The following is a 144,179-nucleotide window of genomic DNA, read 5'->3' on the forward strand; positions in this document are numbered from 1 at the left end:
AAATGAGAAAAAGAAAGCTGCGCGAGACACAGCAAAATGCAGCCTGGCAACAGCGAAGAACGCGTACCGTTAAGAGTGAAGCTGTGCTAAGCTGTGAAACAGCGTAATAAGAGTGACAGAGAGGGATAGCGTAGGTAGTCAGGAAAGTCTGAACCCGTTTTGAAGTCAAAACGGAAGAAAGGAAAACAGAATGTCTTACGAGCGAGTGCATAGAAAGCAAGAGGATTGGTAACAGCAGTTAATCTAGAACAAGAAAGAGAGTAAGACTACATGCGAGGCAGTCATGCGGAAGGACAAGAAACAGGACAGCTGGTCAAAAACAAGGGAGGCTAGAATACAAGGGCAAGAGGGCAAGAACTACACAAAAAAAGGCAAAGGTCTGGCAGCGTATCTCCTGAGAAAACAGATACAACGCAAGGAGCTGATGGCTCCTCCCAGCCATATAGAAGCAGCGGCCATCTTGGGGGAAGACTAGACTGTTAGATGAGATGGAACTGACAACAGTCTATGTGAACTTCCATTGATGCCAATGCTTCCAAGGTCGGCGCATGACAGTATGCCTCTTCCCAAACTGCATTCCCCCTGGTTTGCCTGGATACAGTCTATGGAAGCGGAGGACCAATCTGGGAGCATGGATATGTGACCGGGGTTCCCACGTTCTCTCCGCAGAAGAGTATCCCTTCCAATGCAACAAATACTGCAGAACTCCCTTCCTGTATCTGGAGTCCACCAATCGTTCCACCTTGTACTCCTCTGGTTCAGTGGGTAGAGTAATCTTGTGTATTGTCACAGAATTCCTGAAAGGGTCCTCCAAATACTTCTTGATTAGAGAGGAGTGAAACACAGGGTGTACTCATCAGAGACTTTTGGGCAGCTGTAGGCGAAACGCCACTGGGTTCATCTTGGCCTGGATCCGAAACTGACCTATGTACCTGGGAGATAATTTACCAAAATGAGTCCATCTTGGTAGGAATTTTGTTGCTTGCCAAACTAGATCTCCAGGTCCCCACTCTGGGTTGGTTCTTCTCTTGCGATCCACTTGTCTTTTATAAATCTTACGACTACCCTCAGGGGTAGTTAGGGCATCCTTATGTACCTGTCTAAGTTCAGACAAGAGATTGTCCACCGCAGGTGACTTTGAGGACGTGATGTCAGACGAAGGGATATGTTGGGTTGTGATACCCATAGGTTCACATAAAGGGACTAATATTTATGACAGAGTGGAGTGAGTTCTTATAGGCAATTTCTGCCATGGGTATATAATCAACCCAGTTATCTTGTTCCTTATTGCAGAACCCTCTGAGATAATGCTCCAAGTTAGCGTTTAGTCTCTCTGTCTGTTCGATTGCAGGTGGAATCCTGAAGACAAGGCTCTGTGAATCCCCAACTGCTCACACAACGCAGTCCAAAATTTGGAAGTAAATTGGGAACCACGATCAGACACTATGGTCTACTGCAACCCATGTAGACGCCCTATGTCCCTTAGAAACACAGTCGCTGTCTCTGTTGCTGAAGGAACTCCTGGAAGTACAGAAAAGTGTGCCACCTTACTGTAGGAGTCAATTGTGACCATGATGGCCGTCATGTTCTCTGAAATGGGTAACTCGACGATAAATTCTGTTGAGACATGAAGCCAAGGTCTTGAAGATAGTGGTGCTTGTTGCAGCAACCCTAAAGATGTGTGTTGTGACACCTTACTAAAGGTGCAAATAGGACAGGAGGATACATAGGACTTGACATCGCCACTGATAGAAGGCCACCAAAAATGTCTTGAGACCAACTCAAGGGTACGCTTTTGATCCTTATGACCTGCCAAGAGAAGGTCATGGCAACATTCTAGGGCCACCTTGGCTTGCAATGGTTTACTTGGCAGGTACAGAGCTTGGTTATGAAACTGAGACGATGACTGTCCACTCCTCTGCTTGTTTTGACCGCTTCTTGGAATTGCTGTAGGAATGGCTGGACCATTGATATGATCTTCTTGTCAGGAATGAGCTTCTCTCCGAAACAAGGACTATCAGTTTCTGCACAGTAACTGCGTGATAGAGCATCTGCCACCACTTTCTTGGATCCAGGAATGTATGTAATGGCAAAGTCAAAGAGCAAAAGATAATACGCCCATCTGACGTGTTTTGAGTTCTTGCACTCCATTTGTTGGAGCACCTTCAGATTGCGGTGGTCTGTGCGGATGATGAACTGGTGAGAGGCTCCCTGGAGTAAGTTCTTCCACTATTCACAGGCTTGTCTGATGGCTAATAGCTCCTTCTCCAAAACCGAATAGTTCTTTTCACTGGCAGTGAGGGTTCTGGAGAAGTAAGCTACGGGATGTTCCTGCTCGTCCTCTCCGATTTGTAGTAGTACAGCACCTAAATCTCCATCCAAAGCATCTGATTCAACTATGAAGGGTAGCGACTGGTCTGTCTGTACTAGTATGGGTGCCCTGGTGAAGTGGATCTTGTGCTCCTGCAAAGCCTTCTGGGCTTCCCTAATCCATTTGAACTCCGTCCCCTTTTTTACCAAGGAGATGATGGGCAGTACAACTTCCGAGAAATTTGGGATGAATCAGTGATAGAAATTCATCAGAACCAAAAACTTCTAATTCTCTTTGACGGAGGTGGGTTCGGTCCAACGCAATATCACCTTAACCTTCTCCGGATCCATCCTGATGCTTTTGGATGAGAGTATAAAGCCTAAATAAGGAACTTCTGAGGCCTCAAAAACACACTTCTCTGGCTTGGCATAGAGTTGGTTCTCCTTCAGGCATTTCAGGACTTCACTCACTTGTCTGCAGTGTTCTTGCAATGAGGGGGAGAAGATAAGAATGTCGTCTAGGTAGACTATGACCGAGATGAACAGGAGGTCTGAGAATAGTTTATCAACGAACCTCTGGAACACTGCTTGAGCATTGACTAGGCCAAAACGCATTACCTGATATTTGAACAACCCCAGCAGCGTTTGAAAGGCGGTCTTTCACTCATCACCGCTCCTTATTCTTAATAAATGGTACGCCCCTCTAAGGTCCAGTTTAGTGAACACCCGTGATCCTTCGACTGCTTCAAGAATGTCTCTAATGAGGGCCATGGAATAACGATCATGAATGGTTATCTGATGAAGGCCTCGGTAATCAATAGAAGGGCCTCGGTAATCAATAGAAGGGCGTAGCTCGGACGATCCCTTCTTAGAGATAAAAAACAAGGAAGCCCCTCCAGAGGATTTGGACTCTCTGATAAGTCCATTCTGCAGGTTTGCCTCGAGGTATTCCTTGAGTGCTCTTTTTTCCGGCAGGGACAGGGGATACATCATGCCAAAGGGTACAGGAGTGTCTGTCTTCAAATCTATGCCGCAATCTTCGGCCCAGTGTGGGGGTAGAAGTCTTGGAAGATGGTCTTTGAATACCTCTGCAAAGGCGTGGTATTGACTATGCACAGAGGAAACAGTAGGTCTGGGTAAGGCAACTGGTTTACCTATTCAAACCTTTTCCTCAGGGTCCTTCAAACATCTTTGGAAGCAATCAGAGGATGTGAATCCGATAATATTGGCTTTCCAGTCTATGAGCAGGTTATGACGGCGTAACCAAGGCATTCCCAGTATGACTGGTAAATAGGCCACCCTTATTACATCGAACACCAGAGTCTCACAATGATCTCCTATGGAAACCTGAACCGGCTTGGTTTAACGGATGATGGGTCCTGAGGATAACGGCTTGCCATCTACTCCTTCGAATGGCTGAGGGTTCTTCTTCTCCTGCAATGGAATGTTATTTTCTTCCACCCAAGTCATGTCAACAAATTATACGGCGGCTCCACAGTCCAGCATGGCTAGGACCGTCAGATTAGGACCAGGAGGGATCGAAATGTTGACCTGGAACACCATCAATCTATTATCTTCTTCTTCTCTTACTGGTCAGTGTTGCTGCAGGGGTTGTTCTGACACCTCCCGTTAGCTCCCCTGCATAGGAATGGGACAAACAGTTTGCCTGGCGTCTGGGTGGCACTTCGGGGCATGTGCGTAGGATATGCTTGGAAGATCCGCAATACATAAAGAGACCCATTTCTCTGTGTCTCCTTCATTCTTTGGGAGTCAAGTGGCCTCTATCTGCCCTGATCTGCATGGGATCTTCAGGGGATCCTCTGTCCTTTGGTGCAGAAGGTAGGGTTGGCATAGATGGGTAGTTGCACCCTCTCTTCCTCTCGAGATGCCTTTCTGTGAGCCGGTATTCTATCTGCAGGGCTAATGTCACCCGTTCTTGAAAGGTGTTGGGCCGAGCGATTCGTGACAACTCATCCTTGATCTCTTCCTGCAACCCCCTTCTGAACAGTGTTTGTTGGGCAGAGTCGGGGCAACCAGCATGTACTGCTATCTTCTCGAAATGGGATACATAAGATTGCACGTCTTGAGTTCCCTGTCTAATGTCCAAAAGCGCTGCATACAAGGTGAATAGAACTTCTGGTCTATCAAATCTGGATTTAAAGTTCAATACAAAGGGGGTCAGAGTGAGTAACCAGAGGAATGGCCCAGGCCAGACGTTTCCCACAAAGTTTGATACCAGAAAACCTACCTTGGCTCGGCTGGATTCATAGGTTTGTGGTCAAAAAGAAAAATACACTGAACAGGCATCCGAAAATTCTTTCAGTAGCTCAGGGCTTCGATCATACTTCCTACAGGGAAGCGGCATCGGAGGAAGAGCACCTCATTGATCATCACGGGCCACTACCTGCTTGCGAAGGGCTATGTTTTCTGACTGTAAAGTCTGAACCTCCATTCTTAAACCTTGGATTGCATTCACAAGTTCTCGGTACTGCTCTAATCAAGCCATCATTTTGGGTTGGTGTTGTATACTGTCACGCTCAGATGATCCCTCCCGTGCTTCCTCCTCACCTGGGTCCTCAAGGGAGCTGTATTGGGCTTCGGAATCCTTCTTCCTACGAGTCTTCCGGGATTCTTTAAACTTCTTCTCTTTCTTCCACTTCTTTTGATGCAAATAAGGGTGAGTTCCCTCAGAATCCACTGTGTCCTGAAACGTAGCCCAAGCCCAGAGAGACTCCAAGTAGCAAGCCCTGTGGTGCAGGGAAAAAGCCTCTTGGCACAAAAAAACCCTCTCAATAGTCCACAGAGAAGATGACAAGATGATTGCTTGCTCCACAAGAATGTAAAGATGTAGATGGTTTGGATGAAGGAAGGACACCTTTTGCAATAGTTGATCCACAATAGCAAAATCCAATTGAGCAAGAGCAGGGTGTAACAAGAATTGTAGAGGTGTAGCATTAATAGAAGTGTAGGTACAGATATACTGATAGACATATGTGTGGCAGACACTGCACGATAAGAAAAAGAAAGCTGCACAAGACGTGGCAAAATGCAGCCCGGCAACAGCGAAGACTGAGTACCGTTAAGAGTGAAGCCGCTCTAAGAGTGACAGAAAGGGATAGCATAGATAGTCAGGAAAGTCAGAACCCGTTTTGAAGTCGAAACAGAAGAAATAAAAACAGAATGTCCAATGAGCGAGTGGATAGAAAGCGAGAGGACTGGTAAGAGCAGTTAAACTAGAACAAGAAAGAGAGTAAGACTGCACGCGAGGCAGGCATGCAGAAGGACAAGAAACAGGACAGCTGGTCAAAAATAAGGGGGGGCTGGAATGCAAGAGCAAGAAGGCAAGAACTCCATAAGAAAAGGCAAAGCTCCGGCAGCGCATCTCCTGAGAAAACGGATACAACGCAAGGAGCTGATGGCTCCGGCCAGCCATATAGAAGCTGCGGCCATCTTGGTGGAAGACTAGACTGTTAGATGAGATGGAACTGACAACAGTATATGTAAACTTCCATCGATGCCAATGCTTCCAAGGTCAGCGCATGACAGAAAATAGGTTACTTATAAAACTGAAATTCCTCTGTAGGACTAATTTGGTTTACTTCAGCTGCTTTTTCTCTCCATATGATCTTCTTAATATGGCAATCTGACTTAGCTATTCTAAGGTGTGGGGTAAACCGTGGAGTATTTTGTTCATTATATTTCCATTTTAATTTAGGCAAGGCACATCCAAATCTAACGTGTTTGATACTTCCTTTAAAACTTTTTTAGTTTGACCTGCGAGAAGATGTTTTTATTATTTGTATGCATTATCTAAGACATTTATAATAATCTTATGAAGTGATCTGTCCATGTTCCCGCAATCATATTCCTCAGATCCAAACAAAACTACCTATTAATCACCTGATCTAGGGAGTGTCCTTTCTGCTGTAAGAATGATTTAGTAAAGATACATAAATAATGGGCCTCCACCAGATGATCTATTTACAAAGAATCACTATTATCTGAGCAGTCACTCCAAATGTTAAAATCCCCCAATTATAAAAGATGCTTAATATCCAAGACTTGATATTTTAAAAACTGATACAGCCACCACAAAATATGTTGTGTCACTTCTGATGGGTGCCAGCATAGTACAATTCTCACCATCATTTAATTTCTTGAATGCATATTTATCATATAAAGTTGACAAGGATAGTTAATAGAATGAAGGCCGCGCCCTAAATATGATGATACTTCCTGAGGGTGGCGGTGGCATATGATGTCAATCAGCCTCAGCACCTACATGACCATCTCAGCAATCATTACCACCATTTGTACCTGTGTATGTTGCATAGTGCCATGTGCCCCCTTATTCTGCCTCTGTTTAACAGCATATACATCCTACTCTGAGTGGACAACGCATATCTACGGTGTGGAATTTCTTTGCACAGTGTTATGAACAGCATCCTGCCAGCTGCATAGTAAAGTTGTGACCCAGGGGAAGACAGCAACAAATCTGAGTATGTCATGATTTCTAGGCCATGTGAAGTGACATCATGCACAAAGGTGGGACCAACATATTGTGGAGCAAACCACTAGCAGCCAGAGAAATTGCATTGCCATGCTCACGCTTACCCATGCGATTAACCCAACAACTGAGGATCCATCAGTCCTGCAGCAGAGTAGTGGGTCTGTCAGGACCATCAACAGCAATCAAAAACAAAGTAACAGCAGGAGAACCTTGTCTATGTCCTAACCCAGTCTCTCTTTTGTTTAGGGCAATCACAAATCTCATGGTAACCATCCATGAATACAGCTGCTCAATGCTAAATTTGTGATAATGTTGGCAATAGACTGTGTTCCACATACCTATGTTGAAGGAAAACCATTAGGATGGTGGCAGCAAGGTGGTGATGCTCACTGGCAAATCCCCAGCAGACCTTTCATACATGGATGAACTTGCACTGTATGTTTCAGTCATCCTTGCAGTGATAAAGGCCTGGGTCAGAAAATGGGAAAGCCTACTTAACTATGGATATGAGGACAAGAAGGCAAGGAAATAAGAACATGGCTGTATCAGCATGTTGGGTCTCCTTCCTCTGTATTGGTTAGCAAGGGAAATCATAAAAACAGCTGCATGCTGTTGTATGGGAGGAAAGGTCTTTTAGGCCCCTCTCCTCCATTCCTACACACGCGCATACAATGCTCACCCTGCGGCTCCCCGTGAGCCTGTGGCCAGAGGTGCCGGACAGACGCAGAGCGACACATACAAATGCAACGCCCAATCAGAGGGCAATTACTAACTCCATTTTGTACTAAACACCAACTCCATCTTGTACATATTAAAGGAGGTCTCATAGCAAAGACGGACTGCAGGCCTGCAGCTCTCCCCTCACACCGCGCACAGCTAGCCAGCTATACCCCACCCACCTCCTCCCTCTGTGTCCCTGCAGCAGCCCTGTTCTCACAGGAAACTAGGCACAAACACGCTACATGTCAAACACTGTATCTCTCGCCTTCCTCCTTCTATCACTGACCTGTGAGTGACCGAACAAGAGCTCAGCCTGGAAAAAACAATTCATCTCCACAAACATGTCTCATCACTCGCAGACCCTACCATAAGACATATACTGTGGATAACCCCTCAACCTCACACCTCTTTTGAAGTAGCAGATACACACCCCACAACTGTGTGCCACTCTGCTTCACCCACAATGCTAATCCCCACTGTGAAAGCTATAAATTCCCTCCTGTTGGTGCGTATAAGGGGGCCGATTCTATGAGTTATAACAGAATGATCATTTATTAACATTTCTAAATCAATTTGCAAGGAAAATGAAATGATACTCCATATGCTGGTGTCTTATAATGATGACTACACTTCGCTCATTACCAAAGATCCTTGCAAATGTATGAAATGCTAGGTGACTCGTTTGTTATGATACAAAATGTATTGTCCACATGCTCACTGGTTTTTCACTATTACGTATATTCACAAGTATGTTTAAATGGTATAACACTCACATGTGTACAATATAAATGGTGAGGCCACAAGGCTAATGTAAATAGAACCATTCTGCAGCACGATGACCACGGTAAATGGGAAGGCAGAGCCCATAATGCAATTAGAGCCTGCTTATTAGTTGTTGTAAACAAAGTGACAATAACATGTTTTTACTTTATTCCAATGGTTCACACATAATCCCACTAATCGAAGTGAGCCAAACTCAATGAGCCATAGGGCCTTCCCTCCCTTTTCCAACAGCACTGCGCACTCAGCCCCCACCATTCTCCCCCTCACGATGGTATGATGGCCGGAGGCCCTTGTTTCACTGGTGCCTTAATGCAACAAATGTAACCTCTCACCCTTCCGCTGAACCCACACCAAGTATCCGCCCCCCTTGCCCTCTGACACACAATGGCTCTGCAAACCTGCCTAGCACCCCTAAGCTCCATCTAAAGAAATATAGGCTACAAGCCCCCTCATCCCACCGCCTTTTGATGTAACAGTTGCATGCCCCCATCAGTGTGCCACCCCATCTCACACCAGACCACTAATCCCATGTGTGGCGATATGTTCGCTTCACACTAACAAACAATAAACCATTCTCTCATGGGATCTAAGGGAATGTTTGATGAATGTGTCAATGTAATATTGTGAATAGATCAGGCACCTGGACCCATGTAGTCTCACTTTTATCGTCTAGGTCAAACATCTAGTAATATAATTCTTAAATGTCAAAATGTATAAATAATGTTCAAGGTATGGCTGGCCACAAGGTCAAATGTTTGACAGCCTATATCTTCACAATTTGGACATCGCCTGACCCTGCACATCATCCCGATGAGCCCAGCTGAGCCACGTGCTCCATGATGTAATCAGCTCCATGCCAGCCAATCCGGGAACACCATCCCTACAGAATGGATACAGTCCTGTCCCAATCGTCCAAAGGCCGCAATTCAATGTATCCCCTATAGCACACGTCATATATGATGTGATTTTGTAATATAATGTGCATTTTCTGATGTTTTGGCAGAGTGCTCTCGGATTTTGCAGATTTCTCTGCTTGCCCTATTTTACTTTAGATAAACTTTACATTTTATTCTCACCCACACTTGGTCTTGGTCTCATTCCCTCCTGGGGTGTGTCCATTATTGACTCTCATTAGGGGAGTTCTCACTGTATTTTTGGGGGACGCTAACTTTCATTGTCCACCAAAAGGTCACTCTGTGTGCATGTAAGGCTTTGATGGTAGCAGCCACATAGGAGAAGACACATGGGATAAAGTGGAGCAGATATTGCCAGAGAGGCTAATTCCTAGGAAATTGTCATTGGACATTCGGGCAACAGACAATAGGCCTCATTATGAGGTTGGCAGCAACCTGCCGATGCTACTGGCAGGTGGCCACCAACCCCATAACACCCTGCTTTCCCATGGGACACCATGGAAGTTGCTGCACTGAAGCACCGGCACTGTTTATAACACTGCCGGTGCTTCAGTGTGAAACGTGCCTGTAGGAGCCTAATTTCCCAGCAGGTCAGGCCTGCTGGGGGATCCATGCCCCCACCGGCATTCTCGTAGAATGGCTGCACCCTTATATCTAGACCACCGTACTTGGAATGAGGCCCGCTGTCTCCAGTGACATTGCTGCATTAAGGCAGAGGAGCACAATGCGTTTGCGATGTTTTGCAAATGTTCTCCATCTTTTAGTGACACTTTGGGCCTCATTATAACCCAGGCAGTACGGGGTTAACGGCACCGGTAAAGGTGCCGGCGCCGTCAACCCCGTACCGCCCGATTACGAGGTCCCTTCGCGGGACCCGGTCTGCACGTTTCACCAGATGTGCAGAGCGGGTCCCGCGAGGGGAGGAGGGAGCAAACAACGGGCCGCTCATAATTGGCCCGTTGTTTGCTCCCTCTCCCATTTCCCATTCAGCCCTATAGGAAATGGGGAAGGTCCGGGCCTGGGTTCCTAGAAGGAGGAATTACCGGGCCCTCTGAACTCGCAATGGCCTGGTAATTCTTCATTCTGGTAACCCGGACCCGGATGCGACTTCGGCGGCAGCCATGCCACCAAAAGCGGCATAGCTACCGCCAAGATCGTAATGAGGCCCCTTGTGTCAGTGATTGATGCTCTGTCCATGATATGCTTGCTGTGGCACAGTAGATTTGCTCTCATTTAGTGAGTCATACAGTGCTGGAAATGCATTAAGTGCACTGCAGCTGCAACACTAACTCTCAAACCACCAGCCAAAATATCTATGCTTACTCTGACGGTATTGCACATTGCATATGCTTGACAAGTTGCGTGAGCAAAGCAATGCTGTCAATGACTATAACTTTAGTCAGAGTCAGTTGTCTCATTGGTACCTCATGCACAAGGCTTTCTGTTTACTCCAGCCTCTGAAGAAGCCATGCAGCATGTGAGTCAATGCTCTGTGTCACTGAGTGAGGTACTGCCTTTGATCTACTTACTGAAAATCAACTTGTCCAAAACAGTAACATCCAAAACAGAAGAACAGCATGATAACACAGGCTAGTCAAACATTGCACAGCTGGTCAGGGAACTGCTTGCAATGTTTCAGACAGTATCATGTATAAAACATATTGGGCCTCATTATAAGTTTGCCGGTACAGCAACAACGGTACCAGTATGCTTGCCAGTACCGTTGTTACCGTACCAGCAAACTACGAGTGCTGCTTGCGGGTGCCCTTCAGCCCACCAGGTCTGACCTGCCGGGCGGACCAGCACCCGCAAGCAGAGCATGTCGGATGCACCGGCACCATTGATGAATGGTGCCGGTGCATCCGACCTTCCCATTCCCATTGAGCCCTATGGGGCTCGAATGGGAAAGGGGAGCATTTTTTTCTGGCTCCCACGAATGGGCAGTTAACGGGTCTGGCAGGGGCGTAATGACCCGGTAATTGCCTATTCATGGGCGCTGGGGAAAAAATGATACCAGTGGCAGGGCACGGCTGCTGCGGTATCATAATGAGGCCCATTAAGTATCTTTTGGAATTATTTGTTGACCTATGTTTTAAGATTAAATTGTCTGCATTTCATACCCTAGCCAGGAGAATGACACATAGTTAAGACATAGCTGAGATGTGCATGACTGCACTTGGGAGGTGTTTAAAAGATCAAGTGTTTGCATAGAAGAGACTTGAAGTTCAGGCACCCACAACTGAGCATCCCCAACAGCAATAAAGAAGTGTGTTTTCAACTGATAGCTCCATATCCACTGCAACTGTACACAGTGCAGGCGCACCACGTGTTGGGTGTGAATGTCTCAAACTTACAATTCTGAGGGACTCAATTAAAGATTCTACATTCTTCAATGTGCCTATTTGAGTCACACAAGCCATCTTGGCAAAGACAACACCCCACTGCGGTATTGTTTTTCCAAGCAGTGTGTATGGCCAACAGCACATTTCCAGTGGCCATTGACATCCTAATCTGCCCCTTAGCTAGAGTACTGCCAGATTGAATTTTAGTGTTGTTGGCATGATTGTCTATGTCCACAAGTGAAGCCTCTCTGAAGCTCATGAAGAAGAGCTGATGTTCATTCAAATGATTAAGCACCATATCCCAACTAACTATGGCAAAATACTGTTGCTTTCACAAGCACAGTGACAAGATCCTCAAAGTCAGCAGCAGATCCTAGTTGAGTCAGGGGATGGCCTGTGTTCCATTGGACAAGGTATCTCAGGCACATGAGGTAGGGTGGCAGCAACAGTGGTTTCATTGTTACTACTAGCTCAAGATCTCAAGATTAAATTGTGTTGTGGTGGAGATGTATGGTGACCCAGTTGATAATGAACAACAATTCTAATGATGCCCCTGTCCAATTTGAAGCGCGAAGTGTGCTGCAATGTGTGTGCCTGCTATCAGAGCATACCAAAGGTGTGCATAGTCTATTTTCCCTAGATGTGCCATTGATTGATCCTTGACACTGAATTTTACATCTCTCAGTCTCTTGCTGGGGTGGGGCAAACGGTTATGTCTTCCGATTTCATAGGAATGGGGGCGCGCATTTATTGTTTACCTCTCTCTATTGCAGGAGTGGGGGCACACACTGAAATTGTATGTGTCTCCACTCTCTCAGAGACAGGAGCACAAACAGAATTATTATGTCTAACCTCTTTTGCAAGAGTCTGGGCACACCCTGGGTGTTTTTTTTTCTAGCAGTCTTGCAGGAGTGGAGGCACACACTGAATTTCTTCATCTCTCTTCTCCCACATGGGCGAGTGCACACAATTAATGTGTATGTCTCTCTTCTCATGCTATAGTGGGAGGACACACTACAGGACTAGGCGCACACGCTAAATGTGTCTCTCCTCTCTTGCAGTGTTAGAGGCTCATACTGAATTGTATGTCTCTCCTATCTTGCACGACTGGACACATAAACTGAATGTGTACATCTCTCCTGTCTTGCTGGGGTGCGAGGCCACACTGACATGTCGTGTCTATCCACTTTCACAGGTGTGGGCATGCACACTGAATTTGCATATCTCTCCTCTCACAGGAGTGGAGGCATATTCAGATGTGTACATCTCTCATCACTCAAAGACTTGGGTGCACACATGGAATTGTCTCACCTCCCTCTCAGGGATGGGCATACATAACCTTTTGCATCTTTCCTCTCACATAGGGGTGAGAGCACACACTGCATTTTGTATGGCTCTCCCCCTTTGCAGGAGTGGGGACACACATTCATGTTTACATCTCCCTTTGCTCATAGGGGTGGTTAATAATCCTACATTTGTATGTCTCTCCTCTATTGCACGGGTGGGGTACACACCAACTTTGTTTGTCTTTTCTCACTCTCAGGAGTGGAAAACATCCTGAATTTGTACATCTCTCCTCTCTTTATGGGGTGGAAGCACACACTAAATGTGGACATGTCTCCTGTCTTGCTGGGTTGGCAGCCCATGCTAAATGTGTATATCTTTCCTCTCTTGCCAGAGTCTGAGCACACATTGAATTTGCACATCTATTTTCTCTCTCAAGGATGAGGGACACATTGAATATTTGCATCTCCCTTCTCTCACAGGGGCAGGTGAACATACTGAATTTGTACCTTTTCTTATTGGATTGCACCATTATAAAAGACTCTTCTGTGAATCAGGCCCTAAATGTCCCCATAGTCTTAATTTGAATGTATTCACAAGTTTCTTTCTGCAAATACTAATAAATATATCACTGATACATAAGATCCATTGTCAAAGATTTTATTAATATGATTTCTTGAAATAATCTTGTAGCCAACACTAATGCATGTGCATGTGTTTCACCAGTTTTGTCTTTATCAAGGCTTACTGAAAGAGATGATTCATGGTGGGTATTCAATGTACTTTAGTGCCAGCTGACATCAACTAGTATGTACTGACATAAATCTAAAATCTCAGCAGATCTAATTTATTATGTTGACACTTAATCTGAAGTTGACTGATGAACTCTAATACATCTTCCTTCATATATATACATCAAATTATGATAAAAGAAAAAAAGGGTCTTCATTAAAAGAAAATCCCAAACATGACAGAAAGAAGTGACGTTGGAGGAAAGACAGGGGAGAAACATACATACATAAACATAAAAACAGTCTGTACAGGAGGTGCTAGAGACCCCCATCCCACAAACAGAATGCAGAAGAACGTGTCAGGCTGATCAATAGTTCGAGTATTGCAAAAATCGGAATTGTAGCGCTTTGTTAGGGAAAAAAAGGACATTTAAGGACGACATGCATTCTTTAGCGTCAGAATGCCTCACGCAGTTAAGGGTATCTCATGTATTATGCATATATTCTGAATATCAAAAATCTAGGCTGAAAATTGAACATAAAATGAGATATGCTTAAAAACAGAGTGGTCATCAATTTTGTAGTTAAAGAGAGCATTCAGATTGAGACAAGGTCAGGCAGATTCTAAAATGGTTGGCTGAAAACAAGATGGTGGAAATTTGCATAGTCATGTCAAAATAATTAAATCATTCTCTAATAGCAGTTCATTAAAAGTTAACTGAAAAAGGACATCTGGGGTTCAAATTCAGAACTTCCTGGAAGCAAGTCTGACATTGATGTGCCAATTAGACAGAACACTTGTTAAACTAGCAACAGTGTGTTGAGTTCATGGGCTGGGCACTGCAGCTGATGCTTATATTTAGATTTTCTTAGCAGGAAAGCATGGTATTGCCAGCCAAAAGGGCCTGGAGAGCCTGCCAAAGGCTGTTTCTTTCTGGACATCAAAGGATTTATAATAAAGGTCAGTAGGATCTCACACAGATGTAATTAGCTTAGACGCCAGTCACGTGTGGCATGCCTAGACATGTTATGTGGGCTTGATGATTGACAGTCAAGCCAACCATCCCCGGAATGAAAAAGGGTTTGTCTTTAGTTTTAAGATCCAATCGAAACATATTATGCAATAAATTGAAAAGTGACCTCAACCATGAAACAGTATAAAAGGAACTGATGTTAAGTGCCCAGTGCTGTCTGCTGTCTGATTCCTGGTATCCTCAGAAGTATTAAAAGATGTCTTTGAAATCCAGCTTGAGTGTCTGCCTGCCTCCCTGCTCGGGGTCCAGTCTCTGCTCCCCAGTTCAGAGGTGCCAAAAGCTGACAGAGGGCATTGGACCCTTCTCTTCAAGTTAGTATCATTGACATATACCATTCTTTTTAAAATAGGTTCTTTAAAACAAGTCTTAATTACTCACTGTGCTTTGTGGAATTGTTCACATACTTATATAGAGACTAATGTACTTCTTGTGACCTTGGGGCAATGGTTCTCATACTGTATGAAGAGACAGAAACTGCCTAATCAGGATTTGGACTATCCATGAATTAAGCTAAGCACATTTAGTAATAACATAAATGTCTTGTCATCAATTTGATCTAAATAATATATTATAGTAAAAAGCTAAATTAGGTTTTGACTACCATGGTTTATCTTGGATACAATATCAAAGGTTTTGTGGCTGGCTTACCATTTATTAAATAGCAATATCCTTGACTCCTCCTGAGAGGAATTCACAGTGAGCTTATTTTTGGTAATGTATCCCCCTGTTGTATATTTGGAAGTCTTTTTTTTATACTGTTGGCAGAAAAAGCCAATAATTTGCCATATGGAGTGCACATCACATGCTGTATTGCCCCTTAACTTGATCATTTTTCAAGGCATCATCTGTTGTTAGCAGCGGTAGCCCTCCAAACAGAAAAGAGAAATACATGAAGCACTACTGCAATATTGGCTGGCAAGGGGGCTTGCCTGGGACTAGACTGTGTATGGAGTCTGCCAGATGAAGTATACTGTTAGCACACCCATAAACCTAGGGACAGTGGCCAAATGGTCTCCATGTGGTTAACAGTTTGTGACTGGGCTGAGGGTGAAGAAACTTAGGCATGAGGGCTGCTTGACTAATCCTGTGACGTGCTACCTTCTACACATTGCTTTAGCTTTTCTTGCATCTTTCCCACCATCCAGAGCATGAGGGTGCCAACTGTTTCTCTCACTTGTGCCTGGTGGTGGACTGTAGAATGTTTCCCTGGGGCTTAAGTCTACTAGCAGCTCTGTTTGCTCCTTGCCCACCCCTTCCCAGACAGGATGGCTTGAGCCAACTCAGTGCTGCTCGTTGTATCGGCTTTAGGATTACATCATTTGCTGGCACATTCAGGATACAAGCTTTTGACCCACAGCTTGCAAATAGATCAATACAGCAAGCACATTAACCAATTGAGCTATATTACAATTTAAATTAAAATTTCTGATTCCTGTTCCCACAAATAGGACTGATATAAGGGGCATTTCATTCTGACGGAGAAAGCAGAGTAAAATTGAAAAAAAAATGCAATCGTATGCAATTGGATTTTGTATATCACAACCTCCACCATTAAGGCAGCCTCTTTCCACTTGAAAAGTCATTATGCAAAGCTTTGAATTTACTTGGGGGCATTTTTGACTCCACTCTCTCCTTCCCCTCTCACATTTCAGACATCTATAAAAAATGTAACTATCAGCTACACCTCCTCAGAGGTACTCTACCTTTTCTCACTTTCCCCCAGCGGCTCACTGTCTCCACAGCCCTGGTTCTCTCTAGGCTGGACTATTGCAACAGCCTCTTCCTCAACCTCCCTTCTTCTGTGCTGATATGCTCCTGTATCATCAACAACCAGAGACCAATTTACAATATGTACTGGATGTGCTGGAGCGTTACACAGACTTGTCAGGTATCACGATTAATCCACAGAAGTCCAACTTATTCCCCCTAGCTGAGAACAGTAGATGTCCCCGGGAAGCACTTCCCGTATTACCAATTAAATGGGAAACAGAAACATCTAGATACCTAGAAGTAGATATTTTCCATAACCCGACAGTTAAACACAAGCAGAATACAGTGAAGGCGGTCAATAAAATAGAGAACTCTATGAGATTCTGGGCCAAACTGCCGCTTTCACTAATGGGGAGGGCCGCGTTGTTGAAAATGGTGGTGCTCCCGAGGCTGCTGCATTATTTTACAAACGTCCCATACAATATACCTGGAGCCTTTTTCAAGAGGCTGAATACCATTTGCAGAAGCTTCCTATAGAATAATTTGAGCTGTAGGCTAGAGCTAGAAAGACTGCAAAGGCCGTACAAACAAGGAGGGATAAAAGTGCCGGACTTCAAGGGGTATTTTGTGGTGTGCCAGCTGCAGTTTGCCACATATTGTTTATCAGATGAACAGACTCAAGATACAGAATTACTACAACCGGCAGGTGCCCCATTCTTCCTAAGGGAGATAGTGTGGAACAAAGTTCCATGAGATCCTAGGCCTCGTTTGCTGCTGAAACTAGGCGTTCTGATGTAGCAAAGGGCTTGTCGCTTTCTGGGCAAAGATGCACCTTATTCACCCCAGATCCCACTAGTGACACTCAGTAGCGAGGATACTCAGCTCAGGCTGCAAGTGCGGAAATACTGGGAGCCTAGAGGGGTGGTCACGCTGGGCAATATATTGACGGAAGAGAGACCGAAGACCTTTAGCAAAGTGCGGAATCAGGAGTTAGTGAGGGCAATATATAAACCATGCCTCACTTCTACATGGACTAAACTGAAATGGCCAGCAACGGGAGGAGTTTTGGCTGAGGACTGAACGATAGAAACATTATATGATATCTCTGATGGGGGACATGCAGTATCAAGATTACATGAGACTCTGATGTTAAAGCCAGAGGGCAATCTGATACTGATTAAATAATGTTGGGAAGCAGATTTAGGGGAGCAATTGTCAGACAAAGCTTGGAGTAGTATCATGGGGTATCATAAGAGAGTGTCCAGAAACGCAAAACTACAGTTGATCCAATTATATGTTACCCAAAGAGGATAATTAACGATGGAAAGAATTGCAAAATTTAGCTCAGCAACAACACAAACTTTTCCGAAATGTGGCCTTGTCAATGCAGACCTGATACATATGTTCTGGGCCTGTGCTGAAATACGCTCATTTTGGGAAGAAGTATCCCGAACGTCAACCAAGATTGGCCTATGGGCATATTTGGTCACTCCCAAGGCCGTGCCTCCTAGGTAGTTTCCCAAGAACCAAGCAGACAAGACAAGTCAGCAAATTGCGAGATTAAGCATACATTTTAGTGAAACGAAGGATTGCAATGGGGTGGAAGGCACATAAAGGCCCAGCGACAAGCGCATGGTTAAGAGACCTTCAAAAATGGGCACTGGCAGAGACAGCGGTATGGCAAGAGGCATCCCGAAAAGCGAAGGAGGAACAAAACACGAACCTGACGGCTTGGAAACATATGATACTGGAACTAGCACCCTCTGCACAGGAGGACACACAGACACATGCACCATCACAAATAGCGGTATGAGACCTTGGTGAGGAGCTCAAGCAGATTAACATGGATCACGGGAGGATATAACAGGTGGAATAGGCCAGGGGCGGGGGGGATTTGGGAATGTCAGACAGGTGAATAATGTGATGTATCATCGGATAACGTTTATCGAGTCTGTATGTTATGGTGTGTTGTAATTAACAAAAATTGTTTTAAATAAAAACATTCCTATAACCAGTTCCTCGCAGAATACTAAAATACAAGAGGCACATATCTACGTGTTCCCTTCTCACTTGTCAGAATAAATACAGCAGCTGTTTTGTAATAGCTAATTTTGTTTGTTATTAGAACATGTGGTCTTGTTATGTTTCAAATTAATTACACTATATTGCAGTGCAAGATAATATTCTGAACTGACAGTATTCAATGGAGAGCATTACATTCAATGTCATAGTGCTTTACAAGTAAAAAATAAATCTAGAATGATATTCTTTTGGCTTTAAATGTTTAGCTAAGGATTTCTATATAGTCAGTTGGCTCTATTACATGATTTGTGTAGGTTGCAAGTAAAATGTGTAAAAATGTACTTCTTTAGAGTCTGCAGCTTCACATGTATACCAACTAGTGCTTGAAAGGTGTCTCAACAAGTGCTTAACTTTCCAGTTGTTTGAAATTCTGGCTTCACCTAATTGTGTGTCCCTGGACAATTAACGTAAGCTCAATGTGCCTTACCTGAGAAAATTGGGAGTCCTAAGAAAAATAGCCTCCCTAGCAATGGGGTAGATTTAGGGGGTCATTTTCCAATTTTACACAGTAGTAAATGAGGTGTAAAACCATGTTTAAAAGGTGTATGCAGGTTTTTTTGTTATACCTCATTTCGCACTCCACAGGATTTTAATGTTTTTGACGGGCCATGGTGGGATGACAGAATTCATTGTACATTCCTACCACCCCTATCGCTCCACCTTTCAAAAACGAATGGCTAAATGGCTGCTCTGATTTTAATGCTGGCAGATGTTCATTGGATTCTTATGTAACCCAACAGCTTTTAGTAACTGTAAATTCTGGCAGATTCCCTAGGAATCCATGAGAATCCCTCCTGTGCATGGCAGGATACATTGACGGTTGCATTACGAAATGCAAACCAGACACAAAAATAAAAGATCTGTCTGACTCCATGCTTTGTTTGGATTGGGAGAACTGCTAACATGCAAAAATCAAGGAGAGCGATTCGCTGTGCAATGAGCAGAGGGAAGAAAATGACCCCTTTCACACCGAAGCCTATGGATGGTAAAATATACAGAGAAACTCATTGCGGTTATCGGGTTTGAAGATAAGCTGCACACCTGTGCTCATTGTTTCATTGATGCGGCCCCCTGCTGAACCCCTGCAAGTCTCATTGGGGGTTGTCAGGGTTTATGGGTGACCTGTCTCTATGAGCACCCTTCTTCGCACATGGATCATAGTCACGTGTATAGCATTAGTTGTCTTTTTGACCAACCTTCGACCCAAAGCCTGCCAATTTCATCACAATAATGGCACCAAATCAGGGCAATGCACATCTTTGAATGATGAGCATCTTTGAAAGATGTCTTCATTAGGTCTGCAATATCACATTTAAAGTGAACGAATTAAGTGCACACCATTATACTGAGCTTTTGGTTCAAATCACTGATCCAGATGTTTTAAGGCCATAGCTCGGATAAGAGAGAGGGAGAAAATCAAAGTGACACAGAGACAACTTGTGACACAAGGACACACATACACAGAAATAGTGACACATAGAGAACTACTCTAATGGATGAGAGTCACAAAGTAAAATTAACACAAATGGGTCTGGGAGAGGCAATTTCTGCAAACTTCTGGAAATGACCTGGGCCATTTAGAGCCTAGATTGAGGACTAAACAAAGATAAAAAGCTCACAGAGCATGCTTGGGTTAATTTGAGGAACTACGCAGTGTTAACCTAGTGGTGGGTACCTCTGCCTAGTGCCTGCTCTTGTGAACAATGTGAAAACGGCACAGTACGGTCAGATGTGCACATAAACAGTGGTTGGATTACTTCGGGCCTGAGTCACAGAGCGTTTTCTTATGGGACTGCACCGTTATAAAAACGCTTCTGTGAAGCAGGCCCTAGTTTCAATTTGAATGTATGCACACGTTCCTTTCGGAGAATATTAATAAATATATCACTGATACATCATAAGCCATTGTCAAAGCTTTTATTAATATGATTTCCTGAAATAACCATGTAGCCAACACCAATGCACGTGCATGTGTTTAAGCAGTTATGGCTTTATCAAGGCTCAGTAGAAGAGACCATTCATGGCGGGTATTCAATGTACTTTAGTGCCAGCTGATATCAACTGGTATGTACTGACATACATCCAAAATCTCACCAGAACTAACTCACTATGATGACAGTCTGAAATCGACTCATGAACTCTAATACATCTTCCTTCATATATATTTGATCAAGCACTCAGTCGAGTGCGAAACGCGTTGTGTGCGGGTCGTGCTCACGGGCGTCCTGCCTCTGTTTTCGCCACTGCTTTTATCTTGTACTTTTGTTTTTTCTGGTAACATTAAATTCCTTCAGACCCATACTGTGTCGTGAGCTGTGCTATTTTTTCTTTGACCTTGGTCTTTCAATTGACCGCGGAGTGTGCAGTTCATTCTTTCCTCTTTTTGTCTCAAAATATATATATATATAGTTATGATAAAAGACAAAACAAAAAAAGGTTCTTCAATAAAAAAAAATCCAAAACATGACAGAGTGAAAAGATTGTGGAGGAAAGACAGGGGAGAGGCGCACACACAGACACAAATTAAAACTGTTACTATAATTGAAAAGATTGTGGAGGAAAGACAGGGGAGAGGCGCACACACACACACAAATTAAAACTGTTACTATAATTGAAAAGATTGTGGAGGAAAGACAGGGGAGAGGCGCACACACAGACACAAATTAAAACTGTTACTATAATTGAAAAGATTGTGGAGGAAAGACAGGGGAGAGGCGCACACACAGACACAAATTAAAACTTTTACTATAATTGAAAAGATTGTGGAGGAAAGACAGGGGAGAGGCGCACACACAGACACAAATTAAAACTGTTACTATAATTGAAAAGATTGTGGAGGAAAGACAGGGGAGAGGCGCACACACAGACACAAATTAAAACTGTTACTATAATTGAAAAGATTGTGGAGGAAAGACAGGGGAGAGGCGCACACACACACACAAATTAAAACTGTTACTATAATTGAAAAGATTGTGGAGGAAAGACAGGGGAGAGGCGCACACACAGACACAAATTAAAACTGTTACTATAATTGAAAAGATTGTGGAGGAAAGACAGGGGAGAGGCGCACACACAGACACAAATTAAAACTGTTACTATAATTGAAAAGATTGTGGAGGAAAGACAGGGGAGAGGCGCACACACACACACAAATTAAAACTGTTACTATAATTGAAAAGATTGTGGAGGAAAGACAGGGGAGAGGCGCACACACACACACAAATTAAAACTGTTACTATAATTGAAAAGATTGTGGAGGAAAGACAGGGGAGAGGCGCACACACACACACAAATTAAAACTGTTACTATAATTGACATATACCATTCTTTTTAAAATATGTCGTTCAAAACAAGTCTTAATTACCCACTGTGCTTTGTGGAATTGTTCACATCATTATATAGAGACTAATGTACTTCTTGTGACCTTGCAGCATTTGTGCTCATGCTGTATGTAGAGATATAAACTCTCCTAATCGGGATTGGGACTATCCTATATAGAGACCATTCCATGAATTATGCTGATCGCATTCAGTAATAACATGTTGGGGTTAACACAAGTCTACGTTCCCTAACATTCTACAATAAATGCAAATTGCTACATTGTCTGATGTAATAACATAGTTTACCGCTTTGTATTTGTTCCTACAAGGGAATTCACTTTGAATTGTCATCTAAAGGATTCTTTGCTATCAATTTGATCCAAATAATATATTATAGTAAAAAGCAAAATTAGGTTTTGACCACCATTGTTTATCTTGGATGCAATATTGAAAGTTTCGTTGCTGGTTTACCATTTATTAAATAAAGATGTCCTTGTCTCCTCCTGAGATGAATTCAGAGTGAGTTTATTGTTGGAAAAGTAACCTCCTTCTGCATATTTTGAAGTCGTTCTTTTATACTGTCGCCAGAACAAGCCAATAAGTTGCCATGCGCAGTGCACATCAAATGCTGAATTGCCCCTTAACTTGATCACTGCTCAAGGCCCCATCTGTTGTTAGCAATGCTAGCCCTCCAACCAGAAAAGAGAAATACATGAGGCACCACTCCAATATCGGCTGACAGGGGGGGTCTGCCTGGGACTTGACTGTGTATGGAGTCTGCCAGATGGATTATACTGTTAGCACACCCATCAACCTAAGGACAGTGGCTACATGCTCTCCATGTGGTAAACAGTGTGTGACTGGGCTGAGGGTGAAGAATGTTAGGGATGAGGGCTGCTTGCCTAATCCTGGGGCGTGCTACCTTCGACACATTGCTTTAGCTTTTCTTGCATCTTTCCCACCATCCAGGACATGAGGGGGCCACCTGCTTCTCCCACGTGTGCCTAGTTATGGACTGTAGAATGCTCCCCTGGGGCTTACGCCTACTAGCAGCTCTGTTTGCTGCTTGCCCACCCCCCTTTCCAGACAGGATGGCATGAGCCAACTCAGTGCTACTCGTTGTATCGGCCTTAGCAGGATTACATCATTTGCTGGCACGCCCAGGATACGGGCGTTTGACCCACAGCTTGCAAATAGATCAATACAGCAGGCACATGAACCAATTGAGCTATATTACAGTTTATATGTAATTGTCCCATTCCTGTTCCCACAAATAAGGACTGATAAAAGGGGCATTTCATTCTGACAGGGAAAGCAGGGTAAAATCAAACAGAAATGCAATCCTATACTACTGGATGTTGTATATCACAACCGCCTTCATTAAGGCAGCCTCTTTCCACTTCAAAAGCTCGCAAAGCTTTGAATTAATCATACCCACTAGCAATGCCTGAAAAGCCTTCCATGTCATAATGTCTGCCCCATTACAGTCAAGGACCAACCAGTTGCAAACTAGTTTTCCTCCTCCCCAATGTGTGGTATGTACCTATTCCCAGAACAATGCTAGTGGTTCCGAGTAAATACATAATTACAATATTTCAATCCATCGCTTTTTCTGTCATTAAAAAAAAAACAAAAAAAACAAGGTGGAACCAGTGTGTCACCCACAGGCACGTGCCTGTGATGTCACTTTCTGTGCGATCCGGCCCTGTGCTGTCACTTCAAATGGCATTACCTGGGTCAAAGGTTGTGCCATAACTTTACCCCCATCCTCAGCACTCCCCCTTACATGTAACGTTTTACAATCCTGCACACAGCAGCGCCATCAGTGGCACCTGAGGATTTCCCCCATACCCACTTCCACACAACCCCGACACACGCAGACTGATATTACCGTGCATCCACTGTCGATGACACATGCAGACTCACACCACGCTTCGAGCACTCACATGCAGACTCACACCAGGCTTCGAGCACTCACAGAACCGCCGTGGTGCATAAAGGCACATGAATGCTATTGTTTCCTGCCAGACACACCTGTTGTTGCTGTCCCAGCAAACGCTTCCAACCTTCTGTGCACAGTAGGAATGCCCTACTAACGAATGCGTTGATTTGAATTGATGGTTTGGTAATTTGATTGCCTGAATTTTTTGGGTTATTTTTTTTTGTCTGCTTGTTGGTAACATCTGCTGGAAGCGCGGCGTAAATATTGGTTTCTTTATAAGTAGAACACACATACTCACACACCAGGGAGGCTTCGGTTCTGAAAGGATGCCCTTTCTGTCAGAACGGCTGAGAGGGCATGTCCCCGCATCCCGCCACACGCCCCTCAAAGCCCGCTAATCAAGTTAAGTGTTTAGTCACGGGGCCCTGGTGCCGAATGAAAGCAAATGGCAGCACGAAGGGCAGACCACAATTGCGCTCAATTGCAAAAGCAAATATTTAGGCTGCAATTTCCGACAAAGATTTTAGTTAATGTGTGTATGCTGAGTTGTCGTGCCACCCCCCAAATGCCCGCTTTGCCCCACGCTGCCCCTTCCCCCACCCTTCATGCTTGAGGATGGAATTTCTGCTGCCATGTGAAAAATATAATTACGCAGGATTATTTCGGTCCTAATTTAATCTGGGCAGCTGCGCCAACCGTGCGATGATTAGCATGACACTGGGAAGGCGAGGTGGGAAATGTAATTAAAGCGAAATCAGGTGTTTGTTGGGTATGGCTGTGGGGGGGAGGCAGTGAGGAGGGGGAGAGGGTAAGCGTAGGGTTTTATAACGGAGCCGATTGGAGAGGATTTGAACGATTTAGGTTTGTCGAGGGCACTTGTCTGTGCCTCAGGGTGCATGTCTGTGTGTGGGTGTGTGTGTGTTGGCGTGGCAGTGATGCTATCAGTCACACAATTAACAAAGCCATCAACTTCCCTCCCGTCCTCTGAGCGAATTGGCAAGGGGCCGTTGAAGACGGACGCGCTGGGTGCCAAATGTGCCCATTTAGAGTGATTCTCTGTAAAAATTCCCAGCTGCATTCCCTTTGGCTGCAGGGCCCACAGACACCGAGGTGGGAGGGGTGCCACTGTGGAGCGTGTTGCTTCATAATCCTTTGGAAGGAGCTTGGATGTAAAGGGCTCATGGCTAATTGGCGATAAACCCTGCTTGCGCCTGACCTCGATTTCTAGGTTGTGTGTAAAAGGGTGCACAGGTGGTGGGAAGCAGCTTGCTGTCTTTGGGTCACAGTCCTGCAGGGCTCCAGTGCACAGGCCTGGCGTTCACAGGCAAGGAAGGCATGATAGCTCCAGAGAGGCTCCCTGGAATGTGCATGCAGCACCACCGTGGCCAGCAGAGTGGTGCGGTGCTCATAAAGGTGCCCATAGTATTGCGTTTTGAAGCTTCTTTCTGATGAAACTTTGAAGCAGTGCATGCAGGTCAACATGCTCTCTTCTATTTGAGAGATACTAGCCCAGTGCAGGTTTAACCTGCCATGCTGGCTTTTTAATGGTGACATTCAGGGCTACAAGCCCCTGCCTGACTGTGATTGGCCTTTCTGGTATTCTTTAGGCCAATCAGGCGCTGGCAGCCGAAAAGCCGTCCCCGGCTCAAAGGCCTTCCATCTAAGGCCCCTGTCCGAGCCTGTCGGAGCATGACAGAGTTTGGGAGAACCTTTCCCAGCAATCTCCTGTGACCTCTCAGCCCTAAGAAACATGCATGATCTACAATCAGCCTTAGTAAGCTACCACAGTGTATGCTTCTATTCCCCTCTGTGACTCTACCTTTCTATCACTCTGGGTGTCCTCCTCACTCACCAATTTCCCCTACTTCCTATAGCACGAGACATCACCACCTTCTGACATGCCTCTAAAGGCCGGCCCAGCCAAACGTTACATTAAATGCACCTTCCATCTGTGCTTCCATTTGCAGTTTTTTGTGTCTGCAGTGCCTGTACCAAAACTCGAATCTAGGTGCCCTTACATCTGTACTGCCTTTTGCATTTCTGTGTGTTGATAGTGCCTGTATCAAACATTGCATCTAGGTGCATTTCCATCTGTAAAGCCATTCTGAATTTGTGTGCCTGATTACCATTCCCAGTGCACCTGTTTTATCATTACCTTGGCTACTAGGCCGCCTTGTGAGTTTGTGCTTGTACTGTGCTGTGCAGCCCCTCCTCTTTCTTCCCCCTGTCGTACACCATCCCTATGGCACTCACCACCTCTCCTATTTTCTCAAACTGCTATACTATCACCTATGGCATTAAATGTGAAGTCCTCTTGGTCGGGCTTCACATCATCCAGGTCTATCATTAATGTCTCCCACAATGGCACCATCTTGGTTCAGGGTCCTCAACCCAACATTCTCCACTTTGACCAGTGCTTGCTGTCCCTCATCAACTTCCTTCCTACACCTGCTACTCCTTCTTTCACTTTCTCTGCCCCCGATCACCCCAACTGGTGCAGCACGCTCCTATACCCCTCCTCGAAAAACCTTCAAAGGTAGAGACATCTCGCATCTAGCCATGCTTAATACTTGCTCTGCCATGAAACACTCAGCCGACATCTGCCTCCTCCTTGAAGACCTTGTCCTCAATGTCCTTGCTCTTACCGAGATGTGGTTCAAGGCCAGCTCAGTCACTGCTTTTGACTCACTTCTCCCTGATGTCTACAAGACCATCTCCAGACCTCGCCCTAACCATGCTGGCAGTGGGGTTGCTTTCATTTTCCCTGAGTGGGTCCCTTCTTCCATAATTCCCACCCAGCCTTACTCTTCCTTTGAGAGTCTGGTCTGTCAGCTGGTTGTCTCTATCACCTCCTCTCTGACCATTGCCAATGTGTACAGGCCACCCGGCTCCACTACTCTGTTCCTCTCTGAATGGGCAGATTTCTCCTCTTCTCTTCTCACAACAACCTCTAAAGTCCTTTTCATGGGTGATTTCAATATCCACCTTGACTCTTCATCCACGGCATCCACTCTCGTCTGTGACCTCTGCTCCTCACTTCCCCTCTCCATTATCAATTCTGGTCCCACCCACATGGCTGGACACACTCTTGACGCTGTCATCCACACTGATCTTTCACTCTCCTCCCCACTGATCATCCCACTCTCCTGGTCAGAACACTACCTCCTCTCTTCTCACCGGGTCCGCTCGACCCTCTGACAGCACCTCCCCCAGCCCTGCCAACCTTGTTCACAGACATCCGTCCGATGAAACGAGTGTCAGTTGCTGCCTTCACATCTGCTATCATCCTCCCCTCTCTCCCACTACAAACTATACGTCTGACTATGCTCTCAGCAACCTCCACCTGGCCATTACCAATACCCTTGACATTCTTGCCCCAGTAGTGAGGATCCACCTGAAACATGCCTCCAAGCATAACACATGGTACGACTGCAAACTTGCAGCCTTAAAACGCAAGTGCAGAGCAGTGAAACAGAAGTGGCAGACTTCAGGTTCACCCTCTGGAAAATTGGCCTGTTGCCTGCTCCAAAGACAATACAGACTCTCCATCCGCATCAAGAAAATGGACCACATCCATGCTCGTGTCTCTGGTGCATCCTACAATACTGTTGAATTCTTTAAAATCTGCAGGGAACTAGTCACCCCTTTTGCAGTCGCCTCCTCACCTCTTCCCTCCCAGGCTCTTGAAATGCATTAGCCACACACTTCACTGCAAAAACTCAGGACATTCTGAGCACACTTGTGCCCCTCTTCCCCTTGCCCCATGCTTACTGTGGCCTCCCATCTTCCCTCTGCCTTTCTCTCCTCCTCCTTCTCGCCCATCACACCTGATGAGGTCACCAGAGTTGTCTGCTCCATGAACGTCTCCTCCAAACAGGTTTCCACCTTCTCCTCCAAAACCCTCAAGAACAACAATGGTTCTCTTGTACCTGCACTTGCTGACTTTTGCAACCACTCTTGCTACTGGATCTCTTCCCTCCTCCCTCAAGCACTCCTTGTGCGCCCTCTTCTGAAAAAACCTTTGGCAGACCCCTCTTGTCCAGCCAACTACCGCCCCATATCTATCAATCCCTTCCATGGGAAACTTTTGGAGAAGCTGGTCTTCCCCCAACTCACCCAGCACACTGAAATTGTTGGTTGCCTCCAGGACCATCAATCTGGATTCTGAGCATCCAGAGGCACGAAAACTGCTCTTCTGAACACCCATGGGCAACTGCTTGCATCTCTTGATTCCAACTCTCCAACTGTTCTCATTCTACTTGATCTTTCCTATGCATTTGATATGGTCAACAACTTAATTCTCTTAAAACAGCTCCATGACACCATAGGTATTTCGGAGCGGGCACTGGACTGGCTGACCTCCTTCCTCAATGATCGCCCATCCCAGGTTATTCTGGGCTCTTTTTCCTGCCCACCTCTATCTCCACCTGCAGTGTAGCCCAGAGCTCCGACCTCTCACCCTCGCTCTTCAACATCTATCTTACCCTGCTTGCACACCTCATCTCCACCTTCTCCCCTAACTTCCAGTGTTACGCTGACAACACTCAACTCTTTTTCAAACTTCCCTCCGGCCCTACCCTTACCTCCTCCATCATTCCTAACTGCCTATCTGTCATCCAGTACTGGTGCAATTCCAATGATCTCTGCCTCAACACCAGCAAGACTGAGATTCTTCCTATTGGGACTCCTGCTCCCTCTTTCCTTCCCACAATCTGGAAATCTTCTATGGGCTCTCCTCCTTCTAATTCATCTGAATCCAGAAAACTGGGAGTCATCTTGAATTCCTCTCTTTCCTTCACCCCTCACATTCTGGACCTTGCCAAGAAGTCCCACTTTTAACTATACCTCCTCAAAGGAATTTTACCTTTTCTCACTTTTCCCCAGAAGGTCAATGTCTCTAGAGCTCTGCTTTTCTCTAGGCTAGACTACTTCGATAGCCTTTTCCTTAATCTACCCACTTCATCTCCACAAGCCCTCTTGCTAATCCTGAATATGGCTGCAAGACTTATCCTTTTCCTCAAACCCAGGGACCGCATCTCTGCAGCACTACAATCTCTCCACTGGCTCCCGGTTGCTGCAAAGATCAAGTACAAATCCCTCTGCATCATCGATAAGGCCTGGGGACCACAGTATATTTAACTTGCCCTCACTAATTACGCTCCCTCAGATTTCTACATTACTCTGGCACCAATTCTCTGTGTGTTAAGCGCTTCAATAAACAGCGAGCAGGTGGCAATCTCTTTCCTCAGCAGGTTCCCTCCTATGTAACAGCCTCCTCCTTACTCTTGAGCCAGATCTCCTCAAATTCCAGAAGCTCCTCAAGACTTTCCTTTCACTTCCTTCTTCCCTTCATCCCTCCTTTGCTAATACCCCACAGTTGCTGAGATTGGTGACCATGGCCCTTATGTGTCCACCTGGACGCTGGCCTCACATACCCAATTGCCTTCAGCCTCTGCCCGCTCACAGCACTTGCCTGCATCCACTGGCCTTTGCACCACAGGCCCTCACTTATTTTACCTATAAGCATCTGACCACTCAGCTAGGCACTTGCAGCTGCTCACTCCCTAGCACTTCCCTCCTGGCATACCGTGCACTTATTCCCCAACCCCTCCTCCTTTCTCTCTCTCTCTCTGCACTTGCACGTTCTGAATGCTCACAAGGCCTAGTAGGTCCACCTCCATCTTTCATTGTTGTATTTGTTTGCATTCCCATATTACCTCCCTGCTGTCCTGTAGGCGCTTTGAACACAATTTACTTGCTGTATTAGTGCCTCACAAATGTACAATAAATAAAATAAATAAATAAATAAAGCCGCATTAAACGCAGAACTGGACTAACATTTCCTTGATGGAATGTTGTATTTTGGGAGATATGTCAGCGGTAGTGGTGCATGCAGCCAAGCCAGTGACGATAGATTACACAATTGTGTCTACAGGATTTGAGTTGCTACACATCGAGCACTTCCATTTCCCATGGCCATCCAGATATGGTTTTCACTTTGAATTCTTTAGACCTTTTGTTTCCCATTTTACATTTCAAATAAAAACCTAAAAGTCACTAATTCAAAGCAAAACAGGTTCCATGTCCTCTGCATTCGTGGCCTCAGGAAACTTGAGAGCTCTGGCTACAAAGCTAGGTCCATACACTGTGAGCCCCAGGAATTCTTTGGAAATGCCTTTCTACAAAATGGGTCTAATCCCTCCTAACAGTGAATAACCCTGGGGAACCCCCTAATAAATAGTTTAACGAAGGCCTCTAAAGTTCCCATATTCACCTTGCTCGCAAGCACTATACATCCTTACCAGCACTGCTGGAAATGGAAACATGTAACCTGGGATTTACGGGATTAAGGTGGGGGACGGGTGGGGTGGTGCCTGCAGCGATGGAGGTTTGAATAGCTGGGACAGACGAGTGACACGGTTGTAAAAAGTGTGAAAAGCACAGAACCCAAATAACAATACGTTTTAACAAGGTCTCTTTAACGTGCACAAATACAACACTGCGTCAACCTAGCAAAACATACATCATTATAGTAAAAAGTTAAGAAAGAAAGTACTACTGGAGCCTTATTTTCCCCAATCCTGAATGGAAGCCTACCATAACTTGCAAGATTATGTGAGCCTAAAATAGCATCCAGCTCGTGCAACTTTGCTCTTAAGCCGAAGGGACTCCTGTAAAAGTAATTGCATAATAGTATCACATGATTATAGTCATTATTTTACACATCATGAATCTTATGGTCCCCTTTAGTTTATAGTTGAATATGTAGCCACTTTAATGTGTTTCAATGCAAAATAAACAGGTGAATGCACTTCTGATCAACACCTCCGGATCATAGCGAAAGTAGTGTATGCTTCCAAGGCTTGAGCTTTTGGTGTCCCTTGCTCCTTGGAGACACATTTTTTTCAGGATTCCAAATCCGGACGTGAATATTTCGACTTGCTCCTACACTGTTCAGCTAGAATCCTATGCTTTACAGAACATAGGTGGTATTTAGACTTACATGAATCCTTAGTTAATGTTGGTTCAATCTCTTTAAATGTTCTAGGATGATAATGATTGCCCAAATCAGCCTTGTGACTTGGTTAATTTTGGCCAAACTAACCAATAGCGTGCACAGCTCTACGAGCTCTGTAAGGTAATAGTGTTTTTATAATGTGCCGTTCAGTCTTTCTTTGCTCATGGTTCTATGAAGCTCATGGTTCTATGAAGCTCATGGTTCTATGAAGCTCATGGTTCTATAAAGCCTGAAATAGACAACGTGTCCATTTCAGTGAATACACCTTTTCACACGCTTACTTCAGTAGTAAAACCATTTAGTGTTTTCTTATAAATCCATGTGGTCTACCCCAGGGAATTTGGCAACTCAGTGTGTCTAGATATTCCTCTTCCTGCTCGTCTCTTAAATCCCCCTGTGACTACATGAAACAGAATCATCCTCTGATCACTGGTAACCTAGTGATACATTCGCTCACGTGGAGCAGAAATGAAACAATTGGAGTTTGGGTGAAATAGCCTTTTTCCTGCTTCACCAAAAATTATACTTTCAGACCATGTCAAAATATATCCAATCTTGACAAAATCAATTGATTCATTACACACTGTGAGTGGGTCAATGATCATGCCCTGTCAGGGCTGGGGGAAAGTTTGATATCCAATAACCCTGGATTCCAGAAATGTGTACACAGGCCTCCTCCCATTAGCTCCTTACCTGCTAAGACGGCACTATGGCAGGATCGGGTGTCGCGCTGCATGTCACCCTTGCAAGAAAGACCGCAGACTAGCAAAATAGAAGAGCCAACCCACACGGAGAACATCTCTAATATAGCAAAGCCAAATAGAAAAGGGGAGCAGGGCTTGAAGCCCTTATTTAACCTCCCATGCCCTACCCTTTCACAACCCTTTAAGAGCAGGGAAAGCCATTGATAGGGTATGTAGGGTATTTTGTGGAGATTTGGGGCCTGACGGTATTTTATTACCGCCGAAAAATAACTTAGCAATAATCACTCCTCGTATTCAGATTGGGCCCTGTACAACGATAATACAGTGGACATGCATTATTTTAGCACCCAGGCATGCATATTTGGTATGCGTGGGTGGTAGGCGTGGTTGGTGGTATTTTGGTGAGCATAATTCCCTTGTTTTATTTGTGGCCCCAATGTCCAGAATCCCTTATCTTTGCTTAGATTTTTCGTGTAATCACTAGAGAGACCTCAGACCTACATTTTAGGAATACCACATTTTTCAGTGTTAGTGTTAGTGTGCCACCATGGGCGATCTCACTGACTTATTTACGACAGAGAGCTATATATGGTAATCTTGTGGTAATTTCCACTACCTTATATACGGTAGGGAGCTATGTTCAGAGAGTCTCTCTTCCCGTTGGCTCATGTACCTCCAACGAGCTATGCTACAGTCACTCACAACTGTTCATACTGAATCTGACATGCACACATCTGTCTTAAAATGACCATTGCACTGTTTAAAATCTCCCCACATCATCAGCATTGTAATGGTAAATAGTAAATACACCACCCGTCTGTTTTCAAATATTTTTCTGTATTATAAAAGTTGCAATTAAACACGATCTCATTCTTTACAGAAATAAATAAAATGGTACAGTAAAAGCATTGTCTATGACACACTGCAAAGAGGGTGGCGGAGAACAGAACTCAAATTGCAACATTAGCATTTGATTAAGGCATGCACAGGAATCCTACACTGACTGCATATTATCGTACACACTCAGCTCCCACACTTCTGTAATTACCTTATCTTTTTAGTTGTTCTCTTTGGCTGTTCTCTTTCTGAATGTGGCTCCCTTGAAGATTAACTCCAGTAAAAAGGAACGCTTGCCTTCTCAAACCGGGGTCATTGCCTGGAATTCTCAGCTTTTGCAGATAAGAATGCCTCAGCCAGGGGAAAGGTCCTTCTTTCAGCTCTCCCCAATCTTGACTGCCCTTCTCCTTGTCAAACTCCCCCCAGCCAAACCTGATCACTCCCTCTAGCATGATACTTGCTATGACGGTGCTCCAATCAGAATTAATCACGCCATCTCCTCCTTCTCTACACAATGGCTCATTTTTATAGTAATACTTTGTAACCAACTGATTTCCTGTTCTTTCGAGCCCATTTGCTTCCTGTAGTTATGTGGACAGGGCAGCAGAGAGAACAGAAAAAAAAATGGATGTGCGTTTAAAAGTTCACTTTCAGAATAGGCCTAATTCTGCAGTGGAGACACATTTTTATTAGTGGATTATGTTTCATTAGTCAGGTTAGTAATAAGTTATGTTAGTTGTCATTTTCAAATGTGTCTCTCGCACCATAGGCATTTCAGGTGAAAAATAGTGTGCATTTTTAAATGAGCACGTGTGCTTTTAACTGTAAGAATAGATTTGCATCTTATATGTTAAAATCGCTTTTGACTGAATGCCCTGTCTTTCCTTGTTAATCTGGTAACACATATAGCAATGCACTGCACCCTTGTGGTGGTGCTGCAAAAAAAAAAAAAATTGCTACCTGTGCAGTAGTGCTGTACTCTGTGCTGTTTGCTACCTGTGTAGTAGTGCTGTACTCTGTGCTGTAACACGCCAAATATCCTTACATACCCTCCTTTTGTTTTTAAAACTTGGCTATAATCCAAGGCAATTCCTAAAAACAATTTGTTCTCTCTTTTTTCTTTTACAATATATCAATCCAACAAAATGAATATTCATGTGCATCAATGAAAAATTTGCAATCAACACAGTATTCATCCGAGTTCATTAGTTTACAAAATGTTCTACATTTGCCTTCTCAGTTGAAGTGGCATTACTTTAAGTTTAGATTTTCCAAGTCAATTAAAAACAAAGAAATAAAACAACTAACTAAAACAAATAATTAATATAACAAATTAAAATAAATAATTAAAATAATAAATACGTGGAACTCCATATGTCAGCACTCTTGTCCGCTTCTGATATGTCCCGACCAGCGATGTTATTCGGTTCATTCGAGTACACTTCCATCTTGGCAATCTTAGATCCATAGGAGTCATCCTTTTTAGCATTCTGGTTATCTTGTCTTCACCTCCACCTGGAGGCAGGCATCTTTTGGTCTTCATCCAGGGGACTCCAGGACTCCATCGTCTCTCCCGTGGGCTCTGATCTCGGAACCTCCGACCAAATAATGTTAATTGTCTAAATCAAAATAGAGAATAAACAAATTAAGTACATAGCATAATACTAACTTCATCCTTTTGCCAAAAATAAAACATGCTTGGTAAAAATATTTCATTTTTTTTCTTTTCTGAAATTAAACACAAATTAAAAGAAAACAAGCAGATATTCAATATTTAACACACTTTCTCTCTGCACACCAACCATGAGCTTCCATTATATGTGCATTTATTTATTTATTTATTTATTTATTTATTTATTTATTTATTTATTTATTTATTTATATTATATATTTTTACATATATTACAGTGTTTATGTACCATCATAACAATCAACTTTTTTTTTAACTTCTTTGTCACTGCCTCCTGATTACACCCATTTATTTTCTCTTTTTTTGTTCAAGGGACTTTATCTGTCTCTACATGCTCAAGCTGCCTGATCTCATGTCTGTGATGGCATGGTTTGATTTGATGTACATGGAAAAACTGCTCTATTGCTGTTTCACCTTCATTTTTCAAAATTTTATAAACCACAGGAGAGACCTTATCTATAATTCGAAATGGCCCCTGCCAGGCTGCTAGAAATTTAGAATTTTTCTGTTTACTTTTTCCAAAATGAAACTTGTACACCTGATCCCCTACACTGTATTCCTTTACTGATGTCTTTTTATCATAATATGACTTTGCACTGTCAGCAGCTCTTTCCAGATTTCTCTGCACAAAAGCAAATGCATGTTGCAAATGCCTCCTCAGTTCATCAATATATTCATGAACTGTGGATGCACTCACAAGAGTTTGCTCATGTGTTCTGTATAGTAGGTGTTGTGGTAACACCATTTTCCTACCTGTCAAGACCTCATGAGGGCTAACACCTGTTGCTTTGGCAGGAGTCGATCTGATTGCCATCAAAACCAATGGTAAACGTAAATCCCAGCTGGAACCTGCTTCTGCCACAAATTTCTTTAAAATATCCACAACAGACCTATTGCTTCTTTCAACTGTACCTGAAGACGCCGCCCGATATGCGATATGTAGTTTCCTTTTCACACCTAGTATTTGCCATACTTTACTCATTAGAGTACTTGTGAAATGACTTCCTCTGTCTGACTCAATTCTTTGTGGCAACCCAAACCTTGAGAACACATGGTTCACCAGCAATGTGGCTGCTGTTTGCGCACTACAATCTGGTGCAGGGATGCACTCAATCCACTTCGACATCAAACATACCACACTCAAAATATAACGGTGTCCCCTGCTCGACCTTTTTAAAGGACCTACATAGTCTATTTGCAAATCTGACCATGGGAGAGTTAGGCCTCTTTTCATCAATGGTGCTCTATGCATTGGTTAAGCAGGTTTAAATTGGGCGCATACTAGACATCCTCTAGTATATAATTCCACATCTTGGGACATATGTGGCCAGTAAGCATAATCTTTTAGTATTTCTAATGTTTTTTGTGAACCTCTATGGCCTGCGGTTATGGCATCATGTGCATGGTGTAGCATTAGTCCTCTGAATGAAAGGGGTACTACCCACTGTATTTGCCCTGTTATGGACTCTCCAATCATGAGTCCATCCTGTAATCTAATTCGTTTTTTGTTCTTTAATAACACCCTCAGCTCTTCTTTTCCCATACAATCATTTTCTGTTAAAGGATTTTGTTCAGGATCTATCAAATGATTATAATAGATTCCCAAAATTTGATCATTCTTTTGTGCCTCAATCAAATCTTGGTCTGGCGTGTCATGACTCCACTGCACCACCGGTTGATCTACCTCCTTTGGTGCTTTAGAACGTGTGACTGCATCAATTTGTATTTCACCCATTAAATAATCAATAGGTAGCAATTCTCCCATCACAGCCCCAATCTTAGCTAGGTGGTCTGCCTTATCATTTCCCTCCTTATCCTCTCCTGGTGTTTTTAAATGCCCACGAATTTTTCTCCAGTATATTGTTAAATTATTTTCTGACACCAATTTGTCTATGGTTTGTATCATTTTTCCATGTTTAAGTGGCTTTTTGTTGTATGTAACCATGCCCCTTGCTTTCCAACCAGGCAAATACTGCACAAAGCTATTCTGTGCATAGTCAGAATCAGTCACCAGGACAATTTCACTGAACTTTTTATCAACTGCAGTAGCAATTGCTTTATAAATGGCTGCCAATTCCGCCACCTGACTGCTCCTATCTCCAATCCTCATCCCTATACTGGGGACACCTTCACATTTCAACCAGACATTTCCTATTCCTGCCACTAACTGTTTATTACTGTCATTTTCAATGTGAAAAGCACAACCATCCACATATACAGTTGGCAAATCCTTGCATGTTTTTTCATCAAAAGCTTTGTGTGGTGATTGTTCAAATTCCTGTAAACTAGTTTCCACTTCCATTTCATTTGGTATTTGTTCAGCTGCACAGTCATGTAAGTCAGCTAACCCTTGAGCAATTGGGCTCTTTTTATTTTGTCCATATCTCACTTCTACGGGAAAACCTTGTAATGCCAGCGTCCATGAAGTGATTCTGGATTGCGCTAGATTGCCTGATCTAATCCTTTTACTCTCTAAAAATTGCAAAGGTTGATGATTTGTTTCAATAATCACCTTTTCTCCCTGAACAATGGGACGGAAATGTTGTAGCGCCCACACAGTGGTTAATAGGGCCTTTTCACATTCATTAAATTTCATTTCAACTTGGGAAAATGCCTTACTTGCATAGGCAATGGTTTTGTGATTCAAATCGTGTTTTTGTGATAACACTGCTGACATACAATGTTCAGAAAAGCCTATTTCTATAAAGAAATCCCTGTCCTTTATGGGGTATGCTAAACATGGTGCCTTTACAAGACATTCCTTCAATTTAGCCACTGCATCAGACTGCTCTTCTTCCCATCTCCAGGGAGTATTTAGTTTAAGCAGTTTAGTCAATGGTTGAGTGATTTCTGCATAATTCTCAATGAACTTTCTGTTATAGCCTGTCATCCCTAATAAACATTTTACTCCTTTCACATTTTTAGGATCTTTTAATCTTTGTATGGCCTCTATTTTCTTCCTTTGTGGATTTAGCCCATGTTCAGTCACTTCATGCCCTAGAAAGTTCACTTTTTTCTTGCACCATTGTGCTTTTTGCAAAGATACTTTGGCGCCTGCTTTCTGCAATTGGCCAAGTACATGTCTTATTTCATCAAAATGGCTTTTCAGGCTTTCATTTTTTATCAGGACATCATCCACATAAACTATTGTTCCTCTTTCCGCTGCATCCGGCATGGCCTTTCTCAAAAATATGCCAAATTCACTCCCACTATTGATGTACCCGAATGGAGCTCTAAGCCAGGCATATTGAGTCCTGTCAAATGTAAAGGAAAATAAGTGTTGTATCTCCTCTGCCAATGGCACACACCAATATCCAGAGGTGAGATCTAATGTGGTAAATACATTTGAACCATGTATCTGAGCTAGGCCCTGATCAATGAATGGCAGTGGCCATCTAGATACTGGTACTCTTTTATTTAACTCTCTTAAGTCTGCACATAGCCGCCATTGACCATTTGGCTTTAACACACCTAAAATAGGCGTATTGGATGTGCTATGAATGGGCCTGATTATTCCCCGTGATTCCAAATTTTTAATAATCTCTGCCAATGATTCTAAACATGCCAGCGGTAGTCTATACTGGCGTACAAACACTGGATTTCTGCTACAACCTTCTGGTAGTGTGGCCACATGTAAATCAGTTAAACCACAATCATAAGCATCTTTTGCAAATACATCCCTAAACTCCATAAATATTTCCCTCAGGTCGTCCCTATCCTTATCGCTGTCACATGCATCCGCTAAGGAGATCTGCTCTTCTACCATTCTGGAAAATTCTGGAAACTCTTCTGGTAAAGGAATCTCAGCGCTTTCCTCTAACTGTGTGGCTGTGTCTTTTTGTAGAGCTGCCACTTTTAAATATTTTGGCATATCAGCTTCCACTTCAATGGGCTGATTTCCTGTTTCATTTTCATTTAAATTAAATGTTATGCAATCCTCTTGATGGCAGCACACTGTCTCATTTGAATCATAAGGATACACAGAATGAATTTTAAATATTCCTTTGGGCTGAGAGTCCAGGTGTTCTGGCAACTCGCCCTTGGCATCTACATATTTTTCAGGAATATTCCCAATCACCATGTTATTTAAATCTGCCGTATAATGTGATTTTTGTATGGCCATTCCTAATGGTGAGTTTTCCTCTAAATGAATATCCTGACAACCTTTATTATTTACCATGATTTTTACAGATCCCTCACCAATGTCTACCAATGGAATGTATTCATAATCCAGGCCTTGCTGTTTTATGGATTCATTCAGGCATACAAATGCATCAGAGCCTTTCATCTGCTGTCCATTTTTGCATTTCAGTGTTATTGCAAACTTTTTTGTAAATGCAGGAATAACAGTATTTTTCCTTATTTGTAATCCGATTGCATAAGGAACCAGTTGTGCACAATGATAAGCCCTTCTTTTGTCTTCAAATTCAGGTGCCGGACCACCTAGGCGTGACCATATTTTTTGATTAAGGAAATCTAACACCATACACATTCTGTGCATGATGTCATTGCCCATGTAAAATTCATTTTGTGCTCCACTCACTATCCATACATTATGGTAAATTGTTTTCTGCCCAATGCTAATTTTAAGCATGCATCTGCCTGCAATTTGGTTTTCAAAGTCTGGACTGTCCAACCTAGAAACATATTGGTTTTTAATCCTAAATTTCGGGATTTCTTCCCTCTCCATAATTTTTTGCAACAATTTCTCATTAATGAAACTCCTTTCATGTTCAAGCACTAAAATGGCTTTTATTGTTTTAAGATAATCATTTATACCAACATGAACCCATGGTTGCTCATCTTCCATGTGTATTTCTGCCAGAGTGGTAATGTGTTTTTCTGAATCTGTTTTAGGAGCAATATTCTGTTTGCATGTTTTCTCTTTTAGATAAAAACATAATGTGTGCTCATCTATGGCAGTCTGCCAATCTTTCCTTGGGTCCAAGTATATTTGTACAGGTAGTTTTTCATTGTCGCTCTGTATTTTGTCTTGACACATCAATATGACAGTGACACTAGGTATGCAGCTATTCTGGAGGTATACCTCCACAGCATCATTTGTTTTGGCAACGGTGTGACATTCATTTATATTGCTGTTTTGTGATTTTAGTTTCTTAGGCCTCAATGTTTTTTTGGTTAAGGACCACAGCACTCCATTCACCCCATCTATGAGAGGAGACAATCTTTTCAGGCAATCTGTCCCCATCAGAAATGGAATTTCACAAATAGATGTGATCAATACCTCTTGTTTCATTCTGTGCTTTCCTATTTTTATGTCAACCTCAGTTACACCTATGATGGGCACCTCCTCCCCATTAAAGTTATGCACTGGGCCTTGATTTGCCATCACTGTGATCTGACTCTGTGGAGGCCTCCCTTCATTGATACTCTTTACCAGCTCCTTGGACATAATTGTGGCCTGTGCGCCAGTGTCAATCATAGCAAAGGTGTGGCATTTTTCTTCTACAGTGATGGGTGCATAATATCTGTCCTCAACTTCCTCTAATACACATAAGAAATGTGAATTCTTACTGATTTCAGGGCTCACCTTTCTCAGATCTTTTTCACTTTTGGCTAAGCACATTGGTAAATGAAAAGACATTTTTCCCTCCTTTTTACCCATTTCTGTGCGAGATATTTTATTCATTTCTCCATGTTCAGAGGTTTTTTGGAGTGTGGCCACTGTTCGCCCATCCATCTGGGTAACATCAGAGACCACATTACAATCCTCCAACTGAACATGTGTAACAACATCATTCAGCAATTTGTCATTTTTTAATTCTGTGCATTTGTGATCATTTATTGTGATACCAGCCCTTTCAGCCTCTTCAAAAATATGTGGCTCAAAGAATTCTTCAGGTGATTGACTTGTACCCTCCTTGTGAGTATTTCCTTTTTCTGTCTGTGTTTGGTCATTGTTTTGCTTGCCCAGGAAAGGAGCTATGGCATCCCCACTTACCCCCTGTTCACTGGTATTTCCCATGCATGAGTCATTTTTCTTAAATCTGTCCCTTTGTTCTTTTGGAATTCCTAATGTTTCTTTTTCATTTGTGCAAATCTTTACTGTTTTATTTAGCTCTAAGTTAAACCGTACCTCTTTCTTAGAAGTATTTGCACTTTCTGTCACAATTTCATTTACTGGTACTTTCATTTTTAATCCATTAGGCATCTCAGAGTTGTTATGCAAAATTATATCAGAGCAATCAGTCATTTTGGCACTGCAGTTATCATGAGTACTTAGTCACTTTTCAGAAGCCCCCCGGTCATTGCTATGGCCATCAGCCCCCTCTTTGGAAGGTTGTTTTTGCGCTGTATAGAGCTTTCCTATTTGCTCAGCTAACATTTTCACTTGGGCCTCAAGGCACTGGAACCTTTCCATCTCTCTAGGATCCTCTTTCTGTGGCCTAGGTCGATATTGGTTGTTTTCCCCCTGATTGGATCTATTCTGATACCTCTCAGGTGATTGATGTCGGTAGGGATGGTTTCTGAACTCTTGATTCATTTGTGGAGGGGCGCGGGTTGCACCCATCCTTTGATTATATTCCCCTGGTGGGGAATCATTGTACTGGCGTGGACTGTAGTTCACGTTTTGCCTCATGTCCTGTCTCTCAGATTGTGTGTACTGGCCCCTATGTTGATTTCCATTATCAGTAAATCGATCCACATATCGGGGCCTATCCTGACTACCATATATCATGGTGCTGGGATCAAATCTGCTCTGTGTCCCCAATGACTGGTAGGGACCATCATTTCTTTGATCTTGATTTTGTCTCTGGTTATTGTTCATACCTGCCCTATCAGACCGGTATCCTACCCGGGGTCTGTCCCCTTGATACCTAGGGCTGATGTAACTCTCTCTATTACTAGGATCATGTGATTGGAACATTGGTACAGGAAATGGCGATCTTTGTTGATTACCCCTTTGTTCAGGTGTCACATTATTTTTACCTTGGCTTTGAGCAGACTCAAGGGACATTTTGGCTGACCTGATTTCCATTACTGTGGCTGAGGGTTCTTTAGATTTAGGCCTAGTATCTTTCATTTTATCACTTTCTCTACCCTGACAATAGAGTACCTCATATAGCTTTGTGCTTTGATGTACAATCCATTCAAGGGACTTGTCACGGTCAAATTCACGGACCAATTGGGATATGATGTCTTTCTGTAGCCCATAGAAGTATGCAGTTTTAAACTCATTGGAATTTGAGTCAAAAGATACATCAAAGCGAGAGAATGCTCTTTTTAAGTCTTGTAAAAATTGGCGAGGGGATGTATTAGGTCCAGCAGTAATTGTGTACGCGACTTTTTTTGCCTCCTGCAATGACTGAAAAGGAGAAAAATGACGCCTAATTTCTTTTTCAAACTCCAGCCATGTCATATTCTGCTGTTCATTTAATCCCCTTATGATGCTGGCCGTTGGGGCATCTAAAGTTAAATGAAAATATTGTCCGTACTGTTCCTTAGGTATCTGGAGTGCTTTAAAAATGTCATGCACCGCTTCTAAGTGATCCTTAATGCAGCATTCACCTCCCTTTTTAAATGGTTTGATCAGGGCTTTAATGGATTTCATTATTTTTATGGGGCTACTTGTTGCAATGCATGGAATTGCACTATTTTGTGAGTCAATCCTGTTTTCAGGTGTATGAGATGGCTCATTTTTATAGTAATACTTTGTAACCAACTGATTTCCTGTTCTTTCGAGCACATTTGCTTCCTGTAGTTATGTGGACAGGGCAGCAGAGAGAACAGAAAAAAAAATGGATGTGCGTTTAAAAGTTCACTTTCAGAATAGGCCTAATTCTGCAGTGGAGACACATTTTTATTAGTGGATTATGTTTCATTAGTCAGGTTAGTAATAAGTTATGTTAGTTGTCATTTTCAAATGTGTCTCTCGCACCATAGGCATTTCAGGTGAAAAATAGTGTGCATTTTTAAATGAGCACGTGTGCTTTTAACTGTAAGAATAGATTTGCATCTTATATGTTAAAATCGTTTTTGACTGAATGCCCTGTCTGTCCTTGTTAATCTGGTAACACATATAGCAATGCACCGCACCCTTGTGGTGGTGCTGCAAAAAAAAAAAATTGCTACCTGTGCAGTAGTGCTGTACTCTGTGCTGTTTGCTACCTGTGTAGTAGTGCTATACTCTGTGCTGTAACACGCCAAATATCCTTACAGGTAACTTGCTAATCCAGAGAGGGGGAGGTATATATAAGAGGGGGCTTGGAATGTGTCTGGTGTGGGTTGCAGTTGGATGAGGAGTGCCAGCAAAAGGGGACATCCAAGAGACCAAAGGAGACGAGAGCGAATGGATTGCAGAAGCTATTGCTAAAGATGAGGTCTGAGGAGTGTTTGTATGAGAGAGAGGTGAGTGTGAGTAGGTGTTGGGAGTAGGGAGCAAAAGCCCATTAGTGGTAGAGGGGAAGTTAGTAATAGAAGGTTGAGCAAGGCATCATATCCCTGGGAGTCCACGATGCTAGAATAGGGACTATTACAGAGGGGAGTAGGGCACCATATCCCTGGGGTTTTTAACAGTGAGAAAGGGGTAGTGGTGGTAGTGGAAGAGGATCAGTGTGAGGTGGGGAAGAAGAGTGAGAGAAGGAGGGGAACAACAGAGGTAGAGGAATAGTTGGGAGTACAACAAATAGTAAGACTAAGAGTGGGAAAGGAAGTAAGATCGAAGGTTGGAGGTGGTAAGGCAGAGTGATATAATGGAGGGACAGTGATGTAGTGAGAGTAGAGCAGTTGTTGGGAACAGTACAGAAATGGATCAGGTGTGAGAGGTTGTGAAAGGAGTGAGCATGACACAGAGAGAAAGAAGGCACAATTGCCTATTTCCAGAGACTAACCAAAGATAGAAGAGGTAAAGATAGGTGTTCCCTAGGGAGTCAGGTAGCCAGCGACTTAGGGAAGACACCTGTAGTGGCATTCAGAAGAAGAACAGATAGGTGTTACTGATCAGTAGTTTACTAACCACTCGGTAGAGAAGTCTGGGCTGGGAGGTGAGACACAGGCCCAGGGAAAGTCGAGAGAGGAAAGGGCTGGCCCTAGCACCAATATTCCCCTTAGGCCTAGAAGAACCAGAAGAGCAAAGCAGCAATTCTGACAATTAAGTTCAATAAACACCCTTGGACTTTTCCAAAGAATCAGAATGGTTATTTGTGGCGGGTCGCCCCATCACATGTGGTGTCATCATGGGATGCTTTCGACCTGATACAGAGGTCAACCCACATCCAAATGTTGTGAGTCCAGAGGGTAACCAATACAGCTCAACACCCCATGCTGGTAACCCTGGGGCCCACAGGGTGTCATCTCCATGGGGACAAAGAGGTCATCATACCCCCGAAGAGTCAGGTTTTGGTCTGAATCCGAATAAAGATGTAGTTTCCTGAGGGGGTGGTGGGAGAGTAGGCTCAAAGTCCGGGCTGGCTCTGAAACATTTCCTCGAGGTAGGAGCAGGAGTGATCGATCAGGACTATCGTGGGGAGATCAAGGTACTCTTATGGAAATTTGGGAATTCTTCCCAGGTCATCAAACATGGACAACCCATGGCACAACTTGGACAGCTCAGAATGTGGAGAAGCTGGATTTGGTGAAATAACCGAGCTGCAGGAGTCCCAGGAGAGCTCCAAGGAGACCCCGGGACCTGCTTCCATTCAATTCACAGAAGCACAGAGGACTGACCCCCTCTTGGAACAAGTCTGATGAAACCTGGTATCCCAAGAGGAGAGTTGCTCTCTGAAGACACCTCACTTTATAGAGATAAATGGGCTCCTGTATACAGTTGATGTTAATCCCAGAGGAGACAATGTTAATTATCATCCACTTTTGGTACCACGCCAGTTCCGGAAAGCAGTACTAGAATTGGCACATTCCAATTCTACAGCTGGGCATTTGGGTTTGGAAAAGACCCCGAAGACACTGCTTAGTCGATTCGATTCGCCCGGGGTCTACGTAGAAGTCAAACAATTCTGCAGCTATTGTCCAATTTGTGAAAAGACTTCACCTGACAATGTATACAGGGCTCCACTGCAACCTGTACCTTTCATCGAGGTACCTTTTCAGCATATTAGCATGGATATGATTAGTCGATAGGTACCCTCAAAATCAGGAAATTGCTACGTCCTGGTGCTCGTCGACTATGCCAGTCGATACCCAGAGGCCTTTCCATTGAGGACCAATAGGACTAAGGCAACCCTGAAGGTAATCGTCCTGTTATTCACTCCAGAGGGCTTCCCTAGTCAAATCCTGACAGACCAAGGAACCAGCTTCATGTGGAAATTGATGATCGATATAAAAGTGCTCAGGTAGATAAAGACCTTAAAAACATCAATTTATCATCCACAGAGAGACGGATTGGTTGGGCAGTTCAATCAAATGCTGAAACATATTCTCCGGAAGCTAGTCAACGAAGATGGACAGAATTGGGATGACCTAATTCCCTGGGCATTATTCACTGTCAGAAAGACACCCCCATCCTCGACTGGGTGTTCCCCATTTGAACCGGTGTATGATCGGAATCTTCTAGATTTCCTCTATATCCTCTGTGAAGACTGGATATGTCCTCAAAGAGAACAGAGGGGCGATCATCCCCTCATCAGAAACACCAGAGAATATATGGGGAAGGTGTGAGAATTGGTCAAAACACATCTTCTGACCGCCCAAGCAAGACAAGTACACGCTTATAACCAAGGTGAATGCCTGAGAACATTTCAGATTGGAGACCAGGTGATGGTTTTGTTACCAACCACCCACAAAAAGCTGCTGGTGGGTTGGCAGGGACCCTATACCATCATGGAACATTTTTCCCCACTAACCTAGAAGGTACACCAGGCAGATAGATGAAAACCTCCCAATTATGCAACATTAAAAAAGTTAAAGGCTTGACATAAGAACAGTAAAACCTAGCTGCTGCTGTTGTCTGCAACCAACCCCCGGGACAACTCTACTCTCAATTGAAGTACAGGGAATAACCACACCGGCCAGCCTGCAAATCAAGGAACATCCGAAATATGCAGATGTGTTTTCACCAAGGCCGGGAAGGGTACAGGGCATTACCTATCAGATACACAGTGCACCGTGTAGTGTATAGTGATCCACCTAAAACCCTATATGCTGCTGGAAGCTCGGAAATTGATGCTGGAGTTAGATGTAATTGAGAGGTCCTACAGCGAGTGGTCATCACTGATCATGCTTGTTCCTAAACCGGATCAAACATAGAGATTTTGTATCGACCTCTGCCGACTCACTGACATTTCCCATTTTGATACTTAACCCATGCCAAGAATTGACAGAATGGTAGAACACTTGGGATCAGCCTGCTTTACCTCTACCCCTGACCTTACAAACGTTTATTGGCAGGCCCCCCTAGATGAGGAGGCTAAGGCAAAAACAGCCTTTACCACTCCAGAGGGACTGTTCCAGTTTACTGGTCAACACTTCAGACTCCATGGGGCACCCCCAACATTTCAACACCTAATGGATTTCGTTCTGCAGCCTTGGCAAGAGTATGCAGGTGCATACGTGGATGATATTGTTAAATAAAGTGCAGATTGGAACGAACATTTAAGACACCTCGAAGCAGTAGGCACACAACTACAGAAAGCCCAGTTGACAGCCAATCACAATAAATGTCATCTAGTTAGGAGCTCCGTACATTATCTAGGCTTCCAAGTAGGAAAAGGGAAAGTCCTGCCCCAACAATCTAAGGTTGAAGCAGTAAAACAAACTAACCGACCATGCACAAAGACAGGCATGCAATTCTTCCTGAGACTGGTTGGTGTAAGGAAAGACATCTCTGAATGCAATTTTCCCTCCATATTATCGACCCCCAATCTTTTTGCTTGTGTTTGTCTATCCTGACCTGACTTTTTCCAGTGGAGTCCAGCCTTCAGCTGTACTCCACTGGTCATTTTCTCATTTATTATGGGGAAACTGACATGTCCTTCAGGCTGTCAGTACTGGGAAAATAGGTTTCCCTTAGTCTTTTACTTTGTTGCCATTTCTTGGTAATTTTGTATCAGTGCGCAAAGTACATTACTGTACCGTGCACTGGGGTCCTTTTGTTTTCAGGCCCTAGACACCCTCTAAGGAATTTTTGGTGAATGTACAAGTGTTCCAAGGATGAACTGGTTACAACACTTTACTGCAATAGTATTTTTATTTCTTTTTAGTGAACCATACTGCATTACCACAGATGGCTCATGACTGTGGCCTGTGCCAAAAATGTATTTTGTTCTGTCCTTTGGCCATCTTGTCCATTTGCCTTCCTCCAGGTCGTGCTGACCCAGGGCTTGCTTATTTGGGCATGCAACCTTCTGCAAAAACCACATCTTTCATGGGTTCCTGCATGTCACATGTGCTCGCGCCCAGGACGAGGGTTGGGACTGTCTGGTCCCAAACCACACTACAGGTGTCAGGATGTCTGGTGTGCATTAATGCATGGGGACCACCATAGACCATGATTGAACCACAACTGGCATGCATGCAAGGAAGCAGATCTTCTATTGGTTGTCCAGATTTGATCACACATCGAATTTTGGATAAGAGAAAGAGCCCTGCATCATTCCAGGTCAATCTACAGTGGTTCATCTTGAACTATAGATGGAGCCAAGTATCCAGTGAGCTGAAGCAGAACAGTGGAACTGCCAGAGATGAGCTGGAAGGTTTGGCACCCTGAGCCTGCTGTTGTCTCGTCAGACCTCTGTTTCATTCTCAACCTTAGAAGGCTTGCAAGGGTGCTTCAACCCATTTGAGTAGTGGGAACAACTACTCTCGGTGTCTCCAGGTTCCCACCAAAAGAGGCTAACCTGAAGTGTTCCTGGGCCGTTCAATGAACTAACCAGCTCCGTCCCGGGACATCGCATAGGAACGCCACTGTTTTTGAGTTGAGACTTGAAACTTTGGAAATCCCTATCTTGTGGTTCACGACACTGTCCTGCCAGATTTCAAAGGCCTAGCTCCTCTGAGTCGTGAACTAGGTGAGTGTGTCATGCTGCAAGCCTTTGAGCTCCCTGGGTCACTGCATTGTGGTGACGTTCACTGAGAGTGGATTTCCCACCTTCTTTACTGTGTCCTGAGTCCTGCTGCACTGGAATGTTCTTCTTCCTCCCTTTGTGGGCAGACTTGTGGCTACTGTCCCGTCACAGACTACTGTCCCGTCCCACAGCTTCTGAGTGCCGGATCAGAGAGCAAAGGCAGGATTTGCAACCTCAGATGACCTCGACTAAACTGGCATAGTTTGTTCTGGTTTGAAGCAAGGGCTGTGAGTACTTGCATAACTTTCCGGTGGCCACTGACTCATCCATTTGTTTTTACACACAAGGGATTCTTGGGATCCTCTCTTTGCCTGGGATAGCCTGCGCTCCCTACCCTGTTTTGAAAGTGGGATGAACTGCATTGGTTGTGGCTCCTGCATGGTAGATAAAAAACTATTTTTTGTTATGCTACAGTCTATTTGTTTTTTTGTTTTCAGTGTTCACTTGTTGTTTTTGGCTAATGTTATATCTGTTGGCTTGTTGCACATTTTTGGAGCAGTTGGCATATTCTGTCTATTTTTTGTTATTATTTAGTGGTATTGATTTATCTGTTTGGTTATTGCAAAATCTTCGGGCAGTTAGATACCTGTTGGCATTTTCTAACTGTTTATTTCTTGTTATAATTTAGTGGTATTCATTTATCTGTTTGGTTGTTATAGAATCTTGGGGCGGTTAGATACCTGTTGGCATATTCTAACAGTTTATAGTTTTGTAATTGAAGTTTTGTTACTGTTTACAGATTAGTTATTAATTTTTGGTTTTAAGAATATTAAATGAGAGTTTGTACGATTTTCTGGTAATCTCTGCTTTAGAGTAATGGTCCTATCATTACATTCAAACCATCCACATTTCTTTTTAATATATGCAGTGTAGTGACTTGCATTGATTGTGGCTCCTGCGTGGTAGATTATACCTATTGTTGTGAAGGTTTTCTTACCAGGTGATACTTGACCATGTGTGAATCCAGTCAGCTTGCAGTTGTTTTTGGTACCATCTGCATTGTAACATGTGTTTATATTAGTAAGGTGGAGCGATTATCTGAATTGCAGGTAGTACATAATCTACCATGGTTTGCATTCCGTACAAGTTGCTGAAATGGAACGGATTCACAATTAGGTATGGATACATACACGAAGCGCTCATTAGGGATTTGTTCCGGTGTCATATTGTTGCAGAGAGTGCATGTATGTTTCCACATTTATGAAATCTGGAAAATGTCATTTATAGGTATGTTTTTTGTTTTCAAGTACTTGTAGTAAGTACATTAGAAATTTTTGTGGATCTTCTTGTGAGTGTATAGTGAATTTCACCATTCCAGCACAGTAGTCCAATTCTTGTCTTATTCCATGAACACTATACGTGTTGTCAGGATTGTTTGTTGCGTTTCTATGAAGCACTAACATTTGCAAACACAATTGGTCTGTACTGTGTAAGTAAATGTTGTCAACAATTGGTGGTAATTGAAATGGAATATTCATTGCTACATTTGCGTAGCAACTTACACCAGTTATAATTGAAAATTTGAATGGACCAGATAGGTCTGTGTCCAAGTCATTTTTTCAGAGTGTTTGTTGCTTCTTTGAAGAAGTACCTGAGTTACTTTGAGTAATAGGTTCTCATTTGGTTGTGGTAATTGATGAAGTATTAGCTTCTTTTCGTCTCTTTGGAGGATTTGCAGTGAGATCCTGTGGCATTTCTGTTTGAATTATTTGTCTTTTACAACGTTTTCGTTTTTGTGGAAAAGGATATGTTTTTAGATGGGGTGTAGAGTGAACATAGTCTATTGTATTCTAAAATGCAAGGAATATTAGCGTTTACTTTACTTGCATCAAAGTTGATTAGAAATAGACCGTCAAGTGTACGTAAGCGTGATAGTGGTACGTAGCTCATGCCTTCTTTAAAGACTATGTTACCAATATCTCTCAATGCTTTGTCAAGGGTAAGACTTTGTGATTTATGAATGGTGACTGCATGTGCTAGAGTTAGAAGAAATGATTCTCTGCATACATACATGCCTTTGAAGAGAAAGAATCGAGCTGTTGAGTGCCCTATACTTTTTACTTCTGAAAGTTTGTCAAAGAGAATATGTTGACAAACTGAATGTTGTTGTCTCGTGAGTATGTTTGAAAGCCAACAACTGTACCCAGTGCTCCATTAACTAGCCCTTGCTCCACGTCAAGGTTACATTTAAGCATTACTCTACAGTTTAAGGATAATTTTAATATTTTTTTCCATACCAGCTGTGTTGGAGATAGAATTTTCTAAGGTATTTAGTCTTGTTGTGGCTTGTTGACACATGGGTAGTGTCATACCATGTACGTCCATTTTGTCTGTGGAGCAAATTTCAATAATTGGTTGCATTTCTTTTTTCAACATTGTTTCATTGAATTTGGAACAGCTTGCAAGAGTTGCCATTAAGGACATACAACTGACATGTTTGTGCACTAATTGTTCCATAACATCAGTAGCACGTGAGTCATGGCCATAAAGTGCATGGATGTGCCGGGTTGTTAATATTGCTTGTGCTTCTTGAGATAGTACACCAACTCTAATACTTTTAAAAATGTTGGAGTAGGTGAGATCTGCAGACTGTCGCATGTTTTCTGTTAATTCTCTGTATTGGAAATGTTGCCTAAGGTTGACATTTCCTATGCTGCCAACAGTTTTCCGGCAGAGTTTGTGTCCAAAGGTTTTAAAAATTGGTTCACCTTTCACTGGTGTCAATTGAAGAAGATCTCTGAAAACAATAATGTGTTTTCCACCAAAGAGCTCTTCATAGTTTGTTTTAAGTACTTCATGTAATCTGAGGTGAATCAAAGCCAACATTAGGTTGGAGACCATGCTCACTTCATCTATTAGTAGCATTTTCATTTGTTTTAACACTGCGCAGTTCCATTGCAGCTTCTGAAGAAAGTTTGTAATATTCTAAGTTGTTTTGATGTTCTACTGCAGGAGTAGTATGCGATGTAAAGTGACACCGCCTATGTTGTGGGCAGCTAAACCTTTGGGGGCAGTGACAACAGCTGACAGTTTGTTGTTTGTCAATTGTTGATGGAACTTACTGATGATTTTGATTAGGAATGTTTTGCCAGAACCAGCTTCACCACTGACGTAGAGTAGTATAGGTTTGCGATTTTTGCAGGTGCATTCTTTGTTTTCATGTTGTACACCATGTGCAATTTGTTTTGTTACTTCTTGAAAAATGCTATGTGGCTCATTGTTTAGTTTTGATTATAGTATAATTAAGTCTTCTTTATCTTCATACTGACACATGGTGTTTTCTACTTCTGTCATAGCTAATTCTGCCTCATTTGTTATTAGTGGTTCTCCCGTGGTTCTTGACTTCCTGTTACAGAAGATGGACTACTCTCAGGAGTGTCCTTATCTAGTTGGGCCTGGAGTTCTTCTTCGTGTTGCTGTTCATTGTGCAACATTGGTGATAGTGCTTTCATTTGCTTTGAAAGCGTCTTCATAGGAGTTATAGTTATCTAGTATTTCTTCTTCTTTTCTCCATGGTTTAAAGAGTTGTAGCAGGGACATGTTATATAGTTCTTTATCTTTGTCACGGCTTCAGCTTCCAGGCTCAGGAGTGGCACGTACCAGCCTACCCCTCCAGGGTCTTGGTGCCTGCAAGTTAGACTTACACAAGCTTCCACGACCTGGGCAGGGAAAGAGGGTTAGGGTCTCGATGGTTGGATGGGTTCCGTAGCAATGGTAACCAGTGAGAGGACTGGGAAAGGGGAGGTGGTTAGGGAAAGGGACATAGGATAACACAATGCAACAGTCACGCATTCACTTACACATTCACAATATGAACAATTCCCCCCCACACCCCACAACAAGGGCTAGAGCCAGAAAGAGACCTATCTCAGGGGGTGAGTGCTGGCCTCCTGCCTGCGCACTCTCAGGTCCAGAATCCGGAGCAGTGTTATTGCTGAAAAGAGAGTGGGAATTACCATCTGCGTGTTATATCACACACCAAATGTTACATTCACTCACTCTCGCACTAGAGGTTAATGCACCCTTAACGTGCTCGAGTAGTTAGGTACATGCAGCAGCTAACATTCCCCCTTCACGAGCGGATTACAGCCGCGCGTGGCTCCGCATCCATTATTGCTCAAATGTAATTGCCACTAAAGGGCTCCTGCGTAGCAACAACTCGAGTTGTATGTCACACTGAATAAGTTGTAGCCTCTCAGGTAGCCGCGTAGTTATAAATGGCTGTTAGTGGGTTAAAACATGCTTGACTGCGCGCTGCGTGGTTCCTACATTTTGCGCGTGGGTCAGATTGCAGAAACTATTGCGTTAGTATTCAGGGCATTTCACTTAGCTTGCTGGAGCAGGGGGGACATGAGAAAGTTAGGCGGAGCCCCCCTGCGCGTGCCCCTGACCGCAGCTGCTGGTGGAATCCTCTGATTCTCTACGGTGCATCAAAGCGCTGCGCGCCTTCCCCCAGATCCGCTTGCGCTGCCTGGGGCTTGCGGTTCTTATCTGAATGGCATGAGGGGCCCAGGTGGAGGACGAGTGGGGCGTGGCCCCTCGTGAGCTTCCCCTTGCTCGGAGCTCCAGAGAACACGTCTTCTCTGGTTGCTCTCCTGAGCACAAGCCCTGTGCTCTCGACGATCTTGTGCGCATGCGCGCACGTGACTTGCCCGACGTGGGCTGTAATATGTAGTTCTTGGCCTGGGGGTGCTTGGGAGATGTAGTCTGTAAGCTGATTCTCCTGCAGAAAGGACATAATAGTCTTTTGTACGGCAGTATTCTGTTTATAGAGGCATGTTTCTTCATGGTGCTGGTTGCCATTAGTTTCTGAGCCCTTCCCAGCACTGGAATTCTGTGATTGTTACCTTGCCCCATGACAGTACTCCCCCCTGCACAGGAGGATCTGGGTTTAGGTTTGGCTGGATAGTTGCGATGGAATGTCTTGACCAGTCTCGGTGCATGGACATCCCGAGCTGGTTCCCAGGATCGATCTTGCGGACCATACCCCACCCAATCTATGAGGTAATAAAGCCCATCTTTCCGGTGTTGTGAATTCAAGATGGCCCGTACTTTATACTCAGGGTATCCCTGTACCATAATGGGTGGTGGTTTTACAGTACGAATAGTAGGTAGAGCAGGCTTAAGCAACGATAGATGAAAAGTAGGGTGGATCTTCATTTGGCTGGGTAAAATGAGTCTTACTGCCACCGGATTGACCACAGCGGATATGGTAAATGGTCCAATGAATCAGGGTTGTAACTTACGGAGCCCTGTCATCCGAATGTTGCGTGTGGAGAGCCAAACTCGATCTCCTGGTTTATACTGGGGGCTATTGCGTCTTTTTTTATCGGCAGAGGGCCTTATAGGTTCGCTTGGCTTTGTTTAGATTCTGTTGTATATGTGCCCAAACCTGACGCGCATGTGAATGCAACCCTAATAACCTAGGTAAGTTATCCTGGGGTAGATTAGCAACGGTGGGCAAAACTCTGGGATGGTAACCGTACACTCCGTAATACGGAGTGTACCCGGTGGAGCAGTGTACAGAGTTGTTATAGGCGAATTCGGCCAACCAGACGTATTCCACCCACGATGTTTCGGAGGTGGTGGTACAACAACGGAGGTGCTGTTGTAGTCCTTGATTTACTTTCTCCGTCTGTCCATCTATTTCCGGATGGTACCCTTAAGACAAACTCACTTCCATGCCAATCAGTTGGCAAAAGGCTCGCCAGAGCGTGAGGTGAATTGTGGCCCACGGTCTGTAATGCTCGTATGGGTAACCTGTGGAGTCGTACAATGTTTTGCAGCAATAATTCCGCCAATTCTCCGGCAGTGGGGACGCCCTTACAAGGGATGAAATGACCCATTTTGGTTAATGAATCAACCACGACTAGAATCGAAGTGTATTTTCGAATGGGTGGTAGATCCACGATCAGATAGATAGTAACCGTATGCCAAGGAGTTGGCGGAGAGGGCATTGGTTGTAGGAGGCTGGCAGGTTTCTGATGGCTGGCCTTTTGTCTACTACAAGTGCTACACTTGGTTACATAGATCCGTACGTCATGGTGTAAGGTGGGCCACCAGTAATGACGTGCCACTTTTTGCTGCATCTTGCAGGGTGCCCTGCAGTTGGAGCGTCATGACACCAATGCATACCTCTTCCCTGTGAGCCGCCGTGGGTAAGTACAAGGCGGTAGCATGATACGGGAGGCCCTTCACTAAGGTGTGTTGTGAGCCTCGAGAACACCACTCATTCAATTCCTGGGTAGGCATAACAAGGAGTACATCCTCAAAGATGTTAGGCCGACCTACCACTCCAACAATACGAGCAGCGGGGATTATTGAACGTGTCTCCCTGACGTTTTTAGTCTCCTTTTCAGGGTATCGAGATAATAGGTCGGCCTTTCCATTATCCGATCCCGGACGATAGGTTATGAGGAAGTCAAAATCCACAAAATAAAGTGCCCAACGCAACTGTCGAGGACTGGGGGTTTTCACAGTCTTTATAAACTGTAGGTTTCTATGATCTGTGATCACTGTTATAGTATGGTTGGCGCCCAGAAGGTAATGCCGCCATTCTTCGAAGGCCGCCTTCACCGCCAGTAACTCCCGGTCTGCCATGGTGTAATTTACTTCAGCCGGAAGCAACTTTCAAGAATAGTATGCAACTGGGTGTAATAACCCTGTTGATCCATCCCGTTGAGACAAGACGGCTCCCCGGGTGTAACTAGACACATCAGTCTCGATCACGAAAGGCAACACCAGATCCGGGTGCCTTAGAACTGGGGCCGAGGTGAAGGCTTGCTTTAGCTTTTGAAATCCTTGTTCTGCAGCCACATCCCACTGGAATGTCTTACCTTTATTTAGCAAGGTTGTGATGGGTGTGACCAGCTCCGAAAAGTTTTTTATAAACCTGCGATAAAAGTTCGCAAAACCCAGGAATGTCTGTACCTCCTTCATAGTGGTAGGGGCCGGCCAATCTAGAACTGCCTGTACTTTTCGTTGGTCCATCTGAACACCAGAGGGTGTCAGAAAATATCCCAGGAATTCCACCGTAGTGCAATGGAATTCGCATTTCTCAATCTTTGCGAACAAACGGTGTTCTCGAAGCCGTTGAAGTACTGCCTTAACATGTTTCACGTGTTCCTGCATGTTACTAGAATATATCAAGATGTCATCTATATAGACCACCGCAAACACATCCAAATATCCTCGCAAAACCTCATCCAAGAAGTGCTGGAAAGCAGCGGAAGCGTTGCAGAAACCAAACGGCATCACTTGGTACTCGTAGAGCCCGAATTTGGTCCTAAATGCCGTCTTCCACTCGTCACCGGTTCTCACTCGCACCAGGTGATATGCCCCTCGGAGATCCAGCTTGGTATATACCGTAGCCTTGCGCACTTGGTCTAGTAAAACCGGTATCAAAGGTAAAGGATATCGGTTCTTGATGGTAATGCGATTTACTCCGCGATAGTCTATACAAGTTCTCAAGTCTCTGGTCTTCTTGAGTATGAAGAAGAGCGGGGACGAGACAGGTGAATTGGACAGCCTAATAAATCAGTTTATCAAATTAGTATCTATGTAATTCTTTAAATGGATGGTTTCTGCTTCTGTAAGGGCGTAAACCCGACTGCACGGCAAAACTGCCCCTGGCTCGAAATCAATTCGGCAGTCAAATGGCCTATGAGGTGGCAGAGTTTCAGCTGCTTGTTTGCTAAATACATCCCGGTATTCTTGGTACTCTGAAGGCAGAGTACTCAGATCTGTTTCCCCGATGGATGCAGCACAAACACTTCATACAGAGCACTGAGCGGGCTCGTTGACCTTCTCCGAGACGACACAATGCCCCCAGCAATACGGCGAGGTCAGGGAGACTTCCCCCTTAGACCATCGCACCTGTGGATCGTGTTTAATTAACCAGGGTAAACCTAGAATGATCCCAAATTGCGGTGCTGCGATTAGATCGAACCGAATGTTCTCCACATGACATTGTTGGCAGCATAATGACAACATTTGGGTACACTGCGTAATGAGTTCTGAACTCAATGCAGTGCCGTCAACTGCTCGTACCACCTCTGGGGATGTCTTTTGACATAAAGGTACTCCTAGTTTAAGTGCATATGTTATATCAATAAAATTGCCCGTGGCCCCTGAGTCGAACAGCAGAGCCATTGAAACCTTCTGATTAAGGAAACCTAGGGTACCTGTCAAGGTTATATGTGGAGCATAATTAGCAAACTTAACTGCTGGGGCACCTTCTGTCACTTGGCTCGACTGTATCAACCCTACTACTGTCGAGCCGAAACGTTTCCCTGTGACTTGGGTTTGGTGGAGCATTCCTTTACAAAATGTCCTGCTGAGCCGCAATACATACAAAGCCCCTCCTTACGTCGGCGCTCTTAAAAAAGGGACATTTGCTTTTCTCGGGGCCATTCAGCCTCTGCAACCAGCCGGTTAAAATGGGTGACGTATGTCACCAATTCCTTATTCCCATGACGTAAGGTTAACAACTCCTGATCTTTACACATTGCAGCAGCCCTACGATTGAAAATCTTTCCAAACTCAGTTTGAAATTCATCCCAGTCGTACAAAACCGCATCATCCCTTTGTATTAATGGATTTGCCTAAGCCGCTGCATCCCCGTCAAATACGAAATAACAAAAGCTGTCCTTGCCTGGGTTGATGGAAACGCTGCAGGTTTGGTCAAGAAATGAAGTTTACATTGCATAATGAAAGTTTGATATTTCTGAGGATCCACCGATACCTTTCCGGGGGAGCCAGTGGAACCATATGTTTGGGAGTTACATGCACCTGGACTGGAGTGGGTGTCACAGCACCACCGGGAAGGGGGAGGTTTGGGTGGACAAACTACGCACCTGGGTGGCCAACACCGCGTAATCTTGCCTAGTGGCAGCAAGCTCAGCCTGCAGGTTCTGCAGAACCTTGGTGAGTTCCTCCATGACTGGTCGGGTCGTACCATTCGGAAGCCTGTGACACTTGGGCTTGTGCTTCTGTCACGGCTTTAGCTTCCAGGCTCAGGAGTGGCACAAACCAACCTACCCCTCCAGGGTCTTGGTGCCTGCAAGTTAGACTTACAAAAGCTTCCGCGACCCGGGCAGGGAAAGAGGGTTAGGGCCTCGATGGTTGTATGGGTTCCATAGCAAGGGTAACCGGTGAGAGGACTAGGAAAGGGGAGGTGGTTAGGGAAGGGGACATAGGATAACACAATGCAACAGTTGCGCATTCACTTACACATTCACAATATGCACAATTCCCCCCCACACCCCACAACAAGGGCTAGAGCCAGAAATAGACTTATCTCAGGGGGTGAGTGCTGTCCTCCTGCCTGCGCACTCTCAGGTCCAGAATCCAGAGCAGTGTTATTGCTGAAAAGAGAGTGGGAATTACCATCTGCGTGTTACATCACACACCAAACGTTACATTCACTCACTCTCGCACTAGAGGTTAATGCACCCTTAACGTGCTCGAGTAGTTAGGTACATGCAGCAGCTAACATTCCCCCTTCACGAGCGGATTACAGCCGCGCGTGGCTCCGCGTCCGTTATTGCTCAAATGTAATTGCCACTAAAGGGCTCCTGCGTAGCAACAACTCGTGTTGTATGTCACACTGAATAAGTTGTAGCCTCTCAGGTAGCCGCGTAGTTATAAATGGCTGTTAGTGGGTTAAAACATGCTTGACTGCGTGCTGCGTGGTTCCTATATTTTGCGCGTAGGTCAGATTGCAGAAACTATTGCGTTAGTATTCAGGGCGTTTCACTTAGCTTGCTGGAGCAGGGGGACATGAGAAAGTTGGGCGGAGCCCCCCTGCGCGTGCCCCTGACCGCAGCTGCTGGTGGAATCCTCTGATTCTCTACGGTGCATCAAAGCGCTGCGCGCCTTCCCCCAGATCCGCTTGCGCTGCCTGTGGCTTGCGGTACTTATCTGAATGGCATGAGGGGCCCAGGTGGAGGACGAGTGGGGCGTGGCCCCTCGTGAGCTTCCCCTTGCTCGGAGCTCCAGAGAACACGTCTTCTCTGGTTGCTCTCCTGAGCACAAGCCCTGTGCTCTCGACGATCTTGTGCGCATGCGCGCGCGTGCCCTGCCCGACGTGGGCTGTAATATGTAGTTCTTGGCCTGGGGGTGCTTGGGAGATGTAGTCTGTAAGCTGATTCTCCTGCAGAAAGGACATAATAGTCTTTTGTACGGCAGTATTCTGTTTATAGAGGCATGTTTCTTCATGGTGCTGGGCGCCATTAGTTTCTGAGCCCTTCCCAACACTGGAATACTGTGATTGTTACCTTGCCCCATGACAGTACTCCCCCCCGCACAGGAGGATCTGGGTTTAGGTTTGGCTGGATAGTTGCGATGGAATGTCTTGACCAGTCTCGGTGCATGGACATCCCGAGCTGGTTCCCAGGATCGATCTTCCGGACCATACCCCACCCAATCTATGAGGTAATAAAGCCCATTTTTCCGGTGTTGTGAATTCAAGATGGCCCGTACTTCATACTCAGGGTATCCCTGTACCATAACGGGTGGTGGTTTTACAGTACGAATAGTAGGTAGAGCAGGCTTAAGCAACGATAGATGAAAAGTAGGGTGGATCTTCATTTGGCTGGGTAAACTGAGTCTTACTGCCACCGGAGTGACCACAGCGGATATGGTAAATGGTCCAATGAATCAGGGTTGTAACTTACGGGGCCCTGTCATCCGAATGTTGCGTGTGGAGAGCCAAACTCGATCTCCTGGTTTATACTGGGGGCTATTGCGTCTTTTTTTATCGGCATAGGCCTTATAGGTTTGCTTGGCTTTGTTTAGATTCTGTTGTATATGTGCCCAAACCTGACGCGCATGTGAATGCAACCCTAATAACCTAGGTAAGTTATCCTGGGGTAGATTAGCAACGGTGGGCAAAACTCTGGGATGGTAACCGTACACTCCGTAATACGGAGTGTACCCGGTGGAGCAGTGTACAGAGTTGTTATAGGCGATTTCGGCCAACCAGACGTATTCCACCCACGATGTTTCGGAGGTGGTGGTATAACAACGGAGGTACTGTTTTAGTCCTTGATTTACTTTCTCCGTCTGTCCATCTATTTCCGGATGGTACCCTTAAGACAAACTCACTTCCATGCCAATCAGTTGGCAAAATGCTCGCCAGAGCGTGAGGTGAATTGTGGCCCACGGTCTGTAATGACTCGTATGGGTAACCTGTGGAGTCGTACAATGTTTTGCAGGAATAATTCTGCCAATTCTCCGGCAGTGGGGACGCCCTTACAAGGGATGAAATGACCCATTTTGGTTAATGAATCAACCACGACTAGAATCGAAGTGTATTTTGAATGGGTGGTAGATCCACGATCAGATAGATAGTAACCGTATGCCAAGGAGTTGGCGGAGAGGGCATTGGTTGTAGGAGGCTGGCAGGTTTCTGATGGCTGGCCTTTTGTCTGCTACAAGTGCTACACTTGGTTACATAGATCCGTACGTCACGGTGTAAGGTGGGCCACCAGTAATGACGTGCCACGTTTAATTGCATCTTGCAGGGTGCCCTGCATTTGGAGCGTCATGACACTAACGCATACCTCTTCCCTGTGAGCCGCCGTGGGTAAGTACAAGGCGGTAGCATGATACGGGAGGCCCTTCACTAAGGTGTGTTGTGAGCCTCGAGAACACCACTCATTCAATTCCTGGGTAGGCATAACATGGAGTACATCCTCAAAGATGTTAGGCCGACCTACCACTCCAACAATACGAGCAGTGGGGATTATTGAACGTGTCTCCCTGACTTTTTTAGTCTCCTTTTCAGGGTATCGAGATAATAGGTCGGCCTTTCCATTATCCGATCCCGGACGATAGGTTATGAGGAAGTCAAAATCCACAAAATAAAGTGCCCAACGCAACTGTCGAGGACTGGGGGTTTTCGCAGTCTTTATAAACTGTAGGTTTCTATGATCTGTGATCACTGTTATAGTATGGTTGGCGCCCAGAAGGTAATGCCGCCATTCTTCGAAGGCCGCCTTCACAGCCAGTAACTCCCGGTCTGCCATGGTGTAATTTACTTCAGCCGGAAGCAACTTTCAAGAATAGTATGCAACTGGGTGTAATAACCCTGTTGATCCATCCCGTTGAGACAAGACGGCTCCCCGGGCGTAACTAGAGGCATCAGTCACGATCACGAAAGGCAACACCAGATCCGGGTGCCTTAGAACTGGGGCCGAGGTGAAGGCTTGCTTTAGCTTTTGAAATCCTTGTTCTGCAGCCACATCCCACTGGAATGTCTTACCTTTATTTAGCAAGGTTGTGATGGGTGTGACCAGCTCCGAAAAGTTTTTTATAAACCTGCGATAAAAGTTCGCAAAACCCAGGAATGTCTGTACCTCCTTCACAGTGGTAGGAGCCGGCCAATCTAGAACTGCCTGTACATTTCGTTGGTCCATCTGAACACCAGAGGGTGTCAGAAAATATCCCAGGAATTCCACCGTAGTGCAATGGAATTCGCATTTCTCAATCTTTGCGAACAAACGGTGTTCTCAAAGCCGCTGAAGTACTGCCTTAACATGTTTCACGTGTTCTTGCATGTTACTAGAATATATCAAGATGTCATCTATATAGACCACCGCGAACACATCCAAATATCCTCGCAAAACCTCATCCAAGAAGTGCTGGAAAGCAGCGGAAGCGTTGCAGAAACGAAGCGGCATCACTTAGTACTCGTAGAGCCCGAATTTGGTCCTAAATGCCGTCTTCCACTCGTCACCGGTTCTCACTCGCACCAGGTGATATGCCCCTCGGAGATCCAGCTTGGTATATACCGTAGCCTTGCACACTTGGTCTAGTAAAACCGGTATCAAAGGTAAAGGATATCGGTTCTTGATGGTAATGCGATTTACTCCGCGATAGTCTATACAAGTTCTCAAGTCTCTGGTCTTCTTGGGTATGAAGAAGAGCGGGGACGAGACAGGTGAATTGGACAGCCTAAAAAATCAGTTTTTCAAATTAGTATCTATGTAGTTCTTTAAATGGATGGTTTCTGCTTCTGTAAGGGCGTAAACCCGACTGCACGGCAAAACTGCCCCTGGCTCGAAATCAATTCGGCAGTCAAATGGCCTATGAGGTGGCAGAGTTTCAGCTGCTTGTTTGCTAAATACATCCCGGTATTCTTGGTACTCTGAAGGCAGAGTACTCAGATCTGTTTCCCCGATGGATGCAGCACAAACACTTCATACAGAGCTCTGAGCGGGCTCGTTGACCTTCTCCGAGATGATACAATGCCCCGAGCAATACGGCGAGGTCAGGGAGACTTCCCCCTTAGACCATCGCACCTGTGGATCGTGTTTAATTAACCAGGGTAAACCAGAAATGATCCCAAATTGCGGTGCTGCGATTAGATCGAACCGAATGTTCTCCACATGACATTGTTGGCAGCATAATGACAACGTTTGGGTACACTGCGTAATGAGTTCTGAATTCAATGCAGTGCCGTCAACTGCTCGTACCACCTCTGGGGATGTCTTTTGACATAAAGGTACTCCTAGTTTAAGTGCATATGTTATATCAATAAAATTGCCCGTGGCCCCTGAGTCGAACAGCAGAGCCACCGAAACCTTCTGATTAAGGAAACCTAGGGTACCTGTCAAGGTTATATGTGGAGCATAATTATCAAACTTAACTGCTGGGGCACCTTCTGTCACTTGGCTCGACTGTATCAACCCTACTACTGTTGAGCTGAAACGTTTCCCTGTGACTTGGGTTTGGTGGAGCATTCCTTTACAAAATGTCCTGCTGAGCCGCAATACATACAAAGCCCCTCCTTACATCGGCGCTCTTAAAAAAGGGACATTTGCTTTTCTCGGGGCCATTAAGCCTCTGCAACCAGCCGGTTAAAATGGGTGACGTATGTCACCAATTCCTTATTCCCATGACGTAAGGTTAACAACTCCTGATCTTTACACATTACAGCAGCCCTACGATTGAAAATCTTTCCAAACTCAGTTTGAAATTCATCCCAGTCGTACAAAACCGCATCATCCCTTTGTATTAATGGATTTGCCTAAGCCGCTGCATCCCCCGTCAAATACGAAATAACAAAAGCTGTCCTTGCCTGGGTTGATGGAAACGCTGCAGGTTTGGTCAAGAAATTAAGTTTACATTGCATAATGAAAGTTTGATATTTCTGAGGATCCCCTGATACCTTTCCGGGGGAGCCAGTGGAACCATATGTTCGGAAGTTACATGCACCTGGACTGGAGTGGGTGTCACAGCACCACTGGGAAGGGGGGAGGTTTGGGCGGACAAACTATGCACCTGGGTGGCCAACACCGCATAATCTTGCCTAGTGGCAGCCAGCACAGCCTGCAAGTTCTGCAGAACCTTGGTGAGTTCCTCCATGACTGGTCGGGTCGTATCATTCGGGAGCCTGTGACACTTGGGCTTGTGCTTCTGTCACGGCTTTAGCTTCCAGGCTCAGGAGTGGCACAAACCAACCTACCCCTCCAGGGTCTTGGTGCCTGCAAGTTAGACTTACACAAGCTTCCGCGACCCGGGCAGGGAAAGAGGGTTAGGGTCTCGATGGTTGGATGGGTTCCGTAGCAAGGGTAACCGGTGAGAGGACTAGGAAAGGGGAGGTGGTTAGGGAAGGGGACATAGGATAACACAATGCAACAGTTGCGCATTCACTTACACATTCACAATATGCACAATTCCCCCCCACACCCCACTACAAGGGCTAGAGCCAGAAAGAGACTTATCTCAGGGGGTGAGTGCTGGCCTCCTGCCTGCACACTCTCAGGTCCAGAATCCGGAGCAGTGTTATTGCTGAAAAAAGAGTGGGAATTACCATCTGCGTGTTACATCACACACCAAATGTTACATTCACTCACTCTCGCACTAGAGGTTAATGCACCCTTAACGTGCTCGAGTAGTTAGGTACATGCAGCAGCTAACATTCCCCCTTCACGAGCGGATTACAGCCATGTGTGGCTCCGCGTCCGTTATTGCTCAAATATAATTGCCACTAAAGGGCTCCTGCGTAGCAACAACTCGTGTTGTATGTCACACTGAATAAGTTGTAGCCTCTCAGGTAGCCGCGTAATTATAAACGGCTGTTAGTGGGTTAAAACATGCTTGACTATGCGCTGCGTGGTTCCTATATTTTGCGCGTAGGTCAGATTGCAGAAACTATTGCGTTAGTATTCAGGGCGTTTCACTTAGCTTGCTGGAGCAGGGGGAACATGAGAAAGTTGGGCGGAGCCCCCTGCGCGTGCCCCTGACCGCAGCTGCTGGTGGAATCCTCTGATTCTCTACGGTGCAACAAAGCGCTGCGCGCCTTCCCCCAGATCCGCTTGCGCCGCCTGTGGCTTGCAGTACTTATCTGAATGGCATGAGGGGCCCAGGTGGAGGACGATGGGGCGTGGCCCCTCGTGAGCTTCCCCTTGCTCGGAGCTCCGGAGAACACGTCTTCTCTGGTTGCTGTCCTGAGCACAAGCCCTGTGCTCGTGACGATCTTGTGCGCATGCGCGCGCGTACCCCGCCCGACGTGGGCTGTAATATGTAGTTCTTGGCCTGGGGGTGCTTGGGAGATGTAGCCTGTAAGCTGATTCTCCTGCAGAAAGGACATAATAGTCTTTTGTACGGCAGTATTCTGTTTATAGAGGCATGTTTCTTCATGGTGCTGGTTGCCATTAGTTTCTGAGCCCTTCCCAGTACTGGAATACTATGATTGTTACCTTGCCCCATGACAATGTTGAGGAGTTTTTAATGACAATTTGATATGATTTGATATGATTAATTAAACTTGATTTGGTAAGGTTTACTAAGCTGCCTTCACAATTTGTCACTCTGTCGCTACCTTTTTTTTCATCAGGTTTTATATTTTTTTTGTATGTGAAGTATGTGGTATAGACACATGGTTTCCAAAGTGGTACTTCTGTTTGGGTAGTATGTGTCTAGTAAACATTTTTTCAGTAATTGTCTTGGCAGTTGGGATCATTTTTCGCTATTGTTTCTATGTCGTCATATGATTTGAGAACTCTTTTTCTAAATTTAGCAGGACCAAGACTTAGCCATATTATATTTTCAGATTTTCCATACAAAGCAGTACCGGTTAAACGATCTGCAGCTTCATAGCAGCCACATTCTCTATGGGAGAGCATTTTTATGCCCAAGCTGTACAATTTCTGAGACAGTGTTTTGTCTGATGACAGGTCATTCCAGAGGTCTTGGCGCTCTGTTTTTTTCTGCTTTGGTTAAGTAGGCTGTAACATATCGTGCAACTGCAGTGGAATTGTCTGCAAAGTACTGCACATCTATGTTTGCATTCCACAATAGGGCAATGATTGCATTGTAATCATTCATATATTTTGCTTCTTCTGTTCTTTTTATGTAATATGTATTTTTAGGTGATTTACCTTTAACACTATGGGCCTCATTACACGGTAGGCGGTAGGGATTTACCGGTACCGGTAAAATACCGGTACCGGTAAATCCCTGCCGCCTTACTACGAGGTCCCTTAGCGGGTTGGAGTTTTAACGCCTGCTTTTTGCAGGCGTTAAATACCAACCCGCTAAGGGACCTCGGAGCTAATTACGGCACCGCTAAATTGCGGTGCCGTAATTAGCGCCTTCCCCATTCCCATTGAACCCTATGGGGCAGAAATGGGAATGGGGAAGGGCAATGGCGGAAGGGGGATTTACCGCCCCTCCAACCTTGGGATGGGGCGGTAAATCCCCTTTCCGCCAAGGCGGTGCCGGTATTTTACCAGCATAAGCCATGGCGCTAATGGCGCCATGGCTCACCGCCTACCGTGTAATGAGGCCCTATGTCTCACTGAAGACATGAAGTTGTTCACTTCACCTGTTACTGTAACCCATCTAGGGAAACGAAAGAAGCATTTGGTGTAGTATTTCCCTTTGTTTTTGTATTTGCGACGACAATATTAGCCACATTTCTGTCTTTGAAATTGTACAATTTGTGCATGAAGATCACTATTTGTTGCTTCTGATGGAATTTCACAAGTGACATATTTTTCGATAAACTGTAACACAGTGGCATCACTGTCTTGACCAAATGCAGGAGCATTTTTAATCCATAAAAGCATGTGGATATGTGGTGCTCCTCTGGCTTGGTATTCTTTTCTCCAAAAGAAGTGTTGCACTTCTCTGAGGGGAGAAACAGTTTTATTACAAATAAAGTGTAGCATAGCAATGAAGCGATGATGAAAATATCTTGATACATTAACATGATCTAGAGAGCAAAGTTTTCCACGTCTTAGTATATCTATGTTTCTTTTGTTTTTATTTGATATGCATAGGAAATCATGTAGATCTTCCCATGCATATTCTGCACAAATTAATGTAACAAAGCAAGTGGGTGGGCCAAGGTTTCTTATCATACAACGTATATCTCCATGACATCAGAACCAGTACTCTTTCGTACCACGCATGTTTGCTAACAGATTTGTAATGCATGATTGTAAAACCTCATCTTTTTCTTGCACTCCTAGAGTGTGCACATTTTCTTTTAGATCTAATGGTAAATACACTACTTTTCCACGAATACTTTTCACTAATTCAGACGGAGGTAAATGATGTGTTGATATCCTTTTGATATCATGGAAGGTGGTTTTGCAAGTAGGTCCTGTAATGCAGACCAATGAATGTCCTTGTATTCCTGTGTACTTGCGTACTGGTCAGGTATCCATTTTTTGCAGTAGTTTAATTTTGATTTTGTGTTTGCTTTCACACATTGATTGAGGAATTGGCGTAAAGACTTGAAAAATGGTTTGGGAATGTTACACATTGACGTGTATGGCCATTTGTACACTAGACGTTCTGATTCAGTTGAATGGAGGGGTACTTCTGAGTTTTCAGGACATATTTTTGTAAGGAGTACTTCTTGTTCCATTATGGTATTATTAACTTTTTCATAACCTCGACCACTGCTATGTATGGCAATTGTATTTGTTTTTTTTTGTTTGAACGCTTCTTCATTAAAGTATGGTTCTGTGCTCGTAGTGCGACTCCATTCACCTCCGCATATACTTAAGAATTCGTTTCTGTTGACATTTCGTTTATTTAGAAGTCTTTTTTGTAATTTAGTTATTAGTTTTGTTAGTGGTTTCATTTTGTTTAACACTAAAATAAATAACTTTCTTTTGAGAAGAATTGCACTGTCTATCAACGCTTCTAAGATTAATTTCCTACGATATGTTTTAAGCCTTGAACCTGGTTTCTCTCCTGTTTTTATAAGATTTTGAAGGACTTTGTGACAGAACATTTTGGCTAAAATACTTTTCTTGGTATGCTTACTTTGACCTATATCAAGACTTAAAGACGCAGTTTTATCTGTAGTGATAGCTGATTTTCTACTAATTATTCTTTGGTTTGGTTTACATTTTGATAGAGGAGGCAAAGTGTTTGTACTTGAAACTTCTTTTGTTTCACTAAATAACTGTATTAGCTGTTTTGTTTCAACTTTTTTTTACAAATTGTGCTAGAGATGGATGCTTATGTTGGACACTTTTATTTCCATTTGCTCTACTTCTGCGTTGCTTTCTACAGACTTGATTTTTGGTAGGCATTCGTTAGGTTATGTTGAAAAAAATAAAGAAGGTATGTGTTGAGGTGTTCTGCAATGTATGTGTGCTGTGTGCATAAGTGTTTGAGTAAGATGATAAAGATGTATGTAATGGTGTGTGATTGTGAATTGGGAACTACAACCAGTAGGGATGGGTATTCTTGAATTAATGTGTTACTAAACTGGGGTTCAGATGACAGAAAAAAGTAAGCTGGTGGTGTGGAGAAGTATAAATAGTATATCTAATGCTATACAATTAAAACAGTTGTTTGTTCTATACCATCTAAATTCTAGCGGTTGAGTTGGGTAATTTTTGTGTCGAAAAATAGGAATTTGGGGGCCATTCTGGCTGTAAATTGCTGATTAAGACATGGAGATTTTTGGACAGACTTGTGCATAATCTCTATTTTTAGGCACAGACACAGCATGAATTAACCTTACAGTGCGTTTGAGTAATAATACAAATATTATGGTGATATTCTACTTACTTTTTTTTTCTAATATTAACAGGTTACTTCTTAGTTGTTCTTTGTACTTCAAATTCGGTTGCTTCTTTTCAGGAGAATGGTCTTCACTGCAATTGTAAAAGAAATAAATTAGTAATTTTGTTTGTATGTAGCACTGTTTTTAATTTAGACATTGATTTTTTCAATTGAAATCCTCAGCGCCTTCCTCAAAACCATTAAAACTATCTAATTTACATAAGATACATCGCACCAGTTGAATACATATGATATGTTCTTAATGAACAAATTGTATTGCAATGACTAACTGTAGTAAACAAAATATCTTTACTATGTCTTGTGAAATTCATATTGTACCACTGAATACTATTATTCCTGTAACTAAGCTCATCCAAGTAATAGTGCCTCAATGTCATGGGCTGCTTGTCCTATATAAATGTAAGTAATTAAATAAATAAAGAAATTTAAAAAAAAATATATGGAATTGTACAAGTATTATTGTTTGAGATTTGAACATAGAGTGTGCATGCAATTTTGTTTGACACTATGTAGTCTATATATTTCATTTAAAAAATCTTAGTTTTACATGATTTGAGTGTGTGTGTGTATAAAGAAATTATAGTATAAAGATTTGTAAGTGACAGTTGATTTTAGGAGATTGAAAAAAAGACAGTAGATTCATTTTACAGATTATACAAGCTAAAAGTCAGTTAGAAAATGTGTTCATGTACTGTGCAGAAAATATGCATACCTGTAGTTTGTGTTCATCCATATGGATATGCATGGAGCTGCAAGTAGAAATCTTGGAGACTTGTACAGTATTTCTTGGAGATGGTGCTTGCCAATGATATGACACTTGTACTCAGAGAGATTCACAGTACATTTGCAGTGCTGATTTATGATGATGCAGTTAGATGTAGAGGTCTTGAATGTGATCGGTGGATGGTCATGTGACTTCTTAGCTACATCCAATGAGGGAATGGCACAGAGAGTGAACTGGAAATGGTAGGAGGGCTGTTCATGTTACGATCTGTCCGCGGACTTAGCGGTAGTTCGCAGACATCGGGTGTTACATCTGGGGATCTTTGGGGATTTTTGGGTTCAGAAGTCATGCAAATGAGAATGAGCACTGAAAGGGATTGGTCAGGATAGTTTAGTGGGTGTGTTGTGCCAGGGGAGAGTTTCTCAGATACTCGTTCTTCTGAGAGAAGAACAGATAGCTATGGCTGTGTGTTTATGAAAACAGATTGTTTGTATTTTGGGAGACACGTGGATACATTGGTTGAAGGTGCATGCAGAAACCTGTGGAGAAGCTTTAGATCTTGGATTCCCACATGTGGAAGTACACTGGCATGGAGTTTGTGGAATTAAGTGATTGGACTTGTTACCTCTCTGTGCTGTGAGACAGAGCAACATGCAGGTATAATTGTAATTCATTGTGGAGGGAACAGTTTAGGACATGTGTCTGGAATTTCTTTGCAATTTGCAATGAAAGAAGGACTTGGGAAGGTCATGGATATGTTTCCAAATTCTCAAGTAATTTTTTCACAGATTGTGCAGAGACAAATGTGGCTTTGTTCTTCTTCATTTGGTCCACAAATGGAGAAAGCAAGGCGCAATGTCAATAAGGCTGTTTGTGCCTTTCTAAGAGATTTTGGCATGTCCTCTTTTCACAATGAAAATATTATGTTTCGTAGTACAGACATTTTTCACAGAGATGGAGTACATCTAACTTATGCTGGCAATCAGATGTTTCTAAGAAACATACAAAATGCATTGCAACCTTTTTAGAATGACAGCATCCATTTTGAAGAAGGTGTTGAGTATTTATGATTTTTTGAAACACAAACACCTCCCAAAGGCTCTTTTCAGAGCCACCACTTCCTCCCAGAGAAAATTGCAATGGTTTTGACAGGGTAGCACCCCAAAACTTTAGATGTCCGTGGACTGTCCGCGGACTTCTAAAAAATACAAAGGGCCCTGCTTCATTTATTTTCACTTCTATTTTTTAACTGTGAAAGGCGCTCTGAAAAGAGCCTTATTTTTTTTGATTTTTGTTATTTTATATTTTTTCTGGTTTTTTATACACGACACACTAAGAGAGGAGGGGAAAGGAGGGGAAAGGGGGGACACCAACCACAGGGATAAGAAAGGGCAAGCTGAGAGAGGAAGATGTAGAGTGGGTTTTATTTGGGTAGTGAGCAGGTCTTCTTGTGCCTTGAGACGATAGTCTCAAAAGCACTACAAAGTAGCTTCCCCCTGCAGAGTACTGTGTCGCAGTACATACACACAACTGTGACCCTCGAAAGGTAAGGGTCATCAGCATTATGTATGGTGTGTGATGCAGCTTGAGGAAGACGCTGTCCCACAGAGGTGTTCCTTGTGGTGACAGGATCAGAAACAGAGGATGAAGTAGAGGAAATCAACCTACTACACTCCTCACAAGGTACAACCTTGGGAATGGCCCCAGAGTGAAATGACCATAGGTGTCGCTTCATGGTAGTGGTCCCAAAGCTGTACAAACCATGCCTCCCGCGACTGAGTACCATTTTGCACTCATTGCAGGTGACTTGGTTCGCACGAACCTTAGCACCATCCCCATGAATTTTAAATAACCGCCACACCCAAGACTCATGCCGAGTGCGGGTAGTAGGGATTTCCACTAACTAATTCTCGTCATCCTCTTCTTCCTCCTCTGCATCCTGACTCCTGTTCCCCTCTTCAGGCCCTTGGGGAGGTGGTTGTGGTGGAGGGGGTGGTGCTGAAGCAGGTGCAGCACCAGGTGGCAGTAGTGCAGCCATGGATGCCATCTCGATGATGGTGTAATCTGCAAGCTGCAGGAAAAATAGCTGTGCTCTGAAGAATAGCCAGAAACACAATGCGAATAAGCTCTAGGGCGTGGTCTTTTATAGGGGTGCTTGTACGTGGTTCGCGGACATGCGCACTGTCCGCGGCCAGATCAAACACAAAAAAAGGTTCAAAAACTTTCAAAAAGTATGTAGAAACTCAGGATTAATATGTGGGACTTGTGCTATGGTGAGTTTTTATTGAGAAATATTGTGGATTACTTGAAAATGTACTTTTAAATTGTTCGGGGACACAAACAGTGTCTGCATTGAGAACACGCAATCAGCATGGGCGCGGTCACATGATCGCTTCGCGAACATGTTTGCGAAGGAAGCGCCTGTCCACAGGACACCAAATGCACGACATTGGTTTGCGCATGCGCGTTAATGTTCTACGGACATTGTACGGGTCCTGAAGTAATTAAAAGTGCATCACACGTCAAACGAACAGTTACAGACAACCGTTTGTTCTTAGAACAGTTTAACTTCCTTGCAAACAATACAGACAGACATAGCATCCTCAGGACACCTCCATTTTTGTTTATTTACGAACATTTCAGAACACCGCGTGTGTTCTTAGAACAGTTTCAACATGCTAGCGAACAGTAGGGACAGGTATAGTGTTCTTCAGGACACTTCCATTTTTGTTTCTTTACGAACATTTCAGGACAACGCGTGTGTTCTAGAACATTTTCAACTTGCTAGCGAACAGTACGGACAGGTATAGTGTTCTTCAGAACACCTCCATTTTCGTTTATTTACGAACATTTCAGGACACCACTTGTGTTCTCAGAACAGTTTCAACTTGCTAGCGAACACTACGGACAGATATAGTGTTCTTCAGGACACCTCCATTTTTGTTTATTTACGAACATTTTAGGACACCGCGTGTGTTCTAGAACAGTTTCAACTTGCTAGCGAACAGTACGGACAGGTATAGTGCTCTTCAGGACACCTCCATTTTCATTTATTTACGAACATTTTAGAACAACCGTGCTGTCCATGGACACCTACATTGTTTTTTTTTTTTTTAAACTGAAACTAATTACAACACAATATAAAAATTTAACTTTATTTAACATATATTAACAATTCATGACAGAGAAGGTGAGGCAGAAACAGAAACAAAAACTGGAGAATTAGGGGTTTCAACATGATTGGTATCAGGTGAAGAAGGGATGGAAGTCTCATCAAAACGTTTTGGGTTATGGAGAGGGTTTGGGGATAATTGACTGGGATATGGTGAGGGGGGACAAGTACATGTGGGACAATGGTATGAGGTTTTGTTTTAAAATGCTCCTCAACAAAAGTTTTAAAATTATTAAAATTGGTGAACAATATATCCATTTTTTCTTTTATGCTGTCAAGATTGTTATCCGTAACAGTGTCTTCAGAGGTATTTTCTATTTTGGTATGCTCTGTACAAAAAATATATATATGTTAAATGTATATAAAATAATAATAATTAAATGGTTTATATTGTAAAGTGTGTTGTAAAGTATGTATCATTAGTTTCACTATCTTCTGACATTTCCTCATGTGGGAAATGCTCCTCTAGCCATTCCAGAGTACTAGACATTTCTGTGGGAAAAAAGAAAAGATTATATATTTGTTTTAATCTAATACAGAACGTTTATAAATATATGAGTAAAATGAAGTACACTTACTATTTCATGTAAGATATGTTCTGAGTACTCTGTAAGTCTGGTCTTGCTCTTAGTTGTGGAGTGTCTGTGAGGTAATTTTGTTGGAAGCCAATTTATCTTCTTTTGGTATATTCCATTTTAGAACCTATTGTATTTAAATGAATGGTTAGTGTGTTACATATATGGGTTACATTTCATTTGTATTACTACATATAATATGTATGTGTGCTGCTTTGTGAATTTTTCAAATGTTACTATGTTATGATATAACAATTAAACATACCCTCCCATAGTTTTTAGGTAGTGGTACTGTTGTCCGAACATGTCCGCGGACATCAAAAAAGTTTGCGGACATCAAATTCAGTAGAAGTGGTTCAGTATGTTCCATATTACATGTACATAAAGTCAAAGTTATTATTGTTAAATTGTGCTACTATAAACCTATGCAATTCAGTGAACAAAACTTTGTTAAAGGGACATTATGGTTAAGTTGAGCTACTAAAAACCTATGAAATTCAGTGAAAAAACTTTGTTAAAGGGACATTATGGTTCCAAGTAAAGCCGAAAAACCCTTGAAATTCGCCAGTTATGGTAAACTAAGCAACCATAACTCGCGCCACCACTGTGCTCTGCTAAGTCTAACACCCAGGTCATCAAAGATGACATCACAAATGTCATTTATGGCATCACTGATGACATCACATGTGCATTTACCTTTCATGAAAAGTCTGTACAAGGGATTCTTAGTGTAATAAAAAAAGTGTCAAAGATTATTGGAATAAATAACAAGTGCTAATCAGTGAATTAAGATATGCATTGATATAAATAGCATTCTGTTATTAACTTCAATCCAGTATACAAAGGTACTCATGTAGAAACATATGCATTGTGTTCAGCATACATGATGGAGGTGCAATATTCATAAGCCTGCCATGTTGAATAGTGAAATGATAACTGTTTATATTAGAGTTTTGCGAACAGTGAAACGTGTAGGTAATAAAACCCACTTACTACATAATTGCATTATTATAGACAAATCACAAAGAGGCAACACCACATACAAATATGAATATATACAAGGGAATTGAAGTAAGAAAAAAAACAGCAATAGTAGCAGAAAGTGTTCATAACCTAACTGATTGCCTTTATGCAGAGAAATGATTGCTCTGTTTCAAAGCTCTTACTTACCCTATCTATATATATCACATGATGTGCCTGGACCCTAAGGAAAATAGTATGAGTACAACATATAAATATATGAGCATATACAGGGAAAGTACAGTAATAAAAAAAACTCAAAACTATCAGAAAGTGCTGATAACTCTACTGAAAATTTTAATGCACAAAAAGGATTGCTGTCTTTCAAGGTTGTGTCTTCCCCTATGTATATGTTTCATATGAAATTACTGGACCATAAGGGAATTATTGTAAGAACATACTTGAATATGATAAGTCTACAAATATAGTATATTTACAATTTATAGTTCCTGACCATTACTGAAGAAAATCATGTGGCCTAGATATGTCAGGAAAGGAAAAAAGGGGGCGTCAGACATGGTTCAAAGTAAAACTGAAAAACCCCTGAAATTCGGCAGTTATGGTAAGATTAGCAACCATAACACGCGCCACCGTGTGCTGATAACACTAACACCGAGGACATCAAAGATGACATCACAAATGTCATTGATGACATCACTGATGACATCACATGTGCATTTACTTTTCATGAAAACTCTCTAGGAGGGATTCTTATAATGTTGACCAAAAAGTGTCAAGCATCATTTGAATAAATATCATGAGCTAATTAGTGCATTAAGCAATGCATTGATATAAATAGCATTCTATTATGAAGTTCTATCCAGTATACTAAGCAACTCATGCAGAAACTTAGGCAGTGTGTGTAGTATACATGATGAAGGTGCAATATTCTTAATCTTGCCATGTAGAATAATGAAATGATAACTGCTTTCTTATTAGAGTTTTGCATACTGTGAAACATGTAATAAGTAGCTAATAAAACCCACTTAATACATAATTACATTATTACAGACAAAACACAAAGAGACAACAACACATACAAATATGAGTATATACAGGGACAGAGAAGTAAGCAAAAAAGCAGAAGTAGTAGCAGAAAGAGTTCATAACCTAACTGATTATCTTTATGCAGAGAAATGATTGCTCTGTTTCAAAGCTGCTACTTACTGTATGTATGTGCATTAAATGATGTCAGTCAACCCTAAGGAAAGGAGTGTGAGTACAATGTATACAAATATGAGCATATACAGGGAAGGTATAGTAATAAAAATAAAACTATGAGAAAGTGCTGATAACTCTACTGATTATCTTCATGCACAGAAAGGATTGCTCTCTTTCAAGCCTGTGTCTTCCGCTATATATATATTTCATATGATATGACTTGACCCTAAGTCTACAAATATAGTACCTTTTCAATGTTTACTTCTAGACTGTTACTGAAGAAAACTATGTGGCTTAGATATGTCAGTAAAGGAAAAAAAGGGACAGCCAGCCATGTGATGTCATCAGTGATGTCATCAATGACATTTGTGATGTCATCTTTGATGTCCTGGGTGTTAGTGTTAGCAGTGCACAGTGGCGCGAGTTATGGTTGCTTATCTTACCATAACTGCCGAATTTCAGGGGTTTTTCGGTTTTACTTTGAACCATAACGTCCCTTTAACAAAGTTTTTTTACTGAATTTGATAGGTTTTTAGTAGCGCAACTTAACCATAATGTCCCTTTTAACAAGGTTTTTTCATTGAATTTCATAGGTTTTATTAGCGCAACTTAGCCATAACGTCCCTTTAACAAAGTTTTTTTTACTGAATTTCATATATTTTTAGTAGCACAACTTAACCATAATATCCCTGACTTTATATACATGTAACATAGAACATACTTAACCCCTAGCTAGTGATTTCGATGTCCGCGGACTACCACCATGTCCGCGGACATATCGAAAATCTGAGCGTGGTGAATGTAAATTTAAATGGTGTGCCCCAATTCCCCTTTGAGGTTGGCTCTGAAAAGAGACATTTTTGGGGGTTTTTTTTGCAGATGCTTGACAGACACCTGTTATTTTGTATTTTTTTTTTCTTAATTTACTCCTAAAATCTTCACATAACCTTCTCCAAAGCAACCCTTACATTCCAAAACAGAATGGCATTTCCCATAAAAGATATGGAAATGCCATCTTCTTTAAAATAAACAGCATTACTGGAATCAATATTCTCATTATTACAGAAGAGCATACCAGCTCTAAGCATGAAGGCACACATGCCTCGGTTGATTACAAACCTAGCATTGTTTTGCTGAGGACAAAAAACTGAACGATTGTCCCATATTGCCCTAGGTACTAATCCAGAAAGAATTACTTTGGCATTTGGAAGGATGTTCATTACATTTTGAACCAAGTGTTCCAAATCTGCCAACAAAGTAGGGGCCCTGACATAGCACAAATGGAAAGCACCATAGTGCAAAACTACCACATGGGGACTGTTCACCCTGCCCATATCTTCACAAACTTGTACAATTCCCTGTATATTGCAATCAGGCACAGTGCTCCACACCACCTCCACTGCTTTAACATCAAAATTCTTTGCAACATGCCTGCATTGAGCATACTGTTGTAAAGCATGCACAAACATATCTCCAAGCACCAACACCCTCACTTTCTCCACTTCTGCCATCTTCACTACACACAGTCTCTTTGAACACAAATCCACAACCTCAACATCTGATTGGCTGATCCCTACTGTCTTCTTTCTATGCTGGATTTGCTGGAAAACCCCGGATGTAGAACGCCCTGTCCGCGGACTGCGTAACTCTTAGACAGCCCTTCTACCATTTCCACTTCACTCTCTGTGCCATTCCCTCATTGGATACAGCTAAGCAGGCACACAATACGGAGAACGTCCTCAGAGCACCCCCATTTTGTTTATTTTTGAACATTTCAGGACACCGCGAGTGTTCTTAGAACACATTCAACTTGCCAGCGAACAATACGGACAACGTCCTCAGAACACCGCCATTTTCTTTATGTACGAACATTTCAGGACACTGCGAGTGTTCTTAGAACACTTTCAGTTTACCAACGAACAATACAGAAAACGTCTTCAGGACACCCCCTGCGAAGAGGAGTCTTCTTAGAACACTTTCAACTTGACACCGAATCCATTCTGTTTATTTACGAACAAAGTTTGGTGAGGATTCGTCCAGGGGGGGAAAAGTTATAGGGGGGTCCCAAAACTTTTTTTTTCCCATAGACTGAATGGGAAAAAACTTTGCGCACGGCTACAGCCCGAACCGCTGGACGGATTTACACCAAATTGGAGGCAGGAGCGGCGGCCTGGTCCCAAAAGCGTGCTTTTGTAAATTTGGTGTAAATCTGTCCAGTAGTTTTTTTTTAAAATGACCAAAATGTAAGGCAAAAAAATGAGTGATATCTGTGTTCGCTTCGCGTACGGACTTCCCTGTTTGCTCCGCGGACAGCACCCCGATTGGCCCATGGCCTTGCGTCATGTCCGCGGACATGCAACGTGTTCGCTGATTGGACGGCGAGGGGCATGGAGCGCGTCAGATTTTTTGTGGCGCCCGCCATCTTGTATTCGCAGTCGACCGCGTACAGCACAGTGAAACGTGGATAAAAAATTGTATTTAGTGCCGTGTGTTGGTGTGTAAGAGTGTTTGGGGAGGGTGGGGGAGTATGAGATAGGTTCAATGTTTTGTTTTTTTATGTGCTAGACGTTTTTGTTGCGTTCGATTTGTCCGCGGAGAACACGGCTGTTCTGACATTTTGTAAATAAACTAAATGGTTGGGTGTTTAGAGGACGGAGTATGTGTCATTTTTGTTCGCAAGGAAGGTAAAAATGAGCTATGAACACTCGCGGTGTACTTAATTGTTCGTAAATACACAAACTGGGGCTGTCCTCAGGACGCTGTCCGTATTGTAATCTGTCTAGTTGAATGTGTTCTAAGAACACTCGCAGTGTCCCAAAATGGTTGCAATTACACAAAATGGGGGTGTTCTGAGAACTTTGTTTGTATTGTTCGTTGTCAGGGTGAAAGTGTTTTAAGATCACTCCTTTTGTCCACTAATAGTACAATTTCCTAGAGGCGTCAAATGACTTTTTGTCCACTAAAGAAACGATAAATCCGGCTGGTGTGCGCCGACATTATGTGATAATCCTATGACTGGCGCTATTGACCTGTCTGACTTGCTTTTGCGACACTAAATCATATCTCCCGCCCCTAAGCCTGATATTATCAAAGCATTCATATTCCCCGCCTCTCTCCGTGACGTTACAGGGTGCGTAATCAAACACGCCCAGTTCTCTGCAGTCCTAAGTGACTTTACACAGAACCCGAAAGACAACACGTATTATGTCACAACACAGCGCGCCACAATTCGGAATATGAAACAGTGATTTAAAAGCAAACAGCAAGATTGTAAATGTTGTAAAGTACATTTATTTGACATCAAATGTTCAGAGAATATTCAGCAATTTGCATTTGTCTTTGTTGTCGATCCGCAAAAGTTCATGTTGAGGCACGCAATGTTCCTTTGCGGTACAGAGGGTGTTAGATCAGCTTACAACTCAGTGCGCCACAATTCGGAATATGAAACTGTGGTTTAAAAGTAAACAGCAGGATTGTACATTTGGTAAAGTACATTTATTTCACATGAAATGTTTAGTGAATATTCAGCGATTTGCTATTGTCTCTGCTGTCGATCAGCAAAAGTTTATTTGGAGCCACGCGTTGTTCCTTTGCGGTAGATAGGTTGTTGGTTTATGATAAAAGCAGTAAATGGTTGCTCTGATAATCGGAAGGTTGCTCCAACAACGAGCCATTAGACCACCCTATTGGTTGGTATGTTGTTTGTAGCCGCTAGTACTGCATAAGGGCATATCGGTCCTTGGCGATTGTCCCATAAAATGGTGAGGGTCATGAAGTTGCATATTTGGACCTGCACCTGGCAGTTGAAGACCCCATCCGCTGGAGTCTGTAAATCGTGACATAGGCAAAATGGAGCCACATACCTGTTTTAAAAAACATAAATTAGTCTCACCAGCCGATCTTCATTAAAAATCATCATTTTATTTATTAGGGCGTGAAACTATTTGCTATCGAAGATAGTGCAACAGAGTATGTTAATAATAAAATAATAATATTTTCCCATTCATATAGCGCTAAGAACTGTAACTGTGAGGTATCTAAGCAGTGCTTATTATTAACCACGGTGTGTGGTGCTCATTTATCGACCACGGAATGATGAAAGGCTGAGTTTGGCCTTGCCGGGATTCAAACTTGCGTTAGCAAGCTGTGCACGGATGTCAAAGCGAGCGCTGTACTCGCTGTGCCACTTGACAGGCTACAGTGAAGTGGCACAGCGAGTAGAGCGCTTGACCGCCTAAAGACCGGTTAAATTATTTCTATTAACCCACCCTGTGTCGTCTGCCTTTTTCAGAGCCCTCTAAACGACAGGGGATCAATTCGGCGGTGATAGTGCACAGTAGAAACATTATGCCACTTTCAACGAACAAGTTCAACTTGAGCGGTCTTTAATGCTACGCTATTGTAATTATATTTGGTATAAAATAATCTAAAGGGTTACTTACAGTACAATTGCAATTTCCATTGTCTACGAGTGGTGCAGTCCCAAAATACGACTCCGCGTGTGCCAACGACCTTTCACATAGTGATATAATATAGAAAAGTGGTTTCGTTTCAGAAATTTCATCTTTATCTTCTCTTACGTTTTAGCAACAGTCCTTCAAGAGAAGTCTTTCATCACAATCTCTGTTTGTCAAGGTCAAAACACAATACAACCTTATAGTCCGCTTCGTGAGCCTCTCCGGCGCCCGAGAAAAAAATGGAAGCAGCTGACCTTCACTTTGAACGAGCATAAATTCTTAATTTGCAACATTCTGTGTAAAGCCATCTGTAGAAATTGTGGAAGCAGCTGACCTTCACTGTGAACGAGCATAAATTCTTACTTTGCAACATTCTGTGTAAAGCCATCTGTAGAAGTTGGTTTTTGCACGCCATGTTTGTATATTGTTTGCATGATATTAAAAAAAGTTTGTTTAAAGTTTATGGTTCTAAGTACAGCCGAAAAACCCCTGAAAATCGCAAGTTATGGTAAGCTATGAAAAATAACTGGCGCCACCACCGTGCACTGCTAAGACTAACACCCAGGACATCAAAGATGACATCGCAAATGTCATTGATGAAATCAATGATGACATCACATGTGTATGTACTTTTCATGGAATTTGTGTACTAGGGATTTTTATTATAATGTTGCGAAAAAAGTGTCAAGGATATTGCAATAAATATCATACCGTTATTAGTGCTTTGAACGATGCATTGATATAAATAGCATTGTATTATGGGATTCTATCTAGTATACTGAGCTACTAATGGAGAAACATAGCATTGTGTGCAGAGTACAAGATGAAAGTATAATATTTGTAATGTTAATATGTTGAATAATGAAATAATTGTCCTGAAATGTTCAAAAATTCACAAAATGGGGTTGTTCTGAGGACGTTATTCGTATTGTGTGATTGCTTAGCTGTATGCAATGAGGGAATGGCACAGAGAGTAAAGTGAATGCCGTCCGCGGACACCGCGACTGTTCGTGGACAGGGCGTGCTACATCTGGGTTTTTCCAGGAAATCCAACATGGAAAGAAGACTGTACGGATCAGCCAATCAGATGTCGAGGTTGTGGATTTGTGTTGAAAGAGACTGTGTGTGGTGAAGATGGCAGAAGTGGAGAAAGTCAGGGTGTTGGTGCTCGGAGATATGTTTGTGCATGGTTTACAGCAGTACGCTGAATGCAGGCATGTTGCAAAGAACTTTGATGTGAAAGGAGTGGAGGTGGTGTGGAGCAGTGTGCCTGATTGCAATGTACAGGGAATTGTACAAGTTTGTGAGGGTATGGCCACGATGAACAGTCCGCATGTGGTAGTTTTGCACTATGGTGCTTTCCATTTGGGCAACGTCAGTGCCCCTACTTTGTTGGCTGATTTGGAACGCTTGGTTCAAGCAGTAATGAAGATCCTTCCAAATGCAAAAGTAATTTTTTCTGGATTAGTACGTAGGGCAATATGGGACAATAGTTCAGTTTTTTGTCTTCAGCAAAATATTGCTAGGTGTGTCATCAACCGAGGCATGTGTGCCTCCATGCTTAGAGCTGGTTTGTTCTTCTGTAACAATGAGAATATTGATGCCAGTAATGCTGTTAATTTTAAAGAAGATGGCATTTCTTTATCTTTTACGGGAAATTCCTTTCTACTTTGGAATGTAAGGGTTGCTTTGGAGAAGGTTATGTGAAGATTTTAGGAGTAAAGTAAGAAAAAAAAACAAGAAATAAAATACAAAATAACAGGTGTCTGACAAGCATCTGTAAAAAAAAAAAAAACGTCTCTTTTCAGAGCCAACTTCAAAGGGGAAATGGGGCACACTATTTAAATTTACATTCACCATGCTCAGATTTTCGATGTGTCCGCGGACATGGCGGTAGTCCGCGGACATTAAAATCACTACGAGGGGGTTAGTATGTTCTATGTTACATGTATATGAAGTCAGGGATATTATGGTTAAGTTGTGCTACTAGAAACCTATGAAATTCAGTGAAAAAACTTTGTTAAAGGGACGTTATGGTTAAGTTGCGCTACTAAAAACCTATGAAATTCAGTAAAAAAAACTTTGTTAAAGGGACGTTATGGTTAAGTTGCGCTACTAAAAACCTAGGAAATTCAGTGAAAAAACTTTGTTAAAGGGACGTTATGGCTCAAAGTAAAACCGAAAAACCCCTGAAATTCGGCAGTTATGGTAACATAAGCAACCATAACTCGCGCCACCGTGCACTGCTAACACTAACACCCAGGATATCAAAGATGACATCACAAATGTCATCGATGACATCACTGATGACATAACATGGCAGGCTCTCCCTTTTTATCCTTTACTGACATATCGAAGCCACATAGTTTTCTTCAGTAACAGTCAGGAAGTAAAAATTGAAAAGGTACTATATTTGTAGACTTAGGGTCCAGTCACATCATATGAAACATATACATAGCGGAAGATACAGGCTTGAAAGAGAGCAATCCTTTCTGTGCATGAAGATAATCATTATGGTTATCAGCACTTTCTCATAGTTTTATTTTTATTACTCTACCTTCCCTCTATATGCTCATATTTGTATACATTATACTCACTCTCCATAGAGTGAATGGGAAAAAAAATTTGCTCGCGCCTACAGGCCAAACTGCTAGACGGATTTCCACCAAATTTGGACCAGGAGCAGCGGCTTGGTCCCGAAAGCGTGCTTTTGCAAATTTGGTGAAAATCCATCCAGTAGTTTTTTTTAAAATGACCAAAAAGCAGGTAAAAAAAAAATAGTGATATCTGTGTTTGGTTCGCGGACACACTTCCCTGTTCGCTCCGCAGACAGTGTCCTGATTGGCCTATCGTCTTGCGTGATGTTCGCGGACATGCAACGTGTTCACTGATTGGACAGCATGGAGCGTGAAGCGCGTCAGATTTTTCGGTAGCGCCCGCCATCTTGGATTCGCGGACATCCGCGGACAGCGCGGTGAAACTTTGTTCAAAATGTGTATTTTGTAGAGTGTGTTGGTGTGTAGGAGTGTTTGGGGAGGGTGGGAGTGTATGAGATAGGATGAAAGTTGTGTTTTTTATGTGTTCGACGTTCTTTTTGTGTTCTATTTGTTTGCGGACATCACGGGTGTTCTGAAATGTTCTAAATAAACTGACTAGGGGGTGTTCTAAGGAGTCAATATGTGTCCGTTTTGTTCACAAGCAAAGTGAAACTGTTCGAAGAACACTCGCAGTGTCTGGGGAGTGTTCGTAGGGGGTGTCCTGCGGACGCTGTCCGTATTGTTCTCTGTCAAGTTGAATGTGTTCTAAGAACACGCGCAGTGTCCTGAAATGTTTGCAAATAAACAAAATGGGGGTGTTCTGAAGATGTTTTTGAGAACACTCCCGGTGTCCTGAAATGTTTGTAGGGGGTGTCCTGAGGACGCTGTCCGTATTGTTCTCTGTCAAGTTGAATGTGTTCTAAGAACACCCGCGGTGTCCTGAAATGTTCGCAAATAAACAAAATGGGGGTGTTCTGAAGATGCTTCTAAGAACACTCGCGGTGTCCTGGAATGTTCGTAGGGGGTGTCCTGAGGACGCTGTCCGTATTGTTCTCTGTCAAGTTGAATGTGTTCTAAGAACACCCGTGGAGTCCTGAAATGTTCGCAAATAAACAAAATCGGGGAGTTCTGAAGACGCTTCTAAGAACACTCGCGGTGTCCGGAAATGTTCGCAAATAAACGAAAGGGGGTGTTCTGAAGACGCTTCTAAGAACACTTGAGGTGTCCGTGGAGTGTTCGTAGGGTGTGTCCTGAGGACGCTGTCCGTATTGTTCTTTGTCAAGTTGAATGTGTCCTAAGAACACTTGCAGTGTCCTGAAATGTTCGCAAATAAACAAGATGGTGGTGTTCCGAAGACGCTTCTAAGAACACTCCCGGTGTCCTGGAATGTTCGTAGGGGGTGTCCTGAGGACGCTGTCCGTATTGTTCTCTGTCAAGTTGAATGTGTTCTAAGAACACCTGTGGTGTCCTGAAATGTTCGCAAATAAACAAAATGGGGGTGTTCTGAAGACGCTTCTAAGAACACTTGCAGTGCCCGGGGAGTGTTCGTAGGGGGTGTCCTGAGAACGCTGTCCGTATTGTTCTCTGTCAAGTTGAATGTGTCCTAAGAACACTCGCGGTGTCCTGAAATGTTCGCAAATAAACAAGATGGTGGTGTTCTGAAGACGCTTCTAAGAACACTCCCGGTGTCCTGGAATGTTCGTAGGGGGTGTCCTGAGGACGCTGTCCGTATTGTTCTCTCTCAAGTTGAATGTTTCCTAAGATCACTCTCGGTGTACTGAAATGTTCGCAAATAAACAAGATGGTGGTGTTCTGAAGACGCTTCTAAGAACACTCGCGGTGTCTGGGGAGTGTTCGTAGGGGGTGTCCTGAGGACGCTGTCCGTATTGTTCTCTGTCAAGTTGAATGTGTCCTAAGAACACTCGCTGTGTCCTGAAATGTTCGCAAATAAACAAGATGGGGGTGTTCTGAAGAAGTTTTTGAGAACACTCCCGGTGTCCTGGAATGTTCGTAGGGGGTATCCTTAGTACGCTGTCCGTATTGTTCGTTGTTAAGTTGAAAGTGTTCTAAGAACTATCGCGTTGTTATGAAATGTTCGTAGGGGGTGTCCTGAAAACGGTGTCCGTATTGTTCGCTGGCAAGTTCAAAGTGTTCTAAGAACACTCACATTGTTCGCGGACATTAAAAGTTTCCCATAGATCATAGTTGAAATGTTTGACTCTATGGATATGATATGCTGCTGTGGTTGTTGCCAGGGCATAGAGTCTTGGGTGCATGGCCATTTGGGTGCCATTTGGCCATGCACCCAAGACTCTATGCCCTGGCAACAACCACCGCAGCATATCACATTCATATTTGCTTACACCTTTGGGTGAAAAAGAAATGTATAAGGAACAAAGGTATTAGATACTATGGATGTGATATGCTGCTATGGTTGTCCTTATTATTGTATACTTACTGTTTGGTCAAGTAATGGGAGTCCATGTTTTTCTTCTTCCTTTCTGTGATAAAAGAAAATAGCATGTTAGTATTAGTATTTTGTAATGACTTATTACATTGTATAAGCAATATACTTTTATTTTTTTTCGACCCTCATATTTAGTAGAGTACAAATCAGAGTACTGTGCAATTTGCTCAGTTTCTGTATTTGTTGCTAAAATCATTGGGTCTGTGGGAGAAAAAAAAATCCATGTTGGACTAAAAAAAACCCTTTTTCTGTTATGCTACAGTTTATTTGTTTGTTTGTTTTCAGTGTTCACTTGTTGTTTCTGGCTAATGCTTTATACTTTGCTTTGTTGTATTTTTTTTGGAGCAGTAACAGATTCTTCATTTGTTTTGATATTATAAAATTTTGGAGCAGTTAAATACCAATTGGCGTATTCTAACTGTCTATTTTTTTAATATATTTTAGTGGTTTTGATTTATCTATTTGGATATTGTTAAATTTTGGGACAGTTAGATAGGAGTGTTTGGGGAGGGTGGGAGTGTATGAGATAGGATGAAAGTTGTGTTTTTTATGTGTTCGACGTTCTTTTTGTGTTCGATTTGTTTGCGGACATCACGGGTGTTCTGAAATGTTCTAAATAAACTGACTAGGGGGTGGTCTAAGGAGTCAATATGTGTCCGTTTTGTTCGCAAGCAAAGTGAAACTGTTCTAAGAACACTCGCGGTGTCTGGGGAGTGTTCGTAGGGGGTGTCCTGCGGAAGCTGTCCGTATTGTTCTCTGTCAAGTTGAATGTGTTCTAAGAACACGCGCGGTGTCCTGAAATGTTCGCAAATAAACAAAATGGGGGTGTTCTGAAGATGTTTTTGAGAACACTCCCGGTGTCCTGAAATGTTTGTAGGGGGTGTCCTGAGGACGCTGCCCGTATTGTTCTCTGTCAAGTTGAATATGTTCTAAGAACACCCGCGGTGTCCTGAAATGTTCGCAAATAAACAAAATGGGGGTGTTCTGAAGATGCTTCTAAGAACACTCACGGTGTCCTGGAATGTTCGTAGGGGGTGTCCTGAGGACGCTGTCCGTATTGTTCTCTGTCAAGTTGAATGTGTTCTAAGAACACCCGTGGTGTCCTGAAATGTTCGCAAATAAACAAAATCGGGGTGTTCTGAAGACGCTTCTAAGAACACTCGCGGTGTCCGGCGAGTGTTCGTAGGGGGTGTCCTGAGGACGCTGTCCGTATTGTTCTCTGTCAAGTTGAATGTGTCCTAAGAACACTCTCGGTGTCCTGAAATGTTCGCAAATAAATGAAAGGGGGTGTTCTGAAGACGCTTCTAAGAACACTTGCGGTGTCCGGGGAGTGTTCGTAGGGGGTGTCGTGAGGACGCTGTCCGTATTGTTCTCTGTCAAGTTGAATGTGTTCTACGAACACCTGTGGTGTCCTGAAATGTTCGCAAATAAACAAAATGGGGGTGTTGTGAAGACGCTTCTAAGAACACTTGCAGTGTCCGGGGAGTGTTCGTAGGGGGTGTCCTGAGGACGCTGTCCGTATTGTTCTCTGTCAAGTTGAATGTGTCCTAAGAACACTCGCGGTGTCCTGAAATGTTTGCAAATAAACAAGATGGTGGTGTTCTGAAGACGCTTCTAAGAACACTCCCGGTGTCCTGGAATGTTCGTAGGGGGTGTCCTGAGGACGCTGTCCGTATTGTTCTCTGTCAAGTTGAATGTGTCCTAAAATCACTCGCGGTGTACTGAAATGTTCGCAAATAAACAAGATGGTGGTGTTCTGAAGACGCTTCTAAGAACACTCGCGGTGTCTGGGGAGTGTTCGTAGGGGGTGTCCTGAGGACGCTGTCCGTATTGTTCTCTGTCAAGTTGAATGTGTCCTAAGAACACTCGCTGTGTCCTGAAATGTTCGCAAATAAACAAGATGGGGGTGTTCTGAAGACGTTTTTGAGAACACTCCCGGTGTCCTGGAATGTTCATAGGGGGTATCCTTAGGACGCTGTCCGTATTGTTCGTTGTTAAGTTGAAAGTGTTCTAAGAACTATCGCGTTGTTATGAAATGTTCGTAGGGGGTGTCCTGAAAACGGTGTCCGTATTGTTCGCTGGCAAGTTCAAAGTGTTCTAAGAACACTCACATTGTTCGCGGACATTAAAAGTTTCCCATAGATCATAGTTGAAATGTTTGACTCTATGGATATGATATGCTGCTGTGGTTGTTGCCAGGGCATAGAGTCTTGGGTGCATGGCCATTTGGGTGCCATTTGGCCATGCACCCAAGACTCTATGCCCTGGCAACAACCACCGCAGCATATCACATTCATATTTGCTTACACCTTTGGGTGAAAAAGAAATGTATAAGGAACAAAGGTATTAGATACTATGGATGTGATATGCTGCTATGGTTGTCCTTATTATTGTATACTTACTGTTTGGTCTAGTAATGGGAGTCCATGTTTTTCTTCTTCATTTCTGTGATAAAAGAAAATAGCATGTTAGTATTAGTATTTTGTAATGACTTATTACATTGTATAAGCAATATACTTTTATTTTTTTTCGACCCTCATATTTAGTAGAGTACAAATCAGAGTACTGTGCAATTTGCTCAGTTTCTGTATTTGTTGCTAAAATCATTGGGTCTGTGGGAGAAAAAAAAATCCATGTTGGACTAAAAAAAACCCTTTTTCTGTTATGCTACAGTTTATTTGTTTGTTTGTTTTCAGTGTTCACTTGTTGTTTCTGGCTAATGCTTTATACTTTGCTTTGTTGTATTTTTTTTGGAGCAGTAACAGATTCTTCATTTGTTTTGATATTATAAAATTTTGGAGCAGTTAAATACCAATTGGCGTATTCTAACTGTCTATTTTTTTAATATATTTTAGTGGTTTTGATTTATCTATTTGGATATTGTTAAATTTTGGGACAGTTAGATACCAATTGGCGTATTCTAACTGTGTATTTTTTGGCCTAATTTAGTGGTATTCATTTATCTGATTAGTTGTTGTAGAATCTTTGAGCTGTTAGATAGCTTTTGGAGTATTCTAACAGTTTATATTATTTTAACACACATTTATAATTTTGGGACAGTTAGATACCAATTGGCGTATTCTAACTGTGTATTTTTTGGTCTAATTTAGTGGTATTCATTTATCTGATTAGTTGTTGTAGAATCTTTGAGCAGTTAGATAGCTTTTGGAGTATTCTAACAGTTTATATTTTTTAACACAAATTTATTTAAAGGTTTAAATACAGTTTATTTATCAAATTTTGGTTTTAAGAACATCAAATATGCGTTTGTAAGATTAGCTGGTAATCTCTGCTTTAGAGTAATGGTACTATCATTACATCCACATTTCTTTTTTATATATGCAGTGTAGTGCCGTGAATTGGTTGTGGCTCCTGCGTGGTAGATTATACCTATTGTTGTGAAGGTTTTCTTACCAAGTGAAATTTGACCATGTGTGAATCCAGTCATCTTGCAGTTGTTTTTGGTACCATCTGCATTGTAACGTAGAAGCATTAGTATTACGTATTTACTATGTGTTTGTATTACTAACGTGGAGCGATTATCTGAATTGCAGGTAGAGCATATTCTACCATGGTTTGCATTTTGTACAAGTTGCTGACATGGAATGGATTCACAATTTGGTATTGATATATATATGAAGCGTTCATTGGGGATGTCTTCTTGTGTCACATTGTTGCAGAGAGTGCATGTATGTTTCCACATGTATGAAATCTGAAAGATTTCATTTATAGGTATGTTTTTGTTTTCCAGTACTTGTAGTAAGTACATTAGAAATTCTTGTGGATCTTCCTGTGAGTTTATAATGAATTTCATCATTCCAGCACAGTAGTCCAATTGTCGTCTTATTCCAAAAACACTATGGGGCCGATTCATGGAACAAACGTGCGCCGAAAATCTACGCGCAAGTAGGCGCAAGCAGGCGCAAGCAGGCGCAAGCGGAAAAAAATAGGCGCATGCGCACGCGCGCGATTCATGGAAGTCCCTGCGCGTGTTCACCGCGCGATGTGCGCCAAACCCGTGCATGGCGCACAAGTCACTGCAACATCGCGAAAGGCGTGCGCGACGGTGCGCGACGCGCACAGTGAAAGCGCACAACCTCAGCGCACACAGCAGAAAGTGGGCGGGACATGGGGCGTAACGCGCGGAATGGGGAACAACACGCGAAAATAAGGGCGTAACTGGGGATGCACTGCACGGAAGCAGAGGTAACGCCCACACGCACACGAACCACACGTATTCATGGAATGGAATAGGGCAAACCCACGCACAGCCAAAGCCGCGCACAAGCTGAAACACGTCCGCCACACGAAGGCAGGCGGTAGAGTCCCAGCGCATCAAAAAAGTGGCGCCGCGGGAAGTAAAATACGCGATTGAGCGGGGTACGTGTATTCCGGGGGTGCGCGGGAAGTTACACACGCGAATGAGCGGGCTACGTGTATTCCGGGGGTGCGCGGGAAGTGACACACGCGATTTGGCCGGGTACGTGTATTTCGGGGGTGCGCGGGAAGTTCCACACGCGATTTGGCCGGGTACGTGGATATCAGGGGTGCGCGGGAAGTTCCACACGCGATTTGGCCGGGTACGTGGATTTCATGGGTGCGCAGGAAGTTCCACACGCGATTGAGCGGGGTACGTGTATTTCGGGGGTGCGCGGGAAGTTCCACACGCGATTTGGCCGGGTACGTGGATTTCAGGGGTGCGCAGGAAGTTCCACACGCGATTGAGCGGGGTACGTGTATTTCGGGGGTGCGCGGGAAGTTCCACACGCGATTTGGCCGGGTACGTGGATTCCAGGGGTGCGCGGGAAGTTCCACACGCGATTTGGCCGGGTACGTGGATATCAGGGGTGCGCGGGAAGTTCCACACGCGATTTGGCCGGGTACGTGGATTTCAGGGGTGCGCGGGAAGTTCCACACGCGATTGAGCGGGGTACGTGTATTTCGGGGGTGCGCGGGAAGTTCCACACGCGATTTGGCCGGGTACGTGGATATCAGGGGTGCGCGGGAAGTTCCACACGCGATTGAGCGGGGTACGTGTATTTCGGGGGTGCGCGGGAAGTTCCACACGCGATTTGGCCGGGTACGTGGATATCAGGGTGCGCGGGAAGTTCCACACGCGATTTGGCCGGGTACGTGGATTTCAGGGGTGCGCGGGAAGTTCCACACGCGATTGAGCGGGGTACGTGTATTTCGGGGGTGCGCGGGAAGTTCCACACGCGATTTGGCCGGGTACGTGGATTTCAGGGGTGCGCGGGAAGTTCCACACGCGATTGAGCGTGGTACGTGTATTTCGGGGGTGCGCGGGAAGTGACACACGCGATTTGGCCGGGTACGTGGATTTCAGGGGTGCGCGGGAAGTTCCACACGCGATTGAGCGGGGTACGTGTATTCCGGGGGTGCGCGGGAAGTTCCACACGCGATTCGGCCTGGTACGTGGATATCAGGGGTGCGCGGGAAGTTCCACACGCGATTTGGCCGGGTACGTGTATTTCGGGTGTGCGCGGGAAGTGACACACGCGATTTGGCCGGGTACGTGGATATCAGGGGTGCGCGGGAAGTTCCACACGCGATTGAGCGGGGTACGTGTATTTCGGGGGTGCGCGGGGAGCAGCACACCCTCTACAGTGTACCCTCTACACCCTCCACGGCCCCTGCAGGTGGCTCACACCACAGGGGCCTACCCAGCACATGTCCTGCAGGCACCCCATCCACCATGGCCATGCCCACCAGCCAACCCACATATCAACTAGCACTACTGCCCACCAACGCATGTCCCCCTGCACCCCCAGCCACCAGGGGCAGCCTCCAGCAGGCCCCCACCCATGTCCCCCTGCACCCCCACCCCCTAGCATCCAGGGGCACCCTCCACCAGGCCCCCACTCATGTCTCCCCCCACCCCCCACCCCCCAGCAGTGCAGGGGCAGCCTCAAACAGGCCCCCACTCATGTCCCCCTGCACCCCCACCCCCTAGCATCCAGGGGCACCCTCCACCAGGCCCCCACTCATGTCTCCCACCCCCCAGCACTGTGGGGCACCTGCCAGCAGGCCCCCACCCATGTCTCCCACCACCCCCACCCCCCAGCATCCAGGGGCACCCTCCACCAGGCCCCCACTCATGTCTCCCCCCACCCCCACCCCCCAGCAGTGCAGGGGCAGCCTCAAACAGGCCCCCACTCATGTCTCCCACCACCCCCACCCCCCCAGCATCCAGGGGCACCCTCCACCAGGCCCCCACACATGTCTCCCAGCACACCCACCCCCCCAGCATCCAGGGGCACCCTCCACCAGGCCCCCACACATGTCTCCCAGCACACCCACCCCCCAGCATCCAGGGGCACCCTCCACCAGGCCCCCACTCATGTCTCCGACCACCCCCACTCCCCAGCAGTGCAGGGGCACCCTCCACCAGGCCCCCACTCATGTCTCCCACCACCCCCACCCCCCCAGCATCCAGGGGCACCCTCCACCAGGCCCCCACTCATGTCTCCCACCACCCCCACCCCCCCCAGCATCCAGGGGCACCCTCCACCAGGCCCCCACACATGTCTCCCACCACCCCCACCCCCTAGCATCCAGGGGCACCCTCCACCAGGCCCCCACTCATGTCTCCCACCACCCCCACCCCCCAGCCACCAGGGGCACCCTCCACCAGGCCCCCACTCATGTCTCCCCCCACCCCCACCCCCCAGCAGTGCAGGGGCAGCCTCAAACAGGCCCCCACTCATGTCCCCCTGCACCCCCACCCCCTAGCATCCAGGGGCACCCTCCACCAGGCCCCCACTCATGTCTCCCACCCCCCAGCACTGTGGGGCACCTGCCAGCAGGCCCCCACCCATGTCTCCCACCACCCCCACCCCCCCAGCATCCAGGGGCACCCTCCACCTGGCACCCACTCATGTCTCCCATCACCCCCACTCCCCAGCAGTGCAGGGGCACCCTCCACCAGGCCCCCACTCATGTCTCCCACCACCCCCACCCCCCAGCCACCAGGGGCACCCTCCACCAGGCCCCCACTCATGTCTCCCCCCACCCCCACCCCCCAGCAGTGCAGGGGCAGCCTCAAACAGGCCCCCACTCATGTCCCCCTGCACCCCCACCCCCTAGCATCCAGGGGCACCCTCCACCAGGCCCCCACTCATGTCTCCCACCCCCCAGCACTGTGGGGCACCTGCCAGCAGGCCCCCACCCATGTCTCCCACCACCCCCACCCCCCCAGCATCCAGGGGCACCCTCCACCTGGCACCCACTCATGTCTCCCATCACCCCCACTCCCCAGCAGTGCAGGGGCACCCTCCACCAGGCCCCCACTCATGTCTCCCACCACCCCCACCCCCCAGCCACCAGGGGCACCCTCCACCAGGCCCCCACTCATGTCTCCCCCCACCCCCACCCCCCAGCAGTGCAGGGGCAGCCTCAAACAGGCCCCCACTCATGTCCCCCTGCACCCCCACCCCCTAGCATCCAGGGGCACCCTCCACCAGGCCCCCACTCATGTCTCCCACCCCCCAGCACTGTGGGGCACCTGCCAGCAGGCCCCCACCCATGTCTCCCACCACCCCCACCCCCCAGCATCCAGGGGCACCCTCCACCAGGCCCCCACTCATGTCTCCCCCCACCCCCACCCCCCAGCAGTGCAGGGGCAGCCTCAAACAGGCCCCCACTCATGTCTCCCACCACCCCCACCCCCCCAGCATCCAGGGGCACCCTCCACCAGGCCCCCACACATGTCTCCCAGCACACCCACCCCCCCAGCATCCAGGGGCACCCTCCACCAGGCCCCCACACATGTCTCCCAGCACACCCACCCCCCAGCATCCAGGGGCACCCTCCACCAGGCCCCCACTCATGTCTCCCACCACCCCCACTCCCCAGCAGTGCAGGGGCACCCTCCACCAGGCCCCCACTCATGTCTCCCACCACCCCCACCCCCCCAGCATCCAGGGGCACCCTCCACCAGGCCCCCACTCATGTCTCCCACCCCCCAGCACTGTGGGGCACCTGCCAGCAGGCCCCCACCCATGTCTCCCACCACCCCCACCCCCCCAGCATCCAGGGGCACCCTCCACCTGGCACCCACTCATGTCTCCCACCACCCCCACCCCCCCCAGCATCCAGGGGCACCCTCCACCAGGCCCCCACACATGTCTCCCAGCACACCCACCCCCTAGCATCCAGGGGCACCCTCCACCAGGCCCCCACTCATGTCTCCCACCCCCCAGCACTGTGGGGCACCTGCCAGCAGGCCCCCACCCATGTCCAACTCATGTTCCCCACCCAACATGTCATCACAGTCCAGATCCCTGGTCTCTATGGTCAGCCCCCAAATGCAAAACACCCACCCGAGTATTGCATCCACCCACTCATATTCTGCAATTACATCACAGAACACCAATTGCAAGTTCCAAAACAAACACATGTCCCTCACATACACCCAATGGGTGTCAGTGAATCTCAAAACACATAACATGAAATGCATGAAAACAATGAGACACCACACATTGAAGTGCAACAAATAAATAATGTATTAAAGGAAAGATGAATAGAAACAAAAATGAAGAAACTGAAATGTGAATGGAAAAAAATGAAAAGAAGCATGTCCGTCCAAAAAAAAGAAAAAATCAAAGAATATAGAAATCCAAAGTAATGTACTACAAAGTCAATGTCCACCAAACAAAATCCAATGTGAAAAAAAAACATAAGCCATTGATCCATGGATAATTCAAAAAAAAAAATATGTCCAAGTCCACAACTATGTACAAAGCAAGAAGCCAGGGTCCATCATCCCAACAAAATAAAGGAAACCTAACTAACTACACTAACTAATAAAAAAAACTATATACAAAAATGTGGCCAATGTCCAAAAGGTCCAAATGAAATAAAAACAAAAATGAAACTTAACACTACCTACATAACTATGTACAAGGGCAGCGGGCTAGTTCCACGGCTCACTTCTGGATGTGCCGGGCCAGGGCATCATCGAACTCCTCCTCTATGTCCCGGAGGCGGTCCACCTCCATGGCCCCGAGGGTCCGCAGGGCCGTCGACGTGTCCACCTCCAAAGCCCTGCGGATTGCCTCGAGGCACTCGACCCGCCTCAGGGCCCTCTGCATGGAGTTCTCCGCCCTGACCATTGAGAGCCGTGCCTCTTCCGCCCGCTGCCGCTCCGCATCTATGGCGTGGCCCAACCGCTGCCACACGGAAGACACTTTTTGTCCTGGGTCCTCCTGCCCTCCGGCCGATGCCTGCCCCTCCGATGTCGAAGGCCCCGAGCCTTCATGGCTCCCACCATGGAGCTGCTGCTGCTGTGCCTCTGCCCCTGCACTGCCTCCTGCTGCCTGCACATCCTCCGCCGGCTGGGGTGCAGTCGTTGACGTGGCCACCCCTGCTGGACGTCCGACTCCCGACTGTGGCAGGGATGCCTCCTCCACCAGCCTGGCCGCACCGTCAGAGGCAGCTCCACAGGGCACCCAGGTGACTGATGGGTGGGAAGATGGCACAGAGGACGACTGGCGCGTAGGGGGTCCAGCTGAGGAGGGGGTCGTGGCAAGCCCCATCAGACGGAGGAATCCGGCCTGGGTGACCTGTCCCAGCAGGCTGACGTGGTCAACGAGCCATTCGAGATGACCTGCAGTCTCTTCATGAAAAGACTGCAGGTCGCCTCGCATGGCCCGTTGACGCAACGCCACTCCAGCCAGGACAGGCTCAACCCGGGCCTGGATAGCCACGTCCGCAGGCAGGGGAAGGCCAGTTGACGTCAGCTCATCCCCTGCCTGAAAACTGGTCTGGACATGGGCATCCCTGCTGGTGCAAGATGATGCAGGGACAGGATCAGAGACAGGATTGCACACAGGCACCTCCGCGGCGGCCTGTGCTGCCTCCTGTCCCTGGTCCTGCACTGCACCACTAGCACCAGTGGGATCCCCACCCCCAGACCCCGTCTCCGGTGCTTGCACGGCCTCCTCCTCCACCAAACCCCCCACCAACCTGGATGACTCTGTGCCATCTTCCCCCGTTGGGCCCTGTGGGGTCCCAGCTGCCCCTTCTGCTGCCGAGGAGTCCAACTGCAACCTCCGCCTCTTGGACCTCCCCCCGGCAGCTGCGGCCTGGGACGCGGCACCGGACTCCTCACTCCCCGACGAGATGACAACCTGGGAGGGGAGCCGGGCCTTGCGTCTCCGGCTGGCGGTCGGATCCCCGCCGCTGTGCTCCACAGCACCTTCTCCGCCCTCTTCATCAGTTGACGCTGCAGACAGGGAGAAACAAAACACAGGCATCAGGGCACTGTACAATGTACACATACACACATGACAGTTGTACATGAGTGGCATTGGCAAACCTCTGACATGTCATCACAATCCCCAACACACATGTCATTACAACTTGCACACACGAGCCATACCACAGCCATGTTGCAACTGCCAACACCATCCATACACATACAACAGCATCAGCAGGCAAAGGTGAGCCAGACATCACATGCAACACAGGAAGTGCACCACACATGTACACACACCACCACACTTGCATGCATGTGTACACCTCTGCTAAGTGTCGCAGTGTTCAGACGGGCATCCATGTCACATCTGCCAATCAGGCTTCCACATACCGCTGTCACATGCATCCATGTTGCATCACTGTTGCACCCTTGTCAAATACACACACATGCACATGTACACAGCGCTGATACAATCAGCTGAAAACAACATACATGCGTGACATCACGGACATGTCTACTCACATACACATTCATACAGACTTGTGTGCCCACACAACTGCATTTGGCATGCAAGCCCACACACACAGGCACCATCCATGTCTCACACATTACAGCCCTCGCATGTGTCAGCCCCACGGCCCTGTACACCCGCACCCACACACCCGCACCCATATTCGACCCCATACAAACAGATGTGCAACCTGCACACTACTGAACAATCACCACACGCACTGCTCACAATCAGGATGCATGTACACTCACCGCTCGACTCCAGACGGGTCTGCCTCTCAAGGACCTGGACGTGGAGCGCTGGGGATATGTGTTCCAGGACCCTCATCTGTTCTTCCGACAAGTGGCCCCGGCGCCCCTTGGCATCCGCTGCCTTCAAGAGGCGCCGGGCCTTGGTCAGGGTCCTGGACCTGAAGTCCTCCCAGCGCTTCTTGACATGTTGGAAGTCGCGGACTGCCACCCCCTCCGCGTTGATGGCAGTCACGATGTCAGTCCAGATCCGAGTCCGTCCTTCCTTGTCGGCGCGGCAACTTCCGAAGAGGGCATCATACTGGCCCAGGACTTGCTCCACCAGGACACCAACTTCGGTGGCACTGAAGCTGGTGCCCCTCTGCCTCTCTGGCCGGGGGTTGTCAGTGGTCACAGATGGAGTTGGCCCCGACATGACAACCCCAGAGGCAGGAGTGGGTGGGCAACTGGGTCCTGGGGCTGGGCTGTGGAGCGATGGAATCCCAGTCGGGAGTCTTTGGTTCCAGCAGGGGTGGTCACACCAACAGCACCCCTGGCTGATGTGCAGGCAGCAAATGGCAGGGCACGTGGGCAGCAGGCAGTCAGGCAGCAGCAGATGGCAGGTGGGAGCGTGCTCGGGGCTCTGGGGGGCAGTAGTTCGGCCTTCTGGGCAGGAGCGTGGTCTTCCGTGTGCTTACGCGTGGCCAGCTTGATACGGAGTGATTAGGCACGTGAAAATTCTGCACGTCAGCGTGTAATTCGAGGAAAGGCCCTTAGCGCGTAAGCGCGTCTGCACGCATACGCATTTTCATTGGACCAAAGGCCCTCAGCGCGTGAGCGCGTCTGTGACGTGACGTGCGAGGGAGTATCCCTCATTGCACGTGATGACAGTACACACGTGGATCCCAACCAATCGCGTGTGAAAGTTCACGGGACCCCGAAACACACGTACCCCGGCCAATCGCGTGTGGAACTTCCCGCGCACCCCGAAACACGTACCCCGGCCAATCGCGTGTGGAACTTCCCGCGCACCCCGAAACACGTACCCAGGCCAATCGCGTGTGGAAATACCCGCGCACCCCGAAACACACGTACCCAGGCCAATCGCGTGTGGAACTTCCCGCGCACCCCGAAACACGTACCCAGGCCAATCGCGTGTGGAAATACCCGCGCACCCCGAAACACACGTACCCAGGCCAATCGCGTGTGGAACTTCCCGCGCACCCCGAAACACACGTACCTAGGCCAATCGCGTGTGGAACTTCCCGCGCACCCCGAAACACGTACCCAGGCCAATCGCGTGTGGAACTTCCCGCGCACCCCGAAACACACGTACCCAGGCCAATCGCGTGTGGAACTTCCCGCGCACCCCGAAACACACGTACCTAGGCCAATCGCGTGTGGAACTTCCCGCGCACCCCGAAACACGTACCCAGGCCAATCGCGTGTGGAACTTCCCGCGCACCCCGAAACACACGTACCCAGGCCAATCGCGTGTACGCCCGCTCCCCTCCGATCACACGCGATGACACCAGAATACGGGAAACCAACGATTCCGCCCACACGGAGGCGTCCCGCGCACAGCATAAAAGTGCGCGCAAACAACAAACGCGTAAATACAGCGACGATGAATGCCCCATTTGTTGCTGCAGTGATTGTGGGACACCGCAGGAGGAGGAGAATAGCCAGGCCACGCATTTTTGCACCACGGACAGGCCTTTTTGGGATGCCTGACGACCAGGTCTACGGCAGGTATAGGTTTCCACCCCATATCATCCTAGACCTGGTCAGGGAGTGGGAAGATGACCTCACATCCCCCACCCTTTGCTCCCAAGCATTGAGCCCCTTGGAGAAGCTGCTCAATGTCTTGCATTTCTTGGCCACTGGGTCGTTTCAGTGGACCACTGCCATAGTGGGGGGGGTCTCACAGGCCACGCAGTCACGCTGCCTACACCAGGTACTGGCAATCATGACAGCGCGCCCCTCAGTCCGCAGGCACATATACATGCCCAGAACACCCGCAGAAAGGCAGGCCGTTGTCCTGGATTTTTTCAGGGTGGCACACTTCCCCAAAGTGCTCGGTGCCATAGATTGCACCCATGTGGCCCTACGTCCACCTAGGGCCACTGAGCACATATACCGAAACCGCAAGCACTGGCATTCCATCAATGTACAGGTGGTATGCGATGCAAAGGGAATCATCACCTCTGTCTATGCAAACTACCCTGGCTCCACCCATGACAGTTTCATATACAGAATGTCCGCCCTGAGCCGGGCCCTGGAAGCTGGGCAGCATGGCGACACATGGCTCCTAGGTGAGTACAAATGCCCTTGCACATGCATGCAAGTCACACACAGACAAATATACCAACCCCAATAATCTGAACAATTATCACCTCCCCAGGGGACAGTGCCTACCCTCTGAGCAACCACATGATGACGCCAATCCGGAACCCCACCACACCACCCCAGGTAAGATACAACGCTGCCCATATTGCAACCAGGGGCATAGTGGAGCGCACATTCGGAGTGCTCAAGTCACGTTTCCGCTCCCTTGACCGCTCTGGTGGGCAACTACTCTATGCACCAGCAGTTGTGTGCAGGATCATTGTGGCAGCATGTGTCCTGCACAATGTTGCAACACGGCAGGGCGTCCCGGTGGACATGGTGGTGCCCCCACATCCCCAACCACAGGCACAGGCGCTGGCCATGGGAGGGGACAGGGCACGTGGCGAGGTAGCCCGGACCCAGCTTGTGGCCACATTTTTCACCTAAACTCCCACCCCTGCGGAGTGCACACAGGCCTGGCACATACCAGGTGACAATCGATGATGACAAAGTGACAGTCAACTGTCACAACCCTACCACCCTGAGATAGTTGCCATGGAAGTGCCACATCGTCTGCATCCCTAGCTACTTAAACACAAGCGATCCTGTGCAACCAAAATGCACACATATGACATGTGACATGACATGAGCCATACACAAGTATTACAAGGCACAATGAGGCAGGGGGGGGGGGGGAACAAGGGAACACAGAGAATGGTACTACTAGGCCAGGTGTCATTGTGATTGTGCAAGTGCAGGGGTAGGGGGAAGGGAAAAGTGCAAGGGTGGGGGGGAGTCCAGTACAGGGGAAGTAGGCCAAACAATTATACATAGGTCGCCTGGTGGCAACTGCTAAGGTAAGTGCAGACGAGTGCTGGGAAGGGAGGGCTGTAGGGATAGAGAGACAGTACTGCAGTGCAGGGGTTGCCAGGGTGGCAGTGCAAGTGGACAGTGGCTGGCCCAGGGACCGAGGTTGGTGAGAGTGGCCCAGTTGCAGCTCCTGTGCAGTTCCAGTGAATAATTCTGCAAGGGAGAGGCAGAGAGTAAGCAGAAGCAAAGAGGAAGGTCTTGAGGTGCTTCCTGAACTGGAGATGGTTCCCCTCAAGTTCAAGTCAGGAAGTCTGTTTGAGGGGGAGGGCCCTGCTGCGGAGAGAAACCTACCCCCAGCTAGTTGCTCTGAGAAGCGGATGACCTGGACATGCAAGGTGTGCATCACACACACCTGCAAAACAGGCCATGGCCATCACTGTCATGACAGTCAAACCCTCCCAAACATCAACATGACATGGCAAGCAATACCCATACACCCACCCAGTAACGATAAGGTACACATTTCCATGTCCTAAATGTACAGTGGCATCGGACAATGATGCCTGACCCGGAATCCGATGAAATGACAGACCAACAAAATGTCCCACCAAAAATTAGTCGATTCCAAATGCATTACAACAGTCGTAGACGTAACATCACAATGAATGCCTGGCTATATGCACATGATGCATTGCAAAATGAACACCGCAGCTCATGTGTGCAATGTCCTACTCCTGCATCACACTGCTCAGCGCACAGCACAGTGAACAGCCATTGTGTGTGATGCACACCCTGAGCATCACATCTAAGTGACAGACTACATCAAACATCAAATTAGGCATGTACTCGAACCATAATCGGTCACAGAACATGTGCTGGCGGGACACAGTGGCCACCAGAAGGCAAACAGTGTACACGTGGATATGCAAGGGTGGGAGTACATGGAGTGCATCCGAGTGCAAGTGTGTGGTTCTGCAAGGACATGCACTCCACATATGCATGTGCACTCAAGTGACCATCAGTGTTCCCTACACATCACATGTGAACATCCACCATGTGTACACCCCAGCATGTCAAACCACTACTATCCCCTCGCACCTGAAAGGAAAACACAACACATGAACAGGCATTGATCAGCAGAACACAACATGTACATAGGACAACAACATTACAATGTCAGAGTTCCCATCACACTGCAGGGCAACGCAACTATCAACAACAACCCCCCCCCCTCGCAAATGACCATGACCCACTGAACAACTGCACCTGGGTCATGGAGACTCCAACCCTCATTCCCACCTGGCCACAGGATCACCTTTACCCTTCGTGTCCATCTCCCACCTTGTGTGTAAAGAGATGCCTGAACCCTCAGAATCCACACTCATTTCCAAATTCACATAATCCAAGGCATGAAAAGGAACCCAAACACCCTCCAGTAGATGACTTGACATAGCAGTACGTCTCAAAGGCCAAGTACTACCACAATGATGCAACAACCAAGGTAGCACAGCAAAACAATGTCACGACTGGATGTGAGACATGTGTGGTACATGACATAGGATGATGCACCATGAATGGATGTGTACTGTCACAGATCCCCTGTACAGGCGCTGGAGTCTCATGAAACAACCACCCACACCATGTCCCGGGTGCCTGCAAGGTCAAACTCACACAGGCCCCTGAGATCCTGGTGGGGAAAGAGGTTCAGGGATATGCAGTCTGGACAGGTGTAGACACACTGGATGACTGGAATGCGTGGCAGGTGAGGGGAGCAGGAATGACACATGAAACCAGGGAATGCACGAAAATGTACAACCTGCATGAACACATGCACAATACAAACAAACTTGGACATCATTGTCATGGCCTTCTGTAGTCCAGGCTCAGGAGTGGTACGAACCAACCACCCCCTCTAGGGTTTTGGCGCCTGCAAGTTCGGGGCTTACACAGGCATCCGCAACCCCAGTGGGGAAAGAGGGTCAGGGAACATTGCTTGGATAGGCATGGGAAGCAGGAACACCGGGTAGAGGGTACAGGTTTCGAAATTGCATAGGATCAAGGGTGATTAGGGTAAAAAACATACCAAATAGGACCACACATACATCCATGCATCAGTACACTCCCCAGCAAGCCTATGCAGGGCAGTTTGTAAGAAAATACAACAAGACACTTAGCTCTGGTTTTGAGTGCTGGCCTCCTGCCTGCGCACTCTCAGGTCCAGTTACAGGAGCACTGCAATGCTGCAAAGAGAGACACAGTCAGCAACCAGTACATGCCAATTGCACAAAAACACAACACAAAACATGCCCCATAACAACATACACCTCTACAAACAGAAAATCTGTGCTCCATGCTTCGTACCCATATATAATATCAACCCTGTGACGGGTCATTCACAGTCAATGCAGTAAGTCAGCCGCTGGTGGGTGCGTGGCAAATGGAACACCAATGTGTCACAATGCACACAACATGCAATGTTCCCTGGGTAAGCAGACAGACCCATATGGCAAGCCATGACTACAGATCAAGTTGCGTACCACCATGACCAAAAGAAAGTTGCCAGTGCATTTATCATGAAGTACGTGGAATAGACATGCACTGCACCCGAGTATGTCCCTTGCTGTATGTCCCTGTGAGCTGCCCCTTTCCATGTCTTGGAAGGCTACATGGTTGATACAAGTGCCTCAATGAACCCTGGTGTACCGCAGGGTATGTGCCACTGCCCCCGCATGTGTCCCAGACAACCCTACTATCAACAGCCATCAGTCCACAAACACATCTGAGCTGCATTCTGTGCTTCAACACCAATATTTGTCTAAGCTCACCCTCAGTGCTGTGACTAAGCCTGCACGTGCAACTCGCCTGGTGCAAGCTTTGCTGTCTCGTGGCCCCCCTGTGATGCTCACCTTGCCTGGAGTTGCTTGCAACATGTCAGCAGTTCTAGGATGTGGGTCTGCAATCACTGTGGCTCTGCTTGTGCACACATGTGCATGTGGGCACCAACAAACGGGTCAGGAATTAGGTCGTCCAATGGGCCATGTCTGCTGGCAAAGGTGCTCTGATGCCTCATCCCCCTGCAGAAAGTGCATGAAACACATGATTAATGCATCAAAGTGATCTGTGTGTGTCTCATCAGGCATCTCATTACTTGACCATGTCAGAGAGTCACATCACAAATCACACCATCAGTCCGTCTTTCACCTCCAAAGTGTGGAACACTAACTACAGCATGATTTGCAACAAGCACGTGTACAGGAAAGATATGAAACATAATACACAATGCATAGCAATCAATGTCCACATTAATCATGACACGCCCCATCTAGCAAAAGCTGAACAGTGGACAATTACACCTAAATCATCCCCACTAGGGGTGTCAACACAAGTCAAAAAGCACCAGACATGCCACAGATATGACAGTCCAAAGCCCTTGTGTAAAATTCTGTTACACCGAACCATCCTTGCGAGCCCATGGATAAGGGAGGCAGGAGTGGCATATGTGAGTCAAGGAACCCAAGCAGCAAACACATACACAAGACAACCATGAAGGGCCCAGCTGGAACAGACAGTGGATGCCTTCAAAAACCACAAGGCACCGCACTGTCACATGTAAGCACAATAGACTACAAATTTTAAACTAACTCAACTATTAACTAATTACACTAACTAAGGAAAACCTACATTACCTATTTAAACTAACTATCAAACAGAAACTTAACTAACTAAACTAAATGAAAAATCAAAAATGGCCACATACGACCCGGGGGGGAGGGGAGGCACCCAGGAGGGGGGAGGTACAGGGTGCTGCTCAACATCCACATGCGATGATGCTGAGCCAAAAAAAAATACCTCCATGGGCTCAACGCCTTCACAGCACGACCTATGTGGGAGATAGATGGTCGTCCGAGTCTGGCTCATCCTGGAAAGGAGGACATGGCACAGTAGCCTGGCCACGCCTAGCCGCAGCTTGCCCCTCGTCGGCAGCAAGTCTGCCGGACAGGTGAGCCTGGTTCTGTGTGGCGATGTTACATAGGTCTGCATGCAGGACCTCACGTGATACACGTGCTTCCTCTTGCAAGGTAGCACGTGTAACACGGAGTTCCTCCTGCAAGGCCTGGCTGGACAACCGCTGCACCTCCCGGCAAGCCTGTAGCTCAGCCGAGATGGTGCGCTCAAGCTGTGCAAACCTCTCCTCTGCCCGCTGCCTCTGGGACATCATAAGGACACCCAGAGTGGATCTGAGGGAGGCATACTCCTCCCTCAGGGCATCCATGTGCGCCTCTGCGTGAGCAGCAATTGCTTGACGCAGAGACGACATTTCAGCCTGGCGTGCCCTGTCTGAGGCCGCCATGCCCAGCCTGAGTGAGCGGGCCGTGGACCGTGCCGCCTGCTGCTGGAGTAGCACCTGCCGAGCAGGGGGGAGCACAGATCGGGCCACACGCTCCATGCTGTCAGCGATGTTCTCCATTGCTGCCCCCTGACGTTCTGAATTGGCAGTCATGTCTTGCTCCCACTCAGTATACAGCGGTTGCGCGCGGCGACCACGTTGCCGGGCTTGACCCCTGCGGGACCCAAGGACCGGGGGTCCTCGCTGTGTTGGCACCGCCTGCGGCTGCACGACTACATGCCCCCGTCGACGTGATGTCCCAGGCACATCAGTGACTGGTGTGGAGGGTGACCCTGCGTCCCGATCCACCACGGGCGGAGGAACCAAGACTGTCTGATCCCTCAGTGCAGGGGTCGCAGACAGAGGAGTGTCCACATCAGAATCACTCACCCCTGACACATGGACTTGATGGTCATCCAACTCAACATGGACGTCAGAGTCGTCATCAAGGCTGGACTCATAGACAGCCAGAGACAGGATGGACTGCAGCACTTGGGGGTTTTCGTGGCCTACCACCCCACGACCCCCACTAGTGCCGGGTTGATGTGGTCTTACCAACCCTGTGTCTGGCATGACAACACCATCCTCTGCATCCATTGCGTCATCACCTGAAAAATAGAGAGGAAAGGGTCAGTACACATGTCAGAAGCACACAACACACACACACACACCGACAGCAAAGGCATCTGGCAGACATGTGACACACAACATATGACCATGCATGCATGCTGGGTCTACTTAGAATAGCTTCTGTGATCAGACCTGTTGAAAGGTGGCAGTTTGCATGGAAGTGGGTCTATGCAGTGCAGAAAATGTGTACGCCACTCACTACCTACATGTACAAGCACTCCATGGTGTGTGCCAGGAAATGTGAAGGCAGTGCAATGTCAAAATCAGACATCACGTGCATTGTGTATTCAATGTGTACCATGTCTAGAAGGCAAGCACCCCTCCACCCCAGTACCAAAGCAGGGATGCCTAGCATGGTATCAAAAGGCTGAGCATACACCTGTGTATTGACAAGCAGTGTTGACTGGCATCAACAGCTTAATGTGATTTCAATTACAACACTGCAAATGATGCTGGGACAGTGGGCAGGACACATGATGGAAGATCCGGAGGCCGGCCACGTGTGTAGAAGACACGACAGGAGTTGGACAGAGTCATTGGCCATTGAACAGGCTGAGGCCTGTGAGCCACACAGATTGTCAGAGCCTAAACATGTGTGCAACGCAGGACTGAGCCACAGTTGACATGGGGAGGCCGATAATAGGGCAGGCAATGTATGTAACCAAGGACTCATATTACAGTGATCATCCAGTCAAGGACACATAGGGGCATGTGTGCAATGCACATGGAGCATTAATGGGCACTCATGTCCCTGCGGGACATCTGAGCCATGCACAGTACAAGTGGGATGCCCTGCATCGAGTACTAAGGCTGTACCACACGGCATATGTCTGGCAGTTTCTAAGCTGGAAGTTAGCATCTACACAGGACACATGAACATGAAACTACACATTGGCAAGAATGTAGCAGACCAGTGCAAAGGTGGAACTGGGGTGCAGAGTGGCGGTGGAGGGGCAAGGGGGCATGGCCACATGGAGTCCCGCATGCAGGCAGAGGAGACATGCATGACGGTGGCATTGCATTACTTACACATCAGAACCATGTACAGGTCACATGTAGCAGCAATCATGCACAACACATCCCACATGTGAAACACACACGTCCTCAACAACTACGCATCAACACTCACTGGACTGGGCATCAAAGTCCAGCATCTCTCCCACACCTTCGACCAATTCTGGTGGTATGAACTCCGCAACGAGAGCCTCATGCGGAGTGAGTTCTTCCTCCTCTGGTGCAGGCCCACCGCCAGTCACCAGAGTCAAGTTGTAATTTGAGGCACGCTTGGCCTTAGTGCTGCGCTTGATGTCATTCCAGCGCTTTTTGCACTCCTGCGCCGTGCGCACCTCATGGCCGAATGAACTGACATGTTCCGCCACATGCTTCCAGTGGGTGTCACGTTGGGCAGCCGTAGTCTGACTATTGGCACCCACTAGCATGTCACGGCTGTGTGCCCGCACGTAGTCCACGAGGAAGTCCAGTTCCTGCTTACAGAAAGGCTTCTTCCTCGACGTGCAGGAGGTCGTGGCTGTGTGTGGGGTCCCAGCCTGTGCTGCAGATGCAACCTTCCTCCTCTTGGACTGTGGCGCAGACCCTGGCTGGCTAATGCCGCCCTGACCAGTATGGCCAGTGGGTTGGGTGGATTGAGCCGAGGGAGTGGCAGGTGGAGGGATGACCAAAGGCCTGACTTGTGTCAGTGGCAGCTGGGTGCCCACTAATGGACCCTGCGCAGCAACATCAGCTGTGGCAGGGTCATTGACCGCAACGGTCCTGGTTGGCAGACTCACAACCGGGGTGCTGTTGGGTGCATCTGCCCCTGCACTTGCCAACACCCGGCTGTTCGGGGCAGCAGATGACATGACTGCCCCAGGGACACGTGTCTTGGTCTGAGCAGCCCGGCCTGCCCCAATGGTTTCCCCCCTGGCCTGTTGGAGATCTACCAAGGGCTCTTCAAGTGCCAACGCAGCCTGCGCTGGCAGACCCTGAGCCTGGGTGGCGGTGTCCACAACTGCACCTGCAGCTACCGCTACCCTTGGGCCCGTGGCAGTCGATGTAACGGACTGCCGGGTCATACGGGTGCCAGTGCCAGATGCAGGAGCTGCATCCCCCTGAACCACAGGGGGTGGTGGCATGGCTGCACCGACACATGGCACAACATTGTGCTCAAGTGGCGCACCCCTGCCTCTTCCCCCTCTGTGGCTGCCCTGGACACCCTGGAGTCCCCCTACTCCCTGGTCACCACGGCCACGTCCCCGACCACGCCCGCCACGAGGAGGACGCCCAGCTGAGGCGCCCCTCACCTTTGGTAGCCTCCCTACCATGGCACAGATGTTATAGTGCTGGCACAGATGGAGTGGTGCCAATGGGAGGTGTACAGCACAATTGACCTGGGCAATTGGGGTGAAGGGGGTGGGAAGCAAGATGTTAACAGCCCCCCTGCACCTGCAAGGCTGTATGTGACCCCGGTGATGTGTTGACGGGTCACGCAACGCTCAGGCACCCCAAAACTGCAGTAAAACCGTGCACGCAACCCTGCAGCCTACGTGCGTGGATTAAACCTCCCGCAGTACGCGGTGGCACCCAGTAACACGTATAACGCGTACGCGTGGGACACGCAGGCTACGATGACATCGAAAATGGGTGCGATACACAGGGGCACCCGCAGTGGGAAAAGGAGCGTTTGCGACTCACCGTCTGACTAGCGCGATGCAGAAAAACACGCGTAGCCAATACCCCCGCCAAAAGAAGAGATACGTCCTTGAGAGCTGTGAAGTAGATGGCGCGCGAAACAACTGGAAGCAGCAACACACGTCGGTCTCCACGATAGGCACGTACAGCGAACTGCTGGGCCCGCTCACCTTTAACCCGTGCTGAGGGAAAACGCACGCGCGCGTCAAGTCACATGCGGACGTGCACTTTTTCACGTTTGATTACGCGCATTACACGCGGACGTGCAGTTTTTCACGCGCGCACGCTTATGCATGGGCCCTTTCCTCCTATTACACGCGGACGTGCAGTTTTTCACGCGCGCTTACGCGCATTACACGCTGCGTGCAGATTTTTCACGTGCCTACTCACTCCGTATGAAGCTGGCCACGCGAAAACGCACGGAAGACCACGCTCCTGCCCAGAAGGACACTTCACTGGCCCCCAGTGCCCCAAGCAGCCTCCCACATGCCATCTGCTGCTGCCTGCCTGCCTGCCTGCTGCCACCGTGCCCTGCCATTTGGTGCCTGCACATCAGCCATCTGCAGGGGTCCAGTTGCTGTGTCCACCCCTGCTGGTACAGAAGAGTCCCGACTCAAATGACATCGCTCCACAGCCCAGCCCCAGGACCCAGTTGGTCACCCACTCCTGCCCCTGGGGTTGCCATGTGGAGCACAACCACATCTGACACCAGTTGCAACCCCCGGCCAGAGGGGCAGAGGGGCAGAGGGGCACCAGCTTCACTGCCACCGAAGTTGGTGTCCTGGTGGAGCAAGTCCTGGGGCAGTATGATGCCCTCTTCGGATCGTCCCGCGCCAAGAGGGAAGGACGGGAGAGGACGCGGAGGGGGTGGCAACCCGCACCATCCAGAAGGTCAAGAAGCGCTGGGAGGACTTGAGGTCAAGGACCCTCATGAAGGCCCGGCGCCTTGTGGAGGGGGGCCGGGGCCGCATGAGTTCCATCCAGTTGAGGGTCCTGGAACGCATACACCCAGCGCTCCATGCCCAGGTCCTTGAGAGGGAGACCCGTCTGGAGTTGAGCGGTAAGTGGCCAAGCATTGCTGTGTGAGACAGGGCATGTTGCAGTGTGCTGGTTGTCTGATACCTGCCTGTATGTGTGACATAGGCCATGTACGCATGTATGTGTGCAGGGACATCATGGTAATGCATGTGCGACCTGTAATGTGTGAACCGCATGGTTGTTGCATGTGTTTGAATGTGACATGGGGAGCCCTGTGCAGATTGCACACATGACAGCATGGAAGTCTCTGTTCCTGGACATGGGTGGGGGCCTGGTGGAGGCTGCCCCTGGTGGCTGGGGGGTGGTGGTGCTGGGAGACATGGGTGGGGGCCTGGTGGAGGATGCCCCTGGTGGCTGGGGGGGGGTGGTGCTGGGAGACATGGGTGGGGGCCTGGTGGAGGCTGCCCCTGGTGGCTGGGGGGTGGGGGTGCTGGGAGACATGGGTGGGGGCCTGGTGGAGGATGCCCCTGGTGGCTGGGGGGTGGGGGTGCTGGGAGACATGGGTGGGGGCCTGGTGGAGGCTGCCCCTGGTGGCTGGGGGGTGGGGGTGCTGGGAGACATGGGTGGGTGCCAGGTGGAGGGTGCCCCTGGATGCTAGGGGGTGGGGGTGCAGGGGGACATATGTGTGGGGGCCTGGTGGAGGCTGCCCCTGGTGGCTGGGGGGTGGGTGTGCTGGGAGACATGGGTGGGGGCCTGGTGGAGGCTGCCCCTGGTGGCTGGGGGGTGGGGGTGCTGGGAGACATGAGTCGGACATGGGTGGGGGCCTGGTGGAGGCTGCCCCTGGTGGCTGGGGGGTGGGTGTGCTGGGAGACATGGGTGGGGGCCTGGTGGAGGCTGCCCCTGGTGGCTGGGGGGTGGGTGTGCTGGGAGACATGGGTGGGTGCCAGGTGGAGGGTGCCCCTGGATGCTAGGGGGTGGGGGTGCAGGGGGACATATGTGTGGGGGCCTGGTGGAGGCTGCCCCTGGTGGCTGGGGGGTGGGGGTGGTGGGAGACATGTGTGGGGGCCTGGTGGAGGCTGCCCCTGGTGGCTGGGGGGTGGTGGTGCTGGGAGACATGGGTGGGGGCCTGGTGGAGGATGCCCCTGGTGGCTGGGGGGGGGTGGTGCTGGGAGACATGGGTGGGGGCCTGGTGGAGGCTGCCCCTGGTGGCTGGGGGGTGGGGGTGCTGGGAGACATGGGTGGGGGCCTGGTGGGGGCTGCCCCTGCACTGCTGGGGGGTGGGGGTGCTGGGAGACATGGGTGGGGGCCTGGTGGAGGCTGCCCCTGGTGGCTGGGGGGGTGGGGGTGCTGGGAGACATGAGTCGGACATGGGTGGGGGCCTGGTGGAGGCTGCCCCTGGTGGCTGGGGGGTGGGTGTGCTGGGAGACATGGGTGGGGGCCTGGTGGAGGCTGCCCCTGGTGGCTGGGGGGTGGGTGTGCTGGGAGACATGGGTGGGTGCCAGGTGGAGGGTGCCCCTGGATGCTAGGGGGTGGGGGTGCAGGGGGACATATGTGTGGGGGCCTGGTGGAGGCTGCCCCTGGTGGCTGGGGGGTGGGGGTGGTGGGAGACATGTGTGGGGGCCTGGTGGAGGCTGCCCCTGGTGGCTGGGGGGTGGTGGTGCTGGGAGACATGGGTGGGGGCCTGGTGGAGGATGCCCCTGGTGGCTGGGGGGTGGTGGTGCTGGGAGACATGGGTGGGGGCCTGGTGGAGGCTGCCCCTGGTGGCTGGGGGGTGGGTGTGCTGGGAGACATGGGTGGGGGCCTGGTGGAGGCTGCCCCTGGTGGCTGGGGGGGTGGGGGTGCTGGGAGACATGAGTCGGACATGGGTGGGGGCCTGGTGGAGGCTGCCCCTGGTGGCTGGGGGGTGGGTGTGCTGGGAGACATGGGTGGGGGCCTGGTGGAGGCTGCCCCTGGTGGCTGGGGGGTGGGGGTGCTGGGAGACATGAGTCGGACATGGGTGGGGGCCTGGTGGAGGCTGCCCCTGGTGGCTGGGGGGTGGGTGTGCTGGGAGACATGGGTGGGGGCCTGGTGGAGGCTGCCCCTGGTGGCTGGGGGGTGGGTGTGCTGGGAGACATGGGTGGGTGCCAGGTGGAGGGTGCCCCTGGATGCTAGGGGGTGGGGGTGCAGGGGGACATATGTGTGGGGGCCTGGTGGAGGCTGCCCCTGGTGGCTGGGGGGTGGGGGTGGTGGGAGACATGTGTGGGGGCCTGGTGGAGGCTGCCCCTGGTGGCTGGGGGGTGGTGGTGCTGGGAGACATGGGTGGGGGCCTGGTGGAGGATGCCCCTGGTGGCTGGGGGGGGGTGGTGCTGGGAGACATGGGTGGGGGCCTGGTGGAGGCTGCCCCTGGTGGCTGGGGGGTGGGGGTGCTGGGAGACATGGGTGGGGGCCTGGTGGGGGCTGCCCCTGCACTGCTGGGGGGTGGGGGTGCTGGGAGACATGGGTGGGGGCCTGGTGGAGGCTGCCCCTGGTGGCTGGGGGGGTGGGGGTGCTGGGAGACATGAGTCGGACATGGGTGGGGGCCTGGTGGAGGCTGCCCCTGGTGGCTGGGGGGTGGTGGTGCTGTGAGATGTGTGGGGGCCTGGTGGAGGCTGGCCCTGGTGGCTGGGGGGTGGGGGTGCTGGGAGACATGAGTCGGACATGGGTGGGGGCCTGGTGGAGGCTGCCCCTGGTGGCTGGGGGGTGGGGGTGCTGGGAGACATGAGTCGGACATGGGTGGGGGCCTGGTGGAGGCTGCCCCTGGTGGCTGGTGACTGGGGGTGGTGGGAGACATGGGTGGGGGCCTGGTGGGGGCTGCCCCTGCACTGCTGGGGGGTGGGGGTGCAGGGGGACATGAGTGGGGGCCTGCTGGGGGGTGGGGGTGCAAGGGGACATGTGGCTTGGCTGGGGGGCATGCCCATGGTGGATGGGCTGCCTGCGGGACATGACCAGGGGTGCAGGGTAGTCCCCTGTGGTGTGGGCTGCCTGCAGAGGTCGTGGAGGGGGTAGAGGGGAGACCTGGGCGGACCCACACTGGCAATTCACCTCTTCAACTTCCCGCACACCTACGTAATACACTGCCCCACTCGCACAGGCCCAATCGCGTGTAGAATTTCTCGCGCACCCCGTACCCAGGCCAATCGCGTGTAGATTTTCTCGCGCACCCCTGTAATACACGTACCCAGGCTAATCGCGTGTAGAATTTCTCGCGCACCCCTGAAATCCACGTACCCAGGCCAATCGCGTGTAGATTTTCTCGCGCACCCCTGAAATCCACGTACCCAGGCCAATCGCGTGTAGAATTTCTCGCGCACCCCTGAAATCCACGTACCCAGGCCAATCGCGTGTAGAATTTCTCGCGCACCCCTGAAATCCACGTACCCAGGCCAATCGCGTGTAGATTTTCTCGCGCACCCCTGAAATCCACGTACCCAGGCCAATCGCGTGTAGAATTTCTCGCGCACCCCTGAAATCCACGTAGCCAGGCCAATCGCGTGTAGAATTTCTCGCGCACCCCTGAAATCCACGTACCCAGGCCAATCGCGTGTAGAATTTCTCGCGCACCCCTGAAATCCACGTACCCAGGCCAATCGCGTGTAGATTTTCTCGCGCACCCCTGTAATACACGTACCCAGGCTAATCGCGTGTAGAATTTCTTGCGCACCCCTGAAATCCACGTACCCAGGCCAATCGCGTGTAGATTTTCTCGCGCACCCCTGAAATCCACGTACCCAGGCCAATCGCGTGTAGATTTTCTCGCGCACCCCTGTAATACACGTACCCAGGGTAATCGCGTGTAGAATTTCTCGCGCACCCCTGTAATACACGTACCCAGGCCAATCGCGTGTAGAATTTCTCGCGCACCCCTGAAATCCACGTACCCAGGCCAATCGCGTGTAGATTTTCTCGCGCACCCCTGTAATACACGTACCCAGGCTAATCGCGTGTAGAATTTCTCGCGCACCCCTGAAATCCACGTACCCAGGCCAATCGCGTGTAGATTTTCTCGCGCACCCCTGTAATACACGTACCCAGGCTAATCGCGTGTAGAATTTCTCGCGCACCCCTGAAATCCACGTACCCAGGCCAATCGCGTGTAGAATTTCTCGCGCACCCCTGAAATCCACGTACCCAGGCCAATCGCGTGTAGATTTTCTCGCGCACCCCTGAAATCCACGTACCCAGGCCAATCGCGTGTAGATTTTCTCGCGCACCCCTGTAATACACGTACCCAGGCTAATCGCGTGTAGAATTTCTCGCGCACCCCTGTAATCCACGTACCCAGGCCAATCGCGTGTAGATTTTCTCGCGCACCCCTGTAATACACGTACCCAGGCCTATCGCGTGTGGGGACTCCCGCACACCCCTGAAATACACGCTCCCCGCACTGCGTTTGCTGCTGCCCTTTGCGCTGGATTGGGGATTTTGATGGCTTTTTCCTGCGCAAGGGGCGTTCTTGGGGGCGTAACTGACGCTGCTGCAGGGTCGCTGCGCCACTCTGCGCCACGGCTGGTTGTGGATGTTGGAATCCATGAATACGCTGTGCGCCTGAATGTGTTTCGGCGCACGCGGCTGGCGCAGCCTACCGCACGCGCACACTGTGCGCCAGCCGCGTGCGCCACTTGTGCGCCGAATTCTATGAATTGGCCCCTATATGTGTTGTCAGGATTGTTTGCTGCATTCCTGTGAAGTACTAACATTTGCAAACACAATGGGTCTGTACTGTGTAAGTAAATGTTGTCAACAATTGGTGGTAATTGAAATAGAATATTCATTGCTACATTTGCTTAGCAACTTACACCAACTATATTTGAGAATTTAAATGGTCCAGGTAGTTCTGTATCTAACTGCTTTTTTTGGAGTTTGTCCTCCTTCTTTAAAGAAGTACCTGGTTTACTTTCTCTAATTGATTCTTTTTTGTTTGTGGTACTTGAAGAAGTATTAGTTTCTTTTACTCTCTTTGGAGGATTTGCAGTGACGTCCTGTTGCATTTCTGTTTGATTTAGTTTTCTTTTACAACGTTTTAGTGTTTGTGGAACAGAATATGTGTTTAGATGGGGAGTGTATAGTGAGCGAAGTCTATTATATTCTAAAATGCAAGGAATATCAGCGTTTACTTTATTTGCATCAAAGTTGATTAGAAATAGACTGTCAAGTGTACATAAGCGTGATAGTGCTACGTAGCTCATGCCTTCTTTAAAGACTGTGTTACCAATATCTTTCATTGTCTTGTCTAGGGTAAGACCTTGTGATTTATGAATTGTGACTGCGTATGCAAGAGTTAGAGAAATTTGTTCTCTGCGTACATACATATCTTTGAAGAGAAGGAATCTAGCTGTTGAGTGTCCTATCCGTTTTACTTCTGAAAGTTTGTCAAAGAGTATATTGACAAACTGAATTTTGTTGTCACATGGGTATGTTTGAAAGCCAACAACTGTACCCAGTGCTCCATTAACTAGTCCTTGGTCCACGTCAAGGTTACGTTTAAGCATTACTCTGCAATTTAAGGATAATTTTAACATCTTTTCTAAGCCTGCTGTGTTTGAGATTGATTTTTCTAAATTATTTAGTCTTGTTGTGGCTTGGTCACACATGGGTAGTGTCATATCATGTACATCTAGTTTGTCTGTGGCGCTAATTTCCATTATTGGTTGCATTTCTTTACTTAACATTATTTCATTGAATTTGAGACAGCTTGCAAGAGTTGGCATTAAGGCCATACAATTGAAATTTGTGTGGGCTAATTGTTCCATAACATCTGTAGCACATGCATTGTCGCCATAAAGTGCATTAATGTGCCAGGTTTTCAATGTTGCTTCTGCTTCTTTAGAAAGTATACCAACTCTCAAACTTTTTAAAATGTTGGCATAAGTGAGATCTGCAGATTGGCGCTTTTTTTCTGTTAATTCTCTGTATTGGAAATGTTGCCAAAGGTTGACATTTCCAATGCTGCCAACAGTTTTACGGCAGAGTTTGTGCCCTAATGTTTTAAAAATAGGTTCACCTTTTACTGGTGTTAATTGAAGCAGATCTCCAAAAACAATAATGTGTTTTCCTGCAAAGAGCTCTTCATAATCTGTTTTGAGTACTTCTTGTAATCTGAGGTGAATCAAAGCTAACATCAGGTTGGAGACCATGCTCACTTCATCTATTAGTAGCATTTTTGTTTGTTTCAATACTCTGCGTAATTCCATTGCAGCTTCTGCAGAAAGTTTGTAATAGTCTAATTTGTTCTGGTGTTCTACTGGTAATAGTAGTAATCGGTGGAATGTAACACCACCTATGTTGTAGGCAGCTAAACCTGTGGGGGCAGTGACAACAGCTGACAGTTTGCTGTTTGTCAATTGTTGAAGGAACTTACTAATGATTTTGATTAGGAATGTTTTGCCAGAACCATCTTCACCACTGACGTACAGTAGTATAGGTTTATAATTATGGCAGGAACATTATTTATTTTCATGTTTTACACCATGTGCAATTTGTTTTGTTACTTCTTGAAAAATGCTACTTTGCTCATTGTTTAGTTTTGATTGTAGTATAGTTAAGTCTTCCTTATCTTCATACTGACACATGGTGTTTTCTACTTCTATCATAGCTAATTCTGCCTCATTTGTTATTAGTGGTTCTCCCAGTGGTTCTTGGCTTCCTGTTACAGAAGGTTGACTACTGTCAGGAGTATCCTTATCTAGTTGGGCTTGGAATGCTTCTTCATGTGGCTGTTCATTGTGCAACATTGCTTTGTACTGTGTAAAGTTTACATCAGTTATAGTGCTTTCATTTGCTTTGAAAGCATCCTCATATGAGTCATAGTTATCTAGTAATTGTTCTTCTTTTCTCCATGGTTTGAAGAGTTGTAGCAGGGACATGTAATATACTTCTTTATGTTGAGGAGTCTTCAATGACAATTTGATATGATTAATTAAATTTGGTTTAGTGAGTTTAACTAAGCTGCCTTCACAGTCTGTCACTCTATATTTACCTTTTTTTTCATCAGGTTTCATATTATTTTTGTATGTGTAGTTTTGGGCTATTTGGTATAGACACATGTTTTTCCAAAGTATTACTTCTGTTTGGGTAGTATGTGTCCAATAAATTGTTTTTTAAAAATGTCTTGGCTGTTGGGATCATGTTTGGCTATTGTTTCTATATCTTCATATGATTTTAGAACTCTTTTTCTAGATTTAGCTGGACCAAGACTTAGCCATACTATATTTTCAGATTTACCATACAATGAAGTACCAGTTAAACGATCAGCTGCTTCCTAAGATCCACATTCTCTATGGGTGAGCATGTTTATGCCCAAGCTGTATAATTTCTGAGATACTGTTTTATCTGATGACAGGTCATTCCAGAGGTCTTGGAGCTCTGTCTTTTCTGCTTTAGTTAAGTATGCTGTGACATATCGTGCAACTGCAGTAGAATTGTCTGCAACCTACTGCACATCTATGTTTGCATTCCATAAGTGGGCAATGATTGCATTTTAATCATTGATATATTTTTCTTCTTCTTTTCTTTTTATGTAATATGTATTTTTAGGTGACTTACCTTTAACACTATGTCTAACTGAAGACATGAGGTTGCTTACTTGACCTGTATTTGTAACTGGTCTAGGGAAACCAAATCGGCATTTGGTGTAGTATTTGCCTTTGTTTTTGTATTTGCGGCGACAATATTTTCCACATTTGTGTCTTTGAAATTGTAAAATTTGTGCACGAAGATCACTACTTCTGATGGAATTTCACAAGTGACATATTTTTCAATAAACTGTAAAACAGTGGCATCACTGTCTTGACCAAATTTCGGAGCATCTTTAATCCATAAAAGCATGTGGATATGTTTTTCTCCTCTGGCTTGGTATTCTTTTCTCCAAAAGAAGTGTTGCACTTCTCCAAGGGGTGGAACAGTTTTATTACAAATAAAATGTAGCATAGCAATGAAGCGATGGTGAAAATATCTTGAAACATTAACAGGATCCAAAGAACAAAGTTCTCCAGGTGTTAGAATATCTATGTTTGTTTTGTTTTTATTTGATATGCGTAGGAAATCATGTAAATCTTCCCATGCATATTCTGCACAACTTAATGTAACAAACCAAGTGGGTGGGCCAAGGTTTCTGATCATACAACGTACATCTTCATGACGTCGAAACCAGTACTCTTTAGTACCATGCATATTTGCTAATAGATTTGTAATATTTGATTGTAAAACCTCATCCTTTTGTTGCACTTTCTCTAATAATTGTGTAGCTGTCATATTTTGAAAGTGTGATCCTGATTTTAATATGTGTGCAACTCCGTAACATAAAGTTGCTAGTTCACTTTCAAAGAGTAGGTGGAATATGTATTCCACATTTTGTCTAAATCTGGGATCTTCAGAATACATCCGTAATGAGCGGTATTCTGAAGCTGATATTTGAATAGGTTTATCATCATACCTTCCTCCTTTGCCAGTAGGAAAGAGTAGAGGAAAAGCACGTGCTTCTATACTTTTTTTCCATATACTGATTGGCGATCCTTTTGTTTGACGCATTTGGTAAGTTTCTAGTACATCTTGTACGGTGTCATTACAGTGCAAAGGATGAATTGTATAATGGTCTAAAGTATTTGATATGGTAGCAGGATCTAGTAGCTCAAATTGACCAGCTTCTTGTGTTTCTTGAATTATGTCAGTTGTATCTTTCAAGTTTTCTTGAATATTAATTTCTCTGTAATATTCATTATTCTCTTTAAGATATTGGAAGGCTTGTCTAACTTTATATAAATATACCAGCTGTTGCCATATTTTTTTGTCTTTTGTAGGTACTCCATTCACTAATATAATTAAAGATTGCTGCATTGGACGTTGCACTCCTAGAGTTTGCACATTTTCTTTTAGATTTAATGGTAAATAAACTACTTTTCCAAGAATGCCTTTTACCAATTCAGAGGGAGGTAATTTTGCTGTTTTTGGTTGAAGGCGTATTATTGCTTGAAATGGGTTTACTGTTTGAATTACGATGCTCTCATATAAATTAAGTTGTTGTAGAGGTTTTGGTACTGGGTATAATTCCAAATTATTTGTGATAGAACGTGAAGGAGTTTGGTTGTTGTCAAGTTTTGTAGTGCAATAACTGCAAAGTATTAAGGGCTCAGTTATTTCATATTTGTTTCCTGCTAGAAGGTAGAGAGCTAATTCAAACCATTTAGAATCTTCATTGTCTTCTATTTTGTATGATAGGTCCACAGTTTTTGTGTTACTGTTATAAAAAATTCTACGGCATCATACACATACATGGTTTGGTACTTCAGCTGATGTACTTTTAAATTTTAGTATTTCTTTTTTATATGTGTTTAGCAAAAGGTTGCCATGTGTAGAATTGTTGCTTAATTGGTTTAAAGCTATTTCATTCTGTAAATGGCTTTCACTTCCAAAATATTTTTTCTGGATATAGTGAATTTCTTCAAGTAGGTCTTTTGCTGTACCATGTAGAAGTATGTTATTTAACTTTGCTAGTGCTAAAGCAGGGCTTTTAGCATAGTACAGTTTCTAAACTAGATTTCTTATTGTTGAATGATGTGTTGATATCCTTTTGATATCATGGAAAGTGGTTTTACAAGTAGGTCCTGTAATGCAGGCCAATGAATGTCCTTGTAGTCCTGTGTACTTGCGCACTGGACAGGTATCTATATTTTGCAGTAATTTAATTTTGATTTTGTCTTTGCTTTTTACATATTTATTGAGGAATTGGTGTAAAGATTTGAAACATTGTTTGGGAATGTTACACATTGATGTGCATGGCCATTTGTACACTAGACGTTCTGATTCAGTTGAATGGAGGGGTAATTCTAAGTTTTCAGGGCATATTTTTGTAAGGAGTACTTCTTGTTCCATTATGGTATTATTCACTTTTTCATAACCTCAACCACTGCTATTTATGGCAATTGTATTTGTTTGCTTTTGTTTGTACGTTTCTTCATTAAAATATGGTTCTGTGCTCGTAGTGTGATTCCATTCACCTCCACAGATACTTAAGAAGTTCTTTCTGTTGACATTTCGCTTATTGAGAAGTCTTTTTTGTAATTTAGTTATTAGTTTTGTTAGTGGTTTCATTTTGTTTAACAGTAAAATAAATACATTTCTTTTGAGAAGAATTGCACTGTCCATCAATGCTTCTAAGATTAATTTCCTACGATAGGTTTAAGGCTTTGAACCTGATTTCTCTCCTGTTTTTATAAGATTTTGAAGGACTTTGTGACGGTATATTTTGGCTAAAATACTTTTCTTGGTATGCTTACTTTGCACTATATTAAAATTTGAAGAAGTAGTTTTATCTGTACTGATAGCTGATTTTCTGTTAATTGTTTTTTGGTTTGTTTTACATTTTGATAGAGGAAGCGACGTTGGTGTACTTGAAACTTCTTGTGTTTCACTAAATGATTGTATTAGCTGTTTTGTTTCAACTTTTTTTACAAATTCTGCTAGAGATGGATGCTTATGTTGGACACCTTTATTTTCATTTGCTCTACTTTTGCGTTGCTTTCTATGGACTTGTCTTTTGGTAGGCATTCTTTAGGGTCTGTTGAAAAAAATAAAGAAGATATGGGTTGGGGTGTTCTGGAATGTATGTGTGCTGTGTGCATGAGTGTTTGAGTAAGATGATAAAGATGTATGTAATGGTGTGTGATTGTGCATTGGGAACTAAAACTAGTAGGGATAGGTATTCTTGAATTTATTTGTTACTAAACTGGGGTTCAGGTGACAAAAAAAGTAAGCTAGTGGTGTGGAAAAGTACAAATAGTAAATCTAATGTATACAATTAAAGCAGTTGTTTGTTCTATAATATGAAAATTGTAGTGGTTCAGTTGGCTAATTTGTGTGTCCAAAAATAGAAATTTGTGGGCCATTCTGGCTGTAAATCGCTGTTTAAGACATGGAAATTTTTGGACAAAATTGTACAAAATCTCTATTTTAAGAAACCAAAATAGCTCATATTAATGTTATAGTATATTTCATTAATAATACAAATATTATGGTGATATTTTACTTACTTTTTTTTTAAATTAACAGGTAACATCTTAGTTTTTCTTTCTTCTTAGAATTCGGCTGCATCTTTTCAGGAAACTGGTCTTCACTGCAATTGTAAAAGCTTCAAATTAGTAACTTTGTTTGTATATAGCACTGTTTTTAATTTAGATATTGATTTTTTTAATTGAAATCCTCAGTGCCTTCTGTAAAACCATTACACTAATTTATTTACATAAGATACATTGCATCAGTTCAGTACATATGATATGTTCTTAATGAACAAATTGTATTGAATGACTAACTGTAGCAAAAAAAAAATATCTTTACTATGTCTTGTGAAATTTATAATATATTAGTGAATACCACTATTTCTGTAAGTAAACTGTTCTAGGTAATAGCGCCTCAATGTCATGTCTAATTTAAAGTAATTAAGTAAATAAATAAATAAAAACAAAAAATATGAAATTGTATAAGTATTTTTATAAAGGTTTAAACATAGATTGTGTTTGCATGCAATTTTGTTTGAATATATGTAGTCTATATATTTCATTTAAAAAATGTTAGTTTAACATGATTTGAGTGTGTGTGTATAAAGAAAGTAAAAAGTATAAAGGTTTATAAGTGATAGTTGATTTTAGGAAATTGAAAAAAGTACATTAAATTCATTTTACAGATTTTACAAGGTAAAAGTCTGTTTGAAAATGTGTTCATCTACCATAGCTCTCAACTCACACGCTTTTGGCGGGTGTCACCCGCCTTGTAAACAGCTGACTCACCCGCCAAGCCTCCTGCATGCCCATTCATTTCAATGGGCGTCTCACCCGCCAAAAATAAAATCGGGGTTTTCACCCGCCTTTGCGACATAAATGGTTGAGAGCCATGTCATCTACTATACAGAAAATATGCATACCTGAAGTTTGTGTTCATGCATATGGATATGCATGGAGCTGCAAGTAGAAATCTTGAAGACTTGTACAGTATTTCTGGTAGATGCCAATGATATAACACTTGTACTCAGAGAGATTCAGAGTACAGTTGCAGTGCTGATCTATGATGATGCAGTCAGATGTAGAGGTCTTGAATGTGATTGGTGCATGGTCATGTGATTTGTGAGGTACATCTAATGAGGGAATGCCAGAGAGAGTGTAGTGGAAATGTTAGAATGGCTGTTCATGTTACGATATGTCTGCGGACATGGCGGTAGTTCGTGGACATCGGGAGTTACATCCGGGGATTTTTGGGTTCAGAAGTCATGCAAATGAGAATAAGCACTGAAAGGGATTGGTCAGGAAAGTTTGGTGGGTGTGTTGTGCCAGGAGAGATTTTCTCAGATACTCTTTTTGCTGAGAGAACAAAAGATAGCTATGGCTGTGTGTTTCAGAAAACAGATTGTTTGGATTTTAGAAGATTCGTGGATACATTGGTTGAAGGTTCATGCAGAAAGCTGTGGAGTAGCTGTAGATCTTGGATTCCCACATGTGGAAGTACACTGGCATGGAGTACGTGGAATGAAGTGGTTGGACTTGCTACCTCTCTGTGCTACTTTGGAGACAGAGCAACATCCAGACATAATTGTAATTCATTGTGGAGGGAACAGTTTAGGACATGTGACTGGAATTTTTTTGCAATTTGCTATGAAAGAAGGACTGAGGAAGGTTATGGACATGTGTCCTAATTCTCAAGTGATATTTTCACGGATTGCGCAGAGACAAATGTGGCTTCGTTCTTCTTCATTTGGTCCACAAATGGAAAAAGCAAGGCACAATGTTAATAAGGCTGTTTGTGGCTTTCTAAGAGATTTTGGCATGTCTTCTTTTCACAATGAAAATATTATGTTTTGTAGTACATACATTTTTCGCAGAGATGGAGTCCATCTTACTTATGCTGGCAATCAGATTTTTCTGAGAAATGTACAAAATGCATTGCGACCTTTTTGGAATTACAACAACGATTTTGAATTAGATGTTAAGCATTTGCAATTTTTGACTTACAAACACCACCCAAAGGCTCTTTTCAGAGCCACCACTTCTTTCCAGAGAACATTACAATGTTTGTGATGGAGTAGCTACCCAATTTTTTTAATGTTCGCGAACTTTCTTCGGACTTCTAAAAAATACAAAGAGCCCTGCTTCATTTATTTTCACTTCTATTTTTTAACTGGGAAAGGCGGCTCTGAAAAGAGCCTTATTTTTTTTTGATTTTTGTAATTCTGTATTTTTTTTGGTTTTTCAGACACGACACACTAGGAGAGGAGGGTAAAGGAGGGTTAAGGGGGGACACCAACCACAGGGATAAGAAAGGGCGAGCTGAGAGAGGAAGATGTAGAGTGGGTTTAATTTGGGTAGTGAGTAGGTCTTCTCATGCTCTGAGATGATAGTCTCAAAAGCACTCCGAAGTCGCTCCCCCCTGCAGAGTACTGTGTCACAGTACATACATACAACTGTGACCCTCGAAAGGTAAGGGTCATCAGCATTCTGTATGGCATCTGAGGCAGCTTGAGAAAGACGCTGTCCCACAGAGGTGGTCCTTGTGGTGACAGGATCAGAAACAGAGGATGAAGTAGAGGAAATCAACCTGCTACGTTCTTCAAAAGGTACAACCCTGCGAATAGCCCCAGAGTGAAATGACCTCAGGTGTCGCTTCATAGTAGTGGTCCCAAAGCTGTAGTTACCGTGCTTCCCGCGACTGAGTATCATTTTGCACTCATTGCAGGTAACATGGTTTGCACAAGCCTTGGGACCATTCCCATGAATGGTAAATAACCGCCACACCCAAGACTCACGCCTAGTGCGGGTAGTAGGGATTTCCTCTACCTCATTCTCATCATCCTCTTCTTCCTCCTCCGCATCCTCACTCCTTTTCCCCTCGTCAGGCCCTTGGGGAGGTGGTGGTGGTGGAGGGGGTGGGGGTGGTGCTGAAGCAGGTGCAGCACCAAGTGGCAGTTCAGCAGCCAAGGATGCCATCTCGATGATGGTGTAGTCTGCAGGTGGCAGCAAACATCACTGTGTTCTGAAGAATAGCCAGAAACACAATGGGAATAAGCTCTTGGGCGTGGTCTTTTATAGGGGTGTTTGTCCGCGGTCCGCAGACATGCGCACTGTCCGCGGACAGATCGAACACAAAAAAAGGATCAGAAAGTTTCAAAAGGTACATAGAAACTCAAGATTGCTATGTGGGACTTGTGCCATGGTGAGATTTTATTGAAAAATATTATGGATTAACTGAAAATGTACTTTTAAATTGTTCGGGGACACGAACAGTGTCCGCATTTCAGGACACACGATGAGCGTGGGCGCGGTCATATGATCTGTTTGCGAACTAGTCCGTGAAGGAAGCGCCTGTCCGCAGGACACCAAGTGCACGGAGATTGGTTAGCGCATGCGCATTGATGTCCTACGGACACTGTTCGTGTTCTGAAGTAATTAAAAGTGCGTCACACGTGAAACGAACATTTCAGGACACCGCGTGTGTTCGTAGAACAGTTTAAACTTGGTAGCGAACAGTAAGGACAGATATAGTGTTCTTCAGGACACGTGTAATTTAGTTTATGTACGAACATTTCAGGACACCAATTGTGTTCTTAGAACAGTTTCAATTGGGTAGCGAACACTGCGCACAGGTATAGTGTTCTTCAGGACACCTCCATTTTCGTTTACGTACGAACATTTCAGGACACCAATAGCGTTCTTAGAACAGTTTGAACTTGCTAGCGAACAGTACTGGACAGGTATAGTGTTCTTTAGGACACTTTAATTTTTGTTTGTTTACGAACAATTCAGGACACCGCATGTGTTCTTAGTACAGTTTCATGTTGTTAGCGAACACTATGAACAGTTGTACTGTTGTTCAGGACACATCATTTTCGTTTATTTACGAACATTTCAGGACAGCAATTGTGTTCTTAGGACAGTTTTAAGATCATAGCGAACATTACGGACAGATATAGTGTTCTTTAGAACACTTTCATTTTTGTTTCTTTACGAACATTTCAGGACACCACGTGTGTTCTTAGAACAGTTTCAACTTGCTAGCGAACAGTACGAACAGGTGTGGTGTTCTTCAGGACACCTCCATTTTCGTTTATGTACGAACATTTCAGAACACTCGCACTGTCCGCGGACACTTTTATTGTTTTTTAAAAAAAAAAAGAAACTATTCACAATACAATATAAAAATTAAACTTTATTTAACATATATTAATAATTTATGACAGAGAAGGTGAGGCAGAAACAGAAACAAAAACAGGAGAATTTGGGGTTTCAACATGATTGGTATTAGGTGAAGAAGGGATGGAAATCTCATCAAAACGTTTTGGATTATGGAGAGGGTTTGGGGATAATTGACTGGGATATGGTGAGGAGGGACAAGTACATGTGGGGCAATGGTATGACGTTTTTGTTTTAAAATGATCTTCAACAAAAGTTTTCAAATTATTAAAATTGGTCAACAATAAATCAATTTTTTCTTTTATGTTGTCAAGCGTGTTTTCCATAACAGCTTCTTCAGAGGTAGTTTCTATTTTGTTATGCTCTGTACAAAAAAAATATATATAGGTTAAATGTATACAAAATAATAATATTTAAATGGTTTATATTATAAAGTGTTTACCATTAGTTTCACTATCTTGTGACATTTCTTCATGTGGGAAATTGTCCTCTAGCCATTCCAGAGTACTAGACATTTCTGTGAGAAAAAAAAAAAGATAATATATTTTTTAATCTAATACAGAAAGTTTATAAATATATGAGTAAAATGAAGTACACTTACTATTTCTGGTAAGATAAGTCCTATGTATTTAGTGGGTCTGGTCTTGTTCTCAGTTCTGTTGTGTCTGTGAGGTTATTATGTTGGAAGCCAATTTATGTTCTTGTGGTATATTCCATTTCAGAACATATTGTATTTAAATGAATGGTTAGTGTGTTACATATATGGGTTACATTTCTTATGTATTACTATATATAATGTGTTTGTGTGCTGCTTTTTGAATTTGTTAAATGTTCCTATATTATGATATAACAATCAAACATACCCCCCCACTCCCCCCCACAGTTTTTTAGGTAGTGGTACTGTTCTCCGAACATGTCCGCGAACATTAAATAAGTTCGCGGACATCACGTTCATAAGAAGAGATCTAGTCAGTTCCATATGACATGTATATAAAGTCAAAGTCATTATTGTTAAGTATTGCTACTAAAAAACTATGAAATTCAGTGAAAAAACTTTGTTAAAGGGACGTTATGGTTAAGTTGCGCTACTAAAAACCTATGAAATTCAGTGAAAAAAACTTTGTTAAAGGGACGTTATGGTTAAGTTGCGGTACTAAAAACCTATGAAATTCAGTGAAAAAACTTTGTTAAAGGGACGTTATGGTTCCAAGTAAAACCGAAAACCCTTGAAATTCGCCAGTTATGGTAAGCTAAGCAACCATAACTCGTGCCACCACCGTGCACTGCTAAGACTAACACCCAGGACATCAAAGATGACATCACAAATGTCATTGATGACATCACTGATGACATCACATGTGTATGTACTTTTCATGAAATATGTGTACAAGGGATTCTTATTATAATGTTGCGAAACAAGTGTCAAGGATCATTGCAATAAATATCATACCCTAATTAGTGCATTGAACAATGCATTGATATAAATAGCATTCTATTATGGGGTTCTATCTAGTATACTAAGCTACTGATACAGAAACATAACATGGTGTGCAGTGTACAAGATGAAGGTATAATATTCGTAATGTTAATATGTTGAATAATGAAATGATAATTGTTTTCTTAATAGATTTTTGTGTACTGTAAAATATGTAATACGTAGCTAATAAAACATTACTATAGACAAAACACAAAGACACAAGAACACATACCAATATGGGTATATACAGGGAAAGTGAAGTTAGCAAAAAAGCACAAGTAGTAGCAGAAACAATTCATAACTTAACTGATTCTTTTCATGCAAATAAATGATTGCTCTGTTTTAAAGCTGCTATTGACCCTATGTATATGTATCACTTGATGTGATTGGACCCACAGGGAAAGTACAGCCATAAAAAAAAACAACAGAACTATCAGAAAGTGCTCATAAGTCTATTGATTATCTTTATGCACAAAAAGGATTGCTGTCTTTCAAGCTTGTGTCTTCCCGTATGTATATGTTTCATATGATGTGACTGGACTCTAACAGAATTACTGTAAGAACCTACTTGAAGGATACGTCTACAAATTAAATAAAATGTTTAGTTTCTGACTGTTACTGAAGAAAACCATGTGGCCTAGATATGTCAGCAAAAGAAAAAAGAGTGAGCCAGACATGTGATGTCATCAGTGATGTCCTGGGTGTTAGTCTTAGCAGTGCACGGTGGTGGCGCGAGTTATGGTTGCTTAGCTTACCATAACTGGCGAATTTCAAGGGTTTTTCGGTTTTACTTGGAATCATAACGTCCCTTTAACAACGTTTTTTCACTGAATTTCATAGGTTTTTAGTAGCGCAACTTAAACATAACATCCCTTTAACAAAGTTTTTTTTTACTGAATATATATATATATATATATATATATATATATATATATATATATATATATATATATATATATATATATATATGCTACCAAAAACCTATGAAATTCAGAAAAAAAACTATATATATATATATATGTATGTATATATATATATATATTCAGTGAAAAAACTTTGTTAAAGGGACGTTATGGTTCCAAGTAAAACCGAAAAACCCTTGAAATTCGCCAGTTATGGTAAGCTAAGCAACCATAACTCGCGCCACCACCGTGCACTGCTAAGACTAACACCCACGACATCAAAGATGACATAAAAAATGTCACTGATGACATCACTGATGACATCACATGTCTGGCTCACTCTTTTTTCTTTTGCTGACATATCTAGGCCACATGGTTTTCTTTAGTAACAGTCAGAAACTAAAAAAATGATTTTATTTGTAGACGTATCCTTCAAGTAGGTTCTTACAGTAATTCCCTTAGAGTCCAGTCACATCATATGAAATATATGCATAGGGGAAGACACATGCTTGAAAGACAGCAATCCTTTTTGTGCATAAAGATAATCAATAGACTTATCAGCACTTTCTGATAGTTCTGTTGTTTTGTTATGGCTGTACTTTCCCTGTACATGGTCATATTTGTATACATTGTACTCACACTACTTTCCTTAGGGTCCAATCACATCAAGTGATACATATACATAGGATAAATAGCAGCTTTGAAACAGCAATCATTTATTTGCATGAAAATAATCAGTTAGGTTATGAGTTGTTTCTGCTACTACTTGTGCTTTTTTGCTAACTTCACTTTCCCTGTATATACCCATATTGGTATGTGTTCTTGTCGCTTTTTGTTTTGTCTATAGTAATGCAATTATGTAATACATGGGTTTTATTAGCTACTTATTACATATTTCACAGTACACAAAAATCTATTAATAAAACAATTATCATTTCATTATTCAACATATTAACATTACGAATATTATACCTTCATCTTGTAGGCTGCACACAATGCTATGTTTCTGCATGAGTAGCTTAGTATACTAGATAGAACCCCATAATAGAATGCTATTTATATCAATGCATCGTTCAATGCACTAATTAGGGTATGATATTTATTGCAATGATCCTTGACACTTTTTTCGCAACATTATAATAAGAAACCCTTGTACACATATTTCATGAAAAGTACATACACATGTGATGTCATCAGTGATGTCATCAATGACATTTGTGATGTCATCTTTGATGTCGTGGGTGTTAGTCTTAGCAGTGCACGCTGGTGGCGCGAGTTATGGTTGCTTATCTTACCATAACTTGAGAATTTCAAGGGTTTTTCGGTTTTACTTGGAACCATAACATCCCTTTAACCAAGTTTTTGCACTGAATTTCATAGGTTTTTAGTAGCACAACTTAACCATAACATCCATTTAACAATTTTTTTTTACTGCATTTCATTGGTTTTTATTAGTGCAACGTCATCATAACATCCTTTTCAATAGATGAAGACCACTAGCATCTTAGGTCCTCAATGTGGGAACTCCAGGTGGTAAAAAAAAGATTTTTCTTCCCAAACCAGGACGCCTGCAGCATCACAGTGCAGGAAGGAATATCTTTTACCAGGATGGCCACCATGGAAAGGGAAGGTGGGGTCTATAAAGAGAACACAACAGGGCATGAGTGGGGGTGGGGGGGAACAGGAGAGAGACACGGGGCATGAGCGGGGAGTGGGGGGCAACAGCAGGGAGACACGGGGCATGAGGGGGGGTGTGGGGAACACGAGGGAGACACGGGGCATGAGAGGGGGGTGGGGGTCACAGGAGAGAGACACGTGGCATGAGCGGGGGGTGGGGGGAAACAGCGGGGAGACACGGGGCATGATCAGGGGGTGGGGGCAACAGGAGGGAGACACAGGGCATGAGAGGAGGTGGGGGTAACATGAGAGAGACACGGGGCATGAGAGGGGGCTGGGAGGTAACAGGAGAGAAAGACGCGGGGCATGAGCAGGGGGTGGGGGCACCAGCAGGGAGACACGGGGCATGAGCGGGGGTGGGGGGCAACAGCAGGGAGACACAGGGCATGACCAGGGGGTGGGGGGCAACAGGTGAGAGACACAGGGCATGAGCGGGGGTGGGGGGCACAGGAGAGAGACACGGGCATGACCGGGGGTGGGGGGAAACAGCAGGGAGACACGGGGCATGATCGGGGGGTGGGGGGCAACAGGAGAGAGACACGGGGCATGAGAGGGGGTGGGGGGTAACAGGAGAGAGACACAGGGCATGAGCGGGGGGTGGGGGGGCAACAGCAGGGAGACACAGGGCATGAGCGGGGTTTGGGGGGTAACAGGAGAGCGACAAGGGGCATGAGCGGGGGCAACAGCAGGGAGACACGGGGCATGACCGGGGGTTGGGGGGAACAGGAGAGAGACAAGAGGCATGAGAGGGGGGTGGGGGGTAACAGGAGAGAGACACGAGGCATGAGAGGGGGTTGGGGGGCAACAGCAGGGAGACACGGGGCATGAGCGGGGGATGGGGGGTAACAGGGGAGAGACACAGGGCATGAGCGGGGGTGGGGGGCAACAGCAGGGAGACACGGGGCATGAGAGGGGGGTGGGGGGTAACAGCAGAGAGACACAGGGCATTAGATGGGGGTGGGGGTAACAGGAGAGAGACACGGGGCATGAGAGGGGGTGGGGGGTAACAGGAGACAGACACGGGGCATGAGCGGGGGCAACAGCAGGGATACACGGGGCATGAGTGGGGGGTGGGGGGCAACAGCAGGGAGACACGGGGCATGAGCGGGGGTGGGAGGCAACAGGAGAGAGACACGGGGCATGAGCGGGGGGTGGGGGGCAACAGCAGGGAGACACGGGGCATGAGCGGGGGGTAACAGGAGAGAGACAGGGGGCATGAGCGGGGGCTGGGGGGCAACAGCAGGGAGACACGGGGCATGACCGGGGATGGGGGGAACAGGAGAGAGACACGGGGAATGAGAGGGGGTTGGGGGATAACAGGAGAGAGACACGGGGCATGAGAAGGGGGTGGGGGGCAACAGCAGGGAGACACGGGGCATGAGCGGGGGGTGGGGGGTAACAGTGGAGAGACACTAGGCATGAGAGGGGGTGGGGGCAACAGCAGGGAGACACGGGGCATGACCGGGGATGGGGGGAACAGGAGAGAGACACGGGGCATGAGAGGGGGTTGGGGGGTAACAGGAGAGAGACACGAGGCATGAGAGGGGGTTGGGGGCAACAGCAGGGAGACACGGGGCATGAGCGGGGGGTGGGGGGTAACAGTGGAGAGACACTAGGCATGAGAGGGGGTGGGGGCAACAGCAGGGAAACACGGGGCATGAGAGGGGGTGGGGGGTAACAGGAGAGAGACACGAGGCATTAGATGGGGGTGGGGGTAACAGGAGAGAGACACGGGGCATGAGAGGGGGTGGGAGGGTAACAGGAGACAGACACGGGGCATGAGCGGGGGCAACAGCAGGGATACACGGGGCATGAGTTGGGGTGGGGGGCAACAGCAGGGAGACACGGGGCATGAGCGGGGGTGGGAGGCAACAGGAGAGAGACACGGGGCATGAGCGGGAGGTGGGGGGCAACAGCAGGGAGACACGGAGCATGAGCGGGGGGTAACAGGAGAGAGACAGGGGGCATGAGCGGGGGGTGGGGGGCAACAGCAGGGAGACACGGGGCATGACCGGGGATGGGGGGAACAGGAGAGAGACACGGGGCATGAGAGGGGGTTGGGGGATAACAGGAGAGAGACACGGGGCATGAGAAGGGGGTGGGGGACAACAGCAGGGAGACACAGGGCATGAGCGGGGGGTGGGAGGGAACAGGGGAGACACGGGGCATGAGCATGGGGTGGGGGTACAGGGAAAGCACGGGGCATGAGCGGGGGTTGGGGGAGAAAAGGATGGAGACACGGCATGAGCAGGGGGTGAGGTGGAACAGGGTAAACATGGGGCATGAGCGGGGGGTGGGGGGCAACAGCAGGGAGACACGGGGCATGAGCGGGGGGGTGGGGGGCAACAGCAGGGAGACAAGGGGCATGAGAGGGAGGTGGGGGGTAACAGGAGAGAGACACGGGGCATGAGAGGGGGGTGGGAGGGCAACAGCAGGGAGACACAGGACATGCCCGGGGGGTGGGGGGCAACAGAAGGCGAGACACGGGACATGAGCGTGGGGTGGGGGGCAACAGCAGGGAGACACAGGGCATGAGCGGGGGCGGGGGAAAACGAGGGAGACACAGGGCATGATAGGGGCGTGCGGGGTAACAGAAGAGAGACACGGGGCATGAGCGGGGGCTGGGGGGTAACAGGAGAGAGACACGGGGCATTAGATGGGGGTGGGGGTAACAGGAGAGAGACATGGGGCATGAGAGGGGGTAGGGGGGAACAGGAGACAGGCACGGGGCATGAGCGGGGGCAACAGCAGGGATACACGGGGCATGAGCGGGGGCTGGGGGGCAACAGGGGGGAGACACGGGGCATGAGCGGGGGGTGGGGGGTAACAGGAGACAGACACGGGGCATGAGCGTGGGGTGGGGGCAACAGCAGGGAGACACAGGGCATGAGCGGGGGCGGGGGGAAAACGAGGGAGAAAGGGGATGAGACGGGTGTGGGGGGTAACAGAAGAGAGACACGGGGCATGAGCGGGGGCTGGGGGGCAACAGGAGGGAGACACGGGGCATGACCGAGGGTGGGGGGCAACAGGAGAGAGACACGGGGCATGAGCGGGGGGTGGGGGGTAACATGAGAGAGACACGGGGCATGAGCGGGAGGTGGGGGGAACACGAGGGAGACACGGGGCATGAGAGGGGGGTGGGGGTAACAGGAGAGAGACACGGGGCATGACCGGGGGTGGGGGGCAACAGCAGAGAGACACGGAGCATGACCGGGGGGTGGGGGGCAACAGAAGGGAGACACGGGGCATGACCGGGGGGTGGGGGGCAACAGGAGAGAGACACGGGGCATGAGAGGGGGGTGGGGGGTAACAGGAGAGAGACACAGGGCATGAGAGGGGGGTGGGGGTAACAGGAGAGAGAGACACGGGGCATGAACAGGGGGTGGGGGGCAACAGCAGGGAGACACGGGGCATGAGCAGGGGGTGGGGGGGCAACAGCAGGGAGACACGGGGCATGAGTGGGGGTGGGGGGCAACAGCAGAGAGACACATGGGGCATGAGCGGGGGGTGGGCGGGAGGGGATAGAGGCACACGGGGCATGAGCGGGGGTGGGGGGAGGGGGAGAGACACACGGGGCATGAGCGCGGGGTGGGCGGTAAGGGATAGACACACGAGGCATGAGCGGGGGGTGGGCGGGCGGGGATAGACACACGGGGCATGAGCGGGGGGGTGGGAGGGATAGAGACACACAGGGCATGAGAGGGGTGGGTGGGAGGGATAGAGACACACGGGGCATGAGCAGGGGGTGGGGGGAGGGGAGAGACACACAGGGCATGAGCAGGGGGTGGGGGGATGGGAGAGACACACGGGGCATGAGCGGGGGATGGGTGTTAGGGATAGAGACACATGGGGCATGAGCAGGGGGTGGGGGGAGGGGAGAGACACACAGGGTATGAGCAGGGGATGGGTGGGAGGGATAGAGACACACGGGGCATGAGCGGGGGGTGAGAGGGAGGGATAGCGACACACGGGGCATGAGCGAGGGCAGGGTGGGAGCTATAGAGACACACGGGGCATGAGCAGGGGGGTGGGTGGGAGGGGAGAGACACACGGGGCATGAGCGGGGGGTGAGTGGGAGACATAGGGGCATGAGCAGGGGGTGGGTGGGAGGGATAGAGACACGCGGGGCATGAGCGGGGGGTGGGCGGTAGGGGGAGAGACACACGGGCATGAGCGGGGGGTGGGTGGGAGGGATAGAGACACATGGGGCATGAGCAGGGGGTGGCGGGAGGGGAGAGACACACGGGGCATGAGAAGGGGGTGGGGGGCAACAGCAGGGAGACACGGGGCATGAGCGGGGGGTAACAGTGGAGAGACACTAGGCATGAGAGGGGGTGGGGGCAACAGCAGGGAGACACGGGGCATGACCGGGGATGGGGGGAACAGGAGAGAGACACGGGGCATGAGAGGGGGTTGGGGGGTAACAGGAGAGACACACGAGGCATGAGAGGGGGTTGGGGGCAACAGCAGGGAGACACGGGGCATGAGCGGGGGGTGGGGGGTAACAGTGGAGAGACACTAGGCATGAGAGGGGGTGGGGGCAACAGCAGGGAAACACGGGGCATGAGAGGGGGTGGGGGGTAACAGGAGAGAGACACGAGGCATTAGATGGGGGTGGGGGTAACAGGAGAGAGACACGGGGCATGAGAGGGGGTGGGAGGGTAACAGGAGACAGACACGGGGCATGAGCGGGGGCAACAGCAGGGATACACGGGGCATGAGTTGGGGTGGGGGGCAACAGCAGGGAGACACGGGGCATGAGCGGGGGGTGGGAGGCAACAGGAGAGAGACACGGGGCATGAGCGGGAGGTGGGGGGCAACAGCAGGGAGACACGGAGCATGAGCGGGGGGTAACAGGAGAGAGACAGGGGGCATGAGCGGGGGGTGGGGGGCAACAGCAGGGAGACACGGGGCATGACCGGGGATGGGGGGAACAGGAGAGAGACACGGGGCATGAGAGGGGGTTGGGGGATAACAGGAGAGAGACACGGGGCATGAGAAGGGGGTGGGGGACAACAGCAGGGAGACACAGGGCATGAGCGGGGGGTGGGAGGGAACAGGGGAGACACGGGGCATGAGCATGGGGTGGGGGTACAGGGAAAGCACGGGGCATGAGCGGGGGTTGGGGGAGAAAAGGAGGGAGGCACGGCATGAGCAGGGGGTGAGGTGGAACAGGGTAGACATGGGGCATGAGCGGGGGGTGGGGGGCAACAGCAGGGAGACACGGGGCATGAGCGGGGGGTGGGGGGCAACAGCAGGGAGACACGGGGCATGAGAGGGAGGTGGGGGGTAACAGGAGAGAGACACGGGGCATGAGAGGGGGGTGGGAGGGCAACAGCAGGGAGACACAGGACATGCCCGGGGGGTGGGGGGCAACAGAAGGCGAGACACGGGACATGAGCGTGGGGTGGGGGGCAACAGCAGGGAGACACAGGGCATGAGCGGGGGCGGGGCGAAAACGAGGGAGACACAGGGCATGATAGGGGCGTGGGGGGTAACAGAAGAGAGACACGGGGCATGAGCGGGGGCTGGGGGGTAACAGGAGAGAGACACGGGGCATTAGATGGGGGTGGGGGTAACAGGAGAGAGACATGGGGCATGAGAGGGGGTAGGGGGGGAACAGGAGACAGGCACGGGGCATGAGCGGGGGCAACAGCAGGGATACACGGGGCATAAGCGGGGGCAACAGGGGGGAGACACGGGGCATGAGCGGGGGTGGGGGGTAACAGGAGACAGACACGGGGCATGAGCGTGGGGTGGGGGCAACAGCAGGGAGACACAGGGCATGAGCGGGGGCGGGGGGAAAACGAGGGAGAAAGGGGATGAGACGGGTGTGGGGGGTAACAGAAGAGAGACACGGGGCATGAGCGGGGGCTGGGGGGCAACAGGAGGGAGACACGGGGCATGACCGAGGGTGGGGGGCAACAGGAGAGAGACACGGGGCATGAGCGGGGGGTGGGGGGTAACATGAGAGAGACACGGGGCATGAGCGGGGGGTGGGGGGAACACGAGGGAGACACGGGGCATGAGAGGGGGGTGGGGGTAACAGGAGAGAGACACAGGGCATGACCGGGGGTGGGGGGCAACAGCAGAGAGACACGGAGCATGACCGGGGGTGGGGGGCAACAGAAGGGAGACACGGGGCATGACCGGGGGGTGGGGGGCAACAGGAGAGAGACACGGGGCATGAGAGGGGGGTGGGGGGTAACAGGAGAGAGACACAGGGCATGAGAGGGGGGTGGGGGTAACAGGAGAGAGAGACACGGGGCATGAACAGGGGGTGGGGGGCAACAGCAGGGAGACACGGGGCATGAGCAGGGGGTGGGGGGCAACAGCAGGGAGACACGGGGCATGAGTGGGGGTGGGGGGCAACAGCAGAGAGACACATGGGGCATGAGCGGGGGGTGGGCGGGAGGGGATAGAGGCACACGGGGCATGAGCGGGGGTGGGGGGAGGGGGAGAGACACACGGGGCATGAGCGGGGGTGGGCGGTAGGGGATAGACACACGAGGCATGAGCGGGGGGTGGGCGGGCGGGGATAGACACACGGGGCATGAGCGGGGGGTGGGAGGGATAGAGACACACGGGGCATGAGCAGGGGGTGGGTGGGAGGGATAGAGACACACGGGGCAGGAGCGGGGTGTGGGTGGGAGGGATAGAGACACACGGGTATGAGCGGGGGTGAGTGGGAGGGATAGAGACACACGGGGCATGAGCAGGGGGTGGGGGGAGGGGAGAGACACACGGGGCATGAGCAGGGGGTGGGGGAGGGGAGAGACACACAATGCATGAGCAGGGGGTGGGGGGATGGGAGAGACACACGGGGCATGAGCGGGGGATGGGTGTTAGGGATAGAGACACATGGGGCAGGGGGTGGGGGGAGGGGAGAGACACACAGGGTATGAGCAGGGGATGGGTGGGAGGGATAGAGACACACGGGGCATGAGCGGGGGGTGAGAGGGAGGGATAGCGACACACGGGGCATGAGCGAGGGCAGGGTGGGAGCTATAGAGACACACGGGGCATGAGCAGGGGGGTGGATGGGAGGGGAGAGACACACTGGGCATGAGTGGGGGGTGGGTGGGAGACATAGGGGCATGAGCAGGGGGTGGGTGGGAGGGATAGAGACACGCGGGGCATGAGCGGGGGGTGGGCGGTAGGGGGAGAGACACACGGGCATGAGCGGGGGGTGGGTGGGAGGGATAGAGACACATGGGGCATGAGCAGGGGGTGGCGGGAGGGGAGAGACACACGGGGCATGAGCAGGGGATGGGTGGGAGGGATAGAGACACACGGGGCATGAGCAGGGGGAGAGAGGGAGGGATAGAGACACACGGGGCATGAGCAAAGGGTCGGTGGGAGGGATAGCGACACACGGGGCATGAGCAGAGGGGTGGGTGGGAGGGGAGAGACACACGGGGCATGAGGAGGGGGTGGGTTGGAGGGGAGAGACAGACTGGGCATGAGCACGGGGTGGGTGGGAGGGGAGAGACACACAGGGCTTGAGCAGGGGGTGGGTGGGAGGGGAGAGACACACGGGGCTTGAGCAGGGGGTGGGTGGGAGGGGAGAGACACACGGGGCATGAGCAGGGGGTGGGTGGAAGGGGAGAGACACTTGGGGCATGAGCGGGGGGTGGGTGGGAGGAGAGAGACACACGGGGCATGAGCGGGGTGTGGGGGGAGGGAGAGAGACACACGAGGCATGAGCGGGGGGTGGGGGGTGAAAGAGAGACACAGGAGGCATGAGCGGGGGGTGGGGGGAGGGAGAGAGACACACGAGGCATGAGCGGGTCATGAGCGGGGGTGGTCGGGAGGGCTAGAGACACACGGGGCATGAGCGGGGGTGGGTGGGAGGGCTAGAGACACACGGGGCATGAGCGGGGGGTGGGTGGGAGGGCTAGAGACACACGGGGCATGAGCGGGGGGTGGGTCGGGATGGCTAGAGACACACGGGGTATGAGCAGGGGGTGGGGGGAGAGACACACGGGGCATGAGCAGGGGGTGGGAGGGAGTGCTAGAGACACACGGGGCATGAGCGGGGGGTGGGTGGGAGAACTAGAGACACACGGGGCATGAGCGGGGGGTGGGTGGGAGGGCTAGAGACACGCGGGGGGTGAGTGGGAGGGCTAGAGACACACGAGGCATGAGCGTTGGGTGGGTGGGAGGTCTAGAGACACACTAGGCATGAGCGGGGTGTGGGGGAGAGACACAGGGGGCATGAGCGGGGTGTGGGGGGGAGGGAGAGAAACACACGGGGCATGAGCGGGGGGTGGGTGGGAGGGCTAGAGACACACGGGGCCTGAGCGGGGGGTGAGTGGGAGGGCTAGAGACACACGGGGCATGAGCGGGGGGTGGGGGGAGGGAGAGAGACACACGAGCATGAGCGGGGGGTGGGCGGGAGGGGGAGAGACACACGGGGCATGAGCGGGGGTGGGAGGGAGGGAGAGAGACACACGGAGCATGAGCTGAGGTGGGGGGAGGGAGAGACACACACGGGGCATGAGCGGGGGTGGGGGGAGGGAGAGAGACACACAGGGCATGAGCGGGGGGTGGTGGGGAGGGAGAGAGACACACAAGGCTTGAGCTGGGGGGTGGGGGAGGGATCGAGACACACGGGGCATGAACGGGGGATGGGGGGACAAACAAAAACACGGACATGCCGCACGGACATGAGTTCTTGCAGCAGATCCCGCTCCTCGGCCCTCCGCTGGCCACCATGTGCGATGGCGTGAGCGGGGGGCTGGAGGAACAGGGGACACACGGAGCATGAGCGGGGTGGGGGGGACAGGAAGGACACACGGGGCATGAGCGGGGGTGGGGGGGACAGAAATGACACACAGGGCATGAGCGGGGGTGGGGCAGACATGGGGCATGAGCGGGGGTGGGAGGAACAGGAGACAGACATGCTCCTGCTGACCTGCAAAGCCTCTCATGCGGGAAAGAAAGATGGCGGGCGTCTCTGAAGCCAGACGCACTTCACGCTTTCACCGCATCCAATGAGAGAGCATGTCAGATGTCTGCGGACATCACGCAAGCTGCTGGCCCAATCACCGTCCTGTCCGCGGAGCGAACAGGGAAGTCCGTCCGCGGACCGAACACAGATATCACTAATTTTTTTGCCCTACTTTTTGGTCCTTTTAAAAAAAACTACTAGACGGATTTTCACCAAATTTGCAAAAGCTTTCGGGACCAAGCCGCTGCTCCTGGTCCAAATTTGGTGAAAATCCGTCTAGCGGTTTGGGATGTCCCATTCAGTCTATGGGAAAAAAAAAAGTTTTGGGACCCCCCCTATAACTCTGCCCCCCCTGGACGAATCCTCACCAAACTTTTCAGAATAATTCAGAGTGGCCCAAATACTTTTTTGCAAAGTTTGGTGAGGATTCGTCCACGGAGAGCGAAGTTATAAGCCGCCCAAAAAGTGCTCTTCTTATGGAAACACCAACTTAATCATAACCACATGGCCACTACCGTGGCCATGTAATATATATACATACATATATATAATTGTGTATTTTGGCTAAACAAAATAACCTTAACATAAGATAATTTAGTAAACAACACATATGAGATTAAAATCAAACATACAATAAAATAAATTGCATCTTAATAAAGAGTATTTAGTAAGCTTTACTCAATATATACACAACCTATACGTTCAGAACATAACAACTCTCCTTTTCACAACACCCTTCTTTATTCTCACCCAATCCCCCACACATACCTCCATCACTCTCCGACCACTCCTCTCATTCTACTTCCTCACCCACAACTCCTTCTTTTTATCAATAGTATTTCTCAGCTTTCTACCACACAATCAGATTCCGTAGCTCTTCTAAGCCAGGGTGGTGAAATCTTGGAATTTTCTTTCCTTCCTCTCATAAACTCAAATGGGCTCACACCGGTTTCAGCATGAGGCGCCATGCAAAGTCTCTCATTGCCACCTTTTAATCTTCTCCACACACACCCGCCATTCTCACAGCCTCCATTATGCATCTATTTATTCTTTCAACTCTCCCATTTCCCTCCTGGGCGGGTAAACCGCAGTCTTTTTGTGCTTTATCTCACACCACAACAAATACTCTCCAAAATAGCCTCCAGCAAACTGCCTACCATTGTCTGTCGTAATTGAGCTAGGCAAACCACTCTCTCTCATATACACCCTGCAAGAACTCCATAACCATTTCTCCAGTAGCCTCACACACGATCTTAAACTCAGTCCAGTGCGACAGCAAAACCATCATAACCAGTACCAAATTTCCACAACCTCCTTCCAATTCAACAGGGCCCCACACACCACTGGCCAAATCACTCCTCATCCTTTCACGAACATCCACCTTCACAAGTGACTGGGTTCACAACCAGCCTCTTTTCATGTATTTCACACTCCATACACTCCCCCAGCCATCTCTCGATTTCATAATCAAATCCCGGCCACCAATAGACACTTCTCATAACAGCCTTGGTCTTCGTGACACCAATGTGCCCTTCATCGGAAATCTCGGCCAATGTCCTCTACACCATCTTTGGAACAACAGCACCGTCCCACCATTACAACATTCCTGCTTTTACAGGTAACTCTACTCAAACCTCCATCCCTCTTCTCCACTCAACAACCTTTTCTCTGGCCTCCTTGAATCACAATTTTTAAAACTCTTTTCCTCAGAGGCGCACACCTCAGAGCCTCTCTCCACCCCTGCTGGACACAATTCCATCAGGAGTAACGTACACTGCATCTGTTATTTCTGACTGCCCATCTTCTTCCATGCCACCTATTATTGACAGGTGGTAATGTAGTGGAGCAGATTTATATATCGTAGGCGACCATACCCCCCTGCCTCCCCTGTATTGGACCCATGGGGCTGTGTCCTGTCTAACACCAACTACTGTACCAATACCGCAGCGAGCCTATGGAAGACAGTATCCATTAAGACAACCATATCGAATGCACCCTCGAGTTGATGATAGCTCGCAGGAGGAACTCTCTGAAGGAATATGAGAAAGGGCTAAGAAAATAAACTGATAACGTCATACGAAAGTGTGTACAATGTCTTGGAATACTGGACGAAGATGATGCATGGATCCTAGAGGAGAAATAATGAAGTAAAAAAGCAAGTGAATCTTAAAGTCTAAAAGAAGAACATTACAGGGTAAAGATTGCTGCTGAAACCAAAGTATATAGAATGTACATATGCTGAAACGCAAGATAGATTAAGTCATCGTTTAGGCTACTTACAAATAGTAAATAGAAGGCAGGCGGACCCGCCATTGTACAGAAACTGGAAATTGGTATTATGAAATGATAAGCCAAGAATTATGAAGAAAGAATGAAAGGTTGTTTCGCAGTAGAATAATAGGGTGCTGGAACTTCGTTGTGAGGCTGTCTTGCCTGAAGTCAAGAACTGAGAAGTTGCGGTCAGCTATCTACAATGAGGAGAAACATGTGTGCGGAGGAATCTTCTTACGTTAAGGTGCAAGGAAGAACACAATGAATGCCAAGTCTTTATTGATTTAAAACATTTAATAGCTTGCAGAATTAACAGAATCGTGGTCTCTTGTCACTTCAGCCAAGGATGGAAATAGAGCTTGAACTTGTAGTTCCAGATATGATAGCGAGTGCCCTCATTCCCATTGCATTCCGAGGACAAGAATACTGCAAGGCCAACCATCTCTCACACATGCCTTCTGCCAAGAGAATTTCATGGCAGAAGGCATGTGTGAGAGATGCTGGGCTAATTGGGTGGTAGGGCAGCCTCCTGTCCGATCTACTTGCACCTGGGTCTTGGCTTACGTGCTGCTAATTGAACCGAATGTTCCAGGCATGGCACCAGCATGCCAACCATTACAAGTCCTGGTGGCCCAAGATCTCAGGCGGTGGAAATCATAAGTCCCCATTGCCATAGAGTGCCATAGGACTCCTTGGAAGTGGGGAGACGGAAGCACCGGCACCGCTCTTAATGGTGCTGGTGCTTCAGTTTACACTGTGGGGCTGATGTGCCCGACAGGTCAGACCTGCCGGGCGCAGAGGCCCCTGCAGGCACAGTTGTAGTCTGCCAGTCCAGAATGTATCCCGGTACGTTGCTACTGGCACCCTTAATTCCAGAATGGCAGACTTGTAATGAGGCCCTTTGCCTTTTTCAAAATGTTCATTACGTGTTTCACACCTGTTTCCATTTCATTCATGGGATTCTCAAATCTTTCCTTCAGTTCGGTATTTAGTAATATTTGCACAGCATCTCTTTACTTTGATATTCAATAATACATGCTTTTTATTTGAGCTCCTTCACTTTAAAGGTCAGCGTTTTGTCCGTAGCATTCAAAAACCCCTTAGTTCGGGTTCCAGTCTATTGTGCATACATTTCTTTTCAACTGGCATCACCATATGCCTTGGAGTAGTCCCAGGAACGCCCCGGTATGAGTGATCCCTCTATTTAACTCACTGGTCCTCGGCAGCTCCTCTGGGCAGTCTCTCTATTTCTCTTCTTGGCTCTGTGCACACTTTCCTGTGGGTCTGCAAGCAGTGCTTGTATGCCACGAATCCCACTGTGGGTTGCTGGTAGCTTTGCTTCTCTCTCGTGGACGCTGCCAGTTGCCCATAGCCTCTGTGAGTCCTCCATGTCCCACAGCTCTGGCTGTGGGCACCATATAGAGAGGAATCCATCAGCCTTGGTACTTGCACGGCAGCTCGGGCCCGCGGTCACAACTTTCTGACAGCAAACGCTGGCGTCCCGGCCACCAGGCAGGAGTCTTCTCGGCAGCCTTCTTCTTTGCTGGACTTCAACCCTCTCAGGCTTGGTTCTCCCAGCCCAGCTTCTCGCCTGCTGGTCTCCCCTTCCTTGCAGTGAGCATAACCTTTAATGCAACATTAGCTCATTAACAGGTTGCAGGTCCAAGCCGTTTTGTGCAATTGCCTGACTACAATTACTGGTATTCTCTGGACATGCCTGACCCGCACAATAGTTTTCAGGCCTCTTCCTCGTCTCAGTACCAGAGTGGTGCAACTGCAGGTTAGTGTATGCGACTCTGGTCACCTCTTCCCCGTCCCAGTACTAGAGTGGTATGACTGACGTGAAATAAAATGAAGCGATTGGCAACAACCTATAAAGGTAGGGGGAGGGTAAGGTTTGCTCTTACAAGGGAAAGAGGGATACCATGGGCCTCATTACGACCCAGGCTGTAAGGGGTTAACGGCGCCGTGAAAGGTGGCAGCACCGTTAACCCCTTACCGCCTAATTACGAGGTTCCTTTGCGGGTCCCTACCTTAACGGCTGGTAACCCCGTTCAGAACTCACATTTCCCCTGTTCTTCATTCCTTGCATTTGGTCCCAGTAGCCAAACAAATTCAGTTCTAATCCCTCTTTTTAGTACATCAAGCTTTTTTTGGGTAAGTGTGGAATACTAACAACTTAAAACATCCCTATTTTCCCCAACATCCTTTGCGCTTGCAGGAGGCGTATTTGGTTGAAGTAGCCAGAATGAGATACTATCGGGTTCAAGGGCATGCCATTTCAGTTGCTGCATCCAAACTCTGGAATGCTCTTCCAGGGGCTCTCCGGGCATTTCAGGATCACGTGCATTTCAGTTGATCATTAAAAACCTTGTGCTATTGATGCTCTTATGTATGGCTTCTTGCTTTTGGCTTTTGCTCTGCTTTTCGGCGCTTTGGGAGAAAGTTGGCCTTTACAAAACATTTAAGAAAACATGACATACTATATAATCAGCAATAGATAAACCACTGCTGGAAAAGACCAAGCACAAGCATGGAGATGGGACTTTGACCAATGACAAGGGCGGGAGGTGTCAAAATGAGCCGTGTGCAGACCAATGAAGAAGATGGATAGTTAGCCATTGTTCTGACTTAATATTTGAAATGCCCTTGTGAATAGAGCAACGGACATGTATCTCCACAGAGCTGATTTCATGGTATTAGGTCAATACATTTTTTTCAAAAAAGCAACAAAAAAACGCTTTAGAAAGACCATTTTGTGACCACATGCAGAGGTCTTTCTAAATTGAACTGTCAGCCCCTGCAATGTACACAAGCGCGTGCAGGGGCTGACAGGCATGCCAGGACCCAGAAGCGGACACAACGGAGAATGGGTATGCGTGTGTATGTTTGTGTGTGTGTTGCGTGGCTGTGTGTGTGTGAGTGTTTGTGGGAGGGGAGTACTGAAGGAGCGGGGTTCGGGAGGAGAAACCCCCTGATTTTGAACAAATCCTGTTGGTGGAGGGTGTGGAGGGTGCGGCGGGGGTGGGGGTGGCTAGCGGGTGTGAGGCAATGTGGATTTTTGCTTTTTGCAGGCCGCCCAAAATCAGACCAAAAAAACGCTCTTTTTGTTGGGCGATCTACAAAAAGCGAAATTATTACAAAGAACTGATTTCATGGGGGTATCTCAGTAGGCCAGGTGTGCTGATTTCTTTTTTTTTTTTAAACATGTTGTTATTGGCATTTGTATCGATACAGCCATGCTTTCACAAGTACTTGTAGTTATATATGAACAAACAGCACGGGTCCAACGTGAGTCCTGAACTCTCCCCCCTCCCCAACACCCCATCCCTCCCATCGGAATACGGATGTAGTCTCTGTACCGGCTTCAAGTTCTCTAGAGTCCCAGTTCAGGTAAAAAGATCCAAGATACGGATTTTGTGGGGGCATCATTGTAACATGTAGTCACTCTGTAGATGTTCTAGAGCTGTGCCCCAGACTGTGTGAAACTTTTGGGCTTCTCCCTCGAGGTTGTATGTGATTCTTTCCATGGGAATATGGGACCATATTCGTTGGAGCCAGTCCAGGTTGGACGGTGGAATTTGTTGTTTCCATTTTTGGGCTATTTCTAGCCAAGCCGCAGTTAGGAATCCCATCAAGTTCTTTTTCTGGGAAACCGTCAATGACCTGTCTTTAGGGTGCCACAGACCATACCTCCTCCTGCAGGTTTTCGGCCCCTTCGAACATGGCTTGCATGTGGGTTTTGATTTCTGTCCAGAATTGTGTAAGCTTCGGGCAGTCCCACCACATGTGTCTCCAATCCGAGGGACATCCCCTCCAGCATTTGTTTTGCGTTGATGGATACATTTTATGTGACTTTCGGGGGTGTAATGCCATTGGACCATAATTTTAATCCAGGCTTCCCTCACTTGTATGGCTTTTGACCATTTAGGGATGATGTTCCATAGGTAGTCCCAGTGTTCTTTTGAAATCGCTTTCCCCAGCGCGTTCTCCCATCTTTTCATATATAGCCATTTGACGTTTTCTGTCGGTGTATTGAGGAATCTGTACATGGTTGACACAAATTTATTGGTTCTGGGGTTAGACAGTATGTATTTTTCGAATGGAGTCAGGTTCCTGCTCACTGCTAATTTTATCTGTGGGGTGGAGAGCCAGTGGCACAGTTGCACATATTTAACTGTGTCCTTAGATGACAGCCCCAGGTCTTTACAGTCTGAGAATGATCAGATTTGTTGCCCCGTGAACATGTCTCCGACTTTTGTGCAATTTGCCACTTCCAATTTGTGATAAGCCCCCTTCTCCATGCCGGGTTGGAATTCAGGATTGTCTATTATCGGCATGAAGGGAGCTGGGTCAATTGTTAGGATTCCGTTTCGGGTCGACTTATTCCATATGTCTAGTGGAGTACTCAGCACCTCGCTGATGCAAACATTTGGATGTCTGTTCTCCGGCTTTTTCCACAGTACTTTGCGCAGTCGGTTTCTGGCCACTGCTCCATCTTGTGCCTCCCATATCTTTTGTGTGGTGTTGGGGATCCATTCTTTGAGGACCCACAATTGGGCCGCCTCGTAGTATCTTCTAAAATGTGGCAGCGCCATAACCCCCCATTCTCTTGGCATTGTTAATGTCTGACTCGATAGTCTCTGAGATTTATTTTGCCATATATCTCTCGAAGTTGCCTTTGTGAGGGCTTTAAAGAAAGTGGTGGGCACTCGGATCGGGAGTGCCTGGAAAGTGTACATCAGCCTTGGAAGGACTGATATCTTTATTACCGTCATTCTTCCCCACCACGATACCGAGAGTGGATTCCACTTAGGCAAATCTTCTTTGATCTTTTCTAGGAGGCGCGCAAGATTTTCTGCATAGAGATTGGCAGTTTTATTTGTGAGGGATACTCCTAAGTATTTGATCATTTTCTCTGCTATTTTGAGTTGGAGCTCCTTCGCCAGGATTTGGATGTCCGCATTGTTCCCAGCTAGAGTTAAGATTTCTGATTTGTGTCTGTTGATTTTCAGTCCGGATATGGAGCTGTATGTTTCTATTTCCCTAATCAGAGCCGGAAGGGATTCCTTTGGGTTCGATAGCACCAGGATCATGTCATCTGCGTATGCCATTGCTTTATGTGTTGTTCCTCCCATGTCGATACCCTGTATTTCTGGAAGTTCCCTGATCCTCTGCAGTAGTGGTTCCAGGAAAATGGCGTACAGTAGCGGGGAGAGTGGGTACCCCTGTTTGGTGCCTCTTTGAATTTTGAATGAGTCAGTGAGTTCCCCATTCATCGCGATCCGAGCCGATGGGTTGTTATAGTTAGTTCGTATCATATTTATATATTCCTTTCCCAACCCCATTTTTTCTAGGATGTGAAATAACATTGACCATTCCACCCGGTCGAACGCTTTTTCTGCGTCATAAGCTAGGAGAAGGGCCTCAGTTTTCGTGTGTCCAATCTTTTCTATCAGGTGTGTGATCCGTCTGGTGTTATCGTGGGTCATTCTGTTGGGGATAAATCAGGCCTGGTCCTGATGGATTAGTTTGCGAATTACCTCCGTTAAGCGTTTGGCCAGAATTTTGGTATATAATTTTGCGTCCCGATTGATTAAAGCTATGGGGTGGTAAGAGCTGGGAGCTTCCGGATCTTTCCCTTTTTTGTGGAAGACTAGGATCTTCACCTCGTTTATAGAAGGGGTGATATCTGTGTGATCCTTGAAGGTGTTAAATAATTCAGTTAGATACGGGGTCAGTTCTCTTATGTATGTTCTATAAAATTGAGCAGTGAATCCGTCTGGACCTGGTGCTTCATTCTTGGGTAGTTCCCTTATCGCCGCCTCCACTTCTTCTTCGGTAATGGGCTCGTCCAGTCTCTGCTTCTCCTCTTGCGTCACTGTTTGCAGTGTTACGTTTTTCAGGAATGCTACCTGGTCAGCCTCTCTCGGATTTTCAGTGGCATAGAGTTTTTGATAATATTGTTGAAAGATTTTCCCCATCTCGGTAGTTAACGTGCTCCTTTGGTCATGTTCATCTGCCAGAGCTTTAATTGATTGGCTTTGTTGTTTGCCCCGCAATTGTCTAGCTAGCAACTTGTCTACCTTATTTGACTTCGTGTAATACCAGTGCCTCAGTTGTAGGAGGTGTTGTTCGGCTCGTTTGGTGCGTAAGGTCTCTAATTGGCCCTGTACATGTCTGTATGCTCTATTCACTTTAGGGGAATTACTGTGCGCCATTTCTCTTCTCAGTTCCGTGCTCTTTGCCTCTAATTCTGCTTCCCACTTATTTAGCTGTTTGGTTCTTTGCGCTGAGAGTGCTATGATATGACCACGTATCACCATTTTATATGCCTCCCACAGGGTGGACTTGGAGATGCCCTGCTGATCATTCTCGATGAAGTACTCATTAGATCACTCTTTAATGGCCTCTCTCATAATTGGATCTTGAGCGATTCCCCTCGGCAGCATCCATCTCCATAGGCCTACACTTAGTAAGGAGACTGATCCATAGGGGGGCATGATCGGACAAGGAAATGTGCTCACCTCAGCCTCTCGGATTTCCCCAAGCAGGCTCGACAAAGTCCATATGTAATCAATTCTGGAACTAGTATCATGTACATCCGAGAAGTGGGTATATCCTGGCGACGAGCCTCTATGTCTCCTCCACGTGTCTTCTAGGGCTAGTTTTGACATTGCTTTTTGGAGAGATTTGGACGATGTGCCCTGCCCCACATGTCTTGGAGTCGAGCTATCTATGTTTTAGTCCCATACTAAGTTGAAGTCTCCTGATAGGACGATCTCTGCCTTCGCAAAGGTTTCTAGTTTGTTTAAACAATCCCTTATGAATCCGTCTTAACCTACATTGGGGGCGTATATTGTCGCAATTGTCAAAGGGGGGTCTTCCACTAGTATGTTCGCAAATAGGTATCTGCCGTTAGTATCCGAAAGCATGCCCTGTATTTGTACGTTCATGGTATTGGCAAATGCTATCAAAACTCCCCTCTTCTTGTCTGGGGCGTTGGCTTGGAGAATATGTGTGTATCCTTTGATTTTAATTTTCCCTTTGTCCTGTTTCCGTATGTGTGTCTCCTGCAGTGTCAAGATGTCGAAACGCTCGTTGTGTAGGTAATGTTCCATCTTTTTCCATTTGACCGGGGAGTTCAGCCCTGTATATTATATGTAAGGATTTTCAGGCCCATTTTTGTACCTGTTCTCTAGTCTTGCTTTCCACGCCGGTGTCTGTCGATGTGTGAATTCCGTATTCCGATGTGCTCCCCCTCTTCCCCGTCCAACTTCCCCTCCAACAGATCCCAAAAAACTCACCCCCATAACAAGCCTGATGAGGACACTGGGCCCTAAGATCCCTGGGGCGGATTGCCTCTCGCGCCATGCCCTCTTATCTCAGGTACACTAATCGTGGGGAGTCCTAAACCATACTTGTGGTGTTCGTTGTGGTACAGTACTTCCCGGAACTGGCCGACCTTATAGATTGCCGAGGTCCGACCATCTCTATCTTGTTCCATAGGTTGTCTCGGTGGTATTAGGAGGTTGCTCCCTGAGACGGCGAGGATGGTGAATCCCTGCGTTCTCTGTTTTTGGTATGTCTCTGCCCTTTGGGTGCCCTGGTTTGCCAGCCTCCCAATAGTTTGCGCCCTCTCGCGGAGTCACTGGATCGTGATCTCCCTTTCATGTCGTCTTGCAGGTTCAGTATTCTCCGGCCTTCTTCGCACATCGTTATTCATTGTTGTGTGCCTTCCCAGGCAAACAAAAGGCCAAAGGGGAAGGTCCATTTATACCTGATCTGTCTGGCGGTGAGTTCTTTTGTGATAGGGGACATTTCTCTGCATCGTTGGAGAGTAGACTGGGCCAAGTCTTGAAATAATTGCACATTGACTCCATTCATTTTTATCTGGTCCATTGTCCTTGCCTGCCTTAGGATTTGTTCTTTCTGTGTGTATGAGGCCATGGCTACCAACACATCTCTTGGGCGGTTCCCGGACCCCCCTTCTCTTCATGGGCCCACTCTGTGAACCCTATCTACGAGGATCGCTCACTCGTCTTCTGCACTGATTATGTCTCTGAACACCTGTTGCACAGCAGATTTTAAATCTTAATCCCCAATCGTTTCTACCATGTTCTTGATGCGGATGTTAGATCTCTGTGACCTGTTTTCTACGTCCTCTCATTGAATCTCTAAATTGTGCGCGAGCCTGACCAGGTGTTCTTGTGTTTCCGCGCATTGTTGTGTTTCGTCATCCAGGTTCTGGACTGTTCTCTCTAGGATGTCCGTTCTCTCTTTGAGTTTGCCCAAATCCACTTTTAGTTCTTGTACTGTTTGTTTCAGCTCGCTTTTTATGGATTCAAACTGTGAGTGCATTGAGGTCATAAATTGGCCCTAAAATTCTTTAAACCAGTCTCTCATATCTTCCTTAGTAGCCATACCCAAACCTGCTGGGTCTGTGTTTGGAGATCATTCGTTGTCCTTATGAAAGGGCGCCTTCTTTTTACTTTGCATGTCGGCCCCCAAAGTAGAGCCAGACCTTGGTCCTGTTTCGCTTTAGGTGTTATCGCCTGAGATTGTTTACTCCTGGACCTTGACATGTGTGCTGACTATTGATCTCGCTTGCGTCTGGTCGCCACCTGCACTCTCACTTTCTCTGGGGGCGATATCAGCGGGCCCCCCGTGTGTCATTAAAGTCCAGTGCCCCTTTTGCTGCCTTCACTTGCCGCCTTGGTGTCTGGTAAAGTTGAGTGTCCAATGGGGCTGCCACCTGTGTATGTGCTGTTGGTGGGGGGTAGGGCACGGACCCCT

Source organism: Ambystoma mexicanum, chromosome 3q (genome assembly GCF_040938575.1).
Source record: "Ambystoma mexicanum isolate Mex_15411 chromosome 3q, UKY_AmexF1_1, whole genome shotgun sequence".
In the NCBI taxonomy this organism is placed as follows: Eukaryota; Metazoa; Chordata; class Amphibia; order Caudata; family Ambystomatidae; genus Ambystoma; species Ambystoma mexicanum.